Here is a 121,896-nt window from a genome sequence, read left to right as displayed (position 1 = left end):
CAAAACTGTCTGAAGGAATATTACTCTTTCGAGCCCTGATGAGTGAGTGACCAGAGACTCCTGACTCTATGCAGCTCCCCAAATGAGTTATCATGCATCCACAGGTTGCGCGGCAAAAGATAGCCCACACCCCAGAGGGCAGAGCTCAGACCCTCTGAGAACCACCAAGTGTCTGACTGAACAAGGCCAAGCCCCTGCACTGATAGTCCTTGACTGTTTGTGCTGGGACCCCCTGACAGTAGTCTGTCTCTCTTGAACTAACTGAGGCTTACTCCTTGCAGACTGAGAAATGGTCATTTGGTTAAAGCCGATGCATTATTTTTGCTGCACATGGTTCTGACATATGGAGTTGGTGTTGCATTGATCCAGCATGATGCCAGACAATGACATAGCAATCCCTGTGGCTTATCCCACTGACAACCAAGACAAGCTGCCTGGCTTTCTGTTGGAGGTAGACTGCAAAGAATGTCAGAAGTTCTGCGTGCTTGTTAGTTCTGAAGTAACCCACACTGCACAAAAAGGCATAGCAAGGCAGAAATGCTGTCAGCAGTCATGTAATTGCAAAGTGGGCGAGTAATAAGAGAGAAAGCTAAGAAACCGGAGATGCACCCAATTCCAATGCTGAAAATGGGTGCTTGTCCGAGTAGGCACAGCATTCTGGCAGCAGCATTACAATGAAAGGTGCTGGTGTGTTCCAGCATACAGCATTGTAAACTAAATAGGTTCGAGATACATCATGGTGAGGCTGGTGTGTATCTGATCAGTGGATGTTGGGAATAAGGCATGTGTGGGAAGACTGTCTCTGTCCCTGAATTATAACCCAAGGCTTTGGAGAGTGCTGTCCAAGTGGAGACCTGGAGGAGCAAGATGCAATCTATAGCTGCCCATGTTCCCAGGCTGTGAACATACCAGGAACTGTCACCACCTATCTTCTCTCCAGTGAGTGGAAGGATGGGATGCTGCATGGAAATGAGGTGGATTAATTTGTACTAATGGTATAAAAATGCTTGCAAATAATTTTATGGCTCCTCACTAGATGGATTTTGGTCTCATAATTCAAAACTTAGACAATTAATTGGACTTTTTTTTCTCAATGTCAGAATTACATTTTTCCACGTTTGACATATTTCCCCAACTGATTCACCATTGGCCAAATCATTCAGGGGTTGGGAAAATTCAGCTTGTTCACTCTGTTTTTCTACAGATGCTGAGAATATCCAGGATTTTCTGATTTCATTTTATCATAGAACTGTAGTTTCATGATGACCAAGAGCCCATTCTCCTAAAATGTTGCTATCCTTGCCTATTGTCCTCACCTATGGGGTCAGGTTTTTGGTCCATGTTCACTACTGTAAGTCATGTTTCATGCAGTGGCTCAGTGGTCAGCACTGCTGTCTCACAGCACCATGGACCTGGGTTCAATTCCAGCCTCAGGCGACTGTATGGGATTTGTACGTTCTCCCCGTGTCTGCGTGGGTTTGCTCTGGTTTCCTCCCACTGTCCAAAGATGTGCAGGTTCGGTGAATTGGCCATACTAAATTGCCAATAGCATTCAGGGATTGTGTAGGTTAGGTGCATTAATCAGGGTAAATATAGATTAATAGGGTAGGGGAATAGTTCTGGGTGTGATACTCTTTGGAGGATTTGTTGAGGCAAATGGCCTGTTTCCACACCGTAGGGATTCTATGATTCATCTGCATTCAGTTCAAATGAAACATCCAAAAAGATAAAAACAACAAAGCACAAAAAGTTTGCAAATCATTTTCAAGGCCTTTTATTATTGATTTCCACAATGTTTAAGATACAGCAAATTCTGTTATTTTAACCAGAATTCTAAACACCATCATAATATTTTTACTGTAGTCATTCTTTCAGCCCAGAATGGGTGAGGAATCTATATTGTTTGTGGTTGGTTTTGTGGCCTGTACAGGAGAAGTAAAATACAATATACAGGTTTGTAAAACCATTACCAGTTATGTTTACAATACTCAGTGTGAATAAAGGATTTGATGAAAAGAAATCAGAAATATTTCCTCTCATTATAAGTTCAGCTTTTTAGAATCTGTTTACAACTGCTCTTAAATAGTGAGCACATAGGAATTATTAAAACCTTTCTCTTACTTTTACAGTTTTATTGTTAAAAAAAATTCTGGTATAAACTTTTCTCAGAACCAAGATTGTAAACCACAGCCTCTACAATACTATGATGTACTTTGAAGCAGCTCCATCAGACCAACAATGCTAACGGTTCTGCACAGATAACGGCTGAAAGTGCACTCTCGAAGAGGTTAAACACAATGCCATTGTCGGAAGGGAAGAAATTGACCTAAGTTCTACTTCTGATTGCTATCTATTGATTTCTGCTTGTCAATATAATCATGTGGACCTTAAATGAGAGCTTAATCAGATTTGATTTTGTTGAACTTCAGGAGGGTTTAACTACAAGGCAGACTATGAAAGAAGTGAAAAGGAAGGATAACTTAGGAGATATCATTAGAGATGTTGGAATTCATGAGGGTACAAAAATAGGTTAAGGGTACTTTACCTGAATGCTTGTTGCATTTGTAACAAGGTTGGTGAGTTAACAACACAAATCATCGCAAATGAATATGATTTAGTAGCCATTACAGAGACATAGTTACAGGATAGTCCCAACTGGGAGCAGGGGTATCAGACTATTCGGAAGGAAGGACAGGAAGCCAAGGGAGGTGGTGTAACTCTGATATTCAGCGATGACATCAGGGCGATGCTGAGAGATGATATAGGTTCTGTGGAGAATAAGGTTGGATCCATTTGGGTGGAAATTAGAAATTCTAAGAAGAAAAAAATCACTGATAAGCAGAGTCTATAGGCCACAAAATAATAACATCGCATTGGGGCGAGCAATAAACAAAGAAATAACTAATGCCTGTAAAAATGGTACAGCTATTATCATGGGGGATTTTAATTTACATGTCGATTAGTCGAATCGGTCAGGGTAGGCTTGAGGAGGAGTTCATTGAGTGTGTCTGCAATAGTTTTCTTGAACAGTATGTAATGGAACTGATGAGGGAACAAGCTATCCTAGATCTGATCCTGTGTAATGAGACAGGGATAATTAATTACCTCATAGTCAGAGATCCTCTTGGAAGGAACCATCATAGTATGGTTGAATTTAAAATACAGATGGAGAGTGTGAAGATAAAATCCAATACAGGATTCTGTGCTTAAACAATGAAGACTACAATAGGATGAGGGAGGACTTGACTAAAGTAGACTGGAAATAAAGACTTTATGGTGGGAAAGTTGATGAGCAATGGAGGACTTTCAAAACAATTTTTCAAATTTCTCAGCAAAAGTATATCCCAGTGAAAAGAAAGGACTGTAAGAAAAGGGGTAATCTCTCAGGGGTGTCTAAGGAAATAAGGAAGACTATCAAATTGAAAGAGAAGGCACCCAAAGTGGCCAAGATCATCTGGAAACTGAAAGATTGGGAAAGCTTTAAACGTCAACAGAAAGCTACAAAAGAGATATAAAGAAAAGTAAGGTAGAACATGAGAAAAAACTAGCACAGAATACAAAGACAGATAGCAGAGGTTTCTGTAAGTATGTAAAACAAAAAAGAGTGACTAATGTAAACATTGATGCTTTAGAAGGATGAGAAGGGGCAGTTAGTTATGAGATATGATGAAATGGCTGAGGCATTGAACAGGTATTTTGTATCGGTCTTCACAGTGGAGGACACTAATAACGTGCCAGTAATTGACAAACAGACAAAGGTAGGGGAGGACCTGGAAACAATCGTTATTACGGAAGAGGTAGTGTTGGGCAAGTTAATGGAGCTAAGGGTAGACAAGTCTCCTGGCCGTGATTGAATGCATCCCAGGGTACTGAAACAGATGGTGGGCAAAATAGCAAGTGCACTGGTGGTAATTTTCCAAAATCTGGTGGACCCTCGGACAGTTCCAGCAGATTGGAGAACAACAAATGTGACATCACTGTTTAAAAAGAGCAGTAGACAAAATATGGGGATTGAAGACCGGTTAACTTAACCTCTGTCGTGGGGAAGATGTTTGAGTCTATTATCAAGGAAGAAATAGCAGGGCAGCTCGATAGAAATTGACCTTTTGAGCAAACGCAGCATGGGCTCATGAAGGGCAGGTCATGCTTAACTAATCTTTTAGAATTCTATGAAGACATTATGAACACAGTGAACAATGGGGACCCAGTAGATGTGGTGTACTTAGATTTCCAAAAGGCCTGCGACAAGGTGCCGCACCGAAGGTTGCAACATAAGATAAAGATGCAAGATGTTACAGGGAAAGTATTAGAATGGATAGAGGATTGGTTAATTAGTAGGAAGCCAAGAGTGGGAATAAATGAGTGCTAGTCTAGTTGGCAATCAGTGACTCCTGGTGTGCCTCAATGGTCAGTGTTGGGACTGCAATTATTCACAATGTATATAGATGATTTGGAGTTGGGGACCACGTGCAGTATGTCATCTGAAACTCAGATGAGTGGCATAGCAAAGTGAGCAGAGGACTGTGAAACCTTTCAGAGGACATAGATATTTTAAGTGAGTGGCCGAAGGTCTGGCAGATGGAATACAATGTTAATACATGTGAAGTCATCTATTTTGGTAAGAGTACGACACGGCCAGCTATCCCTAGTAGCCATACACTCAGACAACCAGGAACATGAATTTGACTGGGAAAACACTACCATCATAGGACAAGTCAGACAGAGAACAGCCAGGGAATTCCTAGAGGCATGGCATTCATCCACAAACTCCATTAACAGACACATGGATCTGGACCCCATATACAAACCACTACAGCTGAAACTGACACCCGGAAGCGGCAAGAACATCCATCAACAGACACATCGACCTGGACCCCACATACAAACTACTACAGCTGAAACTGACACCCAGAAGCGGCAAGAACAAACCACTATAAATACCGGAAGAAACATCAAAGCAGCGCTTCACAGGAGGCTCCAATAGCACTGATGATGTTCCCTAGCCAGGGAACGAAACGTTTGCAGCAAAAACTTCCAGCTCGGCGAACAGAACCACAACAACGGACACCCGAGCTACAAATCTTCAACCAGACTTTAAAGGGATTGAGGCTAAAAGCAGAGAGGTTATGTTGCAGCTGTATAAAGGTGCTGGTGAGGCCACACCTGGAGTACGGTGTGCAGTTTTGGTCTCCTCACTTGAGAAAGGATGTACTGGCACTGGAGGGAGTGCTGAGGAGATTCACAAGACTGATTCCAGAGTTGAGAAGGTTGGCTTGTGAGGAGAGGCTGAGTAGACTGGGATTATTTTCATTGGAATTTAGAAGTATGGGGGGGGGCGGGGTACCTTATAGAAACATCCAAAATTATAAAGGGAATAGATAAGATCAACACAGAGGGATGTTTCCATTAGTAGGTGAAGCTAGGACAAGAGGGTATAGTCTCAAAATTAGGGAGAACAGATTTAGGACTGAATTGAGAAGGAACGCCTTCACCTAGAGGGTCGTGAATCTATGAAATGCCCTGCCCAGTGATGTAGTTGAACAATCAAGGAATTAAGGGATATGGTGAAAGTGCGGGTAATAGGAGCTGAGGCACGAGAAGATCAGCCATTTTCTTATTGAACGATGGAGCAGGCTCAAAGGGCTGGATGGCCTACTCCTGCTTTAAGTTCTTGTGTTCTTATGTTCTTTTCCCTGGCCAAACCTGGTCAACACTTGGACAAAAGTTACATTCTCCAACTGTGAAGATTCCAATCAAAGGAGTGGTGCACAATAAAGGGGCTGCCATCTTTAGGTCGAGCTGTTAAAGTGATGTCCTGTTTGTAGCTTCAAATGGAAATAGAGACGCTGATGATTGTGGATAACTGGAACCAAATTATGGATCTGAATGTCCATTGTCTTGACAGTTCCCATGGCTCCTTTCATTATTTCAGAGATCATGTGGATTTCAGAAATACCTGTTAAGAGATCTAGAATATGAATTATAGCTATTGCCAAGTGTTAAAACTACATTTCTCAAGAACAAGAATGGTCAAAATGCTCTTTTTATATCAGCATAAAAGATCCATTTAAGCTTCTCAGTCTCCCACCATAACTATGGTGATAAATTGGCAAAAAACCTAAAAGAACAGTGTTCACTGAGAATTTGATTGCTCATGAAGTGAAAACCAGTAACTAGAATGTGAATCACTTGATAATGCATCAATGGTATTGTGAAAAGTTATTCTTCAGTAGGATATTCAGTCTGAGGTGGAAGAAACGTGTGACCTCTATCTATCAACCACATTAAAACCAGTCCAAGTATAATAAGGTCCCGTGGGATAAAAGTTAGGCATTTCGGAAAATACTGTATTTCCTCTGGTAATTAGAATGACTTTTACTTCAAATCATACAGTTATACAGCACGAACACAGAAGCTTCAGCCCAACTCATCCGTGATGACCAGACATCTCAATCGGACCTCGCCCCATTTCCCAGCCTTTGACCTCTATCCCTCTAAACCCATCCAGATGCCTTTTAAATGTTGTAATTTTACCAACCTCCACCACTTCTTCTGACAGCTCGTTTCTTACATGCACTACCCTCTGTATGAAGAAGTTGGCTCTCCAATTTTTTAAATATTTTTTTCCCCCTCACCTTAAACCTATGCCCTCTAGTTTTGGACTCCCCATCCTAGGAAAACGACCTTGGCTACTCACCCTATCCATACCCCTCATGACTTTATAAACCTATATAAAGGCCACCCCTCAGCCTCCGATGCTCCAGAGAAAAAAAGCAGCAGTCTATTCAATCTCTCCCTGTTGTTCACCCTCCAGTCCTGGTAACATTCTTGTAAATCTCTTCTGCACCCTCTCAAGTTTCACAACACACTTCCTACAGAAGGATGACCAGAATATACACTGTATCCCCAAAGGTGACCTACTAATGTCCACAACATGATATCCCAACTCCTATACTCAAAGCTTTGACCAGGAAGACACTTACCTGATGGCTTACTTCTGACTTAAGCCATTATATATTCATAAAATGCTGCTTAATGATACATTATGCCCTATCTCCACTGTTATGCTAAAAATGACAAGTATTTGAAACCTTCCATCGTACAATCGCTGTGAAGCATTCCCATAACATTCACAATAGCTTCTAACAAAGCAATGAATATATATCCTGATCAACTAACAGATTGACTGATATCTATAAATTATCCTAATCTACTCCTATCTTTACTCAGACAGATCTTGCTGATGTACAGCTTACTGGCTCCGCAATTTATAGAAATGGCCTCTTTGAAAGGACAAGTTGTGCAGGTCATTCTGCTATAACACTTTCATCAACGCAAATTCACTGTAGCACAATTGACTAATTGAGAACACTGTTTCTAAATACGAACTTTTAAAACATGCATTGGCTACAACACGATTACTGCAACAAAGATTTAAGCGCTGTTTCTGAAGTGTGATTTTTTAAAAATAAGATGGGGTTGCACAAGGGCGTAACCAGCGCATTATAGAAGAACTGGCTGTATGTAAGAGGGAGAGTGGGAGGAATGGTCACTGCTTATCTTTCTATTTCATAAAGATGTATCTTTAATGGTGTTCAATGCTTCCGAAAGAGTTTACATGGAAATCTCTGTCGGGAGACCACATTTTTATTTTACACTGTTTTTTTTTGACATGCATTGCAGGAAGCTTGTTGGTCAGCAAATAGGGTGAGGGGAGAAGCACAGGTGTGGCCGGGGCTGAGGCATTTGGTTTGTAGATAGGCACAGTACTGCGCTGAGCAACTGCAGCTGACAGAAGAAAACAAAGTTCTCCCTACTGAACAAAACATTTCAGTGAAGTAAAACAGGGAGGGTAAAGCCAACCACAAAATAGGAAAATCCCTGAAATGGTAAGTTACATTCATTTTATTCTGTTTTAGTGGAAAAGATTCTGAAAATATAAAGTAGGAATTAAAATAAATGTGGGAACATAAAGAAATATTTTAATGAGTTAAAATGTTGAGCAGAAAACATGCAGTCTGGGTCAACTAGTCTGTGAACTGTCATAAAGCACATTTCATCTTGAATAAGAAAAAGACTAGAGATTTGAAAACATTGAATGTAGTTGTAATGTGTTTAAAATGTTTGAATGCACAGCATAATGAATAATATTTTGACAAAGATATTTGCACTAAAATGGCATTTAACATTATAAAGGAGTTCATCAGATCACCTCACAGAACCACTGCTTGTTTATGAGCAGTGGTTAATTTTCTTAGAAAAGAGACGAGAAGTATACGAAGTCTGAAGTAAAGAAACGTATTCAGTTGTGCTAGGTTGCTGGATTTTTGTGATACAGTTATAATGAAAGCAATCAGTCAGATTTACTTGGAAATAAAAAAAGTGACAAGATACAGGAGTCAACAGCTAAAATAAAAGTGCCAACACATTGTTGCTGTGATATTACATTCACGGATTATTCAATACTACACTGTAATTGATGTATGAACTAGTATTCTATCAGGTGACATATTTAGGATGTACAAAATTGAAATACTCACCCCCCTAGCTGTCCAAAAATTGGATCATAAGTTGACTGAGAATTGAACAAAGAAGCACAGTAATCAGGGGAGGTTGATTTATTTCAAACTAATGCTTGTCACTCCTGAGACTCCCATCAAAAGGAAAACTTGAATTTATACAGCACCTTTCATGACCTCAGGATGTTCCAAAGTGTTTTACAGCCAGCTGAGTACAGTAATAACTGCATTTCAAAAATTAATGTGAAAAGTTCAGTATGTTCCACAAACACTAACATAAAAATAACTGGGTAACTTGCTTATGCAAAATCATGGAGGTTCATATCCATCCAAAAATCATCAGCCTTCAGATCATATTAAGCAAGGTAGAGGTTCAAGTATTGAGTTAACAAATGAACAGATAAATCATCAAATTGAATAATGCAAAGCAATACATGGTGATACAAAAATACAAAACTTTGCTACATGGCTAATGGAGGGAGGGAACTAGAAAGCAGCAAAATTCTGATAAACTTGTATAGATCCTTGACTCAATCAAACCTCGAGCACTGTGAAGAGTTTGAATTTCTATCTAAAGGATGCAAAAAATATTTACAAGTATCATATTAGAACTGAAAATTTATGTTGATGAAGAAAGAAAAGGGAAGACAAAGTGATCACCTGAGGTTTTCAAATCTGTGAAAGAGGTTCATAGGATAGAATGCTTTAACTTATGGGTGAGACTGAAACTAGGGGCAATATTGGATCATTCATAATATGTCCAAAAGAGAATTGAGAGAAACATCCTTACAAGAGAGTTGTTAGAAAGTGAAACTCAGACTCCAAGGAATATTTGAGCCAAATAGCATGTGAGGGGGAGATTGGTAAACTCATGAAGGAGAAAGGACCAGGAAAATGTGTTCATATTGTTGGATGATGAAGGTTGGGGTAATCTGTGCGTGAAGCATAAACATTGACAAAGACCAGTTGGGACAAATGATCTATTTCTGTGCTAGAAATGCTTTGCAGTAGTTTTTTTTAAATAAGAAATTGTATGGAAGTACATAAAGCAGAAAGGAAAAGTTATGTAGTTTAGTATATTACTAATTATTTGTGCAGTGATAGAGCAGCTGTTGGAAAGTTGCCCAATTAGACATTAAATTTAAACTTTAACTGTGACATTGGTAATAAATCATTCATAAGGAAAGCATGCACAAATGGTTATTGCCCTTACAGAAAAGAGGAAAACTATTCAGAGAAGAATACAAGAATAGTTCCATGTTTAAGTCATTCAGAAAGGGCTAAGAAATAATATCCATAATATTACAGCAAAACTTTAAAGTTTGGATATTGGGCTGTGGTGGACATGTTTCAGTTAGATTCAAGTTTTTAAAAGAAGGTTAAATGATTTGATTTATAAAGTGTTACATTGTACTAAGGATCTGAGTTTTGCTGTAAAAATACTAGCTTCCTATTTATGAATTGAAAACATTAATGTAGATGAGTCATTGAATCCCTGCACTGTGGAAAGAGGCCATTTGGCTCATCGAGTCTGCACTCTCTCTCGGAAAAGCATCTCACCCATACTACATATTTATGCCTGACTAATCCACCTACTCTGCATATCCCTGCACACAATGGGCAATTTAGCATGGCCAATCCAACTAACCTGCACGTCATTGGACTGTGGGAGGAAACACACACACACACAGGGAGAACATGCAAATGCCACACAGACAGTCACCTGAGGCTGGGATTGAACCTGGATTTCTAGTGCTGTGAGGCTGCAGCAATAACCACTGAACCACCATGCCACCTTGAGTGTACAATGACTTGGCATGAATGGATTAACATCTTCGCTAAAATAATGATCAAAGGAATGACATGCAAAAATATTGATGTTACCAATATCACAACCTTTACATGATTCATGAAATAGCTAAGTACCTTGCAAATAGTAGCTCAGTTGCTGCATTCAAACAGAATTGGATGAACAAACTGCACAGCCGCAAGGTTTGATATAGGCAAGAGACAGTACAAAGAGGGTGTGATTTGAACCTTTTTTTCTGCAAGCATTGGAAAAATACTGAAAGCAAAGTAGAATAAAAATAATAGGGGAGCGTGGGGCAGTTGGACTAGTTTTGGATTGCTGTCACAAAAACTCTGTCCAGACACCACACCCTTACATCTTTCTATGCTGAAACCTCCTGTGGTTCTATGAAAAAGAGGTGCGAATGGGTGGAGCCATTGTTATGACATGAGTAGTGGCAGAGTCTTTACAGTTACATATATATTAGATTTTTAACATTTCATTAAAAACAATTCCTTGGCGGAACTGATATTAGCTTTTCTGTAAGAAATGTCCATATCTAAAGTGTACAGACTCTGTAATTTGATGTGTAGACTGCACATATTATTTACATCAAAAATATAATTTTTGTTTTCTTTCATTAGGGCATTTATGTGGAATTTTGTGCTGAACAAAAACATTATCCAGTTCAGAAGAGGATTGTCCACATTTGGCTTTTAATTCTGCTTCATGGTAAGGCTTTATTCTCCTGTCTTTCTGAAAGGACTTTAATGCCAGTGTAAGAACAATGTTTTAGGAACAAGAAAAGGCTTGTAAACAACAATGAAGTCCTTTTTCAATTGAGCAGCTCTGCTTTTCCTGCTTTCTCAACTCGGCCCATCCTGCAATCACTTCTGTCTTCTTTTTAAAGCATCTAGTTGTTTTTTTTATATAAACAAAATAACTGTGGATGTTGTCAATGTGAAATAAAATAGCAAATGTTGGAAAGTCAGGCAGCATCTGTGGTGAGAGAAACCTAAGCATAGATTTTGGTTCAGTGTTCATCAGAACTAAAACAAAAGAACTTCCTCTAACTGAACAAAACAGTGAAGGTAAACACATGGTAAGCTTTTCGAGGAGAAAGTGAGGACAGCAGATGCTGGAGATGAGAGCTGAAAATGTGTTGCTGGAAAAGCGCAGCAGGTCAGGCAGCGCAGGAGAATCGACGTTTCGGGCATAAGCCCTTCTTCAGGAATGAGGAGAGTGTGTCCAGCAGGCTAAGATAAAAGTTCGGGAGGAGGGACTTGGGGGAGGGACGTTGGAGATGCGATAGGTGGAAGGAGGTCAAGGTGAGGGTGATAGGCTGGAGTGGGGTGGGGCCGGAGAGGTCAGGAAGAAGATTGCGGGTTAGAAAGGCGGTGCTTATGGTAGGCACATGGTGGGCTCTTACTCACCCAGCTTCTTTGTCCAACTTGGAGACAGTGAGGACTACAGAAGCTGGAGAGTCAGAGTCAAAAAGTGTGGTCCTGGAAAAGCTCAGCATTTCAGGCAGTATCCAAGGAGCAGGAGAGTCAATGTTTGAGCATAAGCCCTTTATCAGGATTGTCAGGGCTTATGCCTGAAACATCAATTTTCTTGCTTCTTGAATGCTGCCATACTTGCTGTGCTTTTCCAGAACCACACTTTTTGACTGTGTCCAGCTTGACTCACATTTTGCTTCTTTCTCACAGCAGATGTGTGATACACCTTTAAAAGACGTGCGCATGATGGTATAATGCTCTCAGTCTCCATTGTATCAAGCTCTGATCTTGCAGCATGCCATGCTGAAGGAAACATACTGCAGTATCTCCAAATTGTAGCATTTGAGACTGGGCGTGCAAGTGCTTGTGATTGTAATGTACATGTGCAGATACCCGGTGCTGCAATAGAAGTTTGTTTCATTCTTCATTGTCATGTAATCCACATCGCATCCTTATATTATGGGAACTAACATAGGAATCACAATGTGAAAGTGGAAGAGAATCAATACACCATGTTATTTTCCTGATCATGTCTTGCCTCATCCATTCCAATTTCCTGACTCTGATATATCTCCCACCTTTCTCCTTTATTCGAATTCTCTGCTCAATGATCTGACCATTAGGGCTGGATTTGATGATGCTGGCAGGAATCTCATCCCTGACTGTCCAGTCACAGGATATTCTGTTTTAGTGAAAGCCAATCACATTAAGTGCCACTCAAGCATTTATACGGGACAGCAGCGGGACTGGGCCTTCTCTGAAATCTAAGACCCTGGAGGTAAGTAGTCTGCCCACTGACCAATCAGAGGCTGACAATTGTATTGAACAGCAGCACCACTGATGATTCAGTGGCTATTTCTGGTACTACACCCACCTGAGCCACAGTGCAGAGCTGAATGATGTTGAGAGGAGAGTTGTGAGATGGAGATCGTAGGGAAGGAGCTTAAAGCAGGAATGGGGGTCAGCAGCAAGAGCTGGGTGTGTTTGTCCAAGCTACTACCTTCCCCTCTCCCCCCACTACCGGGTCACATGATCAGAGACTGAAAGTCTTTGAAAGAAAGGCCCTGTCTGGGAGGGCCCCACACAAATTTGCTAATTCATGCTCCCCATATGGTGACCTAACTACCCAGTGCTAGTTTAATAAATGGGATGAGGTCTTGAATATTAATTGCCCATGTATGCACCTCAGTTGACGGGGGAATACTAAGGCCATCCACAGGCCATGGATCTAATCAAGGGAAAGCAGAGAGGACTGATTAAATATCCACCCTGCAACCAAACTCAACACAAGGCAAAGCAGTAGATTTTGCACAAAGAGGTTACAGTAACTTTGTCTTTCCGTCTTCTTCAAATTACTGGAATTGCCCAGATATTCACTGTGTCAATGTTCTTTTTGCTTGACTTGTTCAGACAAGATAAGCTCTACACAAAAAGAATGGAAAGGGCAGAGAAGATATACATGTCTGGCTAAATTCGGGAGGACAGACTCGAAATGTTAACTCTTTCCATAGCTTCTGTCAGACCTGCTGAATTTCTCCATCAATTTCTGCTTTTGTTTCTGATCTCCAACATCCACAGTTTTTTGTTTTATTTTGGCGAGAGAGAGAGAGACAAGGTTGTCAGAGAGACTATGGTTTCAGTTAACATGGTCATGAGCTGGACAGAATATTAACCCCCCTCTCAGCCAATCAGCTATGTTCCGTTTTAAAGTGAGTGTTCTCATCACCATGTCCGGGGATATCAGGTCTGAAATTAACAGGTTCTGAAGAAGGGTCACAGGACTCAAAATATTAACTCTGTCTCAACCTCCACTGGTGCTGCCCGACCTGGTGAGTTTCTCCACCAATTTTTGTTTCTACTTGCTTGAAATTAGCCTGTGTTATAGTTAATCTGACATTACGGTGAACAATCAAAAACGTAAATGAGAATCAAAAATGAAAATAGACGATGTTGGAAGTAAGATTTACAAGTCCCCACAGAGAGGAAAGCTAGCTCACACCTTTATATCAGAATTGGAAGATAAGAGATGGTCTAACAGTCCTCTTTCAGATTTACTTCTAAAGGAGGTGCTTGCAATCAAAATATTAACCAGCTTTTTCACTTTCTGGCTGCTGATGAATCTCTGGTGTATTTCTAATACTTTCTGTTATATTACCAAGAGAATCTGTTGTCTTCCCAGAACTAACAGCTTGGGAAGGGGTTCAGAGCTGGAACTACAGCTATTCAACAACAGATATGACATGGCCCGATGCCAGAAACTACTGCCAACATTTCTTCACTGACCTCGTTGCAATTCAGAACCGTGAAGAAATTAACCATCTGAATACGGTGATACCGAGGAACCCAACTTACTACTGGATTGGAATAAGAAAGATTAATAATGTTTGGACCTGGGTTGGAACTAACAAAACACTGGATGAAGAGGCAGAAAACTGGGCTGCAGGTGAACCAACTCCTGGTGCTGAAGATTGTGTAGAAATTTATATAAAGAGAGCAACAGATGCAGGAAGGTGGAATAATGATCCCTGTCTGGAAAGATCAAAACGAGCATTATGCTATTTAGGTAAGATAATTTTGTCAACTTCTGGGTAGAATGTATTTTGGGGTAAGTGGCCCAGGTGAGTGAAAAAAAAAGAGGTAATTTTAAAAGTTTGGTATTTAAAATGATGCTAATTTAAGAATTTGGGTGATGAAGGAGTCTTGTGGTTGCTGCAATTCACCTACCACTGTGCGTCGATGGTGAAGGGAGTGAATATTGAAGGCAGGAATTGAACTGCAAAATTAAGTTAGCTGCTTTGTCCTGGATGGTGTCAAGATTCCTGAGTGTTGTTGGAGCTGCTCCCATCCAGGCAAGTGGGAGTATTCTATCACACTCCTGACTTGTGCCTTGTAGGTTGTGGATAGGATTTCAGGAGTTGGGGGGTGAATTAATTGCTGCAGAATTCCTAGATTCTGTTCTGCTCTTTTAGCCACAGTATATAAATGGCTGGTCCAGTTCAGTTTATGGTCAGGTAAACACCAAGACTTTGATAATGGGGTTTCAATTGCAAAGAGACATAGTTAGTTTGTAATATGTTGGAGTTGGCCATTGCCTGGTACTAAGTTGTGCATACTTACTTAATTCTTACCAGCCCAAGCCTGGATGTTGTCCATATTTTGCTGCATATGGACATAACTTCAGGATCTGATGAATAACGAATATTGCTAAGTATTATGCAGTCATTAGTGAATAACTGCACTTTGGAGCTTAAAATGGGTAAAAGATCATTGATGAAGCAGCTAAAGGCGTTTGAGCCCAGGAGATTATACTTAGGAACTCCCGTAGGGATGACCTGGTATTGATAGAATTGATCTGAACATTAACAATCCCTGTTTGTTTGACATGATACTATGTGATTTGATGGGGTCTGGAGTCAATGTCATCGCTGCAACTCCACCCACACCCATGCTGCCTCCAGGTCCATGTGTATCTCCCATACACCTTCCATGTCCAATAATATTTCCCATAAACTATTTGCCATACCCCTTCAATGTCCACTCATATTTCCAATGTTATCTCCATACTCCATCATACCCATTCGCCCAGTAACCGTGAATAATTATAAACCAATGCAGGAAATCTTCAAAAGTATTTGTAAAGGTTTTTAAAAAATTTAATCACTCATTTATACTCTGCTTGAAAACATTGTTCATCTCAAGAGCTTATAAAACTGTCAATAAAACATAAAAGCATTCAAGCTCCTTTTGAATAAACACTGTCTTTCTTTGGTGTTCGTCAAAATAAATAAACTCATAAAGACCGAACTGTAAGATCTCTGAGAACTGTTAAACTAATACCAGCCACCATGCGCAGTTACGCAAACAAACAGATGGCCATTATTGTAGAATGCAGAAAAGCATGACCAATAGTTAAGGTATTCGAATACTGTACTGGTGAACACACACAATTTCAGTCAATTTGATGATCCTTAACCTTTCAAGAAGAGAGTGCTGAGATCTGTCACTGCATTTGAAACATGCCTAACATATCACAGACCATTGCGTTATAACTTCTGAAGTTAGAAATTTCAGTTAAATGGTTCTCAACCCCACCACAGGCTCCCACCACACAGCCATGACTTGTCAAAGTGCAGCTAGAAGCATCAACCCAGTTGTTCCAACAATGATCTTTTTTCCCGGTTTAAGCTCTGAAGTGCGTTTGTTCACTAATGACTGCATAGTGCTTATGAATTTGTTATTCATCAGATACTGAGTTACTGAATTCCACTACTGCAAAGCATGAGGTTCAGTCACTTATCCATTTATTGTGGAAGGATTAGAACTAATGTCTGCTGATGCACCTGATCCAGCTTCTGATTACCTGAGTCCCTGAGCTATCGGTGGCTCATGACCATACATAAAAAGAATAACTTGGAATTTATTAGTAAAAAATAAATAAATCCACACAATAAAATCTCAGACAATGGAATATCTTGCTCTTGTTCAATATTTTGAGATATCCAATGTCCTTGGTGCAATTGACACTGTATGCCAAAACTCAGAACTCTCAGATTAGCCACTCTCTCCCTTGTAAGAAAACCATTTGCTATTCTGAGATCTCTGTTTACTGTCGTGTCTGAGAATGGGGTTACATGGCAGGAATGCTAGCTATCCTTCGACGCAGTGTTCTCTGACCTGAGCATGGTCCTTGTCAGACTTCCCTGATTTAGTTCAGTTGCTGATCGAGTCGTGGTTGTTAATAATGTAAACATTTTCACTTTTTCAATGAAAATATCATCTTGCTGTACAGACCTTGTGACAAAGGGATGTGTGACAAAGCCTCTATGTTTTTCAGGAACATACACTGTCTTTGTATTAAATTTCATCACCTTCGTCTAAATCGTTGTACTCATACAGATATTTTGTTACCTCCTCAGATTTGAAGTCATGAAGGTTTGTGATTTGTCTCTCTCTTGAAGTGAAAACCAACAACATGATCCACAAAATGTTTTTTATGTCACGAAAATTGCTTCCTCTTTCACCACATGCCTCTGTTCAGTTTCTGTCAGTGAATGGGATACATGTGAAACTTGAAAGGATTCAGAAAAGATTAACAAGGATGTTGCCAGGGTTGGAGGATTTGAGCTTCAGGGAGAGGCTGAATAGTTTGGGGCTGTTTTCCCTGGAGCTTCGGAAGCTGAGGGGTGATATTATAGAGGTTTACAAAATTGAGGGGTAAATAGACAAAGTCCTTGTCCCTGGGGTCAGGGAGTCCAAAACTAGAGGGCATAGGTTTAGGGTGAGAGGGGAAAGATATAAAAGAGGCCTACGGGGCAACTTTTTCACACAGAGAGTGGCACGTGTTCCAAAGTTCCAAAACAATGCAACAGCCTATAAAACAGTAATTGCTGCTCCTGGAATTTGAGGAAATCAATTCCGACACCTAAAATGCCTCAAAAAAGGAACAGCTGTTACAGCCAGAAATTCTTCCCGTCCTCTATCCTCTGCCACTTTGTTATGTTTTATGGCACTGTGCAGGATAAATTGAGGACCTTAATTGCCAATTAATCAGGCAGTTAAGGGCCTCAATTAGTCTAAGGATGTATGGTCTTGTGGGGACTTACCCAACTCATATTATGGGTTACTTTCATGCTAAACAGTATAAGCAGCAAGTGATAGACAGAATTAAACAAGTCCACACCAATGAATCGGATCTAAGCTCTGCAGTCCTGCCACATCCAGTCAGAAATTAAACAACTTACTAGAGGAGAGGCTCCACAAATATCCCCATCCTCAATGATGGAACAGCTCAATACATCAGTGTAAAAGGTGAGGTTGAAGCCTTTGCAGCAATCTTCAGCCAGAAGTGCTGAGTGGATGATCAATCAAGGCCTCCTGCAGTGGTTCAGAAACCAATCTTCAGCCAATTCAATTCAATTTACATGATATCAAGAAATGGTTGGAGACATTGGTCCTGCAAAGTCTATAGACCCTGATAACATTCTGTCAATAGTATTGAAGACATGTGCTCCAGAACTTGCTGCTCCCTGGGCCAAGCAGTTGCAGTACACTTACAACACTGGCATTTACCTGGCAATGTGGACAATGGCCAAAATAGGTCCTATACATTAAAAGCAGGACAAATCCGATGCAGCTAATTATTGTCCCATCAGTCTACCCTCAATCATCAACAAAGTGTTGGAAGATGTCATCAAGAGTACTGTCAAGCACCTATTGAGTAATAACCTGCTCAGTGACGCTTGGTTAGGGTTCCACCAGGGCCATTCAGCTCCTGACCTCATTACAGCCTTGGTTCAAACATGGATAAAAGAGCTGAATTCCAGAGGTGAGGTGAGAGTGACAGCCTTTGACAGCAATGCCACATTTAACTAAGTGTGACATCAAGGAGTCCTAGCAAAACTCTAATCAGTGGGTATTAGGGAGCAAATGCTCCATAGGTTAGAGTCATACGTGGCACACAGGAAGATGGTTGTTCATCTCAGCTCCAGGACATCTCTGCAGGAGTTCCTCTGAGTAGTACTTAAGCCCAATCATCTTCGGCTGCTTTGTCAGTGACCTTCTCTCCATCATAAGGTAAGAAGCGGGGATGCTTGCCGCTGATTGCACAATGTTCAGCACTATTCATGACTCCTCAGTCACTCCCTTCCTGTCTCCCTAAGGTCTGTCCATCATCTACAAGGCACAAGTCAAGACTGTGATGGAATACTCCGCACTGCTCCAACAACACTCAAGAACCCTGACACCATCCAGGACAAAGTAACTCACTTGATTGGCAACCACCTCTGGAAACATCCACTCCCTCCACCACCGATGCTCTGTAGTAGCAGTGTGTACTACCTACAAAATGCACTGCAGAAATTCACCAAAGATCCTCAAACAGCACCTTCCAAATTTCTGAGAATTTCCAACTCGAAGGACAGGGACCGCAGATGCATGGGAACACCACCACCTACCCTCTAAGCCACAACCATCCTGGGCTTGGAAATATATTACCATTCCTTCACTGACACTGGGTCAAAATCCTGGAATTCCATCCCTAATAGCATCATGTGACAACCCACAGCAGGTGGACTGCAGCAGTTCTACAAGGCAGCTCACCAGCATCTTCTCATGGGCAACTAGGAATGGGCAATAAATGCTGGCCAGCCAGGGACACCCACATCCCATTAAATGAATGGAAAATCTAAATAGGGATAAGTGGGACTGGGGCCAGAAATATTTAATATACCTCCTCCCATGAAAGTATGTGTGGTGGGAGGCTACAAACTCTAGCCCAGAAGAAGGAAACAGAGTTTGGAATCAAGTCAATATAAAATATTCATTAGTCTTATGTGGTTAATAATCAGTGGTAGAAATTCTCACATACCATTTCACATGTAGAGGAGTCCTTGCTGTCTAATAGAACATGACAGAGATTGGAATGTGTATCAATAATGACTTTGCAGATATAAGTTTAGAAATTCCTAAGCAATGCAGATCCAAACTAAATGGTTTGTTCTCCCCTAGTGTGAGGCTCATTGACAACTACACGTGCTAGTAAGATAAGATGAGTGCATGACGCCATATTTGCTGTGATGTACATGGGTTTATATTGTTATCTCCTAACAGCTTCTTGCAAACCAAATTCATGCAGTGGTCATGGACAATGTGTGGAAACTATTGGAAGTTATACATGTCAATGTTATGAAGGATTCAATGGACCAACGTGTCAATCTGGTAAGAACAATATCATTGCAGTGAATTTAAATTGAAGTCTGAAATTGCATTGAATTATTACAAATTGCTTAACATATATATGTGAAGTCACTTTTGCCTGCTTTGTTGGATTAACAAAGCCATAAACCATTTATTGCAATGTTATCATTCACTCTAAGTTATTTCTTTTTGTGCTGTATTACAACCCTAATTATTATCTGTACATTACATGGGATAATAAACTATTGCGTGTATTGAGTACATTTTAAGTCTAACATGATTTTGCCCTTGGAAGGTGAACATAGATGTCACGCCTTAGGTCAATGTGTTATTGCCAGGGTCTTAACAGCATCTGCAAGTTCAAAGGAGAGAATGAGGGAGCATGAAGAGAGTGAAATCAAAGATGAAGAACAAAGGTTGATTGAAACAGTAAAGAAAAATAATAAGAAAGAAAGGAAAAACACAGTACAGAGAGTAAAAATAGATATAAGGAAGAGGGAAGAAAAAGAGAAGGAGACAAAGGGTAGTATGTTTGGCAGTTTTCGGAGAAATCAAATCCTGACATTTTGATGCTGAATATATCAGTCCATCAATACGACCCATACCATTCAGGAGCCTGGATATTCTTCAGAAAAGATTTCCATGTCATCAGAAATTTGGATTGCAAGTCAACTTGAAAATTTTGCACCTAACAAGGTCTAAATCTATCGCTCACAATGTATTCATCACATGGAAATACATGCTTTGCACGTAAATTTATTACTTATCATTAGCCAAAGCACTTGCTTTTATAATGGATCTCCAAAATGATTCAAAATCTCATATTGAAGTCTATTCATCACGATGTAAATTAAAGTTCTTATTAATGAAGATTAAAGAAATCTTTTTTCAGAGACATTGAGATATTCCTGGGTAATAAGTTTTAATATAAATGCAAGAAATATTTGACCCTCAATCTTCCATTCCAGCTGTGAAATGTGAAATTCCAAAGATCCCTAGTGATGGGACCATGACATGTTCACATCCAATCGGAAATTTCAGCTATCGCTCAATGTGTGAAGTTGGATGTATGGAAGGTTTCTTGTTGAATGGGTCAGTGAATCTTCAGTGTGAGGCCTCAGGAATGTGGTCATCACCATTCCCAACCTGTGAAGGTAATGTGTGTATCAGATACAGCTTCAATAAATACTCTTGTTTTGATACTTCTATCACAACTCACTGAACGTTTTTGATCAGGTCATGGTTTGGATTCTTCTGAGGTCTGGGTTGTTTGGGAACCCATTCAAAATGGTGGGCAGGCCATTATTCTACAATTCCTAATTCTCATTTCGAGGTGTTCCAATCTTTAGGAATGCCCTTTAGGGGTACAGACTAGCTCTTACCATGAGCTTGCACTCCAGACACCAAACCTAGCTGACTACATTGTGGAGATAAAAATGTCACATCCATATGTCACGATAGGGTTTGTTGCTTTTATATTTTGTGGAGTAGATGAATGGACATATAAACTCCATGGCTGTGGGTGGGAGACACTGAGCAATAAACCTCATCCTTGTCTCTAAAATCCAGACAATGCTTGTATTTAAAATATACTTGCACCATAGGAAATGTATACCTGGCAAAAAATGAATCCTATGTATTCATATTGACAACACAAGAATTAGAATATAAACTTTATTGGGAAACAAAAGCTACCAATTCCCCTCTACAGGAAGACGGTACCACATTCAATGTTCCTAATCAAGTGACTATGAGCTGCACCCGTCCTAATGGAAACTTCAGCTTCAACCCTATATGTGAGTTCCACTGTGCTGCAGGGTTTACACTGTGTGGCTCACAGAGACTCCAGTGTAATGCAACAGCAACATGGAAGTGATGACCTCCCACTGGATTCAAATTAGACCCACTAATAGAAAGAGAACATTCAAGCATATTTTAAAACATATTAACAGGAAAATGCAAGTGTGTGTTTGAATTGACATCAAATGGATAAATTCATTAATGCTGCATTCACCTCGAGCAGCTACACTTGATGGGGGTGTGGGTGAGAGAATTGGAATTACTGTTTTTGTCCTGTTTCTGATAAATACTCCTATTCACTGTGATCATCCATTATGCAGCTGTAACAGTGAGTTTACTGTCAAGGTCCAGAATGTATGATGCCTGGAGATGCCTGGACAAAGATGTACATTCATGGAGATTTCAGATATAGCTGAACTTGTAACATCAGTGGTTGAACAAATTCTATGAATATTTCCAAATTATTGTAATAGATAATGACATTCTCACACAGATCTGTTTATTATATGTTACTAATCACAGCACTTATATTTCTACTGGATATCTAAAATAATAATTGAAATCCCAATAAAATCTATTGACTACAATGTAAATTATATGTCTCATTAATTTAGATTAAAGAAATCTTATTTTACAGGCATTGAAATATTCATGAGTAATAGGTTTTAATATAAACGCAAACATTTTTCAATTCACAATCTTCCATTCCAGCTGTGAAATGTGAAATTCCAAAAATCCCTAGAAATGGGACCATGACATGTTCCCATCCTATCGGAAATTTCAGCTATCGCTCAACGTGTGAAGTTGGATGTATGGAAGGTTTCTTGTTGAATGGGTCAGTGAATCTTCAGTGTGAGGCCTCAGGAATGTGGTCATCACCATTCCCAACCTGTGAAGGTAATGTGTGTATCAGATACAGCTTCAATAAACACTCTTGTTTCGGTAATTCCATCACAATTCATTGAACATTTTCAACCATATTTGGTCAGGTCATTGGTTGGATTTTTGCTAAGTACGGATTACTTGGGAACCCATTCAAAATGGTGGGTAGGCCATTATTCTAAAATTCCTAATTCTCAATTTCGAGGCTTTCCAATCTTTAGGAATGCCTTTTAGGGGTACAGACTAGTTCTTACCATGAGTTTGCACTCCAGACACCAGACCTAGCTGACTACTTTGTGGAAATAAAAATGTCACATCCATCTGTCACTATAGAGTTTGTTGCTTCTATATTTTGTGGGGTAGATGAATGGGCATAGAAACACGATAGCTACAAAAGGTGATGAGGAGTCATTATGGGTGGGAAACGGTTAGCAACGAGCCTCATCCCTGTCTCTAAATGCCTGACAATGCATGTATTTAAAATATATTTGCATCATAGGAAATATATACCTGGCAAATAAATTAATCCTATGCTTTGATATTAACAGCATCAATATCATAAAATAAATTTTATTGGAAAATAAAAGATTCCACTTCCACTGAACAGTTGAAGAGTGTACCACCCTCAATGCTTGAGCAAGTGACCATGAGCTGCACCCATCCTAATGGAAACTTCAGCTTTGGCTCTACATGCCTCTTCCACTGTGCTGCAGGGTTTACACTGCAGGGCTCAGGGAGGCTCCAGTGCAATGCAACAGCAATGCGGACAGCGATGATGCCTCACTGTGAAGGTGTGGACTAAAATATGGTCCACTCATAGAAAGATAACATTTAGAAGCAGATTTTAGAACATATTAGCAAGAATATCCAAGTCTGTGTTTGAGTTGACATCATATGGATAAATTCATTAATGCTGCATTCAGCTCAAGCTGAATGGATGAGAGAATTGGAATGAGTGATTTTGTTCTGTCTCTGATAAATACTCCTATTCACTGTGATCATCCATTATGCAGCTATAACACTGAATTTACTTCAAGGTCCAGAATGTATGATGCCTGGAGACGCCTGGAGAAAGATGTACATTCATGGAGATTTCAGATATAGCTGAACTTGTAACATCAGTGGTTGAACAAATTCTACGAATATTTCCAAATTATTGTAATAGATAGTGATATTCTCACACAGATCTGTTTATTATATGTTACTAATCAAAGCACTTATATTTCTAATGAATATCTAAAATAATAATTGAAATCCCAATAAAATCTATTGACTACAATGTAAACTATATGTCTCATTAATTTAGATTAAAGAAATCTTATTTTACAGGCATTGAAATATTCATGAGTAATAGGTTTTAATATAAATGCAAACATTTTTCAATTCATAATCTTCCATTCCAGCTGTGAAATGTGAAATTCCAAAAATCCCTAGAAATGGGACCATGACATGTTCCCATCCTATCGGAAATTTCAGCTATCGCTCAACGTGTGAAGTTGGATGTATGGAAGGTTTCTTGTTGAATGGGTCAGTGAATCTTCAGTGTGAGGCCTCAGGAATGTGGTCATCACCATTCCCAACCTGTGAAGGTAATGTGTGTATCAGATACAGCTTCAATAAATACTCTTGTTTCGGTAATTCCATCACAATTCACTGGACATTTTCAACCATATTTGGTCAGGTCATTGGTTGGATTTTTGCTAAGTACGGATTACTTAGGAACCCATTCAAAATGGTGGGCAGGCCATTATTCTAAAATTCCTAATTCTCATTTGGAGGCATTCCAATTTTTAGGAATGCCTTTTAGGGGTACAGACTAGTTCTTACCATGAGTTTGCACTCCAGACACCAGACCTAGCTGACTACTTTGTGGAGATAAAAATGTCACATCCATCTGTCACTATAGAGTTTGTTGCTTCTATATTTTGTGGGGTAGATGAATGGGCGTAGAATCACGATAGCTACATAAGGTGATGAGGTGTCATTATGGGTGGGAAACGGTTAGCAACGAGCCTCATCCCTGTCTCTCAATGCCTGACAATGCATGTATTTAAAATATATTTACATCATAGGAAATATATACCTGGCAAATAAATTAATCCTATCCTTTGATATTAACAACATCAAGATCATAAAATAAATTTTATTGGAAAAAAAAGATTCCACTTCCACTGAACAGTTGAAGAGTGTACCACCCTCAATGCTTGAGCAAGTGACCATGAGCTGCACCCATCCTAATGGAAACTTCAGCTTTGGCTCTACATGTCTCTTCCACTGTGCTGCAGGGTTTACACTGCAGGGCTCACGGAGGCTCCAGTGCAATGCAACAGCAATGCGGACAGCGATGATGCCTCACTGTGAAGGTGTGGACTAAAATATGGTCCACTCATAGAAAGAAAACATTTAGAAGCAGATTTTAGAACATATTAGCAAGAATATCCAAGTCTGTGTTTGAGTTGACATCATTTGGATAAATTCATTAATGCTGCATTCAGCTCAAGCTCAAGCTGAATGGGTAAGAGAATTGGAATGAATGATTTTGTCCTGCCTCTGATAAATACTCCTATTCACTGTGACCATCCATTATGCAGCTGTAACAGTGAATTTACTTCAAGGTCCATGAATGTATGATGTTAGGAGATGCCTGAGCAAAGATGTTTGTTCATGGAGACTTCAGATATAGGTGAACTTGTAATATCAGTGGTTGAGGAAAATTTATTAATATTTTCAATTTATCTGTAACAGATAATGATATTCTCACATAGATCTGTTTATTATACATTACAAATCAATGAACTTATTTTTCTTATGGATGTCTAAAATCGTAAATAAAATCACAATAAAGTCGTAATGTAAATTATAATTCTTATTAATGAAGTTTCAAGAAATCTTTTTTCGGAGCATTGAGATATTCCTGGGTAACAGGTTTTAATATAAATGCATGAATTATTCAATTTTAAATCTTCCATTCCAGCTGTGAAATGTGAAATTCCAAAGATCCTTAGAAATGGGACCATGACATGTTCCCATCCAATCGGAAATTTCAGCTATTGCTCAACGTGTGAAATTGGATGTATGGAAGGTTTCTTGTTGAATGGGTCAGTGAATCTTCAGTGTGAGGCCTCAGGAATGTGGTCATCACCATTCCCAACCTGTGAAGGTAATGTGTGTACCAGATAACAGCTTTAATAAATACTCTTGTTTTGATAATTCCATCACAACTCACTGAACATTTTTAACCATATCGTTCAGGTCATTGGTTGGATTTTTGCTAAGTATGGATTACTTGGGAGCCCATTCAAAATGGTGGGCAGGCCATTATTCTACAATTCCTAATTCTCATTTCGAGGCTTTCCAATTTTCAGGAATGCCTCTTAGGGGTACAGACTAGTTCTTACCATGAGTTTGCACTCCAGACACCAGACCTAGCTGACTACTTTGTGAAGGTATAAAATGTCACATCCATCTGTCATTATAGAGTTTGTTGCTTCTATATTTTGTGGGAAAGATGATGGGCATAAAAACTCAATTGCTGCATAAGGTGATGAGGGGCCATTGTGGGTGGGAGGAGCTTAGCAACGAGCCTCATCCCTGTCTCTAAAAGCCTGACAATGCTTGTATTTAAAATATATTTGCATCATAGGAAATATATAATTGGCAAATAAATTAATCTTTTGCATTGATATTGACAACATCAATATCATAATATAAACTTTATTGGAAAATAAAAGATTCCACTTCCCCTTAACAGTTGAAGAGTGTACCACCCTCAATGCTTGAGCAAGTGACCGTGAGCTGCACCCATCCTAATGGAAACTTCAGCTTTACCTCTACATGTCTCTTCCACTGTGCTGCAGGGTTTACACTGCAGGGCTCACAGATGCTCCAATGTAATGCAACAGCAATGCGGACAGCGATGACCTCCACGCCCCCATTTCCCCCCTCCTCCTACCTACCCCACCTCCCCCCCAAACCAACTGTGAAGGCATGGATTCAAATTGGATCCACTTGTAGAAAGAGAACATTTAGAAGCAAATTTTAGAACATATTAGCAGGAATATCCAAGTCTGTGTTTGAGGTGACATCAAATGGATAACTTCATTAATGCTGCATTCAGCTCGAGCAGCTACACTTGAAGGGGGCATAGGTGAGAGAATTGGAATGAGTGATTTTGTCCTGTCTCTGATAAATACTCCTATCCACTGTGACCATCCATTATGCAGCTGTAACAGTGAATTTACTTCAAAGTCCATGAATGTATGATGTTAGGAGACGCCTGGGCAAAGATGTTTGTTCATGGAGACTTCAGATATAGTTGGACTTATAATATCAATGGTTGAGCAAATTTTATGTACATTTTCAACTTATTTGTAACAAATGATGATATTCTCATATAGATCTGTTTATTATACATTACAAATCAATGCGCTTATTTTTCTAATGGATGTCTAAAATAGTAATTAAAATCACAAAAAAGTCACAATGTCAATTATAAGTCTTATTAATGATGATTCAAGAAATCATTTTTCAGAGCATTAAGATATTCCTGGATAACAGGATTAATATAAATGCATCATTATTCAATTTTCAATCTTCTATTCCAGCTGTGAAATGTGAAATTCCAAAAATCCCTAGAAATGGAACAATGGCATGTTCCCATCCAATCGGAAATTTCAGCTATCGCTCAACGTGTGAAGTTGGATGTATGGAAGGTTTCTTGTTGAATGGGTCAGTGAATCTTCAGTGTGAGGCCTCAGGAATGTGGTCATCACCATTCCCAATCTGTGAAGGTAATGTGCGTATCAGACTCAGCTTTAATAAATACTTGTTTTGGTAATTCCACCACAACTCACTGAACATTTTTAATCAGGTCATGGGTTGGATTCTTGCTAGGTATGGATTACTTAGGAGCCCATTCAAAATGGTGGGCAGGCCATTATTCTACAATTCCTAATTCTCATTTTGAGGCTTTCCAATTTTTTGGAATGTCTTTTAGGGGCATGAGCTTGCACTCCAGACACCAGACCTAGCTGACTACTTTGTGGAGATAAGATTGTCACATTCATCTGTCACTGTAGGATTTGTTTGCTTCTATATTTTGTGGGATAGGTGAATGGTTTAAAGTCTGGTTGAAGATTTGTAGCTCGGGTGTCCGTTGTTGTGGTTCTGTTCGCCGAGCTGGAAGTTTTTGCTGCAAACGTTTCGTTCCCTGGCTAGGGAACATCATCAGTGCTATTGGAGCCTCCTGTGAAGCGCTGCTTTGATGTTTCTTCCGGTATTTATAGTGGTTTGTTCTTGCCGCTTCCGGGTGTCAGTTTCAGCTGTAGTGGTTTGTATATGGGGTCCAGGTCTATGTGTCTGTTAATGGAGTTTGTGGATGAATGCCATGCCTCTAGGAATTCCCTAGCTGTTCTCTGTCTGGCTTGTCCTATGATGGTAGTGTTTTCCCAGTCAAATTCATGTTCCTGGTTGTCTGAGTGTATGGCTACTAGGGATAGCTGGTTGTGTCGTTTTGTGGCTAGCTGATGTTCATGGATGCGGATTGTTAGCTGTCTTCCTGTTTGTCCTATATAGTGTTTTGTGCAGTCCTTGCATGGTATTTTGTAAACTACGTTAGTTTGGCTCGTGCTGGCTATTGGGTCCTTTGTTCTAGTGAGTTGTTGTCTGAGTGTGGAAGTTGGCTTGTGTGCTGTTATGAGTGCTAGGGGTCGTAGTAGTCTGGCTGTCAGTTCTGAGACGCTCCTGACGTATGGTAGTGTGGCTAGTCCTTTTGGTTGTGGCATGTCCTCGTTCCGTGGTCTATCTCTTAGGCATCTGGTGGTAAAGTTGCGTGGGTATCTGTTTTTGGCGAATACCTTATATAGGCGTTCCTCTTCCTCTTTTCACAGTTCTGGTGTACTGCAGTGTGTTGTGGCTCTTTTGAATAGTGTCCTGATGCAGCTTCGTTTGTGTGTGTTGGGGTGGTTATTTTCATAGTTAAGGACTTGGTCTGTGTGTGTTGGTTTCCTGTGTACCCTTGTGGTGAATTCTCCGTTGGGTGTTCTCTCTACTAACACGTCTAGGAATGGGAGTTGGCTATCCTTTTCCTCTTCTCTCGTGAATCGTATTCCTGTGAGTGTGGCGTTGATGATTTGGTGTGTTTTTTCTATTTCTGTGTTTTTGATGATTACAAAGGTGTCATCGACGTATCTGATCCACTAAAAACCACTAATCAGGAATGGACCCGGACCATAGAACAGGCTATCACTATAGGACAGAACAGGACAACACTTCGCAAAAAAACGGCACTAAAAGAAAAAATGGACAAACTAACCCACAAACAGGAGGACACTACAACACACACCTGGGTTAAAAACCTCTTCCACAGACAGCTCACAGACATGGAAAGAACTATACTGGCCAAGGGACTCAAATACAACTACAGGGATGCCAACACAGCAGACTTCCTAGCAGCACTAGAATGCACACTCAGGAACAATGGACTGACAGAAGAGACACAACAAACAGTGAGACAAACGGTCGTACCTATGATGATAAGAAAATGACATACACATAACCTCAACACCAAGGAGAGGGAAGGACTGAAAGCACTGAAAAATGACAAGAACATAATCATACTACCGGCAGATAAAGGCAGAATGACGGTCATCTTAGATAAATCAGACTACATCAATAAAGCACAACAACTACTCGCAGACACCAACACCTACCAAATGAAGGACTCCGACCCAATAGAATAATCAACACACTAAGGAATCTACAAAAAAACGGACATATAACCAAGGCGGACCAGCAAAGAATGAAACCTGAAAGCAACAACACCCCCAGATTCTACGGACTACCCAAAGTACACAAACCAGACATCCCACTCAGACCCATAGTATCACTACCAGGGACACCAGCACACAAACTGGCCAAAGAACTACAACAAAAACTGAAACACCTAGTCAGCGGATCCAAACACTCCATACAATCAACACAGGAATTCTTGGACATTATCAGGAATACACACATAGACAAAGAAGAAACCATGGTATCATTCGATGTGACGGCACTGTTCACATCAATTGACAAAACCCTAGCCAGAGAAACAATAGCCAACCTACTGGACATACATAACAGAACACAGGAGGCCGAACCTATCAACAAGGACGGCATACTTAAACTACTAGACCTGTGCCTCACCACACACTTTACATTCAACAATCAGATATACGAACAAATCAACGGAACACCCATGGGATCACCAATCTCGGGACTCATAGCAGAGGCAGTTATGCAAAGGTTAGAACACACTGCCCTACCACAAATCCAACCCAAACTCTGGATCAGATACGTCGATGACACCTTTGTAATCATCAAAAACACAGAAATAGAAAAAACACACCGAATCATCAACGCCACACTCACAAGAATACGATTCACGAGAGAAGAGGAAAAGGATAGCCAACTCCCATTCCTAGACGTGTTAGTAGAGAGAACACCCAACGGAGAATTCACCACAAGGGTACACAGGAAACCAACACACACAGACCAAGTCCTTAACTATGAAAATAACCACCCCAACACACACAAACGAAGCTGCATCAGGACACTATTCAAAAGAGCCACAACACACTGCAGTACATCAGAACTGCGAAAAGAGGAAGAGGAACACCTATACAAGGTATTCGCCAAAAACGGATACCCACACAACTTTATCACCAGATGCCTAAGAGATAGACCACAGAACGAGGACATGCCACAACCAAAAGGACTAGCCACACTACCATACGTCAGGAGCGTCTCAGAACTGACAGCCAGACTACTGCGACCCTTAGGACTCATAACAGCACACAAGCCAACTTCCACACTCAGACAACAACTCACTAGAACAAAGGACCCAATAGCCAGCACGAGCCAAACTAACGTAGTTTACAAAATACCATGCAAGGACTGCACAAAACACTATATAGGACAAACAGGAAGACAGCTAACAATCTGCATCCATGAACATCAGCTAGCCACAAAACGACACGACCAGCTATCCCTAGTAGCCATACACTCAGATAACCAGGAACATGAATTTGACTGGGAAAACACTACCATCATAGGACAAGCCAGACAGAGAACAGCCAGGGAATTCCTCGAGGCATGGCATTCATCCACAAACTCCATTAACAGACACATGGACCTGGACCCCATATACAAACCACTACAGCTGAAACTGACACCCGGAAGCGGCAAGAACAAACCACTATAAATACCGGAAGAAACATCAAAGCAGCGCTTCACAGGAGGCTCCAATAGCACTGATGATGTTCCCTAGCCAGGGAACGAAACGTTTGCAGCAAAAACTTCCAGCTCGGCGAACAGAACCACAACATAGGTGAATGGGCATAGAAACTCAATAGCTGCATAAGGTGATGAGGAGTCATTGTGGGTGGGACACGCTTAGTAATGAGCCTTATCTCTGTCTCTAAAATCCTGACAATGCTTGCATTTAAAATATATTTGCACCATAGGAAATATATACCTGGCAAAAAATGAATCCGATGCATTTGTACTGACAATACAAGTATCAGAATATAAACTTTATTGGAAAATAAGAGATTCCAATTACCCTGTGCAGTTGAACAGTGCACCCTCTCAATGTTCCTGACCAAGTACCCATCCTGCCCGATGTGTGACTTCCATTGTGCTGCAGGGTTTACACTGCAGGGCTCACAGAGACTCCAGTGTAATGCACCAGGTACGATTGCCCACTGTGAAGGTGTGTACTCAGAGAAGGGGATGGCATTTGAAATAACTAAAAGTTTGGAATTGAGTCCAGTGATGACCATGAATCGAGGAAACTGCCATCTTTACCTGGTCTGACCAAATTGATCAAAATAAACCAGCATCTACTGAAGGACTTTATAACACTGTCCATTAAATATAGCCTACAGTTCCCACCACAGCTCTCTAAGTAGCCATTTTGGAATCCAAACATTCATAATGAGATTCCTTGAACTGTCAACACACAGAGAGCTCAATATAATGATGACATTGAGGTTGACTGAAATTGATAAACAGCTGTACATTTTTACAAAGGTTCAAGAGACAAACTCTCAATTAAGGAAGTCAAGCATTTATACTTTTAACAAAAAGTCAACAAATGTCTAAATTTTAAATTGATGTAAAAATCAAAGAAAAGCAACCAGAAGGCAAAGTAAAACCAAATCGACAGCCAGACCTCTCTTTTGCTGCAGCAGTAATTGGATATAATTAACAGTTGGACTTCTGCCTGGTAATTTCTCTCTTCTACTGACCTCAGCAGTGTTCGAACTAGTTCAAGCTGCTCTATCTCCACTTCAGTTGAGTTGGCTAACAGCCCACACTATGAACGAGAAGTTGAATTTCTGAATTTATCCAGCTCAGGCTCACATCATACATCACTGTCTTCTTCTTTGATTTATTCATCATGTTTACAACCTTCCTTCCCTTATTTTTAGGTACTCTGAAGGAAAATAATTCAATAAAAATTATCAGCATTGGTATTGCTTCTTCAGTCTGCCTAATTTCTGTGTTAAGTGCTGTCATACTCATTAAAAGGAAAGGTAATGTTTTCCTTTCCTTAAATTTCACCTTTTTATTCTTTGGTATGTTATCATCCAAGATTATATCTTCTTTCATGTACACATTCTGTGTATCAGTTTTATCCATGATCTATTAATTTAAGTGAGAAAGATGTCATGAATAAGTGATAATTAAATAGCAATGTTATAGGTTTATGGTCAGATTGACTGCCCAAACAGAAGAAAACATAAAAGCAGGGAAAATGTTAGAAATCACACAACACCAGGTTATAGTCCAACAGGTTTATTTGGAAGCACTAGCTTTTGGAGTGCTGCTCCTTCATCAGGTGGTTGTGACCTGATGACAACCACCTGTTGAAGGAGAAGCGCTTCGAAATCTAGTGCTTCCAAATAAACCTGTCGGACTATAACCTGGTGTTGAGTGATTGTTAACTTTGTACACCCCAGTTCAATAACAGCGTCTCCAAATCAGGGAAAAAGTTGTAGGCACAGCAGCTGACACACGCAGGGACTTGCAGAGGGCATTATCTTCAGACTTTTGTAACTGTCACTTGCTAATCAAACGGACCTAGTTTCCAACACCGGCATCTCCAAATCATAGTTTGCACACGACAGGTAGATTCTGCTGGAAGGGCCCCTTAGTTCTTAGTCTCTTTATGCAGTTTTGCTTGGCAAGCTATAGTGTGTAAAACTTCTCAGGAAATCTGCAACTTTTGTGAAGAGAACAAGCAAACCTGTATCGGGGAGCAAATAAGTGTTTAATCAGGTGTACAAAATCAAATAAAAAGAAAAAAAGGAAGGTTGCATAAAGAGAGAAAGATAAAAGTGCCAGATAAAGTTTAAAATAGGCCTTTTTATTTGTAAATTTCCACCAATAATTCAAAGCTGACAGAATGGGACTCCACAGATATTAAAGTTATTGTTTTTATGTTCAGAGAGGAATGGAAAACCTTTATATAGTATTGGCCATCTTCTGGCAAGAGGAGATATCAAATGTGACAATGATCAGCTTGATAGTGGTTCTTCAAATGTACATTGATACAAAATTATCACATACTGTTTTGTTTATTTGAGAGCTGAGATGTACATTAATATAATTCCTGTGTTTGCTTTCTAGTAATGAAGAAAGGTTTCTCACCTATAAGGTAATACCTCATAGCTATTTGTGTGAAATAAAATGCACTTCCTTTAGCTGCTGTTTTGATGTTTGAGTTATTGAGTTTGTACATGGAATGGCGACTGTAGCCAGTAGGTTTGCAGCTTTAGCTTCTTATGTACCGACATGGCTTATTAGGTTATTCATTCACTTGGATCACCAGACAGTAGACCCACTATCATCTCTCACCGGCACTCCAAGTCCCACAGATTATCCTCTGATCAGATTACCTTTCCGCTACTTAACTCTCACTTTCTGTTTCCTACATCTCATTTTGCCATCAATCTCTTCAACCTTGTGTTATGGGACCTCCCTTTAGATTTTCTCCATCACTCCATCTAACTTATTACTCCCATTGTTGACCATTTCTTCCTTTTGCTTTGTTTTTTTACAGGCCTGACAGCATGGCTTTCCTTCACTTTTCTCCTCCTCAGGCTTGGTATCACCTCATCATTGGTTCTCTTTTCTCCACGTTTGAACCTGGAGTTATTTACTGATGAAAAGAAAACATTTAAGGAGCAAATCATTTTCATCAATTGCCTTTATTTCTGTACCCAACTCTGTCCTTGACAGACGCAAGTGATCTAAAATGATACCAGTGTCTTCATCCCTGTGTGATTGGTTAGTGTCACCATCAATCACACAGTACAGTTGTACAATGTTACCAGCCACTATGTGGGAGCTCCTCAGCTGCCCTTGTTTGTGATCAGGAGATTGTTCCCAGTACCAGCAGGGATCTGGGAAAACCAGTCACTGCCTGGATCAGAAGACAGTTTTAGAATTCAACAAGTTCAAAAATGTATTTTCTAAGCTGGAGTGAAGGGTTTTTTCAAAGGAGTTGGAGGTTTCCATAGGAAACAGGAGCCTGCTCGCCCTTCAATATGACCATGGATAATCATCCAACTCCATATCCTGTTCCTACTTTCTCCCCATACCATTTAACCCTAAAAATTAAATGTAACTCATTCTTACAAGTCTTCAATGTTTTGACCTCAATTGCTTTCTGTGTAAAATAATTCCATAGGCTAACCATTCTCTCAATGAAGAAATTTGAACTCATCTAAATGGCCTACATCTTATCCTTAACCTGTCACCCCTGATTCTGGGCTCCCTGGTCATCGGAACATCCTTCTTGCAATTACTCCATCTAGATTTTTGTGATAATCCCCCCTCATTTTTGCAAACTCCAGTGAATATAATCCTAATTAGTCCAGTCTCGCTTCATATGTCAGTCCTGCCATCCCAGTCTTGGAAACGATTGCACTCCCTCTATAGCTAGAACATCATTTGTCCAATAATGAGACCAAAACTGCATACAATACTCCAGGAATGGTCTCACCAAGCTCCTGCACATTGAAGCATTTGCTTAGGTAAATGAAAATCAATCAGATTTTGGACTACTGGCGCTTCAGTCTAATGAGCTGGCACTGCAATCCACAACCATCCCTCGATTATCATTGTAAGAGGGCAATTAAATGAAACACCGAATGCAGTGGAATCTGTAAAAGCAAAGAAATATCAAGAACCTTTCTATGATCTGCACATTCTACCCATGTCTGTGTGGGTTTCCTCTGGATGCTCTGGTTTCCTCCCACAATCCAAAGATGTGCAGGTTAGGTGAATTGGCCATGCTAAATTGTCCATAGTGTTCAAAGGTGTGTTGGTTAGGTGCATTAATCAGGGGTAAATGTCGAATAATAGGATTGGGGAATGGGTCTGGGTGGAATACTCTTCAGAGGATCAGAGTGGACTTGTTGGGCCAAATGGCCTGTTTCCACACTGTAGTGATTCTATGATTCTATCTGTTCAGAAATCTATGTAAATTAAGTGTGGTTTGATATTTTACTTAATAAAGGTAAACCTTTCTTCAAATTGTAACTCAGCCATCAAAAGTTATGAATATAGTAAAGTGACTAACTAGTTAACGCCCTTGTTAGACTGCCTCCAACGGAGGAAGTGTGCACCACGTTAGTCAGAATCCTGTGTTTGAACTGCTCTGATCAAATCCTGAAAATAGCTTCTCACTTCTACTCCTTTATTACAGTACTTAAATACACTGGCCAATTCCAAGACTCAACCAGAGAAGAAAGGCATTGTTCGACGGCAGAGACACATATTTTCTTCGCAAGAGTTGGAGAATTTTGTCACATGACTGACTAGAAAAACGCAATATGTATTCAACTTGAGAAAAATACCATCTTTTAAAACAATGGAGTGAGATTATGATTAAATTTCTGATGATTGTGAAGAAAGACTGGAGGTTATGTCCCATGTGAGCAATCATCACTGTGCACGTTTGGAGATCCTTACAGCTGGCCCATATCTCATAAAAGTTTCTTAAAATGTGTACAATATTGGTAAAAGTAACTTCCTGGGGATGGTATTTTTGTCTTGCGTTAACAAAATGCAAGTCACCTTTTTTTGTTTCAGAAATGCACATTCAATTCAAATCTGATTTTTGACACCAAGATTTTCATTTTTTGATAAAGTTAACCAACGACAGTAAAGCAAGGTGAGAGAAACGTGGATGACCAGGCAGCTGGTAGAAGGCCAACTTCCAACGTCATTGTTCAGGTCTTGAAACCTAACAGTAACCTCCAAGCAAGGTTCCCTTTGCATGCTGCCTCTTCCATACAGCACCATAAGTCCCAGAAATCACTTCACTCTCCTTCATAGCCTCCAGGTCACTCCATGCTATCTCATTTTCTCCATATCCTCTCTAATCCCCTTTCAAACCCCTATGCACTCCCCATTCTCATTATATAACCTTCATAGGTACATACCCAGTAATCATTATGTACCAGCCCTCAGAACTCTGCCACAGCAAGCATTGTAATTAAGGGATAAAAATACTTTAGCAATCAAATTCACATTCAAATCTGTCATTACATTACATCACAAACTGTAGGACTATAGAAAAAGTTGAATTCCTGAAATGTCTGTTTAAAAAAAACCTTTATTCGGGAACCAAGGTTATGCTATTGAAACTTTTTAAAACTGTCCATTGCTCCACTGTCCACCATTCTGTCAGAATATTCCAGACCCTTCACCAGGTTTCCCCAATGGTCATAAACTTTCCAAGGAGGTGTGTTTTTTGAGGGTCTTCCAGATAGTTCACAAAACTCGAGTAGGAAAGAAAGTTCAAATGTTCCTATAGTTGTCACATTTGGGATCCCAGCTTCAGAAGACTGTATTTGACTGTACATTCTTTTTTTACCCGTAGCTTTGTCAATCTGTGAAGAGTGTGGGGTTGGGCAGGCAGGAAACAAAAATGTATTTTTTTCAAGCAAAAGAAACTGTGTTCAGCATTTCATGACCCAGTTCCACTGGAAGATGAAAATGTGACTTGAGAGTTCAGTAGTGACAGGAAGAGCTCCTTTGATGGTATAGTTACTAAAGGCAGCACACAGCCGAACCTCTCAGATTAGCAAGTTCCAGGCTTAATTCCTGTTCTTGTGCTGAGACATTTAACCTAACCTGGAGATTGATTTCACATTCTGAAGAGAATGAACACATTTTTCATTATGTTAACAAGTTTCAGCAATAGAGAGAAAATTAAATTGCTACACCGAAGGCTTTAACTTTGGAAATAAGTCACATAGGAAACAGGGACCATCAGGCCATACAAACATTTCTGGGGGAAAAGAAAATTGAGGGAAGTTGGTGAGCACTTTGAATTGATCCTACATTACAACAGTGACTACACTTAAAAAGAAATTCCTTTGGGTGTAAAGTGCTCTCAGATGTCCTGCTGTTATGGAAGGTACTATATAAATGCCAGACCTTCTTTTTTTCTGTTTGATGTGACAAAAAGGAACAAGCTTTTACAGTTTTTTTGTATCGTTAGCAATTTTCAAAGCACTTACAATGTACCCTTACAAACATTACCACTCATTCTTTGACATAATAGCCAGCCAAACAAATGATTCCAAAATAAACAATGTAATATTAGCTACCACAGACCAATGAGTTTGCTACATTTTCAGTGAATTTAATTATAATCCGATTTATATTTTTGTGTGCTGTGCATTGTGATATTTTATTGGTTTAATGATCTGTTACAACACTGGTTTAATATATGCTATCTGCTGCCAATTCAGAGATTCTTCATCTTCTTTGTGAAATGAATCCACAGAGGTGGGTATTCCGTCATCAAGTCACACACTTTAGTTACAAGGCAAGTCCTTAACACTGAACCAGCTCCCTCTCAGAGTGAACAGGATGTCTGACACTCCTCAGCCAGGGCTCCCAGATTGGACCAGATTAACAGCCTCAATCAGGGAACTCATATTCTATGAAGCCTACTTGGTTGACCTCATTAGAATCACTATATTCCCCATTCCCCCCCCCCCACCTATGAATCCAAGGATATAGGCCGGTTCTTCCTTTCTATAACTCCTCTAGGGGTGTTTTAGCATCGGGTCAGGTTCCTCCAACTCTGCCTCTGTACAGGTGATCTATAATGCAAGACATTCATTCTCCTCTTCAGGACATCTGCCCTGCCCATCTCAGATTCCGAGGTATCTTCAATGCTTGATGGAAAAGGAGAACCTCAGGTTCCAGAAGAGTCGGAAAGGCAGTCAAGGAAGTCAAGGAGTCAGGCATCTTTTGCTCCCTCACAGTTGGCAAGTTTGCATCTTTCACATGGTCATGTGCTTGTACAGTGACTTTATAAGTCACTGGGCCTGACCTTGCTTTGGCTATGTCTCTTACCCATGTGGGGCCTTGTCCTCTTTAAGTAGACCTAGTAGGGGTCTGTGGTCCATTACTATTACAAATTTACAGCAGTAAGATATAAATGGAACTTCCTGACTCCAAATATTAATCACCAAATCTTCCTTTTCTATCTGGGCAGATCTTTGCTCTCCATTAGCCAAAGTCCTGGATACATATGCTATTGGCTATTTCTCTCCATTGGGCCACCTATGAGCTTATAGAACCTAAATGCCATACGGGGAACCATCACATGTCAATGCCAGATCTCGCTTAGGATCACAGTGTGCCAACACCTTAGAGGATGATAGCTGTTTTTTAACTTCCCTGAAAGCTATTTCTGAGGCTGACCCATTTTTAAGCTGGAATGGTGCCAGGATGGAGGCCAGGTTATGTGTGAACATTCTGGAATAGTTCACCAGCCCAAGGAAAGACCTAGTGCAGACATGGGAGCCAGGGCACTTTTGATCACCCTCACTTTATTTTTCAATGGGTGACTCGGGGTGCTTGGAACACACATTTTTCCCTTCTAAGGCATACACCCGCTGAAGAACAATGCCCAAGTCCTCTAAACTCTCCCCCTTGGTCTTCCCTGTTTTTAGCACATCATCGAGATAAATGGAAACCTGGAGGGACTTTGTAAAATATTTTCCATCATCCACTGAAAAATTGCACAAGTTGACGATACCCTAAATAGCAGTATCATATATTAGTACAAACACTTATTGGTAATAATTTTAGCACACTTCTAGGAATGCTCATCTAACTGCAATTGCAAGTATGCCTGGCTCACGTTCAGCTTTGTGAAGAACAGCCCCTCCTGCCAACTTTGCATATAAGACCTCTGGGCAATAGATTAGCTATTGTCCAGCTGCAAAAAGCGGTTTACTGTTTGTTTAAAATCCCCAAAAAGGCAAATCATCCCTTCAGGCTTCACAAAAGATATGATCAGTGCTGCTTTGGACTGGTTTGATGATTGCTTCATTTTCCAGCCTACTGATTTCTGTCTCACTTTTGCCCGTAAGGCAAATGGCACTGGCCAGGCCTTGGAGAAGCTTGGAATTGCTTCCAGGTCAAAGTTCAAGGTGGCCGTGGCTCATTTAATAGTGCCTAGACCTTCCTTCCGGGCATTTAATTAGAACTTCACTCAGGCAGACATTTTCTAATTGAAAAATGTTGAGCCAATCACGGGGGATCTTTCACCCCATCAAGTTAGGCCTGAGTATTTTACTACAATCAGTGCTAACTGAACCAGCTGCTTCTCCTAGGAGATTGGAACCAAAGTTGTTCCCTTCAACTGCAAGGGTTCCCCAGTATAGGTAGGCAGTCTAGCCAAGGTCTTACTTAAACATTAGGGCTGGGGACCAGAGCGGGTTTTGTTAAAGACTGGTTCTGTGAGCACTGAAATGGCCACGCCAGTATCAACCTCCATTAGAACTGGGTGATTATTTAACCAGACATTTATTTTGATTGGTTCTGATTTGGATGTTGCTGAGCAATTTAACTGTTCCAAACCAAGCATAGGTGGACTTTCCAGGGTGTGCACTCTCCTTGAGTTCTATGAGTTCTCTTACACAATTTTGGTCTCATGGGACTATTTTGCTGGCAAATCCACAAACTGCAACAACTACAATGGCTTGCTGACCTGGATCCTGAAGAAAATTTTTAACAGTTAGACCGAAATTATGCATACCTGTCAGAGAGAGGTTATAGAGATTATGATGAGGTAAAAAGGATATTCCAAACTGTGTATGAATTGGTCCTGGAAGCAGTTTTGGAACTTAAGGGAACAGCCTGGCAAACTTGCATAGTGTTTGAGGGAGCAGAACAAAACAATTTTAATTTTAAAATAGTGCTGTGATTCAATGTTGATGATTCCAATATGGAAACCATTGACTGAGGCATAACGCAGATACAATGCAATTGACTCAATTGCCAGAGTCACTGTGGAACATCCTCAAGATGAGGTTCAAATGCTTAGGATTGCTCAGTCCGGGCCATGCAGTACACCCCAGGCAGAGAGTGCCACATAATCCTGGCATGCTGTACTCTGTCTGGCTGGAACAGGCAAAGAGAGGATGTTGCGGTAATTGTGGGGTGAGGAGAGTAGCAGCAACATTCTGAGGATGAAGATGAGGACATTAACTGGGCGGAACACCACTTTCAGGATGATAGAGTGGTGCACTGTTGGGCACACGAAGCCAGACACAACTTGTTTTCAAGACTTGGAGATGCCGGTGTTGGACTGGAGTGTACTAAGTTAAAAATCACACAACACCAGGTTATAGTCCAACAGGTTTAATTGGAAGCACTCTAGCTTTTGGAGCGACGCTCCTTCATCAGGTGATTGTGGAGGGCTCGATCATAACACAGAATTTATAGCAAAAATTTGCAGTGTGATGTAACTGAAATTATACATTGAAAACATGATTGTCTGTTAAGCCTTTCATCTGTTAGAATACAGTGATAGTTTCACTTCTTTCATGTGTAAATCACAAAACCCTTTTTTATAAGTTGCATTCTTGGGTTAGCTGTTAACAATGGTGATAGCTAGACAATATGTTGAAGGTGTTAGCCCCCTGTGTTCTCTGTCTATGACCTGATGTTTAGATTGATTCTAATCTAATAAGTGAGATAACAGAGTTTTACATAAATTCCTGCAGTTTTGAGCTCAGAGTTCTACATGAATGTATGCAGTTTTTGAGCAAAATGCAATGTAACTCTGCAATGCAAATTCACCCCACAAAATATATGTGTGCATGTGAGTCTTTGCCTGTGTGTGTGTGTGTGTGTCTGTCTGGGGTGGGGATTGTGAGTGTGAGAAAGTGTGTGTGTGTGTGTGTAGTGAGTGCAGAGTGTCTTAAGTCTGTGAGGGGGTGCATGTGAGAGTGTGGGAGTGCATGTGTCTATAAGGGTGTGTGTGGGTGTCTGTGTGCGCGTCTGTGTGTGCCTGTGTCCGTGTATATGTGAGAGTGTGTGTGTGTAGTGCAATGGTGCTCACCTGTAATGTGATCCTGTAATACACACAGACACGCACACAGACACCCACCCACACCCTTATAGACTCACACACTCCCACGCTCACACTTGCACCCCCTTACACACTTAAGACACTCTGCACGCACTACACACACACACACACACACACTCACAACCTCCACCCCAGACAGACAGACACACACAGACAAAGACCCACATGCACACATATATTTTGTAGGGTGAATTTGTACTTGCAGAGTTACATTGCATTTTGCTGAAAAACTGCATACATTCATGTAGAACTCTGAGTTCAAAAACTGCATGAATTTATGTAAAACTCTGTTATCTCACTTTTTAGATTAGAATCAATCTAAACATCAGGTCATAGACAGAGAACACAGGTGACTAACACCTTCAACATATTGTCTAGCTATCACCATTGTTAACAGCTAACCCGAGAATGCAACTTTAAATAGAAGGGTTTTGTGATTTTCACATGAAAGAAGTGAAACTATCACTGTATTCTAACAGATGAAAGGCTTAACAGACAATCAGTTTTTCAATGTATTATTTCAGTTACATCACACTGCAAATTTTTGCTATAAATTCTGTGTTATGATTGAGCCCTCCACAATCACCTGATGAAGGAGCGTCGCTCCGAAAGCTAGAGTGCTTCCAATTAAACCTGTTGGAGTATAACCTGGTGTTGTGTGGATTTTTAACTGTTTTCAAGACATTAGGGGTGGTTGAAGACATCATTCAGATTTGTTGTATATTTTGTCATGGCAAAAAAAAAGCATCTGGCAAAAGCAAATGCAACCTTTTTGTTTTGCCTTTCCCACTGGGCAATAAAAGTTACAACTAACAACTTGTTGAACACTTTGCAACACATATTGCTCCCACATTCATGTATGAGAATATTATATGTTCTGATGGGCATTAGGAATGAGTAGCACTCATTCAGAGTTATGACATCATATAATGTTGGGGAAAGTTAGCTTCTGAGGCTTCATTTATTCCTTGGTGAGCTGCTTAGTGAGTTCTCCTGTGACCAGTATCAGTTTGAGAGGTATCTTGAGGCTGGTCCTTTCAACCCTCCCTTCAGTCTTCAGCATTTCTAATTCTGCACACACTGTTAAAAAAGCTTGATGTTGAAGTCCATTTCACTTTAATATTTAAATTGATAGAGGTTGCTCTTAGGCCATCTTTTCCCATCAGGACAATGTGTTATGTGGTAGAGTACGGATATAAGTAGAGCATATAAATGGAATGAACCTTTGCCCTCAGAGAAATGTTCAGTCACGAATGGTCACATAGTTATACACACATGGTTGCTGTAAGTATGGAAGATGAGTGTAGGCCAGGTCCAATCACAAGACATTACATTGCCTTGAACTCCAATACTCTCCTCATAAAGGCATGTCAAGCCAAGACTATACTCCTGAATATAGAGAGGTCAAAGGATCTATAACCAATTTGCTGCTATTTAGGAGACTTCTCAGAGATGAGCAGTGTCTCAGCTGTATAACTTCCATTATCCCTGATTGGGAGACCACTTTACAAGGTCCTCCAATTAAAATGTGACTCCATCAGACATGTGGAGGTTGAGAGTGCACATAGGATGCAGAGCTGGGCTGAGAAATGGCAGATGGAGTTCAACCTGGATAAATGCAAAGTGATGCATTTTGGAACGTCGAACTTGAATGTTGAATATAGGATTAAAGACCGGATTCTTGGCAGTGTGGAGGAACAGAGGGATCTGGGTATGCACATACATAGATCTCTCAAAATTGCCACCCAAGTGGATAGGGTTGTTAAGAAAGCATATGGTGTTTTGGCTTTCATTCACAGGGGGATCGAGCTTAAGAGCCTTATTGCGAGGTTTTGCTGCAGCTCTACAAATCCCTGGTGAGACCACAGCTGAAAATGTGTTGCTGGAACTTTCCTCATTCCTGAAGAAGGGCTTATGCCCGAAACATCGAATCTCCTGTTCCTTGGATGCTGCCTGACCTGCTGCGCTTTTCCGGCAACACATTTTCAGCTCTGATCTCCAGCATCTGCAGACCTCACTTTCTCCTCCCTGGTGAGACCACCCTTGGAATATTGTGTCCAGTTCTGGTCACCCTACTATAGGAAAGATACAGAGGAGAGGGTGCAAAGAAGGTTTACCAGGATGCTGCCTGGACTGGAGGGCTTGCCTTATGAAGAAAGGTTGAATAAGCTCAGACTTTTCTCTCTGGAGAGAAGGAGGAAGAGAGGAGACCTGATCGAGGTGTACAAAATAATGAGAGGAATAAATAGAGTTAACAGCCAGAGACTTTTCCCCAGGGCAGGATTGACTGGTGCGAGAAGTCATAGTTTGAAGATATTAGGAGGAAGGTATAAAGGAGACATCAGAGGTAGGTTCTTTATGCAGAGAGTTGTGAATGCATGGAATGTGTTGCCAGCTGAGGTGGTGGAAGCAGAGTCATTGGGGATATTTAAGCGACTGCTGGACATGCTCATGGATAGCAGTGAGTTGAGGGGTGCGTAGGTGAACTTACTATATTTTACATTAGGATTAAGTCTTGGCACAACATCATGGGCCTAAGGGCCTGTTCTGTGCTGTATTTTTCTATGTTCTATGTTCTATATATTTACAGAGGTGAAAGGTTTTTACAATGATGTGTCACCTTGTCCTGGGTCCTGCAGTGGGGTGAAGGGATCCTGCTCTGCAATAGACCTTTTGGTTTGGCAGATTTGAGCAGAAAGCCCAGGGTGCACTTGTGTCTCAAAGGCCCAGGCACACTCAGATTCACCTGCCCAGATTCCTTCTCCTGGATTGCAACTTCAACAACTTTGGGGATTGCAGGGAGAGTGAAAATGGAGGGTTTGGCTATCTCTAAAGTGTCCTGAGAGGAAACATTTGATGAGCCCTGTGTAATCTCTTCTCTGTCTAGGGGCCTGTGGCACCATTCTATCCTCTTGAGAGGGAGACGAACCTGGAATAAGGTCGAAGACCACCCCCTCCACCACCACCACTCCTCTCACTGTGCTGTAATGCTGAGAATCAATGGCAGTAGTGATGGAGTGCAGATCCATGTACGTCACCGGCAGCAACCTGTCCATGGAGACAATGAGACATATGCATGCTGGAACCAGCATAATAGTGATCACATTGCTGTATCCTTGCAATCTTCAATCCAGTTTACTGAGTACCTCCAACAAACTTGCCTGTTGTAACTCTCAGTGCATTCGTTGTAGTTGATAATGGTTGACACCATGGGGTCAGCTTATTCCTGGGGCTGAGCGTGGTCTTGGTCTCTGGTCGCTCCCTGTGTGCCAGCAACCTTGGACATTTGATAGCTATAGACTTGTGCCAGTGATTTGCTCAATAGAATGTGCTCCCCTAGTTAATCCAGAAAACCAAAACATTGAGGTGAAAGTGTCTGAGATGGTGCAGAATATAAGAGAATCATTACTGATGCAAACATAGAGGGATTTATGGATTCTACCTCAGATAGAGAAGAGGAGCTGGTGGCGTGTGGTGTTAGCCTCTTTGGATCAGAGGTTGTGTGATGTCAATGATCTCTATATCAGAGAGAAGAGATTATTCTTTGTGCCACAGGGTAGAAGCTTAAGCATTTTAAGAATATGTAAATGGTGATATTAACAGGAGAGCAGGACATTACCACACAATGAATCTTACTTAGTTGCTCAGATATGCAGTCTCGCCATCCCACATAAGTGATTCCAGCTTCTCCAAACATGCAGATCTTCTCATGTTTTTAGTTCTGAGCCTATTACTTAGAAAAAACATTTAGCTGTGAAGGCGTTTTCATGTAGATTTCACTACATGTGTGAACCAGTGTTCAATCAACTACGTTATGCAAAGTAGCAGTGTAAACTAGAGGAAGACGCATAAGGAGATACAGTACTCTGGTTAGATTGGACTTTAATAGTCTTCTAATCATTAACATACAACAGACATCAGTGAACAACAGTACTTTTTACCTAATGTGGGTGAAGAGGTTAAATTCTGATTTTGCAAGGGATAGATATTTTCTTCCTCCAAGTTCTGATTATTGACATATTCAATCACGAATGTGGAACATCTTCAAACATTAATGCAATTAAAAAGATGGTGGAGGGAAGGAAACAGGTGCAGAGGGGAAACATCCAAACACAGAAAGAGCAGCAACTTTAGAGGAAAACATCCTCTGTAGGGCTCAGGAAAGAACTATGCATGAACCCTTAATTAAGGAAGATTGGTCACTGGTGATATTATGCCCACTAATCTTAGCATTCTTTCGGTGACACTGAGACAGATAAACAACAGAAGGTTGATTGAAACAACAACGAATCATCCATTGTTGGTGATGTACAAAACAGACTTCACTCTTATTATATATTGTGGGTGGCACAGTAGCTAGCACTGCTACCTCATAGCACTATGAGACCCAGGTTCAATTCCTACCTCAGGCAACTGTATGGAGTTGCACATTCTCCCTGTGTCTGTGTGGGTTTCCTCCCACAGTCCAAAGATATGCAGGTTAGGTGAATTTTATTGGGCATGCTAAATTGCCCAATAAAAGCAAATTACTGTGGATGCTGGAATCTGAAACCAAAAGGGAAAATGTCAGCTCTTTTCTCTCCTTACAGATACTGCCAGACCTGCTGAGATTTTCCAGCATTTTCTCTTTTGGATGCTAAATTGCCTGTAGTGTTGGGTGAATGGGGTAAATGTAGAGGAATAAGTCTCTGGGTGGGTTGCTCTTCGGAGGGTTGGTGTGGTCTTGTTGGGCCGAAAGGCCTGTTTCCACACTATAAGTAATCTAATCTAATCTAATCTAATCTAATCTCTTGCTTACTCCTACTCATCCACCTCCTCACTTGCACTCCTCCCCTCAAGACTCCAATCAGTCAGTTGGTCCCAATGTGTAGTTACTCCTGAGTAAGGAAACTCTCTGTTGAGGGAAGGGATAGGTTTTTTTAAGGGAAAAATACATATGCTCATTAATATATTAATTAAAATTAATTGGAGCAACAGATGAACCCAAATGTAACTCCTCCTTATCATGGATGTCTAATTCTATGTAGCCCCACCCCTGACAAAATGGTCAGAGAGCTCTTGACTTCTTCCTTGAACAGGGGCCTACTTAGTTTCCATTGACTACAACTCTTCTTTGTCAGGCTGAACATTTCCATGAATTAAACAACTACTGCTTAAACTCATCTCACTTCTCCTAAATGAAAAGAGTTACTATATGTTCCTGCATGGGTCCTATCTATGGTTGTCTTTTGTAGAATATATTAGATATTTCTTGTTCCAGATGTACTCAGGTCCATCTCGCAATTTAACTTTTAACCTGGCACATAATCTTTTTTATTCAGTCATGGAATGTGAATGTCATCGTCTGGACCAGCATTTATTGCCCATCCCCAGTTGCCCTTGAGAAGGTGGTGGTGAGCTGCCTCCTTGACCCACAATGCCATTAGGGAGAGAGTTCCAGGATTTTGACCCAGTGACAATGAAGAAATGGTGATATATTTCCAAGTCAGGATGGTGAATGGTTGGAGGGAACTTGCAGATGGTGGTGTTCCCATGTACCTGCTGCCTTTGTCCTTCTAGATGGAAATGGTTATGGGTCTGGAAGGTGCTGTCTGATGATCTTTGGTGAATTTCTACTGTAGTATCTTGTAGATATTATACAGTGCTACTACTGCGCATCAAGTGCTGGAGAGAGTGGATATTTGTGGATGTGGTGCCAAATCAAATGGACAGCGTTGTCCTGGACAGTGTAAAACTTCTTGAGTGTTGTTGTAGCTACACCCATCCATACAAGTGGGGAGTATTCCATCAAACGTCTGACTTGTGCCTGTAGATGGTGAACAGGCTTTGAAGAATCTGGAGATGAGTTACTCATCACAGAATTCCTAGCTTCTGACCTGCTCTTGTAGCCAGGGTCGTGGGTCCAGTTGGGTTTATGGTCAATGGTAACCCCAAGGATGTTGATACTGGAGGATTCAGTGATGGGAACACCATTGAATGCCAAGGGGCAATGGTTAGATTGTTTCTTACTGGTGATGGTAATAGCCTGGGATTTGTATGGTATGTATGTTACTTGCCACTTGTGAGCCTAAGCCTAGATATCGTCCAGATCTTGTTGCATTTGAACATGGACTGCCTCAGTATCTGAGGTGTTGCAAATGGTGATGAACATTGTGCAATCATTGCTGAACGTCCTGACTTCTGAGCTTATGATGGAGGGAAGATCATTGAGGATAATTGATTTTAGATAAATGACAGTACGTCCTGTTCTGTTCCTTCCCTGAATTGAAATATTTAATCAAATTTGTATTCAGTTTCCAATCTTCTGTCAGTTTCACATGGTCCCTCTCCAACACTTCTCTTCCTTAATTCCTCTGTTGCCATTTCTGGTAATAGGCAATCAACTAGTATTCACTATAACACAATGCGCTATTTCAGCTTCAGTGAGTACACTTCCTCACAGCTTGGCTTTCTGGAAGGATTTCTCTCCATTTTCCCCTGTCTCAGGAATAACTGTCGCCACATGGTTGTTGATAGCTCCTTTGACCATCTCCACCATATTTCAGCAATTGTACACCTCCTTCTCAAAACCATGCTAGATTTCGCCTTCATCCCACCCTCATCCCCCTAGCCTCTATATTCAATTATTCTGTGTGCTGTCACTACCAAACACATCTTCCCCTCCCTTTCAGTATTCTGAAGGAAGTGTTCACTCTATGGCACCCTAATCCACTGATCATTCACTGCCAACAAACTCTCTCCATCCACTGCAGGCATAGAAGATGGAATACTTGCTCCATTACCTTCTTTATCCTCATCACTCAAGGTCCAAAAACTCTGAATTACCATTATTCTTTCAATCTATTTGACTATATTTACTGCTCATAGTGCCTTCTCATACACACTGAGATCAAATGGAGATTAGGTGACTGCTTTCTGGATAAACTCCATTCAGGTTGCAAGCATGTCCCTGAGATTGTGGTGGCCTGTAATTGTAATTCTTCACCTTACTTTAACACTGCTATCTGTGTGCCTGAAGAGGTGATTATTTCAGAGAATCTCAGCATAAGCTTGAGAAACAGCACGTCCTCTTTGATTAGACAGTTTACACCCTTCGAGTAACTCACCATCCCAGTCTGAGTGCTGACCCTCTCTCTGGGTGCTCCCCTTTCACACTGGCTGCGTCCACACTCTCTCTCTGGGTATGGCCCCTTTCCCTGGGTGTGCCTCTCTGCCTCTAACTGTAAGCCCTTACCTCTAAGTGCTACCCTTTATCTTTGAGTCTTTAAAGGCTGCCCCCTTCTCTGGCTGTTGTACTGTCTTTCTATTGCTAGTGACTTCTCTCTAGCTGCTGCCTTTCTCTCTTGTTGTCACTCTCTTTCTTTAGGTGCTGCCCCTCTCTCTGAAGTGGCACCATCATTCGTAGGGATGGAACACATTCCATAGATTAGGGAAGTCTTGCTAAACTGATATAAGGCACTAGTTAGACCACAGCATGTACAGTTTTGGTCCCTTATCGAATGACAGACATAATGGGAGTAGAAACAGTCCAGAGAAGGTTGACTAGGTTACATAGAACAGTACAGGTCCTGTGAACCCCAACACACACACACACACACACACGTCTATGGGGTGGATTTTTATTTGCCGAATTATATTTGCAGATACATTCTATTTGCTCGAAAGATGCACAATCTGCAGGCAGTCAGGCAGTCAATCCATATAATGTTTGCGAATTCCACTTTGGAAATAAATCTGACTCAAGGTTGGGATACAGGCAGACTCTAACCTCATACCTTTACTGCACTGTCTGAGCTGAGATATCACCTTTTGTTATAAAACCTTAAGTTATCTCGAGAGGTGACTTAAAGGAAGTTCTGGTATTTACATAATAATGAACCGAAACTTGCAACCCATTCTAAAAGAAAAAAATCATAACAGGTTTGTTCAATATACCATTTCAGTTTCATGACACTGTAATCTTTTGCTATAAATTCTGTGTCTTACAATCTTATACTCCACAACCACCTGATGAAAGGGCAGTGCTCCGAAAGCTAGTGCTTCCAAACAAATCAGTTGGACTATAACCAAGTGTTGTATGAATTTTAATTTGTCTACCCCAGTCCAACACCAGCTCCTCCACGTCATCTCATTAACTTGTACACTTCTAAGAGTCACCTCTCTTCCTTCTTCTCTCCAGTGTGAAAAGTCCTAGCTCACTCAATCTGTCTTCATAAGACAAGCCCTCCAATCCAGGCAGCATCCTGGTAAATCTCTGTACCCTCTCTAAAGCTTCCTATAATGAGGTGACTAGAACTGGACACAATATTCCAAATGTTGTCTAACCAGGGTTTTATAGAGCTGTGCAAAACTTCCTGGCTCTTAAACTCAATCCCCCTGCTAATGAAAGCCAAAAACACCATCTGCCTTCTTAACGACCCTACCAACTTGGATGGCAACTTTTGAGGGATCTATGTATGTGGGCACCAGATCCTGCTGTTCCTCCACACTGACAAGAATCCTGTCTTTAACCCTGTATTCGGCATCCAAATTCGATCTTCCAAAATGAATCACTTTGCATTTATCCAGGTTGAACTCCATCCGCCACTTCTCAGCCCAGCTCTGCATCCTGTCAATGTCTTGTTGTATCCTGCAACAGCCCTCGACGCTATCTACAATACCATGACCTTTGTGTCATCGACAAACTTACTAACCCACCATTGTACTTCTTCAAACAAGTCATTTATAAAAACTACAAAGAGCAGAGGCAGAAGAACAGATCTATGCAGGACACAACTGACCTCCACGCTGAATCTTTCCATCCACTACCACTTGCTGTCTTCTTTCGGCCAGCCAATTCTGTTTCCAGACAGCAGCCAAATTTCCCTGTATCCCATATCTCCTAACTTTCTGTATGAGCCTACCGTGAGGAACCCTATCAAATGCCTCATTGAAATCCATTTATACCACACCAACTGCTTGATCCCTTATCTTGTCACATCCTCAAAGAACTCAATAAGGCTTGTGAGGCATGACCTGCCCCTCACAAAGCCATGCTGATTATCTGTAATCAAACTATGTTTTTCCAAATAGTCATAAATCCCATCTCTCAGAATCCTTTCCTGTACCTTGTTTACCACAGATGTAAGACTGCCTGATCTGTAATTTCCAGGGATTTCCCCTTATTCCCTTTGTTGAACTGAGGAACAACATTCGTCTTCCTCTAATCAGCTGGTACTACTCCCATGGAGAGTGAGGATGCAAAGATCATGACCAGAGGCGCAGCAATCACATTCCTAGCTTCCTGTAGTAACCTTGGATATCTCTGGTCTGTCCCTGGGGACTTATCTATCTTGATGCTTCCCAGAATTTCCAGCACATCCACTTCCTTAATATCAATCTGTTCAAGCCTATTAAGCTGGTCCACGGTGTTCTCACTATCAACAAGGTCTCTCTCTTGTGAATACTGAAGCAAAAAGCTTATTTAGGGCCCCCCTACTTCATCAGACTCCAGGCACAATTTGCCTCCACTATCCCTGATCAGCCCTACCCTCTCTCTGATCATTGTCTTATTCCTTACATACATGTAAAACACCTTTGATTTTTCCATAATCCTTCCCACCAAGGCTTTTTCATGCCCCCTCCTAACTCTCCCATCAAGTCCACACCAAACCTCCAAAGAGCATCCCACCCAGACCCACCTCCCCCTTACCCAATATCTGTAACCCTGCATTTCCCATGGCTAACACACTGAATGTGCACATCTCTGGACACTTTGGGCAATTTACCATTGGCCAATACGCCTCACCTGCAGATCTATGTGACTGTGGGAGGAAACTGGAGCACTCAGAGGAAATTCACACAAACAAGGGAGGAATGTGCAGATTCCATACTGGCAGTAGCCAAGGCTAGAATTGAACCTGTGTCCCTGGTGCTGTGAGACAGCAGTGCTAACCACTGAGCCACCATGCTGCCCAACACAGAATCTCCTTTTGGGGCATTTGACATGGCAGAGGCAGAAGAATTAGCTTCACTTTATAAGGTGGTCTAGAAGCAGAGAACATAATCTCAGAGTAAAAGGTTGCCTATTTGAAACAGACTTTTCTTCTCTGTCAGGGTTAATAAATTTGTGAGAAGATTTGTAGCTCGGGTGCTCGTTGTTGTCGTTCTGTTCGCCGCGCTGGGAATTTGTGTTGCAGATGTTTCGTCCCCTGTCTAGGTGACATCCTCAGTGCTTGGGAGCCTCCTGTGAATGATATGTGGATGACACCTTTGTAATCGTTAAAAACACAGAAATAGAGAACACACACCGGATCATCAACGCCACACTCACAGGAATCCAGTTCACTAGAGAGGAAGAAAAGGACAACCAACTCTCATTCCTAGACGTGATGGTACAGAGAATACCTAACGGAGAATTCACCACAAAGGTATATTAGGAAAGCCACACACACAGACCAAGTCCTGAACTACGAAAGCAACCACCCCAACACACACAAAAGAAATTGCATCAAGACACTGTTAAAAAGGGTCACAATACACTGCAGTACAACAGAATGGCAAAAAGAGGAAGAACACCTATACAACGTATTTGCCAAAAACGGATACCTGCGCAATTTCATCAACAGATGCCTAAGGGAAAGACAACGGAAACGAGGACATGCCGCAACCCAAAGGACTAACCACACTACCAAACATCAAGAGCATTTCCAAACTGACAGCCAGATTACTGCGACCACTAGTACTCATAACAGCACACAAACCAACAGCCACTCTCAGACAACTCACCAGAACAAAGGACCCAATAACCAACATGAGCAAAGCCAATGTAGTGTACAAAATCCCATGCAAGGACTGCACAAAACACTACATAGGACAAACAGGAAGACAGCTAACGACCCATATCCATGAACACCAACTAGCCACGAAACAACACGACCAGCTATCCTTAGTAGCCACACACGCAGATGACAAGCACAACATGAGTTTGACTGGGACAACCCTATTATCATAGGACAAGCCAAACAGCGAACAGCCAGAGAATTCCTAGAGACATGGCACTCATTCACTGATTCAATCAATAAGCACATCGACGTAGACCCAATAAACCGACCACTGCAACGGACAGCTGGAACTGACAACCGGAAGCGACAGAGCCAAACCACTATAAATGTCAGAGGAAATATCACAGAAGCGCTTCACAGAAGGCTCCCAAGCACTGAGGATGTCACCTAGACAGGGGGCAAAACATCTGCAACACAAATTCCCAGCTCGGCGAACAGAACCACAACAGGGTTAATAAATCTGCTGAACTCTTTAGGACAGAGGGCTATCGAGTCTGGGTCATTATGTGCATTCAAGGCTCAGACTTTTAATCAGGAGCAAGTTACAACTGCAGATTCAGAATGGCAGAGTGGAAAAGTGCAGCAGGTCAGCCAGCATCTGAGGAGTAGGATGGCCAACATTTCGGGTGTAAGGCCTTTGTTAGGAATATAACGACAAAAACATCGGTCCTCCTGCTCCTCAGATGCTGCCTGGCCTGCTGGGTTTTACCCAGCGCCACCCCTTTACCAACCAGACATTTCATCAGTAAGGTGATGGAGGTGTGTGTGTGTGCGCGTGTTTGGGGGGGGGGGGGGGGTTGTGATCAGATTAGCCATGAGTAGTGAGCAGACTTGATGGGTTGAATGGCCTGGTGTTGTTCCAATGTCTAAGGATTCTGGGTATTTGTATGTGCTCCAGGGTTTCCCAAAGTGATGTTCCCCCCCTCCACCCCACCCCACCCCAGTAACATACAGACACAATTCCACCGACCCCACACACACCCACACTCCCACTCCCCACCCCAAATAGTCACACACACACTCCCACTCCCCACCCCCAGTCACTCCCACACTCCCACTCCCCACCCCCAGTCACTCCCACACTCTCACTCCCACACCCCCAAACAGTCACTCCCACACTCCCACTCCCACACCCCCAAACAGTCACTCCCACACTCCCACACCCCCAAACAGTCACTCCCATACTCCCACTCCCACACCCCCAAACAGTCACTCCCATACTCCCACTCCACACCCCCAAACAGTCACAACCACTCCCCACCCGACACTCCCACTCCCCACCCCCAAACAGATACACCCACACCCCCTCATCCCCAGACACACCCACACCCCCTCACCCCCAAACAGATACACCCACACCCCCTCATCCCCAGACACACCCACACCCCCTCACCCCCAAACAGATACACCCACACCCCCTCACCCCCAAACAGACACACCCACACTCCCACCCCCTCACCCCCAAACAGATACACCCACACCCCCTCACCCCCAAACAGACACACCCACACTCCCACCCCCTCACCCCCAAACAGACACACCCACTCCCACCCCCCCCGGTCCCCGCCCTGGCGTCCCTGTGGCGCCACGCGGTGCCGCTGCTGCTGTCCCGGAGTGTCGGTGTCGGTGTCCGCCCGCGGAGAGACATGGCCGGCCTGAGCGCGGTGGCCGATGTACAGATCGACCCCGACGGGGTTTTCAAATACATCCTGGTGAGGGTGAGCCGGAGGGGCGGCTCGGAGCACAAGGACATCGTCAGGGGCACCAAGACCGCCGAGTTTCACAGTGAGTGTCCGCGCCGGGGGGGGAGTGCGGGGGGTCAGGGCCTTGGGCAATGGGCCTGGGCCTGGGCCTTTGGGGGGCTACAGCTGGGCTCTAGGCCCAGGTCTGGGTCCTGGCCCCTATCCACCGCCCTCTCGCTTCCCAATCCATAATTCCAGTTTTGAACCACTTTTAAACATTGGTACAGAGTGCCCTGGGTCTGAGCCATATACAGAGTTACACAGGATCCTGTGCAAGGGCAAGGCCAGAGGGTAGAGTTTCACCCTGGCAGCCACAAACACCCCCCCACACAAGCCCAGCTGTTTTCACACTTACAAGTCAAGTCAGGTCGACAAGTTAGAGTTACTGGATTAGTGGAGCTGGATTCCTGATGAAGGGTTTTGCCCGAAACGTCGATTTCCCTGCTCCTTGGATGCTGCCTGAACTGCTGTGCTCTTCCAGCACCACTCTAATCCATAATCTGGTTTCCAGCATCTGTAGTCATTGTTTTTCTGCCTAAGTCAGAGTTACTGTTTACGCCAACAGACTGTGCTGTTTGGTGCCAATGCTAGTGGAGACTTAAAGCTTTAAGCCCCTGTGGTGGTGTACCACCCTGGCAATCCGCAAGCAACCAAAGGTTACCTTAAGTCCACTCTAGGTGTACACTTCAGGTCAAGCAGAAGATATTGGTGACGGGACAAGTTTTTTCAGACCTCATCATTGATGTTTTTAGAAATTATTCACAGAAAAAGAATGGCTCTCGAGGCTTTCCTCATTTTGGATAATGTACCTAGCCATCCTCCCACCATCGCTCAGCTTTCTGAAAACGTCAAAGTGCTAGTTCTACCTCCAGCTACAACCTATCTCCTTCAAACCATGGACCGAGGTGTAATAGTAGCTTTTAAAGTTTATTATTTAAGGCACACATTTAAGAAGCTGATTGCAGCTACTGAGGGGATATAAGGACAGTGTTCTTCAATTTTGGAAGAGCTTTAACAGCAAGAATGTTTTAATTTTTGAGTAACATTTTTGGTGGTCTGCCACAACCTTATTTTTTCCATAAGTCCTTTTTTTTTTGCAGTTTTCTATCGCACAAGGTCACATAAGAATAGAAGTATTGCGTTGTAGCAGAAAGGACTGAATCTTCCTCCCTGACTCCATAAGGTTGGACTCCCTTTCCACTTAAAATCTGTCTAACCCAGCCCTGAATGCAACCAATAATCCAGACTCAACTGCTCACTGAAAAAGAGAATTCCAAACACTAACAGCCACCTGAGAAAAATTCCTCTTCATATCTTCATTAAGTGGGATGCTTCTTATTTTGAAACTGTTACTATTGGGGATTCCTCAGAGAGAAACATCCAGTCACCATTTATACTGCTGTGACCCCTCAAGTCATTTGTGCTTTACTAAGATCACTTCTACTTTCACTGACTCTACAAAAAAAAGACAAATTTGAGAATCTGTTACACTTCTCAATTGCCACACAAAATTCTTTTCAACTTGTCAAACACGTCCTGTCTGCCCTGATACTTCCCAGTTTCAAAGTCTTCTTTTTCTCTGCTCAGTTGAATTATAGATCCACGAAAGGAGGCACTGTGTCGACAGAAGCAAAGTACATGAACTTTCTGTTACTCTATTACTTAATGCAGTAGCAAGGTATCAGCTTATTTTAATAGCTTGCAAATGGGGTACCATGTTTTGATCATAACAGAATTAACAGGAGCAGGAGTAGGTCATCTAGTCAGTTGAGCCTGCTCCACCCCTTAAGATCATGGCTGACCTTCTCATCGACTCAGCTCCACTTATCTGCACGTTCACTATAACCCTTAAGACCTCGACTATTCAAAAATCTATCTTTGTCTTAAAAACATTCAACAAGAAACAACTGCTTCACTGGGTAAGGAATTCTACAGATTCACAACCCTTTGGGTGAAGAAGTTCCTCCTCAACTCAGTGCTAAATATGCTCCCCCTTGTTTTGAGGCTATTCCCCTGCTTCTAGTTTCACTCACCAGTGGAAACAACATCCCTGCTTCTATCCTATCTATTCCCTTCATAATTTTATATGTTTCTGTAAGATTTCCCCCACTCCCCCTCTAAGTTCCAGTGAGTACAGTCCCAGTCTACTCAATCTCTCCTCGTAAGACAACCCTGACATGTCTTGAATCAACCTAGTGAAGCTCCTCTGCACCAGTGCCAGTTCATCCAGCCTCGAGTAAGGAGACCAAAATTGTCCACAGTACTCTAGGTGTGGTCTCACCAGCACCCTATACAGCTGTAGCATAACCTCCCTATTTTTAAACTCCATCCCTCTAGCAGTGAAGGACAATGTTCCATTTGCCTTCTTAATTGCCTGCTGCACCTGCAAACTAACTATGATTCATGCACAAGTACACCCAGATCCCTCTGCACAGCAGCATGCTGCAATTTTTCACCATTTAACCAAGGTGTTCAGAAAATGAGGAAACACATCTGTACACATACAACTAACTCGACAGCAGTTGATCAGTGTTGAAAACGTTTAAAAGTTAACAAGTAAAATATAATTTCTTTTTCTTATTGGCCCTTCATGTTGATTTGTTTCCTTTTGATTGGCGATGTATGTTGCAGTGGCATTTGAATACTGAGAGAATACGATGCGGAGTAATTAAGGAATTTCTACATAGATAGGAGTGAAAAATTTAGACTTTTCAGTTGTGATGAGATGAATATGCAATGAGTTTTTGGATATTCTCCGATTAATCTGTTCAGAGATGGTATGACATTTCTCTAGAGCAAATTTGACCTGAACCCTGTCGTCCTGGCCCAGAGGTAAGGACATTTCAACTGCACCACAAGGTCCCAATCAAATAGATTTGTATGTCACTCCTACGTCTGCTGTTTTAATGGGGCTGCTAACCAGTGAATTTTAAATGATTGACAACACACAGGGTTGCTCAACTGTTTTATGAAGCATTCTTCTATTAATATATAATCTAGATTAAATGCGCAACACTAGTTATTAATACAGTCAGTTCTGCTTGAACGCTTGTTTCTTCAACATGAATTGGTTTATGTTTGAAGAATTTAGACTTACTTGTAGAATCCGAACTTGCCTTACCCTGTATTGGCTATAATGCGATTCCGGCCCCATTAGTTTAAATAGGACAGCTACTGCACGATTTTCTTTTAACATGAGATCACATGAGACTGGAACTGTTGCGTTTTATCAGAACCAACTGTACAAGTGACTGGCTGGAAGTGTTACTCATTGAAATGATATGGAAGAGCTCTTCATGTTCTGCACTTGTCAGACTGCAAGTTCATGTGTTTATCTCATTTGAATTGTGCCTGTCAATTCAGTTCCCACTCTCTGCCTGACCTCAATGTCACATTCAACTAATTTTTCACTGTAGGTCCTTTTATGTTAGTGTTATGATTCTGAGAGAACTGTTCACTGAAGCATTTTGTCTTGAAGTACCATTCTCCCTTGTTTAAGTGTTGTTTGATCCCCATTAGGCACACTGGAGAAAGTTCACATGTTTCGCACTTGATAAGAGCTTGGAAAGGTTGGGCGTTGGCTGCAAGCAAAAGCCTTTCCCAGCAGAGCCAAAACTATCTGAGCAGCACAGTGGTAGTCATTCACTGCGTAAGATGTTGAGATGTAACATATGGGAAGAGGCTTTTGTTGTTTTGACTTTGAGAAGGATGATTGATTATGTAAATTACTTTAAAGATACTGTTTGTACTACATATTCCATTTCTTGTTCAATATTAGACTTATCTGTTGGTAGTGACTGACTTTGATTTCACATTGAAGGGACCAAGCTTCGGTGATTGGTGTTCTGAGAGATGTAATGTTAAGGAAGTGAGAATTATCAGGAGCAAACGTAGTCAGAGTTGATTTGTAAGCAAGATTATTGAAAATCAAAATGAGAGGACGCGAGATTGCGGAGTTTGGTGGAATACAGGTTATAGGAATAAGTAAGTTAAGCAAATCAACTATAATCACAGTAATTGCGATTTAAGAATTGAGGTGGTAACTATTCTACTCCAATCATTGCGTTGCGCACTGGCAATGCAATGACATTTCTAAGCCAAGGTGTTCATGAATGTTTCAAAATTTAAGACTTAATGATTGGTCATTCCATGAAGAGAGATACAAGACTCATTAACATTACTCCTTCGTGACTTTAGTTCCGGGAGTATCCTGGGTTAGACAATTTAAATCTATTAAACAGGCAGGTTGGTATGGTAGATGATGCAACTCACTCTCATCTTGCTGCAGATAATATTTTTGAAAAATTGGCTCCTGAAATGGAGAAGCTGGAGCTGGAGTGCAAGTGCCTAGGTGGTGGAAAAATTGATCACAACAGCAAGGAGAAAAAAATTCGTGTGTTTGGTGTTTCCACGGTGAGTTACCTACTGCAGTTCCTAAGGCACAGTGAAAGGTAACTTAAGCATTGAAAATAATAGTGTATTTTGAAAACTCCCTCTCATGAATAATTTACTCTCTGCTACCTTTACCTAGCTTCCTATTGTTTGTGAATGCCATATATGTGTTAAAACTCAGGACCCAGTCCTTGCATCCTATAGCTACCTATGCAAAGTGGTTGTCAGCTCATATTTATTTACTTCAGTTGTAATTTTTGCAGTCCCTATTAATTGATGCAGTCCTTCAACCCTTTCCATATTTATCATAGCTGCTGCAGGATATGCTACAGCCAGAGGGTAAATATTTCAATGATGCAGCTGATATGCAAGGAATAATCCTATTGGATGCATGCAATCACAGAAGCTCCTAAGCTGCCTTGTTTTTCAGACCATAATCTGTGTTTTTTTATTTGATAGGAGGAGCACACTAAATGGCTGGTGCTCGGGCAATGTAATAGCAAAGCTATTATAATATAATCAAACAAAGTCAGCATGCTTCAAAAAAGGAAAATCATATCTGACAAGTGCATCATAATTATTTGAGGAGGTTACAAGCAAGATTGATACAGGTGAACCAGTGGATTTTCAAAAGTGTTTGAAAAGACACTGCACATAACGCTATGTAATAAGAGAAGAACCCATGCTATGGGGATACTGTATCACCATGGATAGCTGATTGGCTAAGTAATAGCAAATAGAGAATTGGATAATGGATATTTTAATGATCGCACCTCCAACTGGTTGAGTGCCACAATTATTCACAATATATCACTAACTTGGATGAGGGAAGTTCACAGATGGCACAAAAATATTTGGGAAGGTAAGTGTTGAGGGTGGCTCAAGAGTCCATCAAGGGTCATAGATACATTACATGAACGGACAGAAACCTTGCAGATGGAATGTGGGGACATGAGATTATGCACTTTGGCAAGAAGAATTGGGGAACTGGCGTTGAGCTGGTATATGGGATGGCAAATAGACATTAATTCAAAAAGATTGAAGTATAAAAATAGTGACGTCTTGATGCAAGGTGCAAGTTAGATCACACCTGCAATACTGTGAACTGTTTGTACCCTTATCTAAAGAAGGACATATTAATATTATTCTCTAGTTGGACCAAGGTATGGAGGGATTTTCTTATGCAAAGATGTGAATAGGTTGGGCCTGTACACATTGGAGTTTAGAGAAATGAGTGGTAATATTGAAGCATGTATGCTTTTTGGGTATTTGAGAGTTTGTTTTTATTGTGGGAGAGTCTGTGATTAGAGGGCATAATTAGGTGTAAGGTATTGCCAATTTAAAACAGAAATGAAGAGGAATTTCATCAATCACAAAGTACCGAAACTGTGGAATTCTTTATAGCAAAACCATAGAGACAGGGTCATTGCCCATTTCAGCTTGAGCATATTTAATGCTAATCAGTAAGAGAATCAGGGGTTAGTGGGAAAGGCATGGATCAGACATGGTTTCATTAAATAACGGAGCGTACTTGATGAATAGCCTATTTCTACTTCATCTTATGGTCTTCTAGAAGCAGCTCATGACACCATGTTTACATTAGCCACCAGGTGAGGCAGTCCTCCGGTACATGCTGCTTCTGCTACAACCGAAATATTTCTGAAATGTGCCTCTTGAATTTCAGGCTGCACTTAGGAAACCCCCAGATGATGTAGCTCTCCTTTAAACCCTTGGGAAACAATCACCATTTCCTGCATTCTTTATGTTTATGCTTTGCAAATAGTCTTTACATAAAAAATGTGATAATATAGGAGGGCTAACAAGAACAGTCAGTGTAGAGAAAGTGAGGACTGCAAATCCTGGAGATCAAAGTCGAAGAGTCAGAAAGTAATTTAAAGAGCTGGAGCTGTTCCATCTCTACAAATCCACCATTCCAAGACCACCACCGCTTCTACTTTCTTCAAATATTAACTTTTATCATCTTTTGTACAGCTCCTTTTCGATTCAGCAATGGATAAGTACATGATATGCCATACACTTGTGTTGGTGTATTGTGTGTGACATATAGCACTGAATTATGTTCTGCCCAGCTGTTTGTCTTTAGTGGTGGGAGTTTGTGTGCTGGTTTGCTGCATGGTTTCAATATGAATGGTGTTCAAACACCTGCCAGCTTGACATGTTTCTGCAGGCCATTCCCCTACTTAACTTCCTTTTAATGGTGTGAAACACTGGGTTTTACATTGAACCAGTCATACCTCATACTTTTTCCAAAATGAAATCTATTATGAAAATGCTATTTCATCTTTAAAAGTACTCTCTTTCCATGATATTCTTTATGGGGTTACTTAAGTTCATTGTCTGTGTTACATTGACATGCATGTGAGACTGGCTATGAACTCAGAGGAGCAGTGCAGTTTCAACTCCTGCATTTCAGTGTGGAGGTCAGCTCTTTAATTGGAGAATTGGACTTGAATTCCTCACTAACTGTGGGATTCGGTGCTTTTAATTGTACTGATGTGAATCATGATGAGATTCAGCATGTTCAGATCTGGTTGTGCAGCTTCATAGTTTCAAGCCATGTTCCCTGAAATAAGTTGAACAAATATCTCTCTGCTTAGGTGCCTTTCAACCATTCCTTGAGTCAACTTCTTTTAATAATTGCTGGTGTTTACATGTGCTGGCATATCGACTTGTTCACGATATGTTTGCACATTGGATAAAGCACTGATTGCCACAATTCTTTCCTGAAAGTACTGTAATGCACAACCTCCACCTGCATGGCATAGTGGGCAAGGATTCAAGAAATTTGTTAGGATACTCATTTTCTTGTGTTAGGTGCTTGTCCCAACAACAAGGCTTTTTGTGGCAGGTCTGTTTACAAGTTATGTTGTGAATCTCTTCAGGTCCTGTGAGTGCCCCTTCAATACAAACTAATTGATCAACTTTAAATCATTGCTGTCTTCTCACTGACGGCCAAAGATTGAGATTTGATTGATAAATACAACACATTTTGATGTATCAACACATTTGATAATGTTCTCCATGGTAGGCTCATTCAGAATGTAAGGAGGCATGGGATACAGGCAAATCTGGCTGTCTGGATACAGAATTGGCTGGCCCATAGAAGACAGAGGTGGTAGTAGATGGAAAGTATTCAGTCTGGAGCTCAGTGACCAGTGTTGTTCCGCAGGGACCTGTTCTGGAACCTCTAACTTTTCTGATTTTTATAAGTGACTTGGTTAAGGAAATGGAAGGATGGGTTAGTAAGTTTGCCGATGACTCAAATGTTGGTGGAGTTGTGGATAGTGTAGAGGGCTGTTGCAGGTTGCAATGGGACATTGATAGGTTGAGCTGGGCTGACAAGTGACAGATGGAATTCAACCTGGAAAATGTGAAGTGATTCATTTTGGAAGGTCGAATTTGAAAGCAGATTACACGGTTTTGAGTTTGGTATGATTATTGCCAGACGTGCTGACTTTTTCCAGTAATTTTTTAAAAAGGGTTTAACATATCCAAGTTCTGTATCTTCCATGGTTCTGCTCTCAAAATACTATAGTACAGTGATGCTAAGAGTTGCTGCAATTTTTTCCTGGTAGAGGTAACAAAATGTTTATGTGCAGTTGCTAATTGTGAATACTAGCATTGCCATAGATCTGTGCAATGTTTCCTCACTTCTGGACCTCAGCTTTAAATCCAGACCAGAGTAGAGGTGTCTTTATGAATTTGGAATCTATTGGGGTAAACTTTTCTTGGTTCATTAACTTGTTATAGAATTGTCAATATGCTTGTGATTATAATTTTATCAATAGCAAACAGGGCAAATGTACGCATGTTACCTGGTTAACTAAAGCTGATACTAACATGCCTGAGTGTGGTAAATAACTTGCTTTTCTTTGGGGAAAAAAACTTGTTCTTGCAGTATAAATAAAGATATTCTGGAATATATTGGGTAGTAATTTATCTCCAATTGAGCTGCACAATGTTACCATCATTTTCAACTCTTTTACCTCTGGTATAAATTTGAAGAGTTATGTTGCCTCACTCTTTATTGTTTTCTCTTCCTATACGTACTCTTATCGCTAGATGTGGTGTGCTCCTTCTGTTGGGCATGATTTTGAGTTGCCTGTAATGGGTAAAACTGTAATCTGGGGTGACTTAAAGTTGACCATATTCTCTGCACTGTGAACCTACCAACATTCAGTTGCATTTGTGCCCCTCTGTCTCCCAAAGCATGACCAAAATGATGTAGTTTTCATTTTAAGAATTGAATTGGCTGCATTTAAAGTAAATGTCCAGCTTTACCAATAACGGGTTTCAGTTTTGCCAATATTATTCTCTGGCCACAGCAAATTCACTCAAGTAGTCTGTGCAGCCAGATTTTGTATGTTGCATCACCATGATTGGCTGTTTAGTTATGTTCTGGTGCTGCAGAAGATAATAACAGACAGGGGAGACTTGTTACCAGCTTTATACATGTGCTGACCTTGCTTTACTGAAGAGTTGTGAAATTGATTATATCCCTGTAAAGTAGCTTGAAAGATTCTTAGTCTAAGCCTGCCATTTAAATGCACATTTTTGTCATCATGAACCACCAGAGGTGAAGTTAGAGTTTTTTGATGAGTTTCTTTGTCCCTTGTCCTACTGAAATCATACCAACATTAATGTTAACCAACAGCATTGCAACAATAAAAGCAAACTGTTTTGATTCTAGAACTTCCTGGCAGGTCTGCCATCATATTTCACGTTGAGTATAATTTCAGAACGGAATGGAGGTGAAATGTGATGGATAAAGTAGAAAATGGAAATCGTAAATAACAAAGATATCTTGGTAAAAGGCAAAGTAATGCTTGTACTAAATAAAAAAAGCATTGGCCAGATTTGATGATAATGGCAGAGTAATGAACAACTGCGCCTGAAAGCAAAAACATGAAAACAAGAAATGGGCTTGCACTTGACAAGGAATCCAAAGTTGTTCAACTCTATGTTGAGTCCAGAAGACTGTAAAGTGTTCTATAAGATGAGGAGGTGCTGTTCCTCAAGCTTGCTTTGGGTTCCACTGGGACTGTGCAGCAGGCCAGGGACAAAGATGTTAGCAAGATTGTAAATTAAAATGGCAAGCAACCTAAAGTTTGAGGTTGTGCTAGTACACAAAGCAGAAGTGTTCCACAAAGCAAGCCTCTAGTTTACCTTTGTCCTCCCTAATGTGCAAGAGACAGTGTGGAGGCTTTGGAGTCTGTGCCTAATCCAGTTCTTAACCTTGGGGGTTTAGATAGGGTTGACCATGAGAACGTTTTTCCACGTATGGAGTCAGATATTACGAGGGAGCATAGCTTTAAATTAAGGGGTGGTAGGTATAGGACAGACGTTGGGGTAGATTCTTTACTCAACAAGTCGTGAGTTCATGGAATGCCCTGCCAGTAACAGTTGTGGACTCTCCCTCTTTAAGGGCATTTAAACGGGCATTGGATAGACATATGGAGGAAAGTGGGCTAGTGTAGGTTAGATGGGCTCGGATCGGCGCAACATCGAGGGCCGAAGGGCCTGTACTGCGCTGTATTTTTCTATGTTCTATGCTCTCACCTTTATTGATATTTTCATATCAAGAACAGGAAATATGGATTAACTTATTGAGTGAGGCTATAATGCACTGCAAGACCAAATATAATTGATAACTTACTGTTTTGTTTGTCTTAGGGTTTTGGGAAAGCAGATCACGCCGTCTCTGTGGAAAAACTGAAATCAGTGTACAAGGATTATGAAATAACATGGTCAGACGATACCAAGTAAAATCACCACGTGGAATCCTATTCATCAGCAGATTTATTATTTAACTGCATTGTTTTAGTGATGTGATTTCAATGTTTCCACATGCAAGTCATTTCTTTATGGTATTCAGTTGAGCTATGGTAGTGTTACAGAACTTTGTATACTGTGATATTAAACTATATCCATATAGAATGTACTTTTGAAATACTTTGTCCAATAAATTATATGTTCTGAGTTTCTCTCAAATGCATTCTGTGAATTTTTTTCAGTAGACTTTGCTGTGCTGTAAAATAATTTATTTTATTTTTGTGCAGTTCTAGTACAAATAATGTTTTGTGTTGATCACAGAAAGCAACTTTACACATATCTTTTTAAAATATTCCTTTATTATAAAAGAATGCCTTATCTCAGAGGTTCCGAGCTCTGGTGAATATGTCACACTGAAGTTTATTGTTTTGTGGCTTTTTTAAAATCTTAGTAGATCAAGATTTTATTGGCTGGAGAGCATCACAATTGTTTACACTTATAGCTTTAAGAGAAAAATAGAAAATACTGCAAATATTCATTGGTTTTGATGAAAGGTCATAGATTTGAAACGATAAGTCTAATTCTCTCTGCCTAGAAGCTGCCAGACTTCTTGAGTTTGCCAGTATTTTCTGTTTTACTTTGGATTTCCAGTGTCTGTAATGTAATTTGCTTTTGGTTTCATATTTTCAATGTTTGTTTACAGCTCAAGGAAGCAAATGTTAAAACTGTGGATCGCAGCAAGTGCCCCAATTTGGTGAATACCTGAAAGAGAAAATTAAACAGTTGAAGTAGTAAGAAACAGTTAAAACAAAAATGTATTTTCTATTTATGATAAACATTTCTACTGCAGTTTCTGTAGGAAGTGGAACTTAAGTCAGAAACTAGGCACCTTAAGCATATGTAGTGAGGTTAAACTAGAGCGTGCTGTGGAGAAAGAACACCTTCATTTTGCATCCTTTTGAATTTTGTTTCAAGATTGAAATCAAAAAGTCTTTGACTGTTAAACCATATCTTTTGCAAAAACCAACATTTGTTTTCAACGACACCACCAGAATCTTTGTGGTTTGCAACAGGTTCTATTATTTCTGCAGTGAGTAAAAACATTTCACTTCAGTTAGGAATAATTGCTGCTGGCTTGTGAAGGATCCTGCTGCTTGTTGCAGATACAGTGGAAAACAATTACTTTTATGAAGAAATTTTATTCAAATACCATTGTCTTATGCTAGAGAATATACACAGAACTGTGACTGATACCTGTTAGTTCACTTTTTAAAATTATTGTAGTTCAGAGATGCTTTTGTTTTGAATTTCAGCAAGCATCTTGTAATGTAACTCATTTGAATTTAACTCAAAATTTGTGTACCAGTGTTTGATTGACTAAGTAACTAAAGATCTGTATCTTGTTCATCACATATTCCTAACTTGAACAGCAATGTGGTATCAGATGAGAACTTCAGTACAGTGTTAGACTGCTTCTTGCTGTCATATTTGTCAAGACTAAGAGCATAGTTAGAAATTCTTCTGGGGTGTGGGAGGGGAGGGGGTAATGGGGTAATCTAATATAACACACTCTCTTCCTTTTGTTGGTTTTACAAAGAAATCTATTGTCTGCAGTATGTAAATCATGAGGCCAAGCTTTAAAGGAGGAGAAGTAACGAAGCAATCCAGTGACACCAGGATCCTGTTTTAAAGACAGGTTCTAAGAAAAATGGAGGTTTGAAGGAATTCTATGGTTTCAAGACCCTGGAAATTCGGTACAAAACAAAATACAGTCTGGAGAGTTTTGAGAACTTATTTTCACGATATTTGATTTTAATGAATGCTTCCCAAACAGGAGTGTACTTGTGCGTCTAGCACTAGCTTTGTTTGGGTTTAATTCCTGAATGTTTGGGAGAATTATATCTGAGGTCCATGCTACATGTGAGCATAGGCCTCTATGCTAACCCCAGATTATTACAAATACAAATTAAATCTAGCTGATATCTCCATGCCAAATGGATTTGGTTCCAACTTCGACTCAAGCAAGGAGCCATGTTTTAGCTCAAATCTGGGAGTCAATTTGGGTTTCATAGAACATAGAACATAGAAGGATACAGCGCAGTACAGGCCCTTCGGCCCTCGATGTTGCGCCGACCGAATCCTACCTAACCTATACTAGCCCAATAACTTCCAAATGCCTATCCAATGCCCGCTTAAATGACCATAAAGAAGGAGAGTTCACCACTGATACGGGCAGGGCATTCCATGAACTCACAACCCGCTGTGTGAAGAATCTACCCCTAACATCTGTCCTATACCTACCACCCCTTAATTTAAAGCTATGTCCCCTAGTAACACCTGACTCCATTAGCGGTAAAAGGTTCTTAGTATCTACCCTATCTAAACCCCTAATCATCTTATACACTTCTATCAGATCTCCCCTAAACCTTCTCTTCTCCAATGAGAACAGCCCCAAGTGCCTCAGCCTTTCCTCATAAGATTTTCCTACCATTCCAGGCAACATCCTGGTAAACCTCCTCTGCACTCGTTCTAAAGCTTCCACATCCTTCCTATAGTATGGCGACCAAAACTGCACACAATACTCCAGATGAGGCCTCACCAGAGTCTTATACAACTGCAACATGACCTCAGGACTCCGGAACTCAATTCCTCTGCCAATAAAGCCCAGTACACCATATGCCTTCCTCACAGCACTATTTACCTGGGTGACAACTTTCAGAGATCTGTGTACATGGACACCAAGATCCCTCTGCTCATCCACACTACCAAGTAGCCTACCATTAGCCCAGTAATCCATCATCTTGTTATTCCTACCAAAGTGAACGACTTCGCACTTAGCTACATTGAATTCCATTTGCCACATTTCCGCCCAGCTCTGCAACTTATCTATATCCCGCTGTAACCTACCACTTCCTTCCTCACTATCCACAACTCCACCGACTTTTGTGTCATCCGCAAACTTGCTTACCCAGCTTTCAAGTCCTTCCTCTAGATCATTTATAAAGATAACAAAAAGCAATGGTCCCAAAACAGATCCTTGTGGTACACCGCTAGTAACTGCGCTCCAAGATGAACATAATCCATCAACTACTACCCTCTGTCTCCTTCCAGCCAGCCAATTCCTAATCCAAACCTCTAATGTATCCTCAATGCCATACCTCCGAAGTTTTAGCATTAGCCTACCATGGGGAACCTTATCGAACGCCTTACTAAAATCCATATACACAACATCTACTGCTTTACCCTCATCCACTTCCTTAGTCACCTTCTCAAAGAACTCAATAAGGTTTGTGAGGCACGACCTGCCCTTCACAAAACCATGTTGGCTATCCCTGATCACGTTATTCCTACCCAGATGTTCATAAATCTTATCCCTTACCATTCTCTCTTCAGTATAGTGAAGCTGACAAGTAAAGTATATAGAATATTCAACGTCAGGAGTAGTGCATGGAGCACCATTATAACAAAAATGGAAGCAAAGAAATTGTGGTGGAAAGGGAATACAAGTGAGAGTAACTTGGTATCAGAAAATATATTTTTTAAACTCATTCAAAAATGTGAAGTGGAAAAGACGGGAAATTACGGTCACAGTTAACAGGAGGGGAATAAAAGGAAATTGAATTTGTTGAAAGCTAGAGCAATGAACCTTAGGTCACTGGCAGCGATAAGATTAAGAATATCATGAAGGTATAGGAAGAGTTAAGTGGAGATATGGTTGTGCACTGGTGATGGTTGGTTGGGCTTTTGAAAGAAATGAAGCCAGATTTTTAAAAAATGAAATTGATGACATTCTGATTGACAGATCATCATTAATTTCTAGGTGTGTTGAGTACAACAGTTGCCAATTTTATCACCACCACAAAGATTGTAGTTGTGAAAACATTTAATGGATGAAATTGATGGAAGATTAAGTAGTTTAAAAAAAAAGATAATGAAAGGAATAAATTAATGTGGATGGTGTGTGTCTTCACGAGTTGTAAAGACACATTATATGAAGGTTGAATGAAGATATAGGAAGAAACTGTACAACTCTGTACAGTATAGGCCATTCAAAGAGTGAATAGAAATAGATAAACAGGACAGGGACATTTTCAAAAATACACTTTTTGATACTTTTTTCTAAAATAGTCGGGAAAGGAGTATTGCATGAATAACTGATGTTAAGTTTGGGAGAACAACAGGAAATAGCAACCAAATCAAAATCTGATTCAGTGTCAAATTGGGGGAACAGAAATGAAGAATCAAAGATATAGGTGTCAGACTGGAAAAGCTTGATGAAAATGTGTCTAATCAACTTTAACTGAACAGGGAAATTAGCAAAAAGTCAATGGTTCTGCAATGTGAAATCTTCAAATTTGAGGTAGTTCTAGTAAGACATAAAGATATTCCAATCGTGGAGTAAGGGAGGCATCAAATAGAATAGTCCTCCAGGTGTGTGCTGGAAGTTGCTGAATAATGAAGAATGGTTCAAAGTTTGTGAGAAGATTTGTAGCTCGGGTGCTCATTGTTGTGGTTCTGTTCGCCGAGCTGGGAATTTGTGTTGTAGACGTTTTGTCCCCTGTCTAGGTGACATCCTCAGTGCTTGGGAGCCTCCTGTGAAGTGCTTCTGTGATCTTTCCTCTGGCATTTGTAGTGGTTTGAATCTGCCGCTTCCAGTTGTCAGTTCCAGCTGTCCGTTGCAGTGGTCGGTATATTGGGTCCAGGTCAATGCGCATATTGATTTGAATCTTTGAGTACCATGACTCTAGGAATTCCCTGGCTGTTCTCTGTTTGGCTTGTCCTGTAATAATAGTGTTGTCCCAGTCGAACACATGTTGCTTGTCATCTGAGTGTGTGGCTACTAAGGATAGCTGATCGTGTCGTTTCGTGGCTAGTTGGTGTTCATGGATGCAGATCGTTAGCTGTCTTCCTGTTTGTTCTATGTAGTGTTTTGTGCAGTCCTTGCATGGGATTTTGTACACTACATTGGTTTTGCTTATGCTGGGCATCGGGTCCTTCGTTCTGGTGAGTTGTTGTCTGAGAGTGGCTGTTGGTTTGTGTGCTGTTATGAGTCCTAGTGGTTGCAGTAGTCTGGCTCTCAGTTCGGAAATGCTCTTGATGTATGGTAGTGTGGTTAGTCCTTTGGGTTGCGGCATGTCCTCGTTCCGTTGTCTTTCCCTTAGGCATCTGTTGATGAAATTGCAGGGGTATCCGTTTTTGGCGAATACATTGTATAGGTGTTCTTCTTCCTCTTTTTGCAGTTCTGGTGTACTGCAGTGGTTGTGGCCCTTTTGAACAGTGTCTTGATGTAACTTCTTTTGTGTGTGTTGGGATGGTTGCTTTTGTAATTTAGGACTTGGTCTGTGTGTGTGGCTTTCCTGTATACCTTTGTGGTGAATTCTCCATTAGGTGTTCTCTGTACCATCACGTCTAGGAATGGGAGTTGGTTGTCTTTTTCTTATTCTCTAGTGAATCGGATTCCTGTGAGTGTGGCGTTGATGATCCGGTGTGTGTTCTCTATTTCTGCGTTTTTAATGATTACAAAGGTGTCATCCATATATCTGACCCAGAGTTTGGGTTGAAGTTGCGGTAAGACTGTTCTAATCTTTGCATTACCGCTTCTGCTATGAGTCCAGAGATGGGTAAGCCCATGGGTGTGCCGTTGATTTGTTCATATATTTGGTTGTTGAATGTGAAGTGTGTTGTGAGGCACAGGTCCAGTAGTTTAAGTATGCCGTCTTTATTGATAGGTTCAACGTCCTGTTGTCTGTTCTGTATGTCCAGCAGGTTGGCTATTGTTTCTCTGGCTAGGGTTTTGTCGATAGAGGTGAACAGTACTGGTACATTGAATGAGACCCTGGTTTCTTCCAAACAGAGCCAAACAGAGTCACACAGAGCCAAACAGCCAGGGAATTCCTAGAGGCATGGCACTCATCCACAGATTCAATCAATAAGCACATTGACCTGGACCCAATATACCGGCCACTGCAACGGACAGCTGGAACTGACAACCGGAAGCGGCAGATTCAAACTACTACAAATGCCGGAGGAAAAATCACAGAAGCGCTTCACAGGAGGCTCTCAAGCACTGAAGATGTCACCTAGACAGGGGACGAAACGTCTGCAACACAAATTCCCAGCTTGGCGAACAGAACCGCAACAATGAAGGATGTTATTGGTCTTACTGATGCTGTGATATGGAGAATGGAACCTACCAGAATAGAAATTCAACAGGGAAGATTTTGCTTTGCTTTTTTTAAGAGATTTGCTCATTGATTCTCCATATTGAAGAACAGGAAGAAGAAATAAACTCAACTGAAACTGGGCTAAATGTTATGTCTTTTGACAAAGTTCATGTCTCCATATAGTTTGTTTGGATGGATTCTTGCCACAAGGCCTAATGTATTTTCTGGCATATCTTACCAGACTCACCTCATGAATTACCTCCACAGCTCGATGGAGTCTCTCACATCCAATTTCCAGCACATCTTACCATGAGCCATTCCCATAAACACCCGCCACCAGCATCTCTTGTACTTGCAACATCTGCAAAGGGCCAATGTGTATCTGGACAAGCTAGCTCCTGACGTTTGCCCCAGACATGGTGGCAGTGCTCACTCTGTATGCAAGGTCCTGAAGCTCATGCTGGATGGATTGGTACCAATGCAGGACTCAGTCCTCTCCCAGGACCAGTCATGGAGGCCAGGGCACCAGAGCATGTTAGTTTGGTCCAAGGTTGCCACATGAATTAAAGCAATCTCAACCATCTGGAGGAATGCCCAACGTTAGAGACAATGTTAATATCCTTCTCCACTCCACCAGGGTGAGTGCCACCATCTTCTCTCTGACACCTCATACTCTATCTTTGTTATTGTATCCATTTCCTCCCAAGGCTCATACTATGCCACTCTCACTACTGCTTGCAACATCTGCCCTCGATTGCTGTCACCCACTCAACACCTAGTATCATGCCCTGGCATTACCTACTCACTCAGGAAACCTCCCCCACCTGCATAAAAATAAGAGCTGTGCCATCCTCTTTTATTGTGCTGCTTCTGTCTCATTCCAAGAGGACAACCTTCCTTAATAGGGCATGAAGAGTCAAGACAGGTTGATGGCTGCCTGACATTTGGCCCTTCGCCCCTTTGAGGCCATGATCCAGACTGACTTCCCTGAGCAGGCCCTGGCCTGGATTAGAGGCTGCCCTCTTGTTGTTCTGGGAGCCTTGAGCAAATTCCCCTTGACTTACTAAGGCTACTGACAACGATGGCTTTGTTTATGCACTAAAAACAAGGCCACACAGCAAAATTATGAGGCTGGTATCGCTGGCTGAGGTGGCAAAGTGCTGAATAAAAATGCAACGGCAGTGCAAGGTAGGGGTACTGAGAAAGAGTGAGCGCTATGACAGAAAGAAGAGTCCTGAGAGGTGGCCTGGTCTAGTCCGTGAGCCGAGTGTGTGTTCCGAAACAGCGTCCTTGCAAGAGAAGAGCATTGCAGTGATAGTTGTTGGTGCAATCTGAGGTGAAGCATTGAAGTGCAGAAGCTTTCTCTACAGAGAACACATGGTTCTTGCATGCTGGCATATTTCTGATGCCACTGTCTGTGGTCGAGAGAGAGTGCCTGGTTCCCATGAGGCAGCCCCTGTGATGTTGGAACCCGGGATCCTAAATGGAAGTATTTGGAGCAAGCTGCAAACTGGATCTACCTGGTAGCCACTCTGGTTTCCATTTGAGCTTTCCTGACATCAAGCATGGCATGTGTGGCATATTTGGCAAAAATCTGAGGCTGAATAATACAGCCAAGCAGCGATAATCACCGTCAATTTAGCAACAGACCCGAGTACCGTTCTGCTCTGTGTACTTAAGGTCTAAGCAGACATTGTGTGTGACTCGGTAATAAGGGACTCAGAGTGGATGGGATATCCCAGTACTGGACTGACTAACGACAGGAAACCTGCACTTGCTCTTCAAGTGACAAAGTGGGTCACACCCATTACATCTCCAGTTCCATTCAGTTTGCTATCGTACTGGCTTCATATTTTCAACTGGCAATCTCGAATCCTGACAGTTTAGAAGCAGACTATTTGGCCCTTTGATTCCAAACCGACCCTCCGAAGAGCATCCCATCCAGACCCATTTCCTCACCCTATCCCTGTCACACTGCATTCCCATGGTTAATCCACCTAGCCTGCACATCACTGGAAGCTATGGGTAATTTAGCATAGCCAATCCACATAACCTGCACATCTTTGGATTGTAGGAAGAAACCACACAGACACAGGGGGAACGTGCAAACTCCACACAGACAGCCGGTGGAATGGAGCCTATGTTCCTGGCACTGTGAGGCAGCAGTGCTACTTCAGTGGAGTGGTAACAAAACTGTACCAGGTCACATTCTTAATCTCACCATCACCTTCCTGAGGAGGGAGGTGGGATACAGCTTTATCCAATAAATATGTACGTTGTCCAGGCCTATGAGCAACAGATTATATTTATTGGAAGAAATGTCTGCTCTTGGCTTTACCAAGATGGGAGCATCATCTTCATGCAGTGAGTGGCGATGTTGTTTCTCCAGTGAAGCATCACTCCACTGTCTTGCACTGTCCAGCAACGGTAGGAAATTGAGGATACAAAGAAACTGCAAAGGGACTTGGTTAGGTTAAATGATATTGCAAAACACGGTTCAGTGGATTTTCTGATAATAGACATTTATGCCCAAGGCGATTCACTTTATCTGCAATTATATTTTAATCAACCTGTTCTGAGATGTTATGACACACCCCTGCAGTAGGTAGGAACTTGAATCCAAGTCTTTTGGCACAGAGGTAGGCACAGTCCCACTGCACTACACAGACTTTTACAATTAGTTTATTAAATGACCAAGATTGTTTGGTAGTTTGGTCTTCAGCATTCACTTTTCAAACTTACTGACCTTATACAGACGTCAGAAAAACAGGAAACTGGAATTTACTTTGTTCAAGGTGGTGAAAATGTATTTCCTACTATAAGCCTATCTTTGGAGCTATTTCTTGTTTATTTTAACCATGATGAAAATGTGTCTCCTCGTGATTATTGTTTATTGAGTCTTCACTTAACCTGAGAAAGGGACAAATGGTATTTCCTTTAAAGTGCTGTTTTTGGGATTACCATTTCCATTTAGTTCAAATGGAATTGGTTTTTTTAGGAATCTTTAGGTTTTATAATTGCTGAATTTACCAATATACTTTTAACAAAAGTACAGATGTTTATTACCCAAAAGGAAAATACAAGCTATATCACGCTACAGAGAACTATTTGAAACAGTCTAACTACAAATATCAGATTTAACTTCTTTATGATAACAACCATCCAGACACTCAAACCTCAGTGTACGATCATCCCTGTCTCCATGCTTCTCATTCAGTTGACATGGCTATAATCAAAGAACAAAGAACAGCACAGCGCAGGAATGGGCTCTTTGGCCCACCAAGACTGTGGCATCACATGATGTCTTTCGAAACGACCGTTTTTTTGCTTCAATGCTATATCCCGCTATTCCCAGCCTATTCATATGTCTGTCAAGATGCCTGTTAAACATTGCTATTGTATTCGTCTCCACCACCACCTCTGGCAGTGCGTTCCACGTGCTTATCACCCTCCATGTAAAACAAATCTGCCTGTCATGTCTCCTTTAAATTTACCCCTTGTTCCTTAAATCTATATCCCCTCATAATTGACATTTCTATCTTGGGGTAAAAAGACACTGACTATACATTCTATTCACACCTCTCATAATTTTGTGAACTTCTATCAAGTTGCCTCTCATGCTTTGATGTTCAAGTCAAAATGAACCAAGTTTGTCCAATCACTTCCACAGCTAATACTCTCCAAACCAGACAACATCCTGGTTGAAAATGTGTTGCTGGTTAAAGCACAGCAGGTCAGGCAGCATCCAAGGAACAGGAAATTCGACGTTTCGGGCCAGAGCCCTTCATCAACATCCTGGTAACCTATTTCTATATCCTCTCCAAAGCCTCCGCATCTTTCTGAGAGTGTGGTGACCAGAACAGTACACAATATTCTGAATAAATTCAAACTAAAATTCTGTAGTACTGCCATATGATTTGCCAATTTTGATACTCTGTTCCCTGAGAGACGAACTAGGAGAAAGTGAGGCCTGACAGACGAAGGCCAGCATGCTATATTCCTTCGTGACTATTTACCTGTGTTGCCACTTTCAGGGAAATGTGTAATTCCTCTAAGTTGATGCAACTAAGGGCTCTGCAATTTACTGCATACTGCCCTCCACCCCCCGCATGAGATCTTCCAAAATGCATCACCTCACATTTGTCCGGATGAAACTCTGTCTGCTATTTCTCCACAAGTCTCCAGCCGATTTATGTCCTGCTGTATCCTCTGGAAATCCTCCTCACTATCCGCAGCTCCCTCGTCTTTGTGTCATCCGCACAGTTACTAATCAGACCATCAAGTTCTCCTCTAAATAATTCATTGGTATATTACAAACAGTAGTGGTCACAGCACTGATCCATGCGGAGCATCCAGTGGTCACAGATCTCTAGTCAGAAAAAAGCCCTTCCACCAGTACTCGCTGTCTCACTATGACTAAGTCTGTTTTGTATCGATCTTACCAGCTCACTGCGGATCCCATGTATCTTCACCTTTTTGTATCAGCCTGCCATGAGGGACTTTATCAAAGGCCTTGCTAAAATCCATACGGACTACACTGTGCCCTCAGTAATCATCTTTGTCACTTCTTCAAAAAACTCAAATCACGTTTGTGAGACACGGCCTTCCCTGCACAAAGAAGTCCATATTTTTCCAAATGTGAGTAAATTCTATCCCTAAGAATCTTCTCCAAAAATTTCCTTACCACTGACTTAAGGCTCACAGGCTTGTAATTACCCAGTTTATCCCTATTGCCCTTCTTAAATAAAGGAAAAATGTTGACTATTCTGCAGTCCTCTGGGATCTTTCCTGTGACTAAAGAGGATACAAAGATTTAATGCAAGACCCCAGCAATTTCCTTACTTGTGTCCGTCAGCATTCTGGGATAGATCCCATCAGGTCATGTGGACTTGCCTACCTTAATGCTTTCTAAAATAGCCAATACCTTTTTTAAATTGACATGCCCCAAAATATCAACACAGCCTTCCCGATATTCCCTGTCAACCGTATACTTCATCTTGGAAAATTCCAATGCAAAATATTCATTGAGGACCTCACCCATTTCCTCCAGCTCCACTCAGAAATTCACTCCTTTGTCCTCGAATGGCCTACATTTGCCCTTGCAACCGTCTTGCTCTTTACAGGCATATACGATGCCTCGGGATTTTTCTTAATCCTGTTTGTGAAAGAAATTCCATGGCCCCTTTTCACCCTCCTAATTCCTTTTTTGAGTTCCTTCCTGCTTTCTTTGTATTATTCAAGGGCTTTGTCTGTCTTCAGCTTCCTAAACCTTATGTATGCCTCCTTTTCCTTTTTGACTAAGCTCTCAAATTCCTTTGTCATCCAAGATTTCTGAATCTTGCCATCTATACCCTTCATTTTCACAGGAACCTGTTGGTTCTGAATTCTAATTAGCCGGCCTTTAAAAGATTCCCACGTTAAGATGTGGATATTACTTCAAACCGCTGCCCTCAGTTTTCATCCCTCAGTTAGGTACCTAATATTGTGGTACTGAGCCTTCCCCCAGTTTAGTACCCTCACCTGTGGATTGCTCTTATCCTTATTCATAAGTAACTTAAAACTTATAGAATTATAGTCACTGTTCCTGAATTTCACTGAAACTTTGATCACATGGCCAGACTTATTTCATAATGCCAGGTCTAGCCTTCCCTGGATGGACTATTTACATATTGTTTCAAAAAGCCAGCCTGGCTGCATGTAATAAATCTCACCACCCCTCATTCCAAGCCCCTAACACTGAGTCTCAGTCAATCGAGGAGAAGTTAAAATCACCCATCCCACCAATCCTATTGTTTCTACATTTTTCCAAAATCTGTCCACATATCTGTTCCTCTGTCACCCGTTGGCTGCTGGAAGACCTAAGGTCCGATGCCATTGAAGTGATTGCAACCTTCCTATTCTCCATGTGGCCTTGGACTGGGCTGGACAAAGTTAAAAATCACACAACACCAAGTTATAGTCCAACGCAACCACCTGATAAAGAAGCAGCACTTCAAAAGCTAGTGCTTCCAAATAAACCTGTTGGATTATAACCTGGGGTGTTATGTGATTTTTAACTTTCTCCCTAAGTGCAGCTATGATATTTGCCCTCCTCGGTAACACAACTTCCCCACCTCCTTTATATCACTTGCTTTTCACCAGTTTCTTTTCATCAAATTTCTGCATTCACTCAATACTATTTTCTTTAGTTAACGTGTTTTCATGACAGCTTAAACAAACTAACTCAGCTCACTTGATGCTTGACATGAAATTTGTGTTATCATGAGCCTTATCATTCTCTCCCATTCTCCACTGTCTTGTGTTTCTGGCTTCTGATTTCAGTAATGATGACTCATGCTTGTCTGTAAAGTGATGGTACTTTTCCCCTTGAATAGTTGATGTGGTGAACCTAGGTCTTGTTGGAAATACCAAGAGAGCTTAAAAGAAATCATGCTATATTTTCACTTGCATTGAGAGAGATGGGGATTGCACGATGTTTACAGTTCACAGTTCACAGCTGTCCCACACATAGCTTTGCAACAAACTGCAGCTCAACTATTCAGAGCTGTCCTTGGGTAGACTTTGTTTAATTCAAAGACTGGGCAGAATCTTAACAGGCTCTGAATGACATGGGCTATGATGAGAGATTTGGCAAAATCCATCCTGATGTCAAGATCATCTTACCACATCTTGCATGCTTTTCTCCCCATTTGGCACTATACCCTCCCAGCATTCTAACACCACACTTATGGATTTAGAGATTGGCAGCCGCTGTCAAAGTGGCTGTTGTGACCTTTACATGCCCAAATATAGACTGTTGTAAAAAAGAAGAATGGTTTACTTTCCTCTTACAGTTCTGTACTATGAAAGAATTCTCAGAATGGAAGCATAGCGCAGCATTTCTGAGGGCACGCTGAACAGAATTTTCTCTCAGAAACGCGGAGCTCCCTTTCTTTGAAAAATAAAAAGGCTAGAGTAACAATCTGCATGAGACTGCCAATCCTTGGTAGTCCAGCCCATGTGTTACTTGCCAAGATGACCAATTAAAAACCTGATTGAAATCTGATGGAAAGAAAGATCAATCAATCAAGTTGCTTATAAATACAATTATTGGTTTATTGTCAAAACAAAATTTATTTAGAAAAGATTAAACAATTACGTGCACAGTGTCTTATAACATAAATAATGAAGGTCTTATGGTGTGTTTATTGTCCCTACTTCTGGGCCAGAAGGTCCAGGTTGAAGTGCTATTTACCGCAGGAGTGTGTCATAACATCTCTGAACAGGTTAATTAAAAATAATTTCAGTATCTGTAGTCATGGCTGAGTGGTTAAGCAATGGATTTGAAATTTGTTTGACTCTTTCCCACTTCAGTTTGAATCCTGTTGACTACATTTCTCATCCTTCCTGATTTTAGCTGTGTCTTTATAATTCCCTCTGTGGTGCAGGAATTATAATACAAGTGTTCTTGTTTCAAAATGCTACATAAGCCAAACTTGCTGATCTCAATGTGAGGGTCATTTTTAAAGGTTCTCGTGGCATGGTAGAATCCCTACATCTGAGCTGGGAGGCCTGGTTAAAGTTCCACCTACGAGAGAAATGTGTTGTCAGACTTCTGAGAATGTTGATTAAACATATCTCAATATAAATCTCATTCCTTTTAAAATTGGTCTTCTTTTCTCTTTTACTAAAGAATAGCCAAAATGCACAAAATCTGCAGTAAAAGAAATTGGCTTTCTGAAAAAAATACTTTGATAATAGATTACTATTTTGGATATTCCAGAGTCTGTTCCTTTGCTATTCTGGCGTGTGTGGTCAAGTTGCTGAACAATGCAGAGTTGTCTTTGAAGTCTTGCAGACAACATTACTCAGAAGATACAATCTCGGGCTGTTGCTTCATTCCCTCAAAGGAACAAATAGATTTCATCCTGAACTTCAACAAGATGGTTGTGAGGAATGAGAATAATCAGATGAACAGCTTACTCACAGTATTTTTTTCTCAGCAACTCAGATTGTTCTTAGCAGGCTCCCCTCCTAGCCGGCTGGATCTTACCAGGCTTTGTTCCAATAGAACCACTCTAAGCCAATCACTGTTCATTACCACCTCAGTAGGGTCAAGAGCAAAGCAAAGAGTTAATAGACAATAGACAATAGATGCAGGAGTAGGCCATTCAGCCCTTCGAGCCTGCACCGCCATTCAATATGATCATGGCTGATCATTCCTAATTAGTATCCTCTTCCTGCCTTACCTCCATAACCCTTGATTCCACTATCTTTGAGAGCTCTATCCAACTCTTTCTTAAATGAATCCAGAGACTGGACCTCCACTGCCCTCTGGGGCAAAGCATTCCACACAGCCACCACTCTCTGGTTGAAGAAGTTTCTCCTCATTTCTGTCCTAAATGGTCTACCCCGTATTTTTAAGCTGTGTCCTCTGGTTCGGCACTCACCCATCAGCGGAAACATGTTTCCTGCCTCCAGAGTGTCCAATCCTTTCATAATCTTATATGTCTCAATCAGATCCCCTCTCAGTGTTCTAAACTCAAGGATATACAAGCCCAGTCGCTTCAATCTTTCAGTGTAAGGTAACCCTGCCATTCCAGGAATTGACCTCGTGAACCTACGCTGCACTCCTTCAATAGCCAGAATGTCTTTCCTCAAATCTGGAGACCAGAACTGCACACAGTACTCCAGGTGTGATCTCACCAGGGCCCTGTACAGCTGCAGAAGCACCTCTTTGCTTCTATATTCAATTCCTCTTGTTATGAAGGCCAGCATGCTATTAGCCTTCTTCACTACCTGCTGTACCTGCATGCTTGCCTTCATTGACTGGTGTACAAAAACACCAAGATCTCTCTGTACTGCCCCTTTACCTAAATTGATTCCATTGAGGTAGTAATCTGCCTTTCTGTTCTTGCCAGCAAAGTGGATAACCATACATTTATCCACATTAAACTGCATCTGCCATGCATCTGCCCACTCACCTAACTTGTCCAGGTCACCCTGTAATCTCCTAACATCCTCATCACATTTCACCCTGCCACCCAGCTTTGTATCATCAGCAAATTTGCTAATGTTATTGCTGATACCATCTTCTATATCATTAACATATATTGTAAAAAGCTGCGGTCCCAGCACGGATCCCTGCGGTACCCCACTGGTTACTGCCTGCCATTCCGAAATGGAGCTGTTTATCACTACCCTTTGTTTCTTATCGGCCAACCAATTTTCAATCCAATCTAGTACTTTGCCCCCAATACCATGCACCCTAATTTTACTCACTAACCTTCTGTGTGAGACTTTATCAAAAGCTTTCTGAAAGTCCAGGTACACTACATCTACTGGATCTCCCTCGTCCATCCTCAGAGTTACATCCTCAAAAAATTCAAGAAGATTAGTCAAGCATGATTTCCCCTTCATAAATCCATGCTGACTCTGTCCTATCCTGTTACTAGTATCCAGATGTGCCGTAATTTCATTCTTTATAATAGACTCCAGCATCTCTCCCACCACTGAGGTCAGACTAACCGGTCTATAATTTCCTGCTTTCTCTCTCCCGCCTTTCTTAAAAAGTGGTATAACATTAGCCACCCTCCAATCCTCAGGAACTGACCCCGAATCTATCAAACTCTGGAAAATAATCACCAACACATCCACGATTTCCCAAGCCACCTTCTTCAGTACCCTGGGATATAGACCATCAGGCCCCGGAGACTTACCAACCTTCAGACCTAACAGTCTCTCCAACACCAAATCCTGGCAAATACAGATTCCCTTAAGTTCAGGTCCTTCAGCCACTGTTACCTCAGGGAGATTGCTTGTGTCTTCCCCAGTGAAACAAGATCTGAAGTACCCATTTAATTCTTCTGCCATTTCTTTGTTTCCCGTAATATATTCCCCTGTTACTGTCTTCAAGGGCCCAATTTTAGTCCTAACCATTTTTTTGCCTTGCACATACTTAAAAAAGCTTTTACTATCCTCCTTTATATTATTGGTCAGTTTACCTTCGTACCTCATTTTTCCTCTGCGTATTTCCTTCTTAGTAATCCTCTGTTGCTCTTTAAAAACTTCCGGTCCTCAGTTTTCCCACTTATCTTTGCTATGTTATACTTTTTCTCTTTTAACTTTATATGTTTCTTAACTTCTCTCGTCAGCCACGGCTGCCCATGCCTCCTCCTGGGATCTTTCTTCCTTTTAGAAATGAACTGATCCTGCATCTTCTGTATTATACACAGAAATATCTGCCATTGTTCCTCCACGGTCAGCCCTGCGAAAGTATTGCACCATTGAACTTTGGCCAGCTCGTCCCTCACAGTTCCATAGTTCCCTTTATTAAACAGAAGTACTGTCACTTCCGACTGTACCCTCTCCCTCTCAAATTGCAGATTGAAGCTTAATGTATTATGGTCACTACTTCCCAATGGCTCCTTCACTTTGAGGTCTCTGACCAATTCTGGTTCGTTACACAATCCCTAGATCCAAAATTGCCTTCTCCCTGGTCGGCTCCAGCACCAGCTGCTCTCAGAATCCATCTCGGAGGCACTCCACAGAGTCTCTTTCTTGAGGTCCAATACCATCCTGATTCTCCCAGTCTACCTACATGTTAAAATCCCCCATAACAACTGTAGTAACATCTTTGCGACAGGCCAGTTTTAGCTCCTAATTCATCTTACATCCAACATCCAGACTACTGTTTGTAGATGACTTTCAAGAGGGTCTTTTTACCCTTAGTATTTCGGAGCTCTATCCACACTGATTCTACATCCCCTGACTCTAGGTCCCCCTGCGCAAGGGACTGAATATCCTCCCTTACCAACAAGGCCACTCCACCCCCTCTGCCCGTCAGTCTGTCCTTACGATAGCACGTGTAGCCTTGAATATTCATTTCCCAGGCCCTGTCCTTTTGAAGCCACATTTCAGTTATCCCCACAATTTCGTATCTGCCAATTTCCAAAAGAGCCTCAAGCTCATCCATCTTATGTCTAATGTTTAGTGCATTCATATATAGTATTTTTAATTTGTTACTGCTCTCACCCTTCCCATCAACCCCTATTCCACTCAACCTAACAGCATGATCCCTGTCTGAGTTTTCTGCCTCATTGATACCGTTGTCATTCTTGACTTCTCTTGTTCTAACTTTCCCTCCAATATCCTTCTTAAACATTCAGTTTGTCCCCTCCCCCCGCTACTTAGTTTAAATGTAGCGGTGTTACAGTAGAAAACCTGCCTGCCAGAATGCTGGTCCCTAACCTATTAAGGTGCAAACCGTCTCTCTTGTAGAATTTATGCTTACCACAAAATATACCCCAGTGATCCAAGAACTTAAATCCTTGCTTCCTGCACCAGTTCCCCAACCACACGTTCAAGTCCATTATCTCCCTGTTTCTGGCCTCACCAGCCCGAGGAACTGGAAGTAAACCGGAGATAACCACCTTGGACGTCCTGCTTTTCAGCCTTCTTCCTAGTTCTCCGAAGTCCCGCTGTAGTATGTTCCTCCTCATCTTCCCGACATCATTTGTGCTGACATGTACCACCACCTCTGGCTCTTCACCCTCATCCTTGAGGATTTCCCGCACTCTGTCCGCGATGTCTTTCACCCTGGCACCAGGAAGGTAACACACCATCCTTAAAACCCGTCTGCTGCCACAAAAACCCCGGTCAGTTCCTCTCACGATGGAGTCCCCTATTACCACGGCGCTGTGCGATGTCCGACTCTTCCGCTCTGCCTCTGTGCCAACTTTTGATTGACAGACCTGGCCGCCTTGCGAACTGGCAGTGTCATCAGTCTCTACTGTTTCCAAAAGCTTCAACTTGTTCCTGACAGGTACTTCTCCCGGGGTCTCTTGCACCTGTCTCCTCTCTGCCTTCCTCATCGTCCGCTCTCTTCTGCTCTCTTCTGGTACAATTGGTGTAATAACCTCGCTGAAGGTCTTGTCCAGAAAGATCTTGTTCTCTCGGATGAGCCTAAGGTCCTCGGGTTCTTTCATCAGCGCTGCAATATGCTCTGTCAATAGCTGAATGTGCACACACTTTCCACACATATACGAGCCAGACACACCAGAGTCATTGACCTCCCACATCAAGCATGTAGCGCACTGAACCAGCTGGGCAGTCATGTCTTCACCCTCTTCAACTGTGGCGTAATCACTTCACTCAACCTCCTTGTCAAAGACTCCTGAGCTGAAGCCTCACTCTTCGATTCAAACTTCCTTAGACCCTCTTTTTGTGGCAAGTCTGTGGACTCTTAATTTAGGTTAGAGAAGGAGGGAGGGAGGGGAGACCCTACTTTGTAGGACCTGGGGTTTAGAACACACCCACTCTAATAGCAATCACTTACCTTCCCGACCGGCTTTGCGCTCCGCCTGAACTTCTGCCCAGTTCCCGCCGCTCTCTGCTGTGAAAAGTTATTGCCAGTCATTTGATTTCTAGGAAACAGGAGGCAATCTACTGTTGGCTTTGAATTACTCTGTAGGTTTTTTTTATTGTGCTCCTGGCTACCAGAGGATTACTAGATTTAAACCCAAGTAAACCTAAACACATAAATAGAAAGTGGGTCACTAACACCAGTGCTTCACCGGAGGCTCACGATGATGTTACCCAGTATGGTGACGAAATGTCTGAAAATGAACCTTCCAGCTCAGCGAGTAAACTTACATCCAGAACTCAATCTGAGCTACAAATCTTCTCAAAACTCAGTTTAAATGTGAGTTAAGTACTTATGGTAGTCCAACAGTTCTAATAATGAGGAGTAGTATTCAATACAAATGTCAGACATTTGACATTCAGTTTTGGAATTATCTTGCAAATGTTTCACTTTGTCCTAGCTGTCTAGTTCTGGAACAACACTCTATATGTGGCACATGCTTTACACATCTGTGATCCGTGCAGGTTTTACCCCATTCCATCCTTTTTGGGTAAATGTTAAACAAACAGCTACCTCATCAATTAGGGTAATCATGAAACTACACCCATGCAGTTTATGCTGCAGCCTTCAAATTGCAGTAGTATAATATGAGAAGTTATATAAGGAATCTATTTATTCACTATCCAGGTGCCATTCACCAACTTTGCTTTTGTCTAGATTTCTCCCATCCTCTTTGCTTGAAATGGCTTATTCTTGCAGAGTATCTATCATTCTTCAGTACTATCTTATTTTCCCATTCATTGTGTACAACGCTACTGTATAGGTAGTAATGGACCATTGATAATAAGCATTAGCACCAAGACCTCAAGCTAATCCTGAATTTTATATATGTTACCAAATTACTTTCACCATGAAACAGTCTAGCTGCCATTGCCATGACCCCTCTGTGGCCAAGATAGCCTATTTCCATCTCAGCAATGTCACCTGTCTCCACTATACCTCAGATTATCTGCTGAAAGGCCATTTAGGACTGAGGTGAAGAGAGATTTCTTCAGAGTGGTGAACATGTGGAATTCTCTGCCATAGACATTGGTTAAGGGTGAAACATTAATAGATTTCAAGAAGGAGTTAGATATAGTTTTTAGAATTAAAGGGATGAAGGAGTTTGGGGAGAAAGCGAGAACAGGGTACTGTGTTGGATGATCAGCCATGATCATATTGGATGGTGGAGCAGACCTGAAGAGCAGAATGGCCTACTCCTGCCTCTATTTTCTATGTTTCTATGACCTTTGTTACAGATCTCAACCATTTCCAGGATTTCCAGTAAGTGCCAGCCTCGCACTTACACCCTCCAATAATTTGATCACATATGCGAAACTCTGTCTCACACATCGTACATTTTACTGAGTGTTGTTGGCCTATTCATTCGTTCCCTCTGCATGCTGACTGTGATGGTATCGGGTAGGTAATACCTTGATTTTAAAATTCTCTTCCTTATTTTCAATTCTGTCCATGTCCTTGTCTGTGCCCTACTTCTTACCAGATCTACTTCCAGTAATTCAAAGCTGATGGTAAATTGTTTCCTGTTTTCTCAGCATTGATATCAGTGGCATCTGTGACAGTTTTATTGCCGCCCCATCTGCTAACTGGATTCTGAGAATGGGACTTCCCAATTCCTACCCCAAGAGGCACCAGTGTTTTGTGGAAATTATATTTGTTTGTTAATGTTGGAAAAAGCCTCTTTCCATGTGACATTACCAAGGAGCGACACATTTCGGTAATCTGTGGGACTGGTTTACATACGGGAATTAAACAGAAAATTGCATTAACTAAATTAAACAGATTTTCTAGACTCTAAGAAGTGCCAGTCTGATCAGATGCCATTCCATAAAAGACTGGAACTTATGCTTTTTGTAAAATAACTTTATATGTAATTTTAACTGGTAGGTAAAATATTAACACTAATGACTAAACAATGCATTAGTAATCTTCTGGCTTCTCTCATTATCAGATCTGTCACTTCAATTGCAAGCTAATCATCCAGGCCCTGATTCTACACCATGGGGGTGAAATTCATTCACCCTAGCTTTTGAGTGCAAGGCCCAGAGTTTGCAATATTTGTCGAGTCACCTCTGATATTTGCATGGCCACATGCTCCAGATAGCTTTTCATTTGAAAGGTTGCGTCTCTATAAATAGTAAATATCAACAATGTATTGAAGTCTGCTTGAGAATTGCCTTTCAGGGACAAGGTAAAGGAGGCCAGAGGAAGGAAAAGGGTGCCTTGCCTCAGTGTCGCTTGGTATATGCCACACGGCAAAGGTTGCATGCTGTAGAATTGGCTAAACGATCCAACATCCATTGGATTAGGTCTAAGCCCTGTAGTCCTACTACATCCAACTGTGAATAGTAGTGGATAATTCAATAACAGCAGAAGGAAACCCCATACTCAAGAATGGAAGAATCCAACTTTTTGGTGTGGAAGACAAGACTGCAGCAATTGCATTCATTTTCGATCAGAAATGCTGAGTGGAAGATTCATTTTGACATCATGCAGAGTTCCTCAAATCACTAGTGCCAGCTTTGTTGCCTCTCATTTTTAGCTACGCCCATGCCCAGCAGTGGCATCCAGAACCAGAAGTCAGTGTGTTGATACAGGATCAATGTGGGTGGATTTTCCATGCAGCTCAGCTTCTGAAGATACATTGAGTGCCAGTCTTCAGCCAATTTAATTCACTCTGTGTGATATTGAGAAATGGCTGATACTGTGAAAGCTATGGATCCTGACAACATTCTAGTTCTGAATAGAACTGAAGACACCTGCTCCACACCTAGCTGTGCCTCCAGGTAAGCTGATCCAGTACGGCCACAGTACTAGCATCTGTCCGGCAATTTGGAAAACGTGTCTAGATATGTCACCTTATAAAAGAGCCAATACATTGATGCTGAGTAATGGTACCTGCCACTGAAGCTGAATGATTCTAGAAGTATACGTTGATTTCACGTGACTCAGTAAAGCTGTGGACAGAGAAGGCCATCCAATGGCATCAGTCAATGGAAATTTAGCAAAGCCGAGGAACTGCTTAATATTTTCTAAATTAGACCTGAACAGCAGAATCTGGCAAATAACATGAGGAAAGGTGTCATTGTTACTCACGTGTTCATAGCACAATTTGGACGATTCTGTTTTTAAAATGTTACCATTTGGAATAAGAGCCCAAGAGATTGTTCAAAGAACAATATCGATTTTTTATTTAGATTATTTACAGCGTGGAAACAGGCCCTTTGGCCCAACAAGTCCACACCGACCCGCCGAAGCGTAACCCACCCATATCCCTACATTTACCCCTTACCTAACACTATGGGCAATTTAGCATGGCCAATTCACCTGACCCGCACATCTTTGGACTGTGGGAGGAAACTGGAGCACCCGGAGGAAACCCACGCAGACACGGGGAGAACGTGCAAACTCCACACAGTCAGTCGCCTGAGTCGGGAACTGAACCCGGGTCTCAGGCGCTGTGAGGCAGCAGTGCTAACCACTGTGCCACCGTGCCGCCCAACCATTTATTTAGAGGGCTTAGACAGAGCTTTCTACCACATGTTGATACATGTGTCCACTCGAGCTGAGCATGACATACGATTGAATACAGTGCTGAGAAGTTGACAAGAGGAAGGATCGATGCTCAATAGTAAGTACAAGTTTTCACAGCCAACATTAGGTCTTGACGCACATGGAAGTGTGTCATGAATAAAGGTTGATCTACTGAAGACCGGAGGTGATAGGAATTCCTTAGTATGATCCATTGAAGTGTGGATGTGTGGTGACATGGAAGGTGAAGACCAAGGGAACCCTATTGTAGTTTTGGAATAGAAGAGAATGAGTAATAGCAAAAGTACAGAAAATGGAACAGACAGGCATTTCAACCATAGAGGAGAGGAAGCCTCAATGGGGAAAGACTGACACACCAGGATTGCTATGGAAAGGAGCAACATCAAGACAGTTGGAACCAGGTTCAGAAACTGGAAGAATTGAATAGAATTCTTACAAGTGTTAGAACCCCTGCTGATTTTTCTTAATTCTTTTATCAATTTTGGTTGGGAACAGTGAACTGGGACTTGTGGGCTGAAGGTGACTCGTGTTCTTTGGGATAGTTTGTGGTAAAAGAAATAGAAAGGACCAAAACAAGCTTTGTTTGTTTGTGAGGCTAGGCCTGGAGACTAATTATAGGCTGAGTCTTGATAAAAAGGGTTCCCACAGACTCAGTAGCCCTGGAAATTAAACCAGATAGCAAAAATTGACTACTAACAAGGTCAGAAGGTAGGAATTGGTTCTGGCAGGTCTGGAAGATACCCTATATTCAAGCAAATGGCCGTTGTCGGATGGTAATGTTCAGTCTAGCAGGGCATAACCAGAATTGAATTTATTATGGTGAACTGTGTTTTCTGGGGAGATAAGCTTGCTTGCATTAAGGTTTAAAGTACCCTGCCTAACCTTCCACACTGATTGCTGAAAACCCAAGGAGTAGAAAGCTGAGTTAGAACTCTTAGTACCTGTATCTGGACCTGAGTGAACTGAAAAGGAACCCTAATCCGCTGTTCCAGAAAAGCAACTGAGGTGTCCACATCTATGCCTGTAAAACAATGCGTTGTAAAAAATATTGAAGTAATCTGGCCAGCTTTGTTATTTTCTTTTACTTATCCCTTAGCTTTTTCTTTTTCTGTCTGTCTTTTGTGTGAATAGGGGCTGAAATCATTTGATTTGGGTTTAAAGCATAGACATTTATCAGTTTACCTTGTTTATTTTTTCTTGGCTAAAGTTATTATGTATTTAATAAATCACTAAGACTTTTTTTAAGATACAAAATTTATGCCTGGACATTAATTATTCGCAAAGTCTGGGATTGGTTGTTCAAAAGTCTTGCAAAGAATCATTGGAGTAACTATTGGGGATCTACTGGAGGTGTTTTGTTTCACTGTGTTGCAAATACAGAAGTAAAAAGGCTGATTTGGTTCGGTTGTCTTCATTGTGAAATCTTGGTGAAATCCTTCAGAAAAGCAGACATAGAAGTGGAGCACTTGAGAAGAATGAATCCAAGCTGGCAGTAGTGTAGCAGCGCAGTGTGTGGGCTTCTGCCCAGAGCTCATCTTCTTTTCCTTTTCTTCTTTCACTGCTGTTTTCTTACTTTAGTCTACTTACCCTCTGGGGGCAGTGAGTTATGCAGTGTGGAGGAGATTGAGTTAGCGTAGTGGTGAGAGAGGTCCACCCAGCATCTGCGGTAGTGTCGAGAACAGGCAGCTCGAGGAGGCAGTGAGAACAGGCAGCCTGAGGCAACGGCTAGAACAGGCAGCCTGAGGTGGTGTCAAGAACAGACAGATTGAGGTGGTTGTGAGCACAGGGAACCTGAGGCAGTGTGGAGAACAGGCAGATCGAGCGGGCAGTGAGAACATGCAGCCTGAGGTGGTGTCAAAAAAATACAGATTGAGATGATATTGAGAATAGGCAGCTTGAGGTAGTGTGGAGAACAGGCAGCTCTAGGGGGGCAGTGAGTACAGGCAGTTCAAGGGGGTGACAAGTACAGGCAGCTCATGGGGGTGGTGAGTACAGGCAGCTTGAAAGGGCAGTGAGTACAGACAGTTTGGGTGGGGTGGTGTTGAGGGGTCAGTGAGAACAGGCAGCTCAAGGGGCAGTGAGTACAGGCAATTTGAAGGGGCTGTCAGTACAGACAGCTTGAGGGGCGGTGAGTACAGGCAGCTGGAGGGTACAACAATTACAGGCAGCTCGTGGGAACGGTGAGAACAGGCAGTTTGAGGGGCAGCAAGTACAGGCAGCTCGAGGGGCGGCAAGTACAGGCAGCTTGAGAGGTCAGTGAGAACAGGCAATTCGAGGGTCAGAAAGCACAGGCAGCTCAAAGGGACGGTCAGTACAGGCAGCTCAAGGGAGCAGCACGTACAGGCAGCTCGAGGGAACACCATGTACAGGCAGCTCAAGGGGATGGTGAGTTAAGGCAGCTCGAGGGAGCAGCAAGTACAGGCAGCTCGAGGGGCGGCAAGTACAGGCAGCTCAAGGGAGAGGTGAGAACAGGCAATTCAAAGGGCAACAAACACAGGCAGCTCAAGGAGGACAGTGAGTTCAGGCAGCTCAAGGGAGCAGCAAGTACAGGCAGCTCAAGGGGGAGGTGAGTACGGGCAGCTCAAAGGAGCGGCAAGTACAAGAAGCTCAAGGGGACAGTGAGTACAGGCAGCTCAAGGGAGCAGTAAGTACAGGCAGTTCAAGGGGACGGTGAGTACAGGCAGCTCAAGGGAGTAGCATGTCCAGGCAGCATGAGGGGGCAGTGAATGCAGGCAACTTGAGGGAGCAGCAAGTACAGGCAGCTCAAGGGGATGGTGAGTACTGGCAACTCAAGGGAGCAGCAAGTACAGGCAGCTTGAGGGAGCAGCAAGTACAGGCAGCTCAAGGGGACAGTGAATACAGGCAGCTCAAAGGAGCAGCAAGTACAGGCAGTTCAAGGGGGTGGTGAGAACAGGCGGCTTGAGGGGGCAGTGAGTATAGGCAGCTCAAGAGGCCAGTGAGTACAGGAAGCTCGAGTGACCGGTAAGTACAGGCAGCTCAAGGGGGCAGTAGAACAGGCAGTACATGGGGGCGGCAACTACGGGCAGCTTGAGCGGCGGTGATTACAGCAGTTCAAGGGCGCAGCAAGTAGAGGCAGCTTGTGGGGCAGTGAGTACAGGCAGTTTGAGTGGGGCGATGTTGAGGGGTCAGTGAGAACAGGCAGCTCAAGGGGCGGTGAGTACAGGCAGCTCGAGGGGGCAGTGAGAACAGGCAGCTCAAGGGAGCAGCAAGTACAGGCAGCTCAAGGGAGCAGCAAGTACAGGCCTCTCAAGGAGTGGCAAGTACAGGCAGCTCCAGGGGATGGTGAGAACGGACAGCTTGAGGGAACACCAAGTATAGGCAATTCGAAGGGCAGTAAGCGCAGGGAGCTCAAGGGGCGGTGAGTACAGGCAGCTCAAGGGAGTGGCAAGTACCAGCAGCTCAAGGGGACGGTGAGTACAGGCAGATCAAGGGAGCAGCAAGTACAGGCAACATAAGGGGGTGGTGAGAACAGGCAACTTGAGGGAGCAGCAAGTACAGGCAGTTTGAGGGGCGGTAAGTACAGGCAGCTCGAGGGGATGGTGAGAACAGCAGTTCAAGAGAGCAACGAGTACAGGCAGCTCAAGGGGGCGGTGAGTACGGGCAGCTCAAGGAAGCAGCAAGTACAGGCGGTTCGGGGGGCAAGTACAGGCAGCTCAAGGCGATGGTGAGAACAGCAGTTCAAGAGAGCAACGAGTACAGGCAGCTCAAGGAAGCAGCAAGTACAGGTGGTTCGGGGGGCAAGTACAGGCAGCTCAAGGGGATGGTGAGTACAGGCAGCTCAAGGGAGCAGCAAGTACAGGCAGCTCAAGGGAGCAGCAAGTACAAGCAGTTCGAGGGGGCTGTGAGTACATGCAGCTTGAGGGAGCAGCAAATACAGGCAGCTCGAGGGGGAGGCAAGAACAGGCAGCTCCGGCGATAGTGAGAACAGGCAGCTGGAGGGAATGGCAAGTACAGGCAGCTCGAGGGGACAGCAAGTACAGGCAGCTCAAGGGGATGGTGAGAACAGGCAGCTCGAGGGGGCAGCAAGTACAGGCAGCTCAAGGGGGCGGTGAGTACAGGAAGCTCATGGGGTCGGTAAGAACAAGCAGTTCGAGGGTCAGAAAGCACAGACAGCTTGAGGGGTCGGTGAGAACAGGCAGCTTAAGGGAGCAGCAAGTACAGGCAGCTCAAGGGGGTGGGGGGGTGGTGCGGTGTGTACAGGCAGCTCGAGGGAGTGGCAAGTACAGGCAGCCTGAGGTCTCCCAGCATATCTGGCGATGCCAAGTAGGGGAGAGATTGAGTGCATTGCAGTAGAGGAGCCCAGCACAGAGGAGATCAAACCCTTGTGGGGATTGCAAGGCCAGCTTGGCTAAGCACTTAAGCAGGACTGTAATGATTAGATTAGATTCGCTACAGTGTGGAAACAAGCCCTTCAACCCAACAAGTCCACACCAATCCTCCAAAGAGTAACCCACCCAGTCCCGTTTCCCTCTGACTAATGCACCTAATACAATGGGCAATTTAGCATGGCCAATTCACCTGACCTGCACATCTTTGGATTGTGGGAGGAAACCGGAGCACCCGGAGGAAACCCACACAGACAGTTGCCCAAGGTTGTAATAAAACCTGGGACCCTGGTGCTGCGAGGCAGCAGTGCTAACCACTGAGCCACCGTGCCATCCAATTTCTTTTTTTCTACTTTGTACCCAAGATTTTGTACCTATGTACCATTTTACCTAAGCTGGCACCAGGAACGGGTTCTTTGTACACTTTTCACTGTGCTCCTGTATCCCTGTACTTGAGTTAAGGTGAGTATAAACCTAATTCCAATTCTACTTCTAATTCGAGAACTGGTACAATGGATGTTCCATCCATTGCACAAAAAGATAAGATTAGCTCGAATCCACATAGGTTCCCTTAAGTCTTTTCCATAAGGAAGTGAGTGGAATCGGAAAAGACCTTTCTCAATGTGAGGACAGGTTGAGCCTAGCAGAGGAGGGAAATGATCACTGGGATCTGTCTGGGCCTCCATTCAAAGAAGAGGAGGAGAATCCTCAGAGTGCCCCCTGATTGTTGGAGGTGTTGAGGAGTTGAACATCAATAATGAAAAGGAGATTGGCAAGGCCAGGAAACTCTTAAGGTGTTGAATGAGATCACAGACATGGATAAAAAGCAGGAGAAAAAGCTAGATAGAATGAAATAATTTCCTTGCTGATAATATTAATAACTATCGTTCAATGAACAGAGTTCTACCTTTCAGAGACTAAATGCCAATGCTCAGATACCTCCTCCAACCTGCAATGACCCATGACTGAATATCAAACCATTGTTTCCAAAACTGATATCTCACAAACCATGTTGCACCGATCGATCAAACATTTCAGTCTCTTCCTGTCCCACTGAACTGATTGTTCTGCTAATGCCGTGAGTCAGTTTGTTGTATTTTAGATAACTTGTTCCTTAATACGGTTGTGTTTTCAAAGAGCATTATTGCCATTGTGTAGAATAGTTAATATTACAGAAGGTTCTACGGCAAAACATATTGCACTCAGTAAAGATAGTCCAATTGATGTTCATACAAAGTTCAAAAGTCCTGTTAGGACCTTATGCAAAAATATTGCTGAAGGATAAAATAAATCTATAGACTTTCCCTGAATCTATCAGTCCTTCCATTATCTCCATGGATATTGTGCTCTTCGGTCTGATCCCATTCCCATTGAGATTGACTTGCACAACCTTATAACTTCCTTTATTCAGTTCCATTGCCGTTTCTCCTTCTACACCTTACCTGATGATCCCATGGTCTTTCTCACCATTAATATTCAAATGCAACCCTCTCTTGTCCCTATGACTGTTTCTCTCTTCTCTGCATCCCAGTTGCTCCCGCCATCAAATGCTCCCCACAGACACACCCTTTACGTTGCATTCCTTCACTTTCCAACCAGCCCACTACTTTATCCACTCTTTCTGTTATGTTATGCCTTTATGTTAAGGCACTGTTGCCTGCCCTGGTTAGGTTTGCTGGATACAGCCAGTGTGGCTGCAATCTGTCTTTGGCCCTGACAGTATTAATATTTAACAATATGAAGACAGATTGCAAATCATTGAGATTTTTCATGAGCTGGTTGACAAGGAGGATCTTCACCCCTTGTACTGTGTTTGTGCAAAGTTGAAAGCCATAGTCTTACCAGACCATTGATTTCTCTCTCACTAGACAGCGATTACTTTTGGTGCTTTAACTTGAGGGGCATTGCACTAGAGGTGAGGAGAGAGGTTGAGGAGGAGACTCCTTCATTGTAATGTCAGCCAGTGTGGGAATTGAACTCACCAGCTATCCAGCTAACTGAACTAACCAACCCCAGCACCAAAATAGCTCAGTTTTGAAACAGCCAAGTACCCAAAGAAGTTTGATCTCACTGGAGCTTGGAGGAAGAGGTTTATCCCAGGTACACAACTTCTGGATGTCGTTGGGTTTGTTTTTCACATTTTTTCCATTTTTGGCTAAAATAATTGTGCCCGTGAACATGGACTGGGTGTTAATAAATATTCATAACTTGCAAAACAGGCCTCCTGCCTAAACCTTTAGAAGTTCCTTATGGATCCAAAAAATTCCATGTCACGTCTTTACCAATTTTAGAACACAGTTTTCATAAACAAACCTGTTGTAGTTGGAATCCATGCAAAACGTGTAACGATGCAAAATACTCCATCCTTTGGCAGATAAGGCCATAAGATATAGCAGCAAAATAAGGCCATTTGGCCCATTGAGGCAACTCTACCATTCGATTGTGGCCGATATATTTCTCAATCCCATTCTCCTGCCTTCTCCCTGTAACCTTTGATCTCTTACTCGACAAAAACCCAACTATCTCTGTCTTAAAGATACTCAATAATTTAGCCTGCCCAGCCTGCTGCAAGGTTTTCAGACTACAGTTTTGAACGAATTCAGTTGTGGCCTGGTTATGGGTCTTATTTGTTTCCCATTTGTATCTCTTTCTTCAATTGTCGCTTTATGAGAATATGGTTAGCTACTTATACATCTGATACTTCCTGAGCTTTGAAGTTTGGTGTGGACGTGTACCATTGAACCACACCTGTCTAGTACTGATCCATATCTGCTTCTCTGTGGACGTGATATCTGAAAAGGCTTCCTTTCATCAATGAGCAAGCCTAATATTCTGAAATCAACAGATAATTACAGCGTGTGTAATTTCTGCTGGTGGTTTCGTCACAATTTCTCACCTAAATCTGTTTACCACACCAAAGGGTCAACTAAACTTAAGACAGGAGCCCTGCAGGTGCAATCACTCCAGATCTTAGCAATGGATCTTTTTACATTCCAGGCATCATTCTCACCAGCCCCAGCCCTCAGCCCTCAGCCCTCAGCCTCCTTCCATGACCCTGGCAGGTAGTAGCAACCAGCCAGTGAACAGGGCAGCGAAAGTTGCCATCATGGACCAGAAGAAATAGTCTTCAAGACCTGACCAAACACGTTGGATGGGGATTTGAGATGACTTCACAGTCAGGGGAGGGAGATGAACTCTGGAAGAAGGAGACCCAAGCAGAAAAGTGTTCAGCCTCTTGACGTTTCTATATCTTATTGAAACTTAACTAGCTGTGACTTTGGACCCAGATCAGATTTCATCATGTAACCCAGAAACCCAATCAGAAACACATGCTGCACCACTGGCTGATCACTCTGCCTTGAAAGAACCAGGCCAGAAGTTACCTTGGCCTGTAACACTGAAATTCACTTCCACTTGGAAGAGTATTGCCACTCCTGATACTGACGCTGGCTTCAGGAGCCCATCAGCACATTGTAACTGTTGCCATGGATCAGAGTCAGCCATGACTGGGAGAGTTTTAGTTTAAAGGTCTACTCCAAAGACTTGAGTACATTCAGCTGACAGTGCAGTATTAAATGGATAAGGCACACTGTTGCCTGCTGTCTTTTGGGTGCCATACCCTGCTTACTGTCTTTTGTAGACTTAAAACATCCAGATTCTGAATTTCCCAGAAATTCAGACAGTACACCTTGGAATCTTAAATTTTTCTGATGGGATTGATACGGAGGAGGAGATGGGAGGGAAGGAGAGGAATCGAGAAGAAGTGGGAGGTGAGAGGAGATGTGTTTAAAACTGGAATATGCTTCATCACCAGAGGAGAAAGACACCATCTACTGGTGTCTTGCTGCAAGTATTATCTAATACTCAGTTAAAAATCACACAACACTAGGTTATATATACTCCAACAGGTTTAATTGGAAGCACACTGGCTTTCGGAGCACCGCTCCTTCGTCACAACCACCTGATGAAGGAGCGTCGCTCCAAAAGCTAGTGTGCTTCCAATTAAACCTGTTGGACTATAACCTGGTGTTGTGTGAATTTTAACTTTGTATACCCCAGTCCAACACTGGCACAAATCATCAGTGTTAACTCAGTTGGCAAAGCTCTCACCTCTCACATACAGAGGAATCTCAATTATCTGAATATCAATTATCCGAAGAAAATCTCAACGACCCACAAAAATGTTATATCAAAGAGGTAAGTGCATTCGACTTACCTGTACTGAAGAACAGCTGGCAAAAACAAACAAACCCAAGCAGCTCAAGTATCAGCGACTGGATATTTTTTAGATTATGGTTAGTTACACAGCCCTTTGCAAAAGTAAGTGTTTTATTGTACAGGGTATTCCTGTCATTTTACCGGGCCGTGAAATAAAACAGCCAAGGAAGTAAACGCATGCACGAGGCGGTGCTATCACGACACTGAGTTCCCAGAAACTGACAAATGCTCTTGCAATCGTAGAAGCTGTGCGGGACCTTGTTTAAGGGCCTTCCTTGTTTAAGGTAAAAGCAATTATCCAAATAATCAATTATCCAAACGAAATAGCGCTCGCCCACCTCGTTCAGATAATCGAGGTTCCTCTGCACTGTGGAAGGTTGTAGGTTTGAATCCTACTCCAAGCGCACGATCAAGGCTGGTGCTCCTGTGTAGTACTGACAGTGATGCTGGCTTTCAGATGAAATCTCAAACCAAGGGCCTGTATACTCGCTCTTCAAAAATTGCTTTCCCAAATAATATTTATCTCTCTATCATTTTTAAAAAATTAATTTGCAGAAATGCATGATGTTGACTGGGCCAGCATTTATTGCACATCTCTAATTGCCCAGAGGGTAATCAAGAGTTAACCACTTTGCTGTGGGTCTGGGGTCACATGAAGCCTTAGCCAAGTTTGGTCTGATGGCTTATTTCCTTCCCTAAAGGACATCAGTGAACTGGATGGGCTTTTATATGGATGCCATTAACCTGGCTTTTTATCCCAGATTTTTATTGAATCCAACTTTCACTATTGGACGTGAACCCAAATTTCTGGTGTATTGGCCTGAAATTCTGGATTACTAATCCAGTGCTATTACACAATGCCCCTGTATAGCATGAGGAAAAACAATGTATGCTCATTATCACAATGCTGTTGTTGGAAGCTGGCTATGTAAAAAATTGACTCCTGTGATGAGGTGAAAAAGGCACTATAAAAATGTACATTTACTTCCATGAGATATGAATGAGGTTGTAGCACTTTCCCATCGAAACCACTGAAGAACTGCGACTTGGTGTGTAACCAGCTCCACCACTTTGACTGCAGAGTTGATATCCATTCATATGCTTCTGGTTCAATTCTCCATTAGTTCTCCCCAGGCTGAAACAGCGGGCTAGGCCAACACAAGTCCATTTACAACAGTATGGGTTTATTTCATGTCTATCAGTCTCTGCAATAATCTCACTATGCAAAGAAGTATGCTGATGCCCATTTTAGGATTGTAGTCAGAGTCGCAGTATAAAACTGCATCGAATGGAAACCGTATACATTCATACACAGACTGAAAAAAACATGTATAAGCACTGCACTTGTTTCAACTCAACAAAATAGATGACAGCCAATTCCTGGTTTGTTTCTGGAGCAATAGTAGACCAATCAGAGGAATCCTGCCTGGTTTAAGATTGTCAATCATCATCTTGGCAACACCTCTACCAATCAGAATCCACTTTTCAACCAACCAGCTCTCTCCTTTTGTGTAGCATAAATAATGCTTTCCCCTTGAATTGATATTTTTTGTGAATTGCCCTGTTGAAAATGCCTGAGATGGAAAGCTTTGATAGAATGTGTCTGTTTTCAGCAAGAATCCAGCATCATATTTTCTGAGCTTTACTTTCACTTCAGTCATAGGGACAAGAAAGGGTTGCATTTGTTATCATAGCTCATGACACCTGAAAAGATAGCCATAGTATGAGAAAATTGTTCATTCTTTTGTGTGACAGACTGTTAAAAGTGCATGGTGTGGGATGGTCATTTACCAATGCCCTTAACTATTTAAAGTAAGATATTACTATTTGTAAGGAATAAAGACCCTGGAGCAATTTAGTAATGATGTCACGGAGTTACACATCGGTGGGCCTAAATACCACAGTGTAGGTGGAGTTCGAACACTATGGAAGAATCAGACTAGAAGAGATACTGCAACGTGAGACTCTGAATGAAGAATCAAGACTTGAACACTTGAAGAAGGGAAATTAATTATTATCTAATATAACTAAGTCAGCGACTGGTATACGTTTACTATGTGTGATAGTAATTGTTATGGAAGTATAATAAATAATGTTACTTTTAAATTTAAGCTGAAGACAGTTTTTGACTTTGCCCTCTCCTAGACCCATCTCTGAAGGATCCATACTCATCGTGTGGCATAAGACATACAGTAATGGGTGGGATCCAAGGTGGAGTGCACAACCTATAAAAGATGGTGGCTGCTTGTGATTTGTTGACTTGAACATCGTAGGCTTACTGAAAATCAATAAACAAACCTGAGGTGACCAAACAGGTAGATGAGAGTAAACTGGTTGATGTGGTGTATATGGATTTCAGCAAGGCATTCGATAAGGTTCCCCACAGTAAGCTATTGTACAAAATGCGAAGGAATGGGATTGTGGGAGATATAGCAGTTTGGATCAGTAATTGGCTTGCTGAAAGAAGACAGAGGGTGGTGGTTGATGGGAAATGTTCATCCTGGAGTCCAGTTACCAGTGGTGTACCGCAAAGGTCGGTTTGGGTCCACTGCTGTTCCCCATTTTCATAAACAACCTGGATGAGGGCATAGAAGGGTGGGTTAGTAAATTTGGAGACGACACTAAGGTTGGTGGAGTTGTGGATAGTGACGAAGGATGTTGTAGGTTACAGAGAGACATAGATAAACTGCAAAGCTGGGCTGAGAGGTGGCAAATGGAGTTTAATGCGGACAAGTGTGAGGTGATTCACTTTGGTCGGAGTAACTGGAATGCCAAGTACTGGGCTAATGGTAAGATTCTTGGTATTGTAGAGATTAATAGAGGGACCGAGTTCAGGAACCATGAAGTTATGTTACAGCTGTACAAGACTCTGGTGCGGTTGCACTGGGAGTACTATGTACAGTTCTGGTCACCACATTATAAGAAGGATGTGGAAGCTTTGGAAAGGGTGCAGAGGAGATTTACTTGGATGTTGCCTGGTATGGAGGGAACGTCTTACGTGGAAAGGCTGAGGGACTTGAGGCTGTTTTCGTTGGAGAGAAGAAGGTTGCGAGGTGACTTAATTGAGACGTATAAGATAATCAGAGGGTAAGATAGGATGGATAGGGAGAGCCTTTTTCCAAGAATGGTGATGGCAAGCACGAGGGGGCATAGCTTTAAATTGATAGATATAGGACAGATGTCAGAGGTAGTTTCTTTATTCAGAGAGTAGTAAGGGTATGGAATGCTTTGCCTGCAACGGTAGTAGATTCGCCAACTTTAAGTACATTTAAGTCGTTATTGGACAAGCATATAGACGTACATGGAATAGTGTAGGTTGGATGGGCTTCAGATTGGTATGACAGGTCGGCACAACATTGAGGGCCGAAGGGCCTGTACTACACTATAATGTTCTTTGTTCTATGTTCTATAGATGATCTGGAGAATAAAGGAATTCAGAAACCAGATTTTCAAAACATCATTGCTACAGCTCTAAGAAAATGGCAGCAACTGAAAAAGGCACAAGATGCTGCTCTACAGCTTCAGTGAAGAAAAAGAGCTGAGAAGAAAATAAAATCTTTGAACAGGAATCTCCAGTAGAAGAGACTGTCAGAAATAACTATGTCTCAGTAAAAGTAATAGGGGAGTTGAGTCTAAAAAAAAGAGACCAGTAAAAAAATAAAAACCCAGTAGCAGCTAAGAGCACAAATCGACATTGAGTCCCCAAGAAAACAGGTTGTTGTCTGGATACCCAAAGTGGGTTCATTGCCTCAGAAGGAAGAGACAGAAAAAAACTTAGTTTTACTCACAAGAGCAGGGCAAGGAAGCAAGAGTAATATTTCTGGTGGTGATTTTAGCAGCTACTAAACAAGTTTTTCAACAAGAATCTAAAGGAAAATCAAGAATGATCTTCATGAATTAAAGATGGATTATAAAATGTGAGTGACAAGAATCAATTATTATAACTCAGAAGTATCAGTTTGATCAATAAGAAAAAGCTGGTTCAGTTAATAATGAAATTTTACTGCTTTGAATTAGAATTTTTAATACTTTAAACAGTGCAAAAAAATTGATGACAGAAAAAAAAATCTGCTAAACTAATGAATTGGTTCCAAATTTCCTGTGAAAATACCTTAGAAGTAAAGAAAGTTATTTCAGAAGTATTTTTGTACAGGCAAAAGAATGGTAGCCATCTTTGATCCAGGAATTGAATCATGGAATCTTATTGAGTTAGGCAATTTTGAGAAAGCTGTTACCCACAGTCCTTTGGAAATTCTTCAGCCTCCAAGGAAAGGGAAAATTTTCAGCTTTGTTCACTTTTATGAAGAAACATTATTCCCAAAGGAAAACTGAACTTGAAGTTGATAAAACGCCTTTAGACTGGCACAGACTCTAAGTGCTTTCCAGTTTACTACTATAACAGCAATCTTTACAACAATAAAAATTCAACAACTTTTACCAACACAGTACAGCTAGGCAACAAAATAAGTGCCATGCAAGCATATCTCATTCCTAATAATGATCTTACAAATAAAGAAGAGGATCAATTACTTCAGATGTATAACAATAATCAAATAATGCATCAAAATTTATCCAAAGCAATCTTTCAACGAGGAAAATATAGCTTTTCAGATCTATTTAACAATTTGGCAAAATGACATGGAAACACAATTCCTAAGATTTCAAACAGCTTCAGCATTGGACACTAAATTAAATGCAGAAGAGGTTAGCCCAATTCTCTGCTACCTGGGAACAACAGCAGATCATGTGTAACCCAGCAACAGATCAACAGGAAGAAAATTACATTTGAGAACCTGTTAGCTTTTGAGCAATATTTTACTTCAAGAACAAAAAAGACACCAGTGAGATCATGCTTCAAAAGTAGATACTCATTCTCAGAAAAATCTGTAGCTAGCTTCACTGATATTCTGTCTTGTCTAAACTACATACCTATGGAAGCTTGCAGCAAAAGTTCATTTTCAACAGAATTATTATTCGTAATGTAGATAAACCAAAGATGTGCGGGTCAGGTGAATTGGCCAAGCTAAATTGCCCGTAGTGTTAGGTAAGGGGTAAATGTAGGGGTATGGGTGGGTTGCGCTTCGGCGGGTCGGTGTGGACTTGTTGGGCCGAAGGGCCCGTTTCCACACTGTAAGTCTAATCTAAAAACCAGTTGCTGAACTCCTTTAATCAAAAGAAGATCTAGAATTTCTGCAAATGCAAGTTATGCTTTTCTACTTGAGACTATTAAGCAGTTAACGTTATGCAACATATACTGAGTGAATCAGGGGTGGCACGGTGGCACAGCAGTTAGCACTGCTGCCTCACAGCGCCAGGGACCTGGGTTCAATTCCCGTCTCAGGCGACTGACTGTGTGGAGTTTGCACGTTCTCCCCGTGTCTGCATGGGTTTCCTCCGGGTGCTCCGGTTTCTTCCCACAGTCCAAAGATGTGCGGGTCAGGTGAATTGGCCATGCTAAATTGCCCGTAGTGTTAGGTAAGGGGTAAATGTAGGGGTATGGGTGGGTTGCGCTTCGGCGGGTCGGTGTGGACTTGTTGGGCCAAAGGGCCTGTTTCCACACTGTAAGTAATCTAATCTAATAACACCATTGTGTTTTTCCTACAAGTGTGTTCTGTAATGTTTCTATTGACAACCAGTAGATGGCATGTTGGGACCAATAAGTCATTTTAAATAATAGATTTCTGAAGCACGTTTCCACTTTGGGCTCAGTCACACAACAGACTGAGTGTGTTTTTGCCCCCTGCACCTGTGAAATATGCAAAAATGTAGGAGGATGATTGAAGGAATGAAATTGCAGCTCTCAGTCCCCATACATTTCCTCAAGTGTAAATATAACTGTCCTGTGCCCGTAACAGCTTTTGTGAAAAGGGAGGAGGGGGAATTCCCAGCCTATAACATTGGACCACTGCAGACACCTCAATTTTCAGCACACAGTGAAACCTGACATTATAGGCTACACCCATTTCCCTGCCAACTGGAAGGACAGCCATGTTCCTTGGCAGAAGAGAGTGGGGTTTCTTGATTTTCAGATGTCAGGAGCGAGTAGCTGCACTCACATCTGCTTACATTGTGCAAACACAATACTCGGCTAAGGCTGCAAGGCTGAAATATCCAGGGAGGGGAAAGGCATGCTGCTCCAGTACTGACTGGGCCTCCAGGGAGGAAATCCAGCTATTACTGACTTCTGTTGGCATTTGGTTCCACTGCCCTAGATCACATTCCATTTTCTCTACTGTGACCTGCTCACATATAACATGGACAGTGGATATTTGACTGAAAAAAAATCCAGATCATAATCTGATTATGGATGAGAGAGGTCATGTCCCCTCGATTTTCATCATCCAAGCAGCTTAGACAGATTACATTGCAGTATCTAATCTTTAAAAAATCACTGCAACTGCTCCTGTGTTATTCAAAGGACATTCTCACATAAGTTTTTAAAATTACCTTTTTGCTAACTTAAGTATGTGTTCCCTGGCCCTATCCTATTGTTCAGTTTATTATATTTCTTGTTTGCAATGTAAGCCATACATGGAGTCTGCAGATTATACTTATAATCCTGTACTTTCCTAGAATTATCTTTCAGCCTGTTGCTGAAGGGACCATGGCTGAGGAACCAAAGTTAGATCATATCTGATTTCCTCCCCACATTTTAGTTGCATGACCAGAGGGATAGCCTCAGTTGTTGACACAAAGCTCCTCCATGTAACTACACATGATCAAGGTATCTGATGACCTCACTGCAGACCAGAGTGATTGTAACAGGGTCAGCCACATGGGGCCTCATAGAACATGAATTCCCTGATTGATGCTGTTAACTTGGTTCAATCAGGGAGCCCTGACTGACAGATATCAACAGGAGTGCCCAACATCCTGTTCACTCTGAGAGCTGCCTCTGAGGGAGCTGCACCAGTGTCATATGATGCACATGTAAATAAAGGGTGCCTTTGTGATGGGATACTGGCCTCTGTGGACTTACTTCAGTGGCAATGAGAGAAAAACAATACACTCCTGAAGATATTCACTCTCAGGAGTCATCTTTGAGTTAGGGCAAGCATTTCTGGCACCATGCTGTTATTTGGGAAGCTTGACTTGTTTGATCCTGTCATCAAAGACTGCGCCCAGTGTTATTTTTTCCTGGCAAATGATATTGGGGCAACAAATAATTCTTCCGATAGCTTGTGCCCCCGCAGCTTTTTCAGTTACTAGGAGCCTAATATTTCCTGAAGCACCAGATAGAATAACCTTTCAAGAATTAATAGATTTAGTGAAGGAAAATTATGACCCCAACCCTCCTTTAATTCTGAGATGCTATCAGTTTTACTCGGCAATTTGAGACCTCCACCTCAAGATTGAGGGGAATCCACCTCAAGATTTTTTACAAGGTTAAGATGACTCCCAGAGGCATGTGACTTTGCTTTAACTCTTAATAAGATGCTGAGAGACCATTTGGTATGTGTGATTAATGATGTAACCTTGGAAACATGACTATTAGCTGAAGCCCTACTGGACTTCAAAACAGGTACTCCAATTGGCTTTACCATTGGGAAATGCGGCAGGTGGATCATATAAGTTACAAAGTATGCCAATGGAAGTACCAGTCCAACTGAGCTTAGGGGACACCACTTGAGCATAGCCTCCCTTAAATAATATCTTGAACAGAGGTGTCTTGGTCAGCCCACAGCAAAACCCTAAATCAAAGCCAAGCCTTGGCCAATTGGTTAACATTTTCTTCAGAATCTGGACCAGCAAGCCAGCATGCAGACTTGAGACAGCAAAAGAGTCTCACTAGACCTAAATTGTGTCAGAGAACTCCTAGCCCAATATTCAGGAGAGTGTACACCTTGAAACTCCACCTACGGCTGGCTTGGGACAGTTAAATTGCTGAGCAACATCCAAATCAGAACCAATCAAAACAAATGTTTGGTCAAATGGCCACCCAGTTCTAATATAGGTTGATACAAGCATGGCTGTATCAATGTTTGCAGGACAGGCCTTTGACAAAAATGACCTCCAGCAGCTCTTTTTTATTTCAAAATATACTTTATTCATAAAAAATATATGTACATACAAAATCACTAAAGAAGTTCAGTTCTATGCAGTAGCATACGAAGAAAACAAACATTTGAGTTTGACTCTATATTGGAATGAGTATTACGTAGATTTACAAGGATGATAGCTAAACTTAAGGGGTTAAATTATGAGGAGAGGCCTGTTTATGGGTTGATCTGATCGAAGTCTTCAAGATAGTAACAGGAAAAGACAAGCTGGACATAGATAAACTATTCTTGGAGATTCTAAAAATAGGGAGCATAGTTTAAGAATTAGGACTAGACTGTTCAGGAGAGGTGTCTGTACACAAAGGATAGTAAATGTTTGGAACTCTCTTCCACAAATGGCAGTTGAGGCTTCATCAGTTGCTGTTTTAAATCTGAGATAAATCATTTTTTGTTAAACAAAGATATTGAGGGATATTGACCAAAGGCAGGTATAGATATTTTTTGGTCAACCAGCTCAGACATTTTGTGATACACCTCTGGAGCAGGTGGGACTTGAACTTTGACCTTTTAGCTCAGTAGGGACATTGCTAGTGAAGCACATGACCTTATGGAGGTTAGGTTACAGATTGGCAATGGCCTCTTTAAATGATGGAACAGACTTGAGGGGCTGAATGGCCTAATCCTGTTCCTATGTTCCACCAGTTGGTCTAAAACTGAATATCTTCCAGATCTTGTTGCATTTGAACATGGGCTGCTTCAGGATTTGCAAATGGTGCTGAACATTGTACAATCATCAGTGAACATCTCCACTTCTGACCTTATGATGGAGGGAAGATCATTGGTTAGGCAGTTGAAATAGTTAGGCCTAGGACATTACCCTGAGGAACTCCTACAGAGATGTCTTGGAGCTGAGATGACTGACCTCCAATACACTCAGTCAAATGTGACCTTGTCGTAAAGGGCTGTCACTCTCACCTCACCTCAGGAATTCTGTTCTTTTGTCCATGTTTGAACCAAGGCTGTAATGAGGTCAGGAGCTGACTGGCCCTGGAGGAACCCAAACTGGGTGTCACTGAGCAGGTTATTGCTGAGCAGGTGTAATAGATAGCATTGTTGATGACACTGTTGATCAATAATAGATTGGGCAACCATTCACATTACTGGGTAGATGCCCGCGTTGTAGCTGTACTGAAACAGCTTGGCAAGGAGTGCGATAAGTTCTGCAGTGTTAATGCCGGAATGTATTCAGGGCCCATATCCTTTGCAGTATCCAGTGCCTCCAACATTTCTGGATATCACGTGGAGTGAATTGATTGATTTAAGACTGGGATCTGTGATGCAAGAGACCTCAGCTGGAGGCCATGATGGATCGCCACTGGGCCCTTCCAGCTGAAGATTGCTGCGAATGTTTCAGCCTTTAATTTGGAAATTATGCAATGCTCTCCCATCATTGAGGATGGGAATATTTGTGCAGCCTCTTCCTCCAGTGAGTTGTTTAGTTGTCCATCAACATTCACTACTGCATGTGACAGAACTGTATAGAGCTTCGATCTGATCTGTTGGTTGTGAAATTGTTTAGCCGTGTGTATCACTTGCTGCTGATGCCGCACCAATTGACACACCAATAGTCATTTTTTGTCACTTCATCAGTTTGACACTTCATTTTCAGGTAAGTCATTTTGAATAAAGCAATTTTAGTTCCACTCCTGTGCTGTAATAGTGAAGCTGTAATATTTCAAAACAGAAAAGTTCTCAGCAGTTAGATTTAGTTCACCAGCACATCTTTGTGCATGATCTTCTTGGAGAAATCCCTCAAGGGAGCCATATAACTTCCAACATAATTGACAAAAACCCTGTTGTGTATATTGCAATTGTCCATTTTTTTTGTAGTGTTCCTAATGCTATCTTTAATTATCTTCAGCTTTCATATAATTGTCACCTTAATATAAAAAGGTATAATTATCAAAATAGTGATTCATTTCTCTATGGACACCTCTATTTAGCTATTTAGGTTTCTCTCTGCCCTGAATTCCTTTTTCCAAGGGATATCACAAGGATTCCTTGTCCTTCAGCTATGATTGAAAAATAATCAATTCCCCATCTATTTCATGCCACTCATCTCCCAACTTACCCTAATCATTCCTCATTAATGAAAATGTAGCACATTGCAATTAGGTATTATTATTATTTTATCAACAGTATTAGGTTGCCTGAACAATTGAAATCCAACCCACTATGTTCCTAGCTAAGACTGCCAATTTAACCCATTCCAAGAACTGCCTCTAGGTTTCCTGTTTGAATGTAACTCAATAAGATTATTCATTAATTTTCCATTGCTGGATGGGAACCTAACCTTCTTAACTTCATTTGCAGTACCATTGGAAGCAGAACATCAATGGAATTTCACAATGTCATTACAGAAGTATTATTACAACTGTCAAAAAAGTTCAAGCTGACCTGCATTGTCTTCCTATATTAAACTTTTTTTAAACAATGCTGATTGAAATATGTTTTTAAAGTTTCATCACGCTCATCATCAGCAATCACTTGCTAATGAGAATGCTTGTTCACTGAGGAAATTCCATGTCACTGGCTATGGGTTCTGTGAGTCATTGTGTAGCTGATGAGCTTGATCCTAGAGCCGTATTTCCCACTACATATTTGGCAGGTGTTTCCAGTAGGTGGGAATGGTCCTTGGCCTCAAGATCGTTGGAATTCCTTTCCCTGGTTTCTTTTCTGTGTTCCTCTTGCCAATGGGTGTTCTCAAAGAACTATGCCCCTCCATATAGGAGTTTCTTCCAAGACAGTTTCTTCTGAGTAAGGATGTCCCATGCATTGACAGCTGTGTTGCATTTCTTGAAGGATGCCTTCATGGAGTCTTTGAAACACTTCCTTTGTCCTCCTTTTGTTAAGTGCTTTCTTGAGCTCAGGCATCCTAAGGATGTGGTCAGGCCAGTGGAGTTGCTTTCAGATGACCATAGCCTCAATGCTGGTGCTGGTAGCTGCTTCAAGGACGCTGATGTTAGCCCACCTGTCTTCCCAGCTGATGCAGAGACTCCATCTCAAACAAAGTCAATGGTACTTCTCAAGGGTCTTGAGGTGGTGTCCACACGTAGTCCAAGTTTTGGAGCCATATAGAAAAACTGGAAGGATGAAGGCCTTCTACAGAAGGATCTTGTTATCAGCAAGGGAGTTGGTCAGTTCATTTGGTTGGACAGTTCTTTTATGAAGCAGAATGACACTGACAGCATCGGTTCAATTCTCACGCCGGTAGAGGTTACCATGAATGACTCTCCTTCTTAACCACTCCCCTGCCTGAGGCCTTGTGACCCTCAGGTTACACCACCACCATGTCTCCAATATTTTCCCCAATATTTTGATCGTTCTAAACTGTGCCTTAGATGAGGCCAATTACTGACAGAGGTTTATCCCTCTCTTTTTCTTTAAACAGGAGTGAGGTTTGCAATTCTGTGATTGTCTGGTACCAGCTCTGTATCTCGGGGTGAATTTGTGCAAGCTCATAGTGTTTGGCACTGCATATGGAAATAAATGTGCTGCTTGTCTATTTAGACATAAATGGATCTGTTGACGGAGTGTTAATAAGTGCTTTGGGCTGTTGAACACACCTCATAAAATTGTGCAATCAAGTACATTTGCAGAAGGAATGTAATGAAGAATGAAGCTATTCTTCCTCACCTACACAATATACAGTGCAGGAAATATATGACTGGACTGACCGGTTTGTGTCTAGACTACACACAAACAATTTTACACATTTGGAATGGTGGCCTTCTTTTCCCTCTCAAGCATGATTCTTGCCATTGGTACAGACACAGTCATCTGGTATCTCAACCGAAGTGACTCCTCTATATGAATGTTCCAAACTAGTGAGGATCACTAGGTTAACTATCAGCAATGGGCACAATTGTTGCTGAGTCACCCAAAGTCTCACAGGAACCCAGCAAGGGTTCAATTACATCCGGAAATACGAACTCTTAGTCCAGACACAATGAGGCCACTGAGCCTTGAAACTGTGGAAAGAATTTGTTTTGTTTTTGAAAAGTCATCAGTATTTTCAGTGAATTGGCTAACTAGCAGAAGGCAGAGAATAAGGATAAAGGGGTCTTTTGCAGGACGGCAGCCAGTGACTAGTGGCGTTCTGCAGGGGTTAGTGTTGGGACTCCAAACTTTCGTGTTATACATGAACAATCTGGATAGAGGGACTGAGGGCATTGCTGCTAAGTTTGCAGATGACACAAAGATAGGTGGAGGGACAGGTAGTGTTGAGGAACTGGAGAGACTGCAGAAGGACTTGAATAAGCTAGGAGAGTGGGTTAAAAAGTGGCAGATGGAAGACAATGTGAGAAAGTGTGAGGTTATACATTTTGGTAGGAAGAATAGATTATTTTCTAAATGGGGAAAAGCTTTGGAAATCTGAAATACAGAGGGACTTGTGAATCCTAGTTTAGGAATCTCTTAAGGTTAGGAGTTGGCAGTTAGGAAGACAGATGCAATGTTTGCATTCATTTTGAAAGGGCTAGAATATAAGTGCAGGGATGTATTGATGAGGCTGTACAAAGCTCTAGTCAGACAGCATTTAGAATATTATAAGGGGCCCATAACTGAGGAAGGATATGCTGGAGTTGGCAGGAGACCAGAGGAGATTTACAAGAATGGTACTGTGGGTGAAAGGCTTTTCATACTGTCATAGAGTCCTTCAGCACAGAGACAGGCCCATTGGTGCAAACTGGTCCATGCCGATCAAAATGTCCGTCCATGTTAACCCCATTTTCCTGCACTTGTCCCATATCATTCCAATCCTTTCCTATCCATGTATTTGTCCAAATGCCTTTTAAATTTTGTTGATGTACCCGTCTCAACCACTTCCTCTGGCAGCTCATTCCATATGTGTAGCAACCTCTGTGTAAAAAAGTTGCCCTTCAGGTTCCCTTTTACTCTTTCCCTTGAACCTAAACTGATGTTCTCTAATCCTTGATTTCCCCAACTGTGGGAAAAAGACTGAATGCATTCATCTCTATCCATGCCTCTCATGATCTTATACACCTCTATACATTCTCCCCTCAGTCTCCTACACTCTAAACAAAAAGGTCCTAGTTTGTCCAACCTCTCCCTGTATCTCAGATTGTTAGGTCCAGACAACACCCTTGTAATTTTTTTGTGCACTCTTTCCAGATTAGTAACATCCTTCCTTTAACAAGGTGACCAAAATTGAACTCAGTAGTCCAAAAGTGGCCTCACCAACATTCTGTGCAACTGCAACATAACTTCCCAACTTCTGTACTCTATCACCTAACTGAAGGCCAGTGTGCCAAAAGCCTTCTTCACTGCCCTGTCTACTTGTGATTCCACTTTTAGAGAACTGTGAACCTGAACTCCAAGATCCCTCTGTTCCACTACACTCCTTAAGACCCTACCATTCACCATGAAATTCATACCTTAATTCAACTTTCCACTTATCTATATTAAACTCCATTTGCTAGTTCTCAGCCCACTTCCCCAGCTGATTAAAGTCCTGCTGCAATTTCTGATAACCTTCCTCACTGTCCACGATATTAGATTCTAGTCCATGGATTAGAATGATATCGGACAAGTACAGGAAAATGGGGTTAGCATGGATGGACATTTTAGTGTCATCAGCAAGTTTACCAATCATGCCTTGTACATTCTCATCCAAATCATTGATATAGATAACAAACAGCAATGGGCCAAGCACCAACTCCTGAGGCACTCCACTATTCACAGGCCTCCAGTCCAACAAGCATCCTTCCTCTATTACCCTCTGTTTCTGACCATCAAGCCAATTGTGTATCCCCAGGATTCCATGTGATCTAAAATTCCAGAGCTGCCTACCATGTGGAACCTTATTGAAGGCCTTACTGAAATCCATATAGCCTATACCTACTTCCCTGCCCTCATCAACCTTCCTGGTAACTTCATCAAAGAACTCTAACACATCTGTGAGGCATGATCTCCCACACACAAAGCTGACTACTTCTAAAAACCATGTCTTTCCAATTGCATGTGTATCTCATCCCTCAGAATCTGCTCAAGTAACTTACCTCCCATGGATGTTAGGTTACTGGTCTATAGTTCCCAGGCTTTTCTTTGCAGTCCTTCTTGAATAAGGGCACAACATTCGCTATCCTCCAGTCTTCTGGGACCTCACCAATGGCTATCGACGATGCAAAAATATCAGCCATGGTTCCCACAATTTCTTCTCTAGCCTCTAGTAGTGTTCATGGATATATCTTGTCAGGACCAGGAGATTTATCCACCTTCATACATTTTAATACATCCAACACCTTGTCTATAGTGACATGCACTAATATTACCACTAACTTTCCCATGTTCCCAAGTCTTCATTGAGGAGAAGTATCCATGGAGGACCTCACCCATCTCTTGAGGTTCTACACATATGTATCCACTTTGGTCCTTGAAGGGCCCTATTCTCTCTCTAGTTATTCTTTTTCCTTTAAAATACATTTTCCCTTAATACACTCATATGAGATACTTTATGAGGTACTGTCATATGAAGAATAGTTGAGGACTCTGGGTCTATGCTCGATGGAATTTAGATGGATGAGGGGGGACCTCATTGAAACTTACAGAATACTGAGAGGCCTGAACAGAGTAGATATGGGGAATATGTTTCTCTAGTAGGAGAGTCTAGATTTACATTCAGATTTTTTACATTTAGATTTTATTGTCATGTGTACTCAAGTACGAAAGTGCAGGAGTACAGTGTGTAATGTCTCCACACAAGGAACCAATTTAGACACAAGGATCTATGTACAGAACCTTAAGAACAAGGTAGAAAGAAAGAATAAGGTTAAAAGTGAAACGTTACAGTAATACTTAGTATTAACTAGAAAAATAAAGAAATAAAGACAAAAGTCAAACGTTATAGTCTTTCGAAAGTGCTTAGCCGCACTGGGTCCACACTTCCCAGAGCAGCTCGATCTCCTTCTCTTTGCTGTTTTCCCTGCCCAGTCCATTCCAGGAGTGCCCATCCCAGGCCTACTATGCTGCTATCAAAGCAACTGTCGTTCCTGGCTGCCCAGCATTTACTGCTTGTCCCTAGTTGCCCTTGAGAAGGTGGTGGTGAGCTGCCCTTGTCCTTCTAGATGGAAGTGGTTGTGAGTTTAGAAGGTGCCATCTAAGGATCTTTGGTGAATTTCTGCAGTGCATCTTGTAGATAGTGTACACTGCTGTTACTGAGTGTCAATGGGGGAGGGAGTGGATTTTTGTGGTTACAGTGCCATTCAGGCGGTCTGCTTTATCCTGGATGGTGTCAAATTTCTTAAATGTTATTGGGGCTACTTATGTCCAGGCAAGCGAGGAATATGCCATCACACTCCTGACTTGTGCCTTGTAGATGATGGGACAGTCTGGAGGTGACTTACTCATCTCTGGCCCGCTTTTATGTGTGATAAGTCCAATTGAGTTTCTGGTCAATAGTAACCTCCAAAAATGTTGATAATGGGACATTCAGCACCATTGAACGTCAGGGAGCAAAGGTTAATTGTCTCTTATTGATGATGGTCATAGCCTGGCATTTGTATGATGTGAATATAACTTGCCACTAGGCATTTGTGTGATGTGAATATTACTTGCCACTTGTCAACCCAAGCCTGGATTTTGTCAGGAACATTGACTGTTTCAGTATCTGAGGAGTCATGGGGGATGCAACCATTGACGAACATCCCCACTTCTGATCTTATGATGGAGGGAAAGTCATTGATGAAGCAGCTGAAGATGGTTGGGTCTAGGGCACTACCCTGAGGAATTCCTGCAGAGATGTTCTAGAGATGAGATTACTGACCACCAACAATCACAATCATCTTCCTATGTGCTAGATTGCAACTAGTGGAGAGATTGCCCCCAGTACTCATTGATTCCATTTTTGCTAGGGCTTCTTGGTACTACACTCTGTCAAATGCAGCCTTGATTTCAAGCACTGTCACTCTCACCTCACCTCTGGAATTCGGCTCTTTTGTCCATGTTTGAACCAAGGCAGTAATGAGGTCAGGAGCTGATTGGCCCTGGCAGAATTCAAGCTGGGCATCACTGAGCAGGATGTTGCTGAACTGGTGCTGTTTGATAGCACTGTTGATGATTCCTTCCATCATTTTACTGATGATCAAGTCTCCAGTACTATTCCTAGAATGTAGTCATGCCCCATATCCCTTGCAGTATCTAGTACCTTCAATCATTTTTTAATATAAGATGGAGTGAATTGAATTTGCTGAAGACTGCTATCTGTGATTGCTTCGAATGCTTCAGCTTTATCTTTTGCACTGATGTGTTGTGGTCTTCTATCACTGAGGATGGAAATGTTTGTCGAGTGGCCTCAGTGATATTACAACGAGGCATCACTTCCCCAGAACTGAGATAAGGCAGAATGTCTTCAGCCAGAAGGTGATGAATCTGTGGAACTTTTGATCACATATGGCTATGGAGGCCAAGCCATTGAATGTTTGAAGTCCGATTATAGACAGGTACTTATTAGTAAGGGGATGAGGGTTATGGGCCAAAGGCAGGAGAATGGGGTTGAAAAACATACCATCATGATCGAATAGCACAGCAGACTTGATGGCCCAAATGGCCTTATTCTGCTCCTACATCTTATGGCCATATAGTGCATTGCTGCTGTGCATTTTGTATTGGTACATACCATTGTCTGGTGTGTCAATGGTGAAAAGGGTGAGTGCAGTAAGTAGTGGATATGGTGCCGATCGAATGGGTTGCTTTTGCCCAGATGGTGTTAAACTTCTTGAGTGTTGTTGGAGCTGAACCCATCAAGGTAAGTGGAGAGTATTCCATAACACTCTTGACTTATGAATAGTGGACATACTTTGGAATCAGGAGGTAAGTTACTTGTTGCAGAATTTCTAGCCTTTGACCTACTCTTTTAGACACAAGATTTATACAGCTAGTCCAGTTCAGTTCCTGGTCAATAGTAATCTCCCAGGATGTTGATAGTGAATGATTCAGTGAAAGTAATGCCATTGAATATCAAGGGGTCATGGTTAAATTCTCTCTGATTTGAAATGGTTGTTGACTGACACTTGTATGACTTGAATGTTACTTATCACTAGTCAGCCAATCCCAGATAATGGTGAAGTCTGCTCCATTCAGCTCATCAAGTCCAGCCTGCCATTCAATGAGAAGGTGGCTGATCTGATCATCCCCAACTCCACTTTCCTGCCTATTCCCCATAGCCCTTGATTGTCTTATTGATTAAAAATCTGCCGATCTCAACCTTGAATACATTTAATGACCCAGCCTCTATAGACTTCTGCAGTAAAGAATTCCACAGATTCACTATCCTCAGGGAAAAGAAATCCCTGCTCATCTCTGTCTTAATGTACAGTCCCTTATTCTGAGGTTATGCCCTCTGCACCTAAATTCTCCCATGAAGGGAAATTACTTTTCTACATCTACCCTGTTAAAGTCAGCAAAAGCCCCTGACACACCCTCACTATAGATGGTTGTAATTTTAAAGAACTATGCAAAACATTTGTCGTGTTGAAGTGACAGCAGAAAACATCAACCTGTAACTAACCTGTGTGCAGTTGATGATCTTTTTACAGAGCCCTGATGGGGAATCCATCTCCATATGTGTGAGATAGCAATGAGGTGGCAATATCTTGAGAGTTGAGATCCAAAACAGCTAAGTTGGCATTCAATCAGCGTTGCACTGCATTATTCCAGTGACCTCTCTCTGCACATGTTTGGCTTCATCAATATGGCAAGCAATATGTTCGTTCCAAATAATGTGCACATATATGTTGCTTACCCCCCATTTCAGACTCTGGTCAGCACTTGTTGCACAAGTAATGGGCTAAATTTTAAACTTACTATGTGCTTCCTTTGAATGGATTAAAAGGCACAATATTCTCCCAGTTCTCCATCCTGCTCTAAATATACCTTTTAGAAAATCTTTCAAAAGAAAACCCTCCGTCATTTGGAATATGCACATACATCCGTTTTAACATGAGAGTTGGTTCTAAAACCAGTTTTAATCTTCTTAAGACATTCAATTCTATTGTCACAGTGAGCAATTTTAATTACCCCAGTTTTGTTTAGAAAGGAATCAGATTTTTCATCACTGAGGTTATATTTTGATATATTCCACAATTCATTCTTATAAGGGATTGAGCAATGATTCAAGTTCTTGTAAATTGAACTGCAGGACTTCACTCTAACCTATAATCCCTGAACAAAGAAATTCAAAAGATGTAAATTGGCTATTTAAGTAAGATCCCAATGGTAGACGATACAGGTACAACATTAACAAACTCCAAACCAGTCTAGAGGTTGGAACAATTAATTATTATTCTCTTACAGAATAGTAGGTGCAATCATTTGCCAACAAGCAGGCAATTCTTTAAAATGAGTTGAATAAATATCTTGTTTTAAACCAGATTATTAAGATTATAAGGATAAACCCAATAATTAATTCCTGCACAATCAGATACGGAATAATCAGTTCTGTCCTATTGAAACGGAATGTAATCTATGGAAAGCCAGATTTATATGCTCCACTTTCTAATGTTAGCATGATATCTTGGTGTAATTCCCTTGAATCTCTTTAGACATTAGAAGACATTTATCTCCTGTAATTTTTACCTGTTGTTGAATTAATCTGTCAGATACATTGTAATCCATGTTATATGACCCATAAATGGAGCAAGCAAACGCTTTCTGTTTTATGTAGAAGTGCCCATATCAAACCAGCTGAAAACACAGAGAGATTTCAGTGTAACAGGATTCTGGTTGCAAAATCTATGTGAATTCAGTCCACCTGTGATACGGCCTCTGCAGACCCCCTGCCCCTGACCCCACTGGTGTTTTGAGGGCTCACGGTAAGAATTCTAGATGAAATTGCTGTGTCAGGAAACCACTTTTTAGGAAGAGAAATTACTACTCCAACACATTTCAGGTATGAGGCCATGACTCTGGTCTTAAGTCATGCAACTGGGCTCCAGTTGTATCCTTTTGGTCAGAAACAGCTAATGACAGCTAACATTGGCGGCACGGTGGCACAGTGGTTAGCACTGCTGCCTCACAGCACCAGAGACCCGGGTTCAATTCCCGACTCAGGCGACTGACTGTGTGGAGTTTGCACTTTCTCCCCGTGTCTGCGTGGGTTTCCTCCGGGTGCTCCGGTTTCCTCCCACAGTCACAAAGATGTGCGGGTCAGGTGAATTGGCCATGCTAAATTGCCCGTAGTGTTAGGTAAGGGGTAAATGTAAGGGTATGGGTGGGTTGCGCTTCGGCGGGTCGGTGTGGACTTGTTGGGCCGAAGGGCCTGTTTCCACACTGTAAGTCTAATCTAAGTCTAATCTAAGTCTAATCTAATCTCTGGAGCAATGCAACACCAGCTCCTAATGAAGGCCTGGCAGTGACAACTCCCAACTTAGGGAGATCTGATTTTTTTTTGTTACACCTCACTGGACGAGGTAGATGCACCATGCCTACAATTCAATCCCTGAAATGTTGCCTTTTGACAAGGAATTAGCCATGCTCTATGACTTTACCTGATGAATTTATGGTTAGATTTTGCTGGTATAGCTGATGACCTTAAGGCCAATGAGTTTAGAATGTGTTTTTGAAGCTTTCACATTAAACTCCCTGATAACAATGAAATTCACACAACTGCACTCTCCATGTGATACAAGTAAAACAAGAAAATAATTTTAATCTTGAATTCCCTCTGAGTGGTTTTTGAAGCAGAGAATAAGGGTGAGATTTTAAATCAAACAAAATTGACCCATTGCCATAGTTACATTACAACCATTAGGATTTCCCGTTGCCAGTTCTTTATCCTTACTTACATACCAAAGCTGTGTATTTTAACACGTTGATCAGAATGTTTAATATCCATATGAAGATGTGTCAGAAAGTATTGCAAAGTTTAGTAGCTATATAAACCAAGTGTCAGACGAACCAAAAAGTCCTGTTATGTCTGCTGCCAGGGTGACAATTTTATTAAAGAAACAAGTTCTGACAGAAACCTAACTTGCCTTCATTATTTCAGAGTGGCTGCTGTGTTAAGCCGCAGGATCCTCAAGGGTAAGGTTGCCCCAGTAACTGGACTTAGGAACTGAAAAGAGTGTCAGACAAAAGCAAGAATGCTATTAACATCCTGTGATAAATACATTCCTTAATGACAGGAAAATCAAACACCATCCTGTCCCAGTGCTTGTCCAACAGTATTGTTAAAAATCTGCTTTCTGATAAATTGAGCTCTGATCCTCAGTTTGTGTTAGCTCTTCTGTAGCTAGGTATTGGAATAATAACAGTGTCTCTTCGTGAGCTAGTGCAATGAGCTAAATGCAACTGTTGTCTATTAAAAATTTAAGGCATTACAAATGGATTGGTTTCCTCCAATTAGTGGTAAACATGTTCTGAGTCAGCCATGGGTTTCTCACATTGAGCCCTACAGACAAAAATGTTAATGGTATAGGGTTTAGCTGCATGGGCTGAATATGGGGGCTTGCCATTTCTATTCCACCTATATGTTCAGCCTTCTGATTTTTTTTGTCTAAAGGCAGATGTTACCTTTAGAATCTTATTTTCATGACATTTTTCTCTGTTGATTGAAAGGGCTGGTTCCTGCTAGCTGCCATCCCACAGGTACCGGCAAACTGATCTTTCACAGGCGTGACTCGTGTTTCGGGATATCACAACAGCCTTCAATTCTGCCCTCACACAACGTTCAGACAGTTGATTTTCCCAGATAGGCGACACTGGATAGTGATTAGGAACTCAAAACTGCCAGACTGGGAATCTGTGTCAAATTGCTTTGACTTTCCGTACCTACATTCTGAGTGGGTTGAAATCCCAATTACATGCATTTGCTTGGTTTTCAGAAATCTTTTCTGTTTATGGTACAGTGACAGACATTCAGTGGTTAGGGATCTGTGTATGGTGATCAATAAAATATCATGGACTGATACAGAAAATAATCGAGAATGCAAATGGATGCTGATCTTTATAAAGGAAGGGTTAGACTAAAAGGAGGTAGACATCATTCTGCATCTGTTAAGGAGGCTTGTTGGACCACTCCTGGAGAACTGTGAGCAGGTTGTGTATCACACCTTAACAAGGATGTGTGGGCCTTGGAGAGAGTACAGTATAGATTTACTAGAACCATTACCTAGGGTAAGGATTTCCCTTTGGAGATGGGAAATCAGAGACAGGTCTGTTTTGTGTCAGACACTCAACTCCGATGGGAAGCTGTCTGTTTAGATTTTCCTGAGCTGAACTCTTAATTGAGGTGGGGATTGATTTGTTGTTCCATTAAAGTTGGGGAGGAGGGTCAAGAATGGCTACAAAGACTGTCTCTGGTTGCATCACTGAGGCTGCGGTTTGTTCCAAGGGGGAGAGTTTGTGCCATAACCTGCCACAGGGATTCCTGGCAGCACAGAGGAGCATGAGACCTGCAACCCATTGAGGCAGGTCCTTTTCCCAGAAGGTGGCAGAAGGTAATTTCATCATGCAGTAGTTATACCTCTCTACTTACTGTGAATTCCTTCTGTCTCAGGATATTGCAGGGACCAGCTGGTCACTCCAGAAACTACATCCTGTGCCTTTTGAGTCTGTAATGTCCCACCAACTGCAATCCTGATGTTCAGCATCTATAAATAGAATATCAGTCATTTGGACAATGCACAGGTTCCTGTGAAATGCAACAAAGGTGCGCATTTGCTGAGGACATAGCTGTCTATGACCTTCTGCTTAGAGATTTGCAGTCTCCTTCAGCGCTGGTTCTCACCGGGACTTTCATCCCATGCTCAGGATAGCATCTTGTCCTTTGTGTCTCTCAGCCACCTTCTTAGCTTTGCTCTGCAGGCTGCTGCTCCAACTCTCCAGCAACCTCCAGAGGTTTCTGAGGGTACACCACTCCCTTCCAACTGCATCCTTCCTAGTGCTCAACATAACTAAACAATGCCAGGAGGGTGATGATCCTCTGACAAATTTCTTATTCTTTCCCTTACCGGTAAAGGAACTTTAGCTACAAATCAGGTAAGAACTTTAAACTTTAAACTTAAAATCCTGTCTTGCCTCCCCAACACGAACCTCGCCTCCGCGCAGCCACCATAACAGACAGACAGCTGCCATTCTCCAGCTCCCTCTCTAAAAATTGAAAAGCTTCCTGGAAATAGACTTTGAATGAGTAATCAGAATGGGTGGGTTCCAGTGCACACTCCCTTTACCCTCTCATCCTGCCTGAGGAAAATGGGGTGGGCAGTAACAAGGGTGGAACTTTAGCTTATGTTGCGGACATTTGTCTAACTGGCCCTTTTCTCGGATGGTCAGGTCTGAGGAATTCCGGTCCCTTTATTCCATGTATTAAATTACAAGGAGTTATCGGACAAACCAGAATTGTATCATCTGAATTGTAGCAAGTTAGAGGGTGGTGTGATCAAGGAAAGTGACAGGCTTTCTAGCTCAGCTGGTTGGCAAGTCTTGGGTTATGGAGCATCGTCTAAAGTTTAGATTCCACATTTCAGGAAAGACATTAGGAAACAGTTTACAGGTTCAAAGTTTGGAACTCTGTTCTGCACACTGCAATTGATGTCAGGTTACTTGTTAATTTTAACTCTTAAGAATAACAACAATCTATCAAAGATGGTAAGGGATATGGAGCAGAAGCAGGTTTATGGAAATGTCGCAGGTCGGACATGTGTTAATTGACTGAATGTGGAACTGGATGAAAGGACTAAGTGGCCTACTCCTGTTTCTGTAAATAACTGGGCACACACTGATTTGACTTTTGAAAAGCAGGTGAAAGAGTCAATATTGCAACAGGTTAATGAAGCTAACAGGAACTGGATTGAGGAAGCCATTGCCTTCATTGCACTGCCTGTGGGCCAGCTGGAGTGAGTAATAGAGTCACAGAGATGTACAGCATGGAAACAGACCCTTCGGTCCAACCCGTCCAAGCCGACCAGATATTCCAACCCAATCTAGTCCCATCTGCCAGCACCTGACCCAAATCCCTCCAAACCCTTCCTATTCATATAACCATCCAGATGCCTTTTCAATTTTGCAATTGTTCCAGCCTGAGTTGTATTTGCCACGCCCAACAAATAATTGAAACCACAGAGTCAGGTGACCATTGTTTGTTTCCTTTGCACCCTCCACACCCATCTGTATCTACATTCTTCCTATGATGTTCATTTTTCTTCCCCATCCATTGCAATTTGTGAGACTGACTTGACATCCATGCAGTTTTTCTGTTACTTTTAAACCTGCTGCAACATTTTCAAAGAACTCTATTGTTCTCAACCCCTATTGTCTTTCTGAGTATAATATGAAGTCTTACGTTCATTGGATATTTGGAAAATGTGCAATGGATGTCTCATCATAAAATTAAACATGACAAGAACAAATGTTACATGGGACAAATTTACATGAGGAAGGTGTGCAACTTATATTTCTCTGGTAAGTACTTGGAGAAAATAATCATTCAGGATCTATGTCCTTTGTGTCCAGCCTCAATTTTGCATCCATCTTTAATCTCTAGCCATGTACAGTCTATTGCAACACTGAAGGAATCTTTTGTTGTTATGTTTAGGCACAGCATTTATGCCTGAACCCAGATCTTCAATTCCTCTTTTGATTGCACTTTTAACATGTTACTGTATTTTCTTATAATAACTGCAGTGAGTCCTTTCTTGCTTCCTAAATGATTACACAGACATTTTTCCTAATCTATTTTATGTCATGTTTATGCTCAAAATTTTATCTCAGTGGTATTTTCTTTAATTCGCCTCATCCTACATTTAAAGGTGTTCCAATTGTCTTCCACTAAGATGTTGTTGAACAATCCTTCATAAGATATTGACATTAACTCTCTTCTTGTTTGGTAAGATTTAGGCAACATCTAAACTCGGGTGGTCTGCACTGAGTTAAAAATTGTATTCTCTCTTATCCAGCCATCTTTTGAACTATCTGAGTTTTGGCCTGATGCCAAATGAAGGAATGTTTCAGAGAGTCGTTGTTTAGACCCGGCGAGCAGATTAACGGGGTGAAGAGAATCTTGGATTTCAAATGATAACATTTTCACATTTAAACCTAAAACCAGAAGTTTCCAACAAGGACAAATGTCTTTCATTCTTTTAATCCTAAGGGGAGATTCAAACGTTTGTTGATAGTTTTCCAGCTCTTCTCTGTGTTTGGACAAAGGTCTAGTTTTATTATTTTTCTGCATCTGCTGTCAACAGCTTTTCCCCAGAGGCCTGTAAAATCTGCTTGACAATTTGTTTTTTTGTCAGTCTCTCTAATGTGGATTTATGGCAGCATATAGCATAGGCGGCTATGGGAGATTATGATCTATACAATAACTTTGAAAAGCGTCCTAGCATCATCTCATTTTTGGTGGCACCTTGTTAATCAGGTGTTGTTGCTGTCAACCTTTGTTCAGTTTAGAAATGATTTTCAGATATAATCGCCCAAGTATGGTGGAATACGTTTAGAAAAAGTTATTTAGCTTGATAATCACATTTTTCTGTTACATGGGGAATCAAAACTTTGATCTAACTTCTCAGCTCCTTGTTGCCTCCTGAACAGATGTTAAAAAAAAGAACAAACTTGTATTTTCTCGTCTTCTGGGAAAAAAGATTATTTTTCTTTATTCTCCCATTCCCAATTCTCACAGTACACCCTTGCTATGTATTATGAACATCTAATTTGATGATCCACATGTTGTAGCAATGTAACCTTCAGTTTGGGAATTGGAATTTTTAAATGTAACATAACTGAAAACACCTGGTTTGAGAAGATGACAAACAGACATCAAGCAAACCCAACTCAGTGGGTGGCCAACCTGTTTTTTTTATATGATTCCAGAACCACAGAAATGTAGTCGAATCTCAACTGCCCTCTGGGCATTAAGGAATGGGCAATGAATGTTGACCCAGTCAGCAATACCCTCATCCTGTGACTGAACTTAAAAAAAGGTCAAAGTGGGAAGGAAGAAAATCTTACACAATGCGTCACTGTTTGCTGAGCTTCTAAGTGAAGATAAGAAGACTCCAAAGGGTCAATAAGAGGTTTAACTGATTCATTTAGTTTCCCTGGAACCAAAGGAAGGTTGGGGATTGGAAGTAAATAAATCTCTATCTAGAACAACCCAGAGGTGACACTTTACAATGGAGATAGATTGCAGCATGCTTTAATTTTAGTTTGGGTTGGCCCCAATGTGATTTCTCACAAAGCTAGGCAGTTGAGGGTCTGGGTCCAGTGCAGCATTGAGACAGGCAGAAAGAAAATCTGCTTGGAGTTTTCAGCCAGAAGAAGATTATCAGAAATTAGGGGTATTTTCTGATTTGATGTTATTGAGGAAGACTGCAGTGAGACCCATGCTCAAACTCCAGAGTCCACGATCTGGAGGGAGGCATTGAAGGAGAGTTGAAAAGTTTGCCAAGTTGGATGCTTGTAGCTGAACCTCAACGAAATCTCACAGTTCAGGGAATAGCATAATTACAGAGGCAAAAATTACACTGAACTCCAGTGGGCTGTGGCACACCTTATCCCAGGAGAGATGAAGGGATATTCAAGGTCCTTTATATTTAGAGGAACTCTTGTTGGAAATGAAAATAGATTGGGAATAGATTAAATTTTTGGCTTTAAAGAATATATGGATTCAAAACAACAGTGTTAAGAATACAGCCCAGTTCATCACACAAATCAGTCTTCCATCCATTGACTCCATCTATACTTCCTGCTACCTTGGGAAAGCAGCCAGCATAATTCCCACCCTGTATATATAGTTTCTTCCATCCTCTTCCATTGGGCAGAAGATACAAACGTTTGAAAACAAGTACCAAAAGATTTAATTACAGCTTCTTCCTCGCTGTCATCAGACTCTCATCTATTAGAGTTGATCCTTCTCTGTGCCTTCTCTGCAGCTGTAACCCTATTTTCTGCTTTCTGTTCTATTTCCCTGATGCACATATGTAAAGTATGATTTGCCTTTTTAGCACGCAGAACAATGCCTGTCACTGTATCTCAGTAAATGTGACAACAATAAATCAAATCAAACATTTAAAAACACTTGCTTTATTTAATTCTTACACAGTGAAAAATTTTCTTTGTCATGTTAAATCTTGCAGTCCAGTTAACAACTGGGGGTTTTAATTTCTGTTTAAAAGTTGCAGTTTCCATCACCAGACAAGAAGACATACAATTGTACAGCAGGTCATTTGGAAATGCATGAAATGGTTCTTAATCCCTCTCAAATTTTTTGCTGTGTCTGTACTTCACCAGTTTTTGCACCATCACATGGCAATGAATAGAGATTAGTAGGCACAGTATTGTACCCAGCATGGATGCTGTCCCATATCCTGAGGACCCTAAACTCTGAAGCAAAGATCTTTGCTGATTCATTCTGTCCTTAAAGTAAACTAAAACATCATAATCTTCAAATTTAGTATACAGTTCCCAGTGCCTTAAAATACTAAATACCAAGCAACCACACAGGTCAACTTTGGCAACTTCTGCAATTTTCTTTGAAAAGAGAATTGTGATGGTCTTCAGCCAGCATGCTTCACATTTCAAACTATTTTCAACATCCTACTAACCCATTTTTTGAATAACCTTTCACAATAGCTGGTTTGTTGTGAAGAAATCTTGAAATGTTGAGGTCCATTTTGCAAATAAAGAGTAGTTGTTACAACGTTTGCAGAATAGTGGCATCATGAATAAGCCTTCCATTTAATCAACTATAGAACAAGGAAAATGTGACATAATTTTATGCAAATCTAAATATTTACAATACCAATGCTAGGTTAAATAGGTGCATTTATGTGACTTACTTATTTGCTAATGGTATCACACATGAAGAAATGTTAAACACAGTCTCCACCTCCTGTGGGAAACTTGGCTGTTGGATGGAAACACACTTGGTTTAGGAGAAAATTACTTTTGTAAATGTCTGCCTATTAGAAAATATATTTTTGCATTTTGAGCATTATTAACATTGCTTTTATTTGACATTACTTTTTCCTTGCCCCTTCAGGTTTATTTTTGTCTTGTAAATTCTAAAGATGTGAATCTTGTAGAATCACACTGTAGCATTAATGATCAATTGAAAAACAAATCACACTGTTCATATTCTTGTCAAACTCATTTTCCATTTACATAACGTTTCAACCAGATATCTGTTGAAGTACTTTAAATCCCAAGATATGGGTGTTTTTTTTAAACTAAAAATGTTTTTTTTTAAACAACATCAGCAGGCTTCAAATTCACAGAATATACAACGGGGATTGCAGCATCTGCATTTGTTTCAGTGGTAACAATAGGACTTGTTTACATATTGCAAATGTGATTTTCTCCAAAATAAATTTGGTGCAACTGCAGGAACATTATTCAGGCAACCTCCTGCCTGAGCCCAAAAAGAGCAGGCTGATGTTATTGCAGTTGTTGTGATGCCAAATCTTATCATAGCTTAAACAGTGGATTCCTTGAGCCTGCTCCACAATTCAACAAGATCACAAATGATGTGATTACTCCATATTCCCGCTTCCCCTGAATAATTCCTCACACCTTTGATTATCAAGCAGCTAGCTCCACCATAAAAATATTCAAAGACTGCTTCCACTATCTTTCAAAGCAGAGAGTTCCAAAGAGTTACTATGAGAAAACAAGATCTCTTCACATCCATCTTGAATATTTTGGAATAGACGTCAGACTTTCCTATCTTGATTATGCTATTCTGATCAGGACCACAACATCAGCAGGCTTCAAACTCACAGGATATGCAATGGGGATTGCAGCCTCTGCA

General features: G+C 41.6%; 2 protein-coding genes across 4 annotated transcripts; both read left to right on the top strand.

Annotated features, from left to right (window-relative positions):
* Positions 1-7,783: 7,783 nt before the first annotated feature.
* LOC132819023 (P-selectin-like) lies at positions 7,784-36,912 on the top strand. Of its 2 annotated transcripts, XM_060830276.1 has the most exons (12): positions 7,784-7,889; positions 10,953-11,040; positions 13,987-14,370; positions 19,416-19,523; positions 20,471-20,656; positions 22,014-22,199; positions 23,588-23,773; positions 25,159-25,344; positions 26,789-26,974; positions 31,658-31,762; positions 32,859-32,886; positions 34,942-36,912. In XM_060830276.1, exons 1-12 carry the CDS (start codon positions 7,887-7,889, stop codon positions 34,946-34,948), a joined length of 1,653 nt encoding a protein of 550 aa, XP_060686259.1. In that variant the 5' UTR covers positions 7,784-7,886; the 3' UTR covers positions 34,949-36,912. The 2 variants fall into 2 exon arrangements, with proteins under 2 accessions (XP_060686259.1, XP_060686260.1); XM_060830277.1 differs by lacking the exon at positions 31,658-31,762.
* A 16,085-nt stretch (positions 36,913-52,997) lies between these two features.
* si:dkey-51e6.1 lies at positions 52,998-63,610 on the top strand. Of its 2 annotated transcripts, none has more exons than XM_060830284.1 (3): positions 52,998-53,249; positions 57,495-57,657; positions 63,293-63,610. In XM_060830284.1, the coding sequence occupies exons 1-3, from the start codon at positions 53,111-53,113 to the stop codon at positions 63,333-63,335; spliced, it is 345 nt and encodes a 114-aa protein (XP_060686267.1). In that variant the 5' UTR covers positions 52,998-53,110; the 3' UTR covers positions 63,336-63,610. The 2 variants fall into 2 exon arrangements, with proteins under 2 accessions (XP_060686267.1, XP_060686266.1); XM_060830283.1 differs by having other exon boundaries at positions 53,015-53,249; positions 57,495-57,619.
* The last annotated feature ends 58,286 nt before the right edge of the window (positions 63,611-121,896 follow it).

This window comes from Hemiscyllium ocellatum, chromosome 9 (assembly GCF_020745735.1).
Source record: "Hemiscyllium ocellatum isolate sHemOce1 chromosome 9, sHemOce1.pat.X.cur, whole genome shotgun sequence".
Classification (NCBI taxonomy): domain Eukaryota; kingdom Metazoa; phylum Chordata; class Chondrichthyes; order Orectolobiformes; family Hemiscylliidae; genus Hemiscyllium; species Hemiscyllium ocellatum.
The sequence above is the reverse complement of the archived record's forward strand: the minus strand, read 5'-3'. Positions and strand labels throughout refer to the sequence as shown.

Coding starts and splice junctions, on each gene's coding strand:
- si:dkey-51e6.1 (XM_060830283.1), top strand. CDS start 53,111: ATGGCCGGCCTGAGCGCGGTGGCCGATGTACAGATCGACCCCGACGGG. Junction 53,250..57,494: donor CAAGACCGCCGAGTTTCACA/GTGAGTGTCCGC, acceptor ATCTTGCTGCAG/ATAATATTTTTGAAAAATTG. Junction 57,620..63,292: donor GTGTGTTTGGTGTTTCCACG/GTGAGTTACCTA, acceptor TGTTTGTCTTAG/GGTTTTGGGAAAGCAGATCA.
- LOC132819023 (XM_060830276.1), top strand. Junction 11,041..13,986: donor GCTTTTAATTCTGCTTCATG/GTAAGGCTTTAT, acceptor TTGTCTTCCCAG/AACTAACAGCTTGGGAAGGG. Junction 31,763..32,858: donor CATACTCATTAAAAGGAAAG/GTAATGTTTTCC, acceptor TTTGCTTTCTAG/TAATGAAGAAAGGTTTCTCA.